The following is a 128,197-nucleotide window of genomic DNA, read 5'->3' on the forward strand; positions in this document are numbered from 1 at the left end:
CATGTAAATCTTATGAATGATCAATATTTACTATGATTAAACATACAAAAAATGATGACAGGTTAATATTTTAAGTAAAAATCTATAACTAAAGCAGTAGGTTCTAAACCTCCTTTAAGTGTATGTCCGACATTCTTCGCCTCAATTTAATTTCAAGTGCCATTGAATAATAAAAATGGAAAAAAAGTTTATATTTAGTTGCCACTCATTTGAACAATTAAACTCTTAACCTAACAGTTACAAATTTAATTCAGTTTTAATTTTTAACTAGCCGCCAATCTCCGTGTACGTAATAATATAATTTTATTGATTCTATTTTTATTATAAATCGGAAAGTATAAACTTAATGCTTTTAATTTGATTTATAATAGGAAAAACATTTGAAGTCAAAAATTATAATTAAATAATTATATATGAATACTTTACAATGATTTAATAAATTTTCTTTTATTCATTACATTCTCTACTTTTAGCAAGTTCATAAAAAAAAATAAATAACATAGTTACAGCTATAAATAAAATAGGTATAATACCAACAAATTGAGCAACTTCTCCCGATTCCCACAATCGATTTTGAGCATTTACATAGTTTGTTTATTATATTTTTTTGACCTTCAGAGTTCTGTGACTTCGTAACCTACCCAAAAAACGCAAACACGTAAAATATTTTTGTGTATGATCACATATTTTCGTATTTTGGAAATTTGAAATTTCTATGCAGTAATGAATGTTAATTATGCTTTTAATAGATCCTTAACTTCTTAGTAATTAAGAGAATTTTAATTTTGAACATCGTTACGCACCTATAACCAGTAATTATAATATTACTATAATATATTACTATTTACTAGTTAATAGTTATTAACTAGTAATATTATAATAGCCGATAGGTATAACTGTATAAGTGATATAATGTTTAGATGTCCTTATGGCTTATTCTACTGTAGAAATACTCCCAAATCCCAAAATGTTTATTTAATTATATTATTCGTATTTATTATATTGGTTTCAGTTTTGTTTAAATTAAATTGTTACATTTATTAACCTAATACATTTTGAGCAGCAGTTTGATTTACATATAATATAATATAATATTATTTTCAATAGATTTAAAAATTATGCTGATTTATATTTAATAATCTTAAGAAGATATTTAATTGAAATTTTTTAACTTTGACGAAGGTATATTTTATGTTTAATTATTGCTATATAATTATTCAATATTAGTCATTGGTAATAAAATATAAAAATATATTAATTATAAATACATTTATACAGACAAACAGTCATCTTTTATCTGGTGTGATATTGATAAATTTCAACAGCTTGAACTATATAATTTTTTGTTAGTCATAACTTCTGTAGGGATCACGATTATTGATAAGATTACAATTTTATTATTTTTTATTTTGATAGGAATTGATATCAATGTATTAATGTATAATAAAAATTAAAAATTAAAAAAAAAATTATAGTAAACGTAAAAGTATCAAGTTACATATTTAAAAATATATGTAAGGCTTTTACAGTTATACTTATTATAATGGATACGCTATAGTCTTATAATAATTATTGTCCATAAATTCAATTTTGTGGATATTAATTATATTTAGTATTCACTATCTTATTATAATTACAGAGTAAATACCTGATTGAAAAATGTCCATACCTATTGACATCTATACACTTATTAATAGATTTTTTACTCTAAACCCAGTTTTTAATGCAGTTTTGTTAGTTTTTCTTGGACGTGTTTTTACGGATAGAAATGATCGGTATCTTAAGAATTAGAACGACTATTAAAACGTATTAAGTTAGATTTGTGCTGCGCGAGTCTTATATTTAAAAAAATATACTATATTCTATGGTTATTACTTATTATACATTGGTATTTTTCATTTATAGTTTGTACTTTGATAATATTGTGCGAGTATATGGTTATCTAAACTATCAAATCGTCAACAAAACGTACAAATTATTTCAACGTACAATTTTGTTTTGGTTATGTACGGCCGTACAAGTAAACATGATTTAGAAAAAAATTGACGTTATTCATTATTTAGCCATTACAGCACGTTTTATTTTTTTGTTCAAACAATAAAACATCATATTATAGATGTATGATATTGTGTTCAATCGTATAGAACATACTAGACCAAACGCTGTATAATAATTATTAATATAGTTATTCGATTTGGAGAATTTCAGTAGGTAGTTAAAAAACTCAGTGGCGTCAAACATCGCGACGCACACACAAGTTTCACGGTTCGTACCCACCTACGATACGCATTTACCGTCAAACGACATGTGCGCACATATAAATTGTCGAACCCACACGTCAAATCCTATAAAGAAAAATTTGTTCACGTAAACGCGACAGTCGTACGGTATTTTATAAATTTCAGTTGGCAATAATGTCGTTATTATTTTTTCCTCGCGCCGTAAAAAAAAAAAAAAAATAACGCGTTTGATTGAGAGGGGATGATAGCGGTGAGTTAGCGAGCAAGAGACACGTCCCAGTGAACGGGAGCTATAGAGAGTGATACGGAGCGAGAAAGAGAGGAAACGAATAACAAAAAATGTGAACAACGCCGCCGCGGCCGCGGAGAAGACCGAACCGGTCTTCTCCGCGATAGCCTACAGTGCGCCACCGGTGACGTGCCTACGACGAACGCGTTTCGTGTCTTCGCGTTTTCCGCGGTCATCGCGCTCGCCTGGACTACTTATTTTTTTTGAGCGCCCAATCCGACGACGTTCGCCGTTCCGTTTAGCGTTCGGAAAATGCGCGACGCCGGTCGTCGTATCCGCCTCTGCCGCCGCCGGACGTAACCCCAACGGGACACACGGTTCCCACCCACCCCCCTAACGGGATGGCTCGCGACGCCATCGTGCACGACGTCGACCTGCCGTCGTTGGAGTACGACGACGAAGAGACCGCTTACATGGCCACGGAGACGCCTAGTTTCGACGTGGACGACGCGACGCTGGGCAGCACGTTCGTCATCGTGGACGAGGACACCGTCTCCGACCCGGACGACGATGTGGACGGAGACGACGACGACGACGTTTCTCCGCTGGTGATGCGGCCGGCCACCGCCGCCGATTCGCGGTCATCTCTCCCGACCGCCGGCAAGGTCAAGTTCTTGGACAAGATCAGAGAGAACAAGAGCTACCAGAAGCTGGCGAGGATCGTAAAGAAAAAAGGTCTGCAGCCGGTGTTGCGCGTATTACAATAATATTCTTATGATTATTTATTATAAATTTAAGACGGTCGTTTCGGTCCGTTCGATCGCCGCCCCGTCACTAGCTCGCGTTCCACTTTTCCGCCGCGCGCGTGCGAACGAATAATCGTTTACAATAATTATTATTTTTCCGTTTCTATTTTATTATAATGTGACACGAGTCACATTTCCTCGGGATTTATATTTTCGTTAAATAACTACCTATAATATATTACAACTACCTATATTTCATAGGTAGGAAAATCTGGATTATCGATAACATCGTGGACCGTGTCAACGGACGAAATCGCGTATAATAGTCGCGGAGGTTATTGGCTGATGTCGGAATATTTTGAAGGTGTTGGACGTTTTTTTATTCGACCGAATCAAATTTAAATACATTTAAAATTGTAAATTTTTAAAAACATTATGTCTTGAACGACTTATCCCCGTGTTACTACGTAGTTTAAATGTATGGTTTAAACGCAGGCAGATAGATGAGTAGGTAGTAAATGGTAGACACTAGACAGTAGTTACACGTAAACTCGAGTACCTACTTCGGATTTGTACAATAACCAAAAAATTGTATTAATATTGTACTTCAATCGTAGAATACCTATCAACGATATTGATAATATTATAATGAATATTGAGCTCGTGCGTATTTATAATTTACGCGTTCGGCCAATCAGCCAAATCTCAACTAAATCTGCAAATTTAAATTAATTCCAAACTATTTTTTAGATTTTTTTATGTAGGAAACTGATTTTATATTAGTATAATAGTATATAACCATATAAATAAATAATTAGATTTTTTTGATAATTAGATGCGGGTCTAAAAAATGATTAAACGTTGTATTCGTAGTTAGGATTTCGTTATCAACTATTTATACGATTGAAAAGTCGTCAAATCATTTATATAATACAGTATACGCGACGAAGAAGTTTAATTAATTAATTACATTAATTACTGTTCACTGTTCAGTAATGTTGTAATAAATAATAATCATAATTGGAAATAATTAATCATGATTTAAAGTTTTTATTTCTTTATGGACATTGGACAGTGTTTTATACTGAACATAAAATTGAAACATTGATATAATAATAATGATTTATATACTTACCGAAAGTCTCTAACGACTATAATTTATAGTGGTTATTGAACACATAAATAATTTTATAAGAATTTAATATTATATATTTTTAAATCTCGTGATTATAAAATGTATTCTTTTTTATCATAGTTCCAACGTAGTAAGTAGTTGTATACGTATTTGTACTACCTATTCTATGAAAACTAATTTTATAATAAATATGTAACTTAATATGATAAATCTGCTGGACTATTGTTTTATGCTTAAACCGTATGCATTACATTTTAATAGTGCAATATGGACATTATGACTTACGATTTACTTATATATCTAGTGACTTAACTATAGCTACGCCATGAATGTATTTTAAAATAATAATCACAATTCAAATTAAATCTTTTATTCTAATCTATTGTATTAGTCACACTGATTTTTTTACATATTTAATGTGGATTTAAATTTTTAAAGGAAGTAAGCGTCTCTTATCTTACATTGGTCTTTTATGACTTATGATACTATATTTGTTTTTTTTTAAAAAACGTCGTACACGGTTTACTAAGTTTTACTTATTCAGTTACATACTAACATACCTACTTCCCTATTAGTTATTAGTTATTTACCTAATGATTATTTTGGTAATTATTATTTATAACACAATTTGATAATTAATTCTTAGTCTAATTGAATAATTTTATTATTATTTTTTTTTTTATTATACTTTTTATTAAAGCTTATGTTTTTTGTGGCCTCAGATGTTTCATCCATCCCATATATTATGTTTCTTTGATAGTAGCATTAATTTTCATAGGTGTATAATAATATTCGCTGCGTGTATTTTTAAAATAAATCTAGGATTTTTAATGAATTCAAACTATTGAAAAGCCTATAGAATGTAGTTGTTAGATACACAATGTATGAAATACGTAGGTATACATATATATATATATATACATATATTATAATGTACTGGATTCCAACATTGATAATAATATTATCGCCAATTGCCCAAATATAACACCAATTCATGTTCCTTTTTTCTTTATCTTTGTATTATATAACTTTTTATTTGATCAATACATTTTGATAGCTGCAGTAATAATAGGTAGATAATTGATAGTATGTGACAACTACCAACTAATATCCGATAAAAATAGTGTCGTTTTTATTTATTACCTTTAATATTATGAATTTATGAATCACAATGCATTATTCATATAGCTTAGATAAATCGAACATTTGACACTTGTATTACAAGTAACAAATACGGATATTGCAATTATTTAATTGTCGTTACGTCTATAGTCCAATATTGTTTTAATTTCTATTTACTTATTTTTGTCAGTTTATATACTCTTTTGTCCAATATCGTGTTTGTAAATCATTTAAACAGTTGTAAACTTTCATGTACTCGGTAACCTAACTAATATAGGTAATAACAATAATCATAATGCATGCATTTTGGTTAGAGCTATTATAACTATGGATTTTACTCCTTATCTGAAATACATCCATAATGTATCTTGTATGTATTCTTTTTTTTTACGCCGACGTTTCGGACCCATCATAGATTTCATAGAGGTTCTTCATCATAATGATGTTATTCGTAGATTTGTACTTTACAGTATCTTAAAAACTAAATAAAAATAATATTAATGTATAAGTGAATATACGCGCTCGGTATAATGTCTTGTACTGAGTGCTATCCGTGTATATCCTATGGAATTATGATTATTGTAATATAACACGTAGCATCTAGATGGTGAAACGCGTAATATGATTTACTTGGGGTCATTTAAAAATTAAAGTTATGTATAATGAGTTTATACATTGTATACAGTTAAATATTACCTACTTTTATTTTGATAATAACATAATTAATATTATTAATCATATATGTGTTGTACCTCATATTTATTTTTAACTAATTATTTACTTTAGATCCAATGTTATTGTGATAATGTTGTCTAAAATTCTTTTTTCATATTTTAGGTGAAGAACCCCCAGTAATTATGTCGCCAGATTCAGGAATCAATGAATTGCAAGGCCTTAGCCTTGAGGAACAGGAAAAGCAGAAAGAAGAATGGCAACAAGAGCTGAACAAGGTGGAAGAAGAAATCAAGACATTACGTGAAGTGCTGGGTTCAAAGGTGAAAGCATCTCAAGAGCTTAGACGTAAGCTCGGTTATACTGTTTGGCAAGAGATTAGTGAAGATGTATCACAGAGCTTACGAAACGTCAAAGAGTCAAATGTGTAAGTTCAGTGATGAATATTTTCTATCACGTGTGCTGAAGTTTTTTTTTTATTTTGCTAGCTTTTAGTTTATTATTATGATTTTATCCATCTTTCTATTATTATAAATATTTATTTTTCTTTTTTATTATTTTATATTTTTATATAGTTATCAAAATGTAGAAGACAAATTTACCCAAATTGGAAAAGCTGTTGTTGACGCACCAATGTAAGTCTTCTGTACAAAGACAAGCATTTCAATTTCTTAACGTTTATTTTATGTATCAGTGTTTTATTAACTGCCAAAATGAAAGTCATCTTCAACACAGCTTCTAAATTAGTGCGATTAAAATTTGATTATCAATATAATTTAACTTTTAAGGATAAAGCATCTAGTACATTTTTAGTCCATTTACATTACAGTAAAGTTAGGTATTTAATTTTACTCTAATATTAATTTTTTGATAAAATACTATATTTTAAATTATAATGAATAGTTTATAATCTATATTACATTTTTAGAATCAATTTAGACTTAAATATTTTCAATATTTTATAGACCTTTCATATTATTTTTAATTTTCTTTAATTTAATAAATACTTTGTAACTATAAGAATTATACTTCAATCATTTGTGGTAATGATATTTTTACTAAAAAATATAAATATATAATGCATTATTGTTTTTAATTATGTAGTCATAAAAACATTTATATTTAAAAATATTGTAACCAAACCTTTGAATCGCACTAATTAATTTTAGTTAACAATATTAAACTAAATTTGTATATTGTAATAATACATGATTTGGAAATGACAATATTATTGTATTTTCTTTACTAGATTCAACTTTTCTTTACCAGACTCGAGTGACATGCGCACCCCAACCAGGAACATGGTTCTAAAACACTGGTATATAAAATCTACGTGTACATTCATGCATGTACTCTTGAGTTCTATGGAAGAAAATATATTATGCTTTGTTTCAGTTCATTATTGAGTTGCTTGTAAATGTTTCTTATTTGCACTTTTGCTTTATCTTCTAATTAGTTATTTCTATTTTTGTAAAAACACTTAGTTACCAAAATGTAGAAGGCAAGGTTAAGCAGTTTGGAACAGCGGTCGCCGAAACGCCTATGTAAGTCTTAGCCTTATATTTGTAACGCATGGAGAACACACATTATGACTTAGAATATTATTTGTGTTTGAGTTTTGTATTTTGTATTAAGTAAACCGTTTGATTTTATCAATTTTTTTTATAAATAATCAAATTAGTTGTATTTATAAGGTATTTAAAAATCATTTATTTTTCTGTAATCAAACCTTAAATTTAAAAATCATAAAACTAAAGATATACCAATTATAGTATGTCTTTATTTTGTGATTATTAATTCAAATCTTTTAAAATGAAATCGGATTGTTTTAAATTTGTTATTTCAGTGTGTGAATTTGTCAATTGTCCTCCAAAACCTAATATTTCTATTAAGATGTTCAGGTTTTTGTCAATTTTTTTTTTTCTTAACATTTATTTATTTTGTATAATTGATTCATAATTTCCAAACATAATTGTGTGTCAGACTTCTTATCTAATGCTATGAATGTTCTTGTTTAACCATCAAGTGTTTCTCTAATATGCTAACTTTAATGACTTATTACAAGCTATTTTCAGTAATTAATGATTACTAATAAAGTGGCATGTAGTTTAACAATGTTTGTTTAATGTTTAATGTGTTGTTATTAGTTATCAAAAAACCGAATCTGTTGTAAAAACAACTGCTGAAAAAGCTACAACAATATTTGGAGGATTTGGTAGTGGTCTTACAACTAAACTTGGTCAAATCAAGAATTCTGAATCATTCCGTTCTTTTGAGGAAAAAGTGGGTTCAGCTTTGGAAAATGTCAAGGTAAGAATTATAAACAATATAAAGTTAAAGAAGTAATATAAACTAAAATGATTATTGTATGTATTTATTTTTAGACAAAAGTGGCATCTAGATCCAACTCTATGCAGAACTTTGATGAGATATTGGAGGAAGAAACTCGTTTGGCAAATGAAGAAAAACGTTCACGAGAAGAACGTGAGGCAGCAACTAAATAAGTTTTTGCTATCATATATCATCTCTCTTGTACTTCGACATTTATCATAATCGTGCAATCTTGGTCACTTAAGTACAGAATTTACCTTAAATTAGGCACTAAAAATTCAATTTCTCACAACTATTTTTCTCCTGAATTTAGTGTTGAATAAAATGTTTTTTATTATTATACAAAACATTTTTTTCCATAATGTTAATCTTTGATTTGTGATTTTTTAATAGTTATTAATCTTATTTATATAAATATAATATATATATATATATTTTTTTTTGTAAAAATAAACTTATGAGCGCTTTAATTCTGAAATATTAATTATATTTGTGCCTATACAACGATATTGTACACCATACACTTATTTTAAAAATATTCCAATTATTGTAATTAAATTAGATATTTTGTTTAGTTAAGTATTTATACAAATTAAACTATATTAATTATTATGTAAACAAAAGTGCATTAATCTATTTAATACTTAACAACTACTAACTTGGAAAACGATAATTAAATCTTAAACAAGTTAAAAAAGATATCATAATAATAAGTTTTTTCTATACCAATGTTGGTTCAGACAAGTACATGGTATCGATATTAGTTATTATAGTTTAAACTTTAAATATTATTCTACTTTAGACATGCATATATTTTTTATTAATGTTTTTCAAATACTTAGGGTTTGGTATATTACTGTATTAACATAACGTTAGAGATTGGCAAGATATTTGAAAATTAATATCTCAATTCTCAATACATTAAAATAAATATGGTTTTGAGTTTCTCAAAACTTATATATTATAATATATAGATATCTGGTATATATTTTAATAATTAATACAATTAATGATTACTTTATATAAAATTATATATATATATACTTTAAAAGTAGAAGTGTGTTTAAAACTATAAACTACAGTCAATTTCATTGTAATAAATAATAATTCATGAATTCATAATTTTTTTTATTAAAACTATAAAAATAGTAATAGTGGTATGTTATTACTTATTGATATTTAACTATTTACTAAATAATTGTTAAGCTTTTTACGGTTGATAATTAATTTAATTTGTATACAACTTGTTTGCTTTTAAATAATATTAACTTTTCAAAAGTATTTTCAGATACCTTTTTTTTCTAGTAGGATTATTTATAAATTCTATAGATGAAAATGTAAGTTCATTAGATTAAGAATGGAAACTGGTGCTGTATTAAACAAAACGTTTTCGCAATAGGATAATTATTTAGCATATTTAAAGATTTATTTTAATCATAAAAAAAAGTAACTACCTACATTCCAAGTCAGCTTTTTTATGGTTTTAGTAATTTTTGATTGCAATGAAAAACAAGAAAGTTTTTTTCTTTTTATCACTAAAATGTGTTATATTAACACAATAATACTTACATCGTTTTCAAAAATATTTTCTGCATTTTGTAATAATTATACATCAAATTTCAAATCATAAACTTGCAAATTCTTCCAATCAATTTCACAACTTAATTTTGTTAATGTTTCGGACCATAGGTAGTTGATAACGGCTGAAATCTTATTTCAATAGAAAACTCACATATTATTTAAAGTAACAATTCATCAATTTTATCATAATATGTGTATAGAGCCTCAAAATTGTCTGAAAGCTTATAAACAACTTAAACAAGTTTTTAGTTATCTATGTATTTTTATCAATTTAAAATTTATATAATATGCTAGTCAATTTGAAGTTATTTGAATAATTTTTTATTCAGAATATTATTTTATAAGTTACCTCACTCGTATAAATGATTAGTGAAATTATTGACCAAATATCAGTGTTGTACATAAATTAAATACTTTGTTAGATAAAAAAAACCTTTTAATTTTTCACAAAATAATCTGTTATTTTCTAAAAGGCGATGGCTTAATGTTTTTCTTGAAAACATTTTAGTAAATTAAGTATCATTAAAATAATCTATAACGTATAATTATTTTTTAAAATCCTTTTGATAATAGACTATAGGTACCTATCGAAATATAAAAATTAAAAACTATATTAAACTATTTATACTATACATACATAGTAAATACGACGATATAATGTGTATTGTGTACTAACTTAAACATTGAGATATTATGATATATCCGTATACCAACCTAATAAAAATTTGAGATAATAATATAGAAAAAAATCATATTTTTTCCTATTAACTATAATATTTATAATTAGTTTAAATATTATGTATTTTAAAAATTAAACAGTATTAAGAATACAAACAGTTAACAGGTAATGTTTTTATCTTTAAGTTTAATAAGAAGCTATTTGTTTCAACATTATAAAGCTATAACACAAATTAACTATTTGCTTTGTACGTTTAAAAGATGGAAACAAATGACAATAGCAGTCTGTGTATCTATCAAGAAAATAATCCACAAATCAAAAACTAAGTAGAACAAATTGACTAAAATACTTAAGTATTTATAAATATAATAAATATTTATTTGTATAAAACATTTTAATTACAAAATGTGTATAGTATATAATGAAAGTATACAAAGGTACATATATTTTTTCAAAGACAATAACTGGGTATATCAGTATAATATGATAAAATAATATGCATAAAAAGGTATATAATATAAAATAAATAATAAATCAATAATCGAGAGCTATATACATGAACGAAAATTACGTCAATTCTCGTAAGTATAGTCTTCAATGCTTTAACGGTCTTTATATCATTGTCATTATATATATATTGGTCAAAAATAATGTATTCTAATGTTAACCGTAATCTGATAAATGTTATGAAAACAGATAAAAAATTTTCAATACCTAGTAAGTACTTACTTAATGTGGATGACCCCACCCCCCCCCCCCCCATCGAGATTTAATCGAGTAATTTACGTATTTATTTTTTTTAAGGATTATAGTTAGCACGAGACCCATTTAAAATTGAAAAGTGTCGACCGAAATTGGAAACCAGTATAATAATACACGATCGAATATTCCCGTCTAACCGTAATACACGTTGCTGTCGGACATCGCGGCGGCGATGATGGGTTGGCCGAAATGCTCGTTAGCGGCGATAACGGGCTGGTCAAACGACGACTGGCACACGGCGCACTCGCACGTCCTGTCGCCCGCGTATTGAGGTATCCTGTGGACGTCCGGAGCCTGCACGACGTACTGAGGAGGAGGTCCGCTCCCGTCGGCGCCCGCGGACGCGTACGGCGCGTGTCCGAACGTCTTGTCCAACGGGGGGTGGTGGTGTGCGGCCTTGTGGGCCACGAGGCCCGACGATTGCGCGAACGATTTGCCGCACTCGTCGCAGACGTACGGTTTTTCGCCCGTGTGCGTTCGGTCGTGCGTGTTCAACGTCGACTGGCTGGCGAACGACTTGTGGCACACGTGGCACCTGAACGGTTTGTCCCGCGGCGCCGGAGCCGGACGCTTGTCGTCGGCCGCCGAATGATGGTTTCTCTTGTGCAGCACCAGCACGTACGATTGGGTGAACGACTGACAGCAAACGTCGCACACGAACGGCCGTTCGCCCGTGTGCGTCCGCCGGTGACGGACCATGTCGTTGCGCTTGACGAACGCCTTCTGACAGAAGTCGCACTTGTGCGGTTTCTCGCCGGTGTGCGCCCGCCGCTTGTGCGTTTTCATGCTGCTCAGCAACGCGAATGTCGTGTGGCACACGTCGCACGTGTACGGCTTCTCGCCGGTGTGCGTGCGCCGGTGCGTCGTCAACGTGCCCAGCTGCAGAAACGTCTTCTGGCAAATGTCGCACTCGAACAGCTTCTCGCCGGTGTGCACTTTCTGGTGTTCCTTCAGGTTGCACGAGTCGATGAACGACTTGTCGCAAGTGTCGCATTTGAACGGCTTTTCCCGGGTGTGCGTTCTCCGGTGCACCTTCAGTTTGTACGAGTCGTTGAACGGCCGCTGGCAGATGTCGCACTCCAACCGTTGACGTTCGCCGCGTTTCTTTTTCTGCTTGACCGCGTCGTCGCTTTTCGACGCGGACGTCTTTTGCGCTCTGACCGCGCTAGACCTGTGCACTTCCCTGATGTGTTTCAACAGCTGAAAGCTCTCGTCGTAAGCCTCTTTGCACTTGGCACACTTGAACTTTTGGGGAAACATGTTAACGTCTATTATTTTCTCGTTTTGGCCGGTGGACTGCACGGTTTGAGCGGGAAACTGGGCCACCGTGTTTTGTACGGGCGACTCTTCGGTGGGCAGTTCGTTCGTGACGAGAGATATGTCGGGCTCGCTAGGATACCAACCCGACCAATTGTCGGTGTAGTCATCTGCCTCAGACGTGTTTGGTAATTCGTAATGATTTGTTGTGCTCGGTTGAGCTAGTGGTTCAGTCGTCGGATGTTCGATTGAATTGGTCGGCTGATGATCGTTCCAATGTGTTCGCTTGTGAACTATTAAGCTAGAGGATTGAGTGTATGCTTTGGGACAAAGATCACACTGGTAAGGTTTCTCTCCGGTATGAGTGCGTCGGTGGGATACTAGTATTGATGAATAAGCGAAAGCTTTTGGACAATAGTCACATTGAAATGGTTTTTCACCCGTGTGTATTCGCTTGTGTCTAGCTAGTACTGACAAACCTGTGAAAGTCTTGTTACAAATTTCACATTGAAATTGATCCTGTCCGTTATGTTTGGCTGTATGTCTAGTCATTCCATTTACACTAGCAAACGACTTAAAACAAATATGACACTTAAAAGGTTTATCAGTATTATTCATCCGCTTTTCTTTAACGCCGTTCGTAAATGGTTTTGTCCATTGCGGTACACCGTCATGTGTACCCTTGTGACGATCTAAACTAGCTTTTTTGGCAAACGCTTTTTGACAGACTTCACATACATATGGTTTGTAACCGGAGTGTAATATTTTATGTTTCCGTAAGCTGTTAGCCAACGTGAACAACTTGTGGCAAATATCGCATTTATACGGTCTCTCTTGAGTGTGAGTTTTCTTATGGTCTGACAAATTTGAAGAATGAGCAAAAGTTTTTTGACATAAATTACAACGAAATGGTTTTACACCGGTGTGAATCCTTTTATGTATATTTAGCTTTGATTTTTGCGCAAATGCTTTTGGACATAAATCACATTTGAATGGTCTTTCTCCTGTATGCATTCTTTTATGTACAATCAAGGTACTAGACAACGAAAATGATTTTTGACATATAAAGCATTTAAATGGTTTTTCACGAGTATGTGTCCGTTGGTGTTCAATCAATTTATGTCTGGAAGAATAAGGAAAAGTCTTATGGCATACATCACAATCTAACCACCGACCTTCAGGTCTTTTGATAGGTACAACATGATTGTCCAATGAAATACTTACACTGTTTATTGTATTCATACTACCCATGTTTTCTCTTCCATTATACACAGGCTGCATAAATGGTACCGTAAGTTCATTAGTACTTTGAATGGGATCTTTAGTGTTATTAGGATCCGTTTCACTTTGAAACCAATTTGACCAACTGTAACTAAAATCTCCAACTGATGGTGTTGGAACATTAGTGTCCCATAAACCTGTTGTAGATGATGTAGGTATTTCTGAAAAAATGTTTTTTTGCATACTGTTTTGAGTATTGGAAATCTGTTGTACATTTAGAACATGTAGTGGCATATGAGGTATTTCTCCTGTATGAGTTCGCTTGTGTGCTATTAAACTAGCTGAATTAGTAAATGACCGTTCGCATGTATCACATGCAAATGGTCTTTCCCCAGTGTGGTTTCTTTTATGAATAATCAACCCAGATGACTGTGTAAAAGATTTATCACACAAATCGCAATGAAACGGTTTTACACCTGTATGGGTTCGCAAATGCCGTTCCAAGTCACCACTCTTTACAAATGCTTTTGAACAAAAAATACATTTGTGCGGTTTGTCTCCTGTATGTGTTCTTTTATGAGCATTTAAACTGCTTGATAAGGAAAACATTTTTTGACATATATCGCATTTATATGGCTGTTCACCTGTATGTGTACGTGTGTGTGCTACTAACGTTCCAGATGTAGCAAAACATTTTTGACAAAATTCGCATTTAAATGGTTTCTCTCCGGAATGAGTTCTTTTATGATTTATTAAAATATGTGAATGAGAAAAGGCTTTTTGACAAACATCACATCTATAGGGTTTTATGCCAGTATGAGTTTTTTCATGACTTTTCAAACTATAAGAATTAGAAAAACCTCTATAACAAGTTTCACAACGAAATGGTTTCACCCCACTATGTGTCTGAATATGTTGAATTAATTTTGTCTTGTTTGTAAAAGATTTTGAACACAGTTCACATTGATGATGTTTATATTGAAAATAAGATTCATTTTTTGATAAACCTGGTAATTTTTTGATAATAGGAACTACTTTATCAGTATCTAAGCATTTCTCCTCACAACAGGATAATTTTAGATGTTTCTCTATTTGTATTCGTTTGTAGAACACAGCATTACATTTATAACATATATATTCTACTGGAATAGTTTCTATTTCGGCTTTATCTATTTCAATATGTCTAGACTTCATTGAATTTTGATATGATTCATTTTCAACCCCTGATATTTTTGCAATGTGTTCTGTCATTTTGCTTGTAAGTAGTATTTATTTTGACCACCGAATTGATCCTCTTCATTCAAATAGCTAAAACAATAAAACTATTATAAAATATTGATATTTAATTTATACACCAAATTTGATAAAATTAAATTATCATAAGATTTTAAAACTTATGCTAATACTTAATAGAACATCACACATATAACTAAATATAGAACATTTAAACATATGCGTGCACCTGAGGGTATCAGGGTGCCCTAGCTGCCTTTGACTGATCCGATTAAATTTGAAAGGAATGATTTGGCACAATCGGGTATTATAACACTGTAGTAATGAAGCTGTTTTTTTTTTAAATATATACTACAAAATAAATTAAACTATTATAATATTATAATAATACAGTAGTCACTGTTTGGTTAATGGACTCATTCGCCTATTATAGGACTCAAACAGAATGTCCTGATTTATATGTAATATGTATACTTGACAATTAATACAATTTCCTGAACTTATTGGTTAGCACATTGAAAAGTATTAAGAATTGAAAATATTTTTTTATATAATTTGAAATCATTGTTTGTTGATCAATGCTTTTGAAAAAATATATCATTTTCTAATAATTGTATTATTATCAATTTTCATGTTCTTTTCTTTATGAATGACAACATATACTTCAAATATCTATATAATGATGAATATTTATTAAAACACGGCTAAATTTAATTAATCTATTTATATATATATATGTTTTTATTCTTGGACTTTTTGCCTTATGACTCATTCAATTTAAAGACTCTAATAGTTTGGTCCCTATATAAGTAAGTTCAATAAGCAGTCACTGTCTTATGATTTAATTTATTTCATTCAATAACTAACATTCAATATTCCAAATATAATATCAATAAATTCTATATAATGATTCAATAGGTAGATGGAAAATTCAAGTATAAAATAAGTTTGTTATAGATAGTATATTACTATCTTTATCATAGTAAAGTATTTATATTGAACTTCTAATTTTTTTTATAGGCACAAAAAAATTAAATATACCTATTTAATATATTTCATTATAAAACGTTTAAATATAATACATAGGTAGAAAAAACTACCTCACCTATATATACCTATATATAGACAAGAGTTCACCAACTAATACTTTAACACTAGGAATTCAAAAAAAAATTAAAAATTTAATGAACATATTTTGAAAAAGCATAAACAAAAATTGAAAACTAATGAAAACATCAACTAGTTGAAAAGAAATAGTATCGAAATTTAAAGCTAAATGTGTATGATTAATGTATTATAAGTATCAAATTACCTAACTCATTATTATATAACTTTCTAAATATTATTCTTCACACAGAGCTAATTAATGGTATAAATAATGATGAATTAAAAATAATTTAAAACCGATTATCTGGTAGGCAATTTACAAATAAGTAAATTCTATAAGAAATAAATTTGTTATGAAAAATAAAAAGTAAACTAATACCTATGTGTAACTTGTTAACGTTTTAAAATTTACAAATATTATAAATATATGAGTTTTGATCACCAATTTTTGATTAACAAACAAAATTAATAATTAGTATGTAAATGAAAATAAAGTGGTTTTTGTTTAAATCAATAAAACTTTCAATAATCAAACTTAATGCTAGGTTTAATTTCAGAAGTGGAAGTAAATAGTAAGATGTATGATAATTATTAAATATAAATAAAATATTAACAATTAATATTTAATTTTTGTTGTGTATAACCAAGATATTATCATAATTAGAATAAGAAATATTATTAAAAATATTTACTTGAATCTGATAACTGATTGATTTCATTGGAAAAACAATCTAATGCTGTGGAGGATAATATCGGTGGCCAAAAATAAGTAATAATAAACATTTTATTATTTTTTCTGTTTAGAAAAAAATTAACAAAATACTAGCATTATTTCATCAAAAAATGAATCAATAAATGTTTTTGTAAAGTATTAAAACAAATAACAATTTTTTTATACACAATTATTATTCTTTATCAACAGTTTGTTATCATTAGAGATAAGCCGATAGCTACAATCACGGTTGTTATCCCGTTGTTAGAATATACTATAGCATTTAAAATCTTGACGGTTACTAACAAATACAGTGTATGGTATCACTTGGTATATAAGCAACTTTTAAAAATATTGACCGGGAATAAACAGTTAAAATAATTGATAATGGTTACAGTAAGCGACCGTTTCATCCTCAAACAAAAATTGAGTTGACGAACGTTTTGTCCAGTCACTTTAAACTTTAACCCCCCCCCCCCCATTGCCTTTCTACATCTAATAAATGTATTATTTATATTATTGTATATTTCATTAATTCTAGTACCTACTATCTTTAAAAATATATGACATAAACGTTTCTGAATATTTCTAGAACTCGTTCAGAAACCTAATTGATAATAATGATAATAATAATACAATTATATTTTTTATAGATAATAATACTATCTGCACGGGTTTTCAACAACACCGTGGTTATGACTTATGACCACGATTAAAGATACTATTTATGGTTGTGAATAAATAAAATTCTACTTTTGCCGTCATGGATAAATTTCTAATAAGAAAAACAAGTGCAACAATATTTCAATCATCATCAAAAATTGATGTGGTGAGTTAATTAATACTTAATTATATTATTTGTACAACAAATATTATAGTATAATATACAGGAAAGTAACACGAAATTGTAAATATGTCGATTATTATATTTTAGACTAATACTGAAAAAAACAAACAAAAACGTTCTGTGGAAGATGATGATGTTACCACTAAAATTGCTAAAACCGTAAGTAATTACTACTTAAGTGACTTATTTATACTTTATACAGGACATTTGATCCTCGGGAGTTGAATACCGTAGGGCGGTTCGCTCCAACGATTTTGATTATAGGTTATAGCTCATAGAGTTTTATAATGACAATACATATATTTTTAATGAACAATTTAACTTTAAATGAGAATCATACAAATTAAAAAATATATATAAATATTTTTATAACTAACTCATTTAGATATATTTATATGTATATCATACAAAGTATACAGGTGACTCAATGTAAAACACTTATTAGGTAATATAAATTAATTTTTCGTAATTTTTTGACATTTTTTAAGTTGCTAAATGCTAATTGAAAATCCAAAATTAGCACTTTAGCAGTGGTCGGAGTTTTAAATATAAGGGTTAAGAATAAAGTTATCTACAATTTTAGAAAACCATGTATCTAAAAATGATGAAAAACCCTATAGTATACTTGTGCAAAATAATGGATGTTTATTACGTTGAAACACAATGTACCTATATATTACACTATCATTACGTAGGTAATAAATATTTAACGTGAACAATTTCCATTTTCACATATAAGCGTTACTAAGCCCAACAATCGTGGTAGGTATATAATACTACTTTATAGTATACTGTATGACAAGACGTAAATAAGGCTCAAGTGATATTGTTTGAAAATCGTAAATACCATACTTATATATTATAGTTATACTGTATTACTGTACCAGTATACGACAAAACTAGCGACCACATCAACACGATTATGACTATAAATGGTAAACGGGTAGAATAAATTATAGTCTTAGGAACTTAACGCAATTTGCATATTTACACAATAATAAAATTTTCGCAGTGCTGTGTTTATTATACAAAATATGATGAAATAAAAGTCGAATAACATAATTATTATTATTATTCGAAGTCCGCGACTACTTATATAAATATAAAATGTATATTTGTACACCTATACCACATTCTCGAGCCTTAAAGTATTATTAATATTATAAAATATGTTAATTATTTCCGTTACGCGATTGATTTATTGTTTGTTATCGTTATTTGATATATTATAATATAATATTGAAACGTAAATAATATAAAATAATATAATAATAATTATAAATATAGTGTATGATATATATATGACATATTATAATATAACGACGGACGAACCAGTAGGCCGATCCATCAAGGTCCCGCGCTTCCTGCTTCCGATTTCGATCGAGTGTTTACGGCTTCTTCCTTGGTCTGCTGGTGACGGCGAACGACCCGTACGGGCCGTTGTCGAAATTCCCCTGGAAACCGGGCCCGGCCTTGCTGGACGCGTCGATCTCGAAACCGATGGGCCTGCATCCGTTTTTGGTCGCGTACTTAATCTTGATGGCGAACTTGACGGGCGCGCCGTTCTTTTTGCCCAGCTGTTCGCGCGTCCACTTCTCGAACTCGTCCCAGCGGTTCAGCAAGCTGCTCTGAGCGTTGATCTTCCTGTTGACGCTCCGGTGCTGCGGCACCAGGTTCCACGTCTCGATGGGCCCGCCGAAAACGGAAGCCACCACGTGCCCCTGTTCGTCGTCCGGTTCCCTGTCCAGCTCGGCCATGCGCCTCTTCCACTTGTCGCCCGAGAAATTCGTCCTGGTCGACGACAGCTCGTACAGCTCGCCCTTCACGCCCGTGGTCACCGACACGGAGTTGCCGTTCTTGCACGTCACCCTCGACTCGGACACTTCGATTTTGTTCTTGCTGAGCAGCGTGTACTTGGTGGACGCTCCGACGTTGTCCACGACCGCCAGTCCGATCAACAGCACCGCAGCGGCGAACAACGCCTTCCGCGGCGCATTTCCGTTATTCTCTCGCCGCCACATGTTGTCGGTTATAATATACCGATCGTATAAAATATTTTCAATCGTTGGCCGACGTAGGAGACGTAAATAGCTTAAACGAACCGGAGTGTGTAGTCGGATGGGATAAATAACTCGAAAAATATATTTATGTATGTTGTCGAGACGCGTTTGTCGCGACGAAAAAACAATTTAAAACGAGTAACCAAAAAGTATGATTTCGGTTAGAGTTTGCCTTGCGAAGTCGTCAATGACACTATACGATTCTCACGTCACCCGACCGTATTTATATCGCGTTATTATAGACTATAGAGTGGTGATGATGGGCAGCGCGAGTAACTATCGAAAAACTGCTATCGAAATATTCGATAGTTGCGGCGATGCATTCGAATGTATTTCGAACCATAATAATATTTTGATAGTTCGTGTGTTCGTGATAATTATTAAACACTAAAAAATCGAATACTATTCGATACTATACATCAAGCCAATCACTGTTTTTTTATTTTTTTTATATATAGTTCACGTGTATGGTAGTTAGTGTGCAAATCACGCAGTAAAATACCTGCAGGTGATTATATTATTATTTATTTTTTTCGTTGTGGGTTTTTTCCCCAGTGTATTCGAATGAAATGTAATATTTTAATGACTGGAAATCCCGTTGTGAATACATAACACCTTAATGTGCAATTTATATCATATCGTGGTACACATCGAGTAATATTAAAAATAATAAACAGTAAGCTTGTATATCAGTGAACACTGAACTGTGATAATAATATAATAATTAGCATAAAAACATACTCATGGGTATTTTTTATTATATATTTACTATGTTAGTAAATATCAAGTCAGTATCTAATCAAATTTGACATTCAGCTGTCAATAGTTAAAATAATACATCGATAGTTGCATACATGAAATTTTATTATAAAATATGATTTTCGATGAGGCTGGGCAATGGGCATCGACGAATTAAATAAAGGTAAAGTGAAGTTATTTTTAAAATCATACATTAATAAAACGAGTTACTTTTTTCAAATGTACCTTCTAACTTAATACGTTGATTTTTTTCTATGATAATACATATTAGTCATTGTAATAATTAATATATCAATATTATATTATTATAATATCAGTTAATAAATTGTTTAGTCACATAATTATGTTAATTTTTTCCTAATAATATAATAATACATACGACCTGTGAATTTAATATAGGTATATTTATTGTTTTGTACAAATTATCGTAAAAAAAAGGAAAATCCATAGATGTTTGATAAATAAAAACTGGGCAACCCTGGCTGCTCCGTCAATCAGTTTTAAATATTTTTTTTTCACGAATCACGAGACATGTACAAATTGTTCGAAATGAGATCGGTAATAAGGTATTGAAATGGGAAAAACATTGGTTAAGATTTTAAGAGGATGTCGGCGCAATATTTATATTTTTCTCTCTCAGACCCACGCGCAACATAGATAAAACTCTTTCATCTAAAATCTTTTTTTATGATTTCTGAGTAATCTTAGAGTAAAATCACCGGGCGATTGTAAACTCTCCCGATGGTAAACTCTCCCGATGGTACACTCTCCCGGGTCTACTCCAGTACTCCCTGACATAATCGTGTAAACTCTCCCGGATTTATTCCTGTACTACCTAACGGAAATATGTAAACTCTCCCGGGTCTAGTAAAAATCATAAAATAAATTTAATATACATTTAAGTTGCGTTTAAAAATAGTCAATCATATATAATAATAATTACAATTTAAATTAATGTTTTTAGCTGCTATTAACATGATATTATAGTCAAAATACAATAAAAAATAAAATTTCAAAAAATCCAATATACATTTAAGTTTCTTTTAAAAATATTCAATAATAATAATATAAGTTACAAATACAAAATATACGTAAAAATTTCCAACTCGTAGTGTAGCAATAACATTTAAAACAACTCGGGAGAGCTTACATACTTCCTACAGGTAACTATAAAGTTGACCTGGGAGAGTTTACACATTTACTTCAGGTAAAAATAATTTTGACCCGGGAGAGTTTACATTCGGGAGAGTTTACTATTTTTAAAAATCGGGATAGTTTAGTAGTTTACCATAAAATCGGGAGAGTTTACCACCGCCCAAATCACCTATTACAAAAACTATAGAGAATATTATTTTTGAGGGTACTTATTACATATCAGTTTTATATTTTATTGTTATTTTACTTTCAAAATCATAAAAAATATATATTGTAAATTTAAATGATGTTTAAATTGTTTTGTGACAAAATTTAGACAAATCGATGTGTCATACGCTCAAAAATAATATTCTCTATCGTTTTTGTAATGGATGATTTTACTTTAAGATTATTCAAAAACATAAAAAAAAAAACGATTCTCCGTAAATGCGTTTCGTCTATGTTGCGCATGGCCGGTCAGAAAGAGAAAACGAACAGTACCTAAGCTAACATCTTCTTAAACGATCATTATTGTATTATTTCTGGTACAAATGTACAACTATGAATATATATTTGTATAAGTACGTCTATACATGCATGTATTTATTTTAGTATTAACTATTAGCTATAGGTACCTATTAATTAATTTTATCTATATGAATTAATTTTTGCAATAGTCTGTCTCCCTATGATTTTACTGATAAACATCATTTTATGTTTTCTACTGGCTATTCGATATACATCTATATCTATTATAAAGTGAACTGTTGATCTTGACTTGTGAACCTTGCACACAATAATATTACAAAGGTACCTATAATTATACCTAATACAGAATATTTACCTAGCTATACGGACATACGGCTACCTTTAGTTAAATTAGATGCCGTAATTATACTAATTATTAAGACTTAAGTATTCTAGACTCCAGTCATAGACCTTTACGCTGAAGGTGTGACCCAGTGGTGTTAAAAGGCTGTAGCTCTCCTTATTGAACAATTTTTGTTATTATCAAAATATTCGTCATGGTTTTAAACTTTTATCTAACATATAAACTAAAAATGAAAAAATGTCCCACCCAATTTCACAGTTTATATTATAACAGATGTCAATATCCAATGAAAATAAAAATTCTATTATTAAATAAGTTAAATATTAAAATAATAAATAATAATAATAATAATATATTTTAATATTATATTTTTCAATTGGTTACAAAATAACTTAAGTTCTAGGTGTCGTTGTATATTGTTGAGATGTAATTATATGGAAGTGAACACATTATGTTGTGACTTTCCCAAAAGTTGGTTTAGTACAACTGTTATTTTCGGAATAATGTATTTGAGTCTTAAGCTGCTAATTAATATCGTCCATCTATAAACAAGTATAAGTACTTATTACGATATTATAGTCGTAATGTTATATTATACTATACAAATCTGAAATTATTTGTTATAAATTTATAATATTCACGCAAAAATTAAATTTTGAAAAGTTGATTTTATATTTAAAAATGTTTAACTATTATTGAATTCCTATATTAAAGTACTGTATACGCTTAAAAGTTAATTTTCAAAAACAGTATAAAAAAAAAACAATAAAATAGAACAGTTTATATGGTATGAATTTACTAATAACAATTAATAAATCGTCAATTCTAAAGGTTTTAGATGATTATATAATGAAAAATAGTTGCATTTGTTTTTTATTTCTTAGAATGAGCACTTACTATAAATATTTTAGTATACTTCATTAATTATGTACGTTTGTACTTTTATATAGTTCTTTTTGATGGTTGTGTACGGGTATCAATCTTATCAAACATTATATTATTATAAAATAAATGTCAACGATTTATGTTTAAATTACTCACAAGCCAAAATCGATAGGCTTAATTGAATTTTGTTTATTCAAATTTTAAGATACCTATTCAAATATTTATAACAGGCATAAGGTATAAATGTCATATGTATGATTAATCAAAGTAGATTGTAAATTTATCTACAGTAATACAGTACAAAACGTAAACTGACGTTCAAATATCATTCGACGTTCAATTATAAAAAAAGAAAACAATTTCGTCTATATTCTATAACTTAAAACTTTATGACAATCGCGAACAATATCCAGGTATATTTTTATATGCCTATTGCCAGAGTAACAGTAATAATATATTTTTTTTAAAACATTTTTTACGTTTCAAAACGACGGAATAGCATTATTTTATTGTAACTGCAATAAATTTAATGAATCAGATTGAACAATAACAAAAAAAAAAAATTGATTTTTATACTTGAAACTCACGCATAGTGTAAAGTATAATGTTATCGGTGTTAAACGATATTAATATAAAACAAAATTAAGTAGTTGCATTGCCACTGCATTGCGGAATAGTCTCTAATCTGCATAGCTGAGCTGCAGTCACGGCTTTCAAGGTTTCATTTGGGACTTCGTCTGCGCGTCCAACACGAATTCGTCGTTCGGGTTGTTAGAGAATTTTCCCCAGTGTAGGAAATGGCGCTGGACTTGACGCCCACCTCAAAACTAACCAGTTGGTAGCCTTTGGTATATCATCGTAATTCAACTCAATCGTGAAATGTACAGTGCTAAGCTGGTCCTTGATCTACTTGATAACATATTTCTCTAACTCGTTCCACCGGTCGGTCAATTGTGCACATTATTAAATACTGACTGATATAAATTCCAATATTCTATCTATATCTATTCTCACTCATAATCACTCATAGAGTATGAAAATACCCCATCACGTATTACACAATTGTGACCAATGATGGATTTAAGGGGAGGAAAGGGGCCTTGAGTCCTCCATTGGCCTAAGTTAGGTTTTATCAATTCAATAATCAATAGTAAATATAAGGCAAGTAATTGAGTGAGTGGCAAAATTATATTTCTATCTCGTAACTGTGGGTAGCTACTACTACGCCTCCTTCCCTAAAATAGAATTCTGGATACGCAACTACGGCTTCGCATGGATGCGTGATTGTAGAAAACCAAGGCTTTGAACGAGGAACAATTATAAATAAAATAATGTAATAACAATCTCTCATGAAGGAGAGGGACAGTAGAATATTAAATCGGGGCACATAAAATACTGAGTATGAAGTTGCGAATAACTATAAATTATTATGATGAATATTTAACAAAGTGAAAAATATACCTACTAACGTTCAAATAACATTTGACGTCCAACTATCAAAGAAAGAAAATTATTTTACTCATATCATAAGTTAAAGAGACAATTATTTAATAACTAATATGACATAATTATGATATAACATAAAGTGTTACAGTGATGATATTATTATACTGAGCAGTAGTATAATAATTATATTACAACTATAATAAATCTAAGAAATTAGATTGAACAATTAGATTATAATAAAAAAAATTTAACTCAGAACTCCTGTGCATAGTAGGTACCTTAGGTATTTGGTACATCTTACACGTATAGTTATCGGCGTAAAACACTAAAACAGTATATAAAAATAAAGCAGAAAATAAGAAAAAATGAAGTGGAATCGCACTGCTGACAAATGGTGGAGTAGTCTGCACTATTCTGCTCGGCTGAGCTGCAGTCACGGCTTTTTGCGTTTCATTTGGGCCTGTGTCTGCGCGACCACCGCGAAATTGTCGTTCGGGCTGTTGATGAATTTACCCCGGAAACCGTCCTGGGGATAGCTAGACTTGGCTCTCACCTCAAAACTGACTGGCCGGCAGCCTTTTGCGTCCTAGTAGTTTACTGTGATCGTGAACTCTATCGATCTTTTTCTGCCGATCTGCTCGATCGCCCACTTCTCGAACTCGTCCCACCGTGCTATTATGTTGCTCATTTTGGATATCTTTCTGTTCACGATCACGTGTTGCGGTACCATATTCCAACTGTCATCGTTTGGGCCGCCGAAAGTGGACGCTATCAGGTGACCCCTCTCGTCATCCTTAACCCCGTCCATTTTGTTGAACCGCGTGAAACTGTTGAAACTCGTGTGTGTAAAATAAATAAATATAAATCAGTATAGAATTTTTATAAAGAACTCATTATTGTGTACTAGCTAATTTCTGTTGTTGTTGTCGTCGTTATCGTTTTCGTTTTATTTCCCTGTTGGAAACTTATATTGTATACATGGGCAATCCATCTTATAGTGTAAAATAGTAATATTCCAGCCTTTAAGATGAATAAATGATGAGTGTTTACAGAAAACAATGCAATTTTTTGTGTTCCAGTATGACGATTTTTTAAATATACAGTGTATAGATATACCTGTGTAAATATTTTTTATAAGACAAATTTATTTAAAGTTTTCAACAAGTTTTCAATTATGATTGTATCAAGTATACCTTCAAAAATGTTTTTCATGTGGTAATTGATTTACCAGTATTCTGGTATTCTTTAGATGTGAATAATTTAAATAAAATAATAATAATAATTTAATAGTTTTTTTCCTGTCTAATTTAAATCTGTTTATTATAATTGGATCCCACAAAATCATTTCATGGATAGGAAAAAAAATTAAAATATATATTACTATAGTAGGTAATAGGTATAGTTTGTCTGTTATAGCGTATAGTTCTTATATCAGTCCACAAAAATAATAACCATGCCATATCAGTATTTTGTTTTTACAGTTTACACTAAACATTAAAACCAGTTTTTACTTTATATTATTGTGTTGTTACCATACAGTATTGCATTATAATTTTATTAATAATTAAAAAAAAATTTTTTTTAATAGTAATAAATTATGTAAACATAGTATTAAAAAAAATAAAAAATGGTAGAGTTATGAATGTTATGATAATTTTTCGGACCTACGATAGACAAATAGTGAAGCACTGAAAAATAAATATAATTTTTTACCTTTATTTTGAAATATCTAGTCCCATGTTGACTTAATTTTACTAATTTTATACTTTTAAGAAAAGGTACTGTTTTATTTTTTATGATGTAATAAATTCGTGGCTCATAAATAATTTCCAAGTAATGCATTTAATTTTTAGAATAAATTGCACACAAAAACAAATAATAATAATAATTAGAAAAATGTCTAATTATCTAAATACATTTAGTAATTTTATGACAATATTTCTTATTATTTTAATTCACACGTTTTCTTCCCTTATAATATATATATAGCATACTCGTATTATTATATTCTTTCACTAAATTATAATAATTTTTTTTTAAATTTCTCCTTTAATTTATCAAATATTTAATTTGGTACTATAGGTATACAACCTATGCATCCGTTAATTATAAAACAAACTTAAGAACACCGATTAAAAAAAAAAAATCACGTGTACAAATTAATTTTAATTTTTTACATTATATAGTATGTATAATGTGTGTATACACTTTTTATAATTTATAGACAATTTTAAAATTACTTTTTTTTATAGTTCACGTACTTAATTTTCTGGTATATAAATAGTTCACTACGTGTGAGTATTAGCCTTGGTCCCTAATTATAAAATAGACGTGTACCGTTCAGTCGTGTAGAAAACTATTTCATGGTTATTTTCTTATACTTAATGCTATTTACTATTTACCAACAGACTTCTTGAGTAAGTAAAGTAAAAAGGTTATCGAGTTGAATGTTAAAATAACGATTTATAAAAAGTTTATTTATGCACTAAATACATATAGGTAAACTGATAATAATTTTCTTGGGGTTCGAAAATTAGTCTTAATAGATTAGGTATATATATTTCACGTGATGCTACTTTTTTTATCGAGTATCACCTACTTATTTCCAAAATATGAATACCACTTTACCTAATGAGTTTTTTTTTTTTTTGATTTTTTGTTAATCAAAAATTTTATTTATTATTTTGGTACCTATGTTGAATTATTTTTTCAAAGAACATCGTATACTTACCACGTATTATGTAACGTATATTTCGCTATTTTACTTCGTGGTATAAATAGCTTAATATTAGTCTTCTAAGAATGTTTTGAAAAATGCATTGTGTACTCCTACTGACTACTGTCTATAAATATTATATACATAATGAGGAGTGTTTCAAATTTCTATGGGTAAAATTTTTTTTGGTTTATATTGTTTATAACATAATATAATATAATTAAAACTTCAACGAAAAAAAAATCATTATTCTTCATTTAAATATTCAATTTCGAAAAGAAGAGTTCTTCAAAGGTCTTAAAGAATAATTTTGCATTTATATTTTAGATAGTTTGAGATTGTTGTAAGATGAATTTAATATGAAGATCCTTGTGTTTAATTTCCAATCATTTGGTATATATAAAAATTATATAAATATTCCAACTAAAAAATAACTCGAAAAGAAATGGTTACTACCTACTTATTATTAAAAAAATTAATTAATTCTGCAAGAATAAGTGATGAAATTTGTTGTATTAAAACTTCAAAGTTTTCGACTTATAAACAAAAATTGTACCATACAATATATTATATACCTAAATAAAAATAAAAATAGAAAATTTAAAATGTTTATGGATATCAAAAAACACCAAAAACTGTGTTTAGAATATGTAAATATAAATATTTCGATTTCAAGTCTACAGTTATACATTTTTGAATAACAAAACTAAAAAGAAAATAATTTTGTAGAAAACTTGTTTTACATAAATATTTTATTTTTTCTGTAGTCATTATTTGTTTTCTCAGGTGTTTTTAAAATATCGTACATGATTTGATACCCCAAAGAACAAACTAGATTCAATTTTTTTCCTACACCACCCTTTCAATGAGACAATGAAACAAAATGAAACATTTTTTCAGATTTTGCTGGAATAAGTCTTTAAAAAGATACATAAAAAATGTTTGTCATATTTGTAATATACTTATAATAAATTGTAAAACGAATACATTCAAGGCTCTGTTCAGAATATAAAATAGTTAAATACTTAACCAGATAATACTATAAATGAAATAAAATTGACGATGACCATGAGTACAGAAAAAGCTCTTTTAGTTATTGCCAATATTTTTATAGGAGAAGACGAGAAGTTGAATGCTAGGAGAGGATAATTTGAAGAAGACAGGCGAGAGAAGGGGGAGCTCTGCTAGATAGGAAAACTATTAATTAACTACACGACATTAAACCATTTTTATGTATGTAAATTGTACAGTGTAAAACACATGGGTATGACACTGTAGCCGTACAATATGTTAATATCTGATATTTTATTCATTTTTTTATGTACTTATTATACTTACCTGAATACTAAATAATACCATCTATTGTGTAGGTATTATGTAAATACTAATATATTATAGCAATTTTATTTTTGATAATAAATTAACAACTAGTTATTTATTAACAAGTTTCAAACTATAGAATAAAATTAACTTATTATTTATTATTATAGTTTGTAATTTGTATTCTACAGCAATCATGTCACTGCATAGTTTTTTAAGATCTAGCCAAACAATAGTATAGGCAAATTAACATTATACCAAACATGATGTGTAGTATCTCAACATGTAACTCGGTTAGATATATATTTTTTATATAATAAAACTTAATAACTGTATGTATTTTAGAAGTTAATTTTTCGACATTCATAAGACATCAACAATTATTTTTATAGATGTTTAAAGTTCTAATTTTGATGTTTAAATGTAAAATAACTATTTTAGTGACCTATGTTCTAATTCTAAAAATATTAATCGTAAAGACTTGGAATTTTCTACCATTATGTTAATAATACACACTAATAATTTTTGTATAATTATTTTCTGTATCAATTGTATTTTCAAAACTTTCTCTATTTCCAGACTAATTTTAAACCATTTATATAAAATATCAACTCCCATCGTTCTATATTACTAATTTGATACTAACGACAATAATATAGATATATGTTATAAATATAAAATATTATATTTTTTAATAATACAATAATATATTTGATGTTTTTGTCAAAAATTAATTCAACCAACCCGATATCATGTTATAGAAAAATAAACTAATAATTGTATTATAAATAAATTATAAAATATCCTTAAAGATTAGCTGACAAAAAATCTCTGCTCCGAATCAATTTTCGTGTATAATGAATCATCATTGAATTTAAATTAATACATTCATTGCAATGACAGGTAAAATATTTAATAGTATATGAGTATTATAGCACCTGAGCACATCATATATTTGTTGTGTTAGTGGTTATCTTTTAGCTATCAGGTTAGGTATGTATACAAATTATCTGTTTATCATTCATTTTAATCATCTCTTTTTTATAAATTAATTTTTTTAAATACAATTTACATAATACATGTAGTGTATAATGTAATAATTAATCGTGATAAATCGAATTTGATGAAGTGTCTATCCAGAGTTTATTATTATAGCTAAAGTAGGCACCACACGCAAATGAAGATGGTAAAATAAACTTCACATTAAAAATAATATGTTATAATACTATAAAATCGTAAAGATATGTTTAAATAATTATTTTTCATTACTTCTTTAAAATATACTGCAAATAAATAAGAAAATAATATATTTAATATTTTGGTAAATATTTTTCTAAAAAATATACATAAAAAATGTATAATATATAAACTTGTATTTGTACATAAAATGTTATTTTTTAATTACGAACAGGTTATATACGATATACATTGAACGCTTTATTTTTTTAACTCTTAAAGATAATAAATAATACTATAAAAATTATAAAAAATGTATAGAGTAATTATTTAGTAGTATAGGTTTTTTCAAATGTTTAATCAATAATTTAATCGTGTAATGATTTAATGATTGATTGCTGATTGCTAGGTTTACAATATAAAATATCATTATTTGAATATTTATAAACTATTATCGTAAAATATTTACCAACGTCACCTTCAAATCTGGTTTTTCCTCATTAAACGCAGTCAGATATGACATTTTGAAACACATCCAACTTATTTTATGAAATATTATAGCAATTAGTTTAACAATGCTTCAAAAGCTATAAAATGTACACAATACATACAACTTTCAATCTTGGGCGTTTTGGCTTTAAGATAATCAAATAAATAATATTAAGTTTATCATAGTTATAATATATTAATAACTTCAAGACTCCAATCTGTAATATTATTTTAAAAATAAAAAGTAAATTATGTACAAACCTCTACTTAGTTGAAAGTAAAATATTATTCTAATTTAGTCAAGAAAAGAGAGAATTTTTTATTTAGCCCAATAAATAGGTAGGTAAGAACTATTATTATTTATTTCATTCCAAATATTTCAATAAATTCACTATCATAAATTTCTTTAAGTCATATCTATAAATTTTATTTTTATTTTGTTGAATTTACTATTTAGAACCATTAATGTTTTACCAACTAATTGGGCATTGGCGATGTTTTAATTCAAACATTATTAATTTTGTACTAAAATTAAGACGAATATATACGAATTGATATAATTTTAAAAAAATGATTCTAGACTCAGGATTAAAGAACGAACATAATTGTATATTATATTTATAAATACTTTTTTATTACGCATAGTTTTTATTTCGATAACTGCAGCAATAAATTACTTTTTCATTAAAAAAATATAAAGCATATTAATATGTGGTATAATTATTATAAAATTAAAATAGCTATAAGAAGAGATTTTTAGCATTTATATGGAAAGCTACCTAATTATAAGTATATTGTATTTAATTTTAATTTTATGATCTAAATGATTAGCGGTGGCATTAAATACCCAAATATATTTCCCTAATTTTTTCACCGAATCAATTGCAAATAATTGCTAAATCTATATCACACTCGCAAATATTAAAAACAGAGTTTGAAGGTTGAAAAACACAGCTTTTAGGCCTTGGGAACTAATAATGCGAGTTAATTAATTAATAGTCTAACCATCAATTAAAATAATTACGATGGTCGTATTATTATGTTTTTGCATGAGTCCCGATGCTTGTTTATGTATAACAACTTTATAATTGATATACTTCCGATATTGTTATATTTGCGTAAAATTTGAACAATGCTTGAAATGTACACTATACCATTATATGACATAGATTTTAAAAATTTTAGTACCGAAATTATAATTATATGATTATTATTCAGCATTGTTTGTATTTAATCAACAATGATATTATGTACTTGTACTCGTAGACAAATATTAATGCAAAAAGTTTAAACTATATACCTACTTAATACTTATCTCGAACCTTTAATAAGAATATTACCTGTATTAAAAGATCATAGTCTGATTTTAAATAAATTCTACAGTGAGTTTTTATAATTATAATTTAATGTAGTAACTTTTATTTACTATCAATAACATAATATTTTCCTAATGGCTTACTGGCTTAACTGCCTACCTATAACAGCGGTGACGAATCGAGTGATTGGAATTAAATTGATCCAATGTGAAAAATCTTGAATTATATTTATGTATACATAATATTCTACAAAAGTAAACACAATTATTATTATATGAAATATAAAATTTTAATTTATTGAAATAACAACAATACTGTATGTACTCCAGTTATGACCTTAACATAATATTAATATATTAATTTAAACTTAATTATTTCACATTAACATAAACATTTATACTCACTGTATATAAAATTAATATAACTAATCCATAATAAACCTAACTTAGGTTTATACTATAGATTATTTTCGCTTACTATTATAATATGAACAATCGAAATCGAATAAAAATAATTATTATACACTTATCTATTTATTTAAAAATAAGTATGGGAACATATTTCTATATGATATTGATGGATATAGTAATAAAAAAATATGTAAAAAGTTTAGTTGTTCTTAAATGTTTATAAGTTTTCTTTAAATATTATATTAAGCAATAGTGTTTATATAATATTAGGTACAATAGGTTTGGAAAAAAATTGGTAAATGTAAATTTATTTTTGTATAAATAACATTGGTTAATATCATGTATTCTATTTTATAATGTAACGCACAATTAAAATATATATATATATAAGTATAAAACTACCTACTATAAATTGAAAAAATAAATCGATGTTTTGAAAAACATTGTTTGTATAATTTTAATGAATTAAAACATACAATATGTTGGTACATATATAATAGTAATTAACAATATAATGGCAAAAAGAAAAACTAACTAGTTGATATAGGACGCTACACACTTGTGGTTTTTTTTATGTTAACGATTTCTCTAAAATAAAAAGCTATTCGCTACATTATAAAAATATTTTCTTTCAGAAACAATTTATAGTTGTGCGGCGTCCTCTATATTCGATTACAGGTACCTTAAAACTGATATTGAAAACTTCATTTTACCAACTATAATTACTAAGTAGTAAATATGTATAATCCATTATTTTCAATAGTTAGTTTATTGATATTTTAATAACTAAATTTTTTTTTTTTTAAATATCCTTGATAATAATTCTGTGAATTTTAATTTATTGTTATTGCTATAATTCTAATTTAAATGAAGAATATTTGTTACTTATAAAGGTGTGGTAAATTCGATTAACTTGTCTACTAATGAAAATGTAATTATATTAAACATTTCAAGTTTATGGCGTTAATATATTTTTATAAAATACTTCGATTTTCAACTTCAATATATTATAGTATAATTCTTGTAGGAAAGTGAATCTAGTTGGTACTTAATGGTGGGGGGGGGGGGTGGGGGTTAAATGTAAAAAGTTCTTAGTAATTTTATTAATAATAGGAACAAAAAAAAAAAAAAAAATACGGAAAAACAGGAATATTTACGTAAAACCAGTATTTTATAAAGTCAATGTTTTTATTTATTTTTTATTATTATTTATTTATACACGCATCAAATACTACATTTATTAATGTTTCTAATAAAATGATTGGCATTTAATGTTATATTAAATCAAGTTTAAATATAATGCGTCATATAGTGTAATATTTATTCTAATTATGTGGGATTAAAATATGTATATACATTAGTTTTTTGCCAAAATTTTGTCTCATTGAGGAACTGAGGAAGAAACGCCATCTCTGGAAAATGGGAAGGTCCACTTTTGATGGAAACGGGCATCGCCTAATATTTTTCATATATTGTAAAGGAACATCAGTATGTTTCTAAAATCCTTATCTAAAGACATTCAGTTAGCAAGTGCCAAGTGTTTGACTGTAGCGTGTTGCATGTTGTACATTTGCATTGTTTTTTATTGATGATATAAACAACATTTTTAAGTTCAAATTTGGATAAAAATAAATATTGAAACAGAGAATATCGTTTTTAATTCTTTTGTTGATTAAAAAATATTATTCGTGAATATTTAAAACTTATACGTTTAATTATAAATATAAATATTATACAATGACATTATGAAAAAAAAATAGTCATTTAGATTTTAGATTAATATTATTCTATTCCCTATTTATACCACGAATCTATTCATACTATTTTATAGTAGGATGTCGGTATTGACTCAAAAGTTAATGATGATTATATATTATATCTAAATATACATTATTATACAAATTAAATTACTGTCATATAGCAATATAAATATAAATATTTCTTAAAAATGTTATTATAAAATATAGTTGGAAGGTGATACAGGCTGACAGTGCTTCTTTAACTCTTTGTTCAGAATCGTTTTTCGTACTTAATGATTGAATTCAAATTTAACATATAAGTTACAGTCAGTTAAATGAGTTAATGACGAGATACACTCGACGCCTACTGTATAACAAAGTAGTAACTGGTTACCTACTTTTCATTAATTAGCGGATTTATTTGACCCGAAAGTTATGATAACATATAACCTTTTTTAATATTGATATTATTATATGATTGTACCTAGTTGAAGTATACCTATACTGCAAATTAATAATAATAATATTTGACATTGACTAACTAAGAATTTTGAATACGAAATGAGTATATTATATAATATATAAAGTTTTCGATCGTATTAAAAGTATTTTATAAACTGAAAATGTATTCATTGTTTTTTTAAATTTCGATAACTGATATATAAATATAATATTTAAGTATGATATCTTAACAAATTGTTATTATTCTTGTTTTAGTCCATTTGGAATTTTTATACAGCTGTTTACTTCTAATCTTATTGTATTATTTAAAAGCTGTTTGTTAAGTTACATTTTAAACAAAAAAAAAATTGTTCTACAAAAATATAAACTTTATCGAACTTTCACTTATACATCATTAATGAATAATATAATATACTTTGTAAGTGCATTAATATATATATATTACTAATATTATAAATACTTAAGTATTTGTACATACGTGATACACGTCACAATAATATAATATATATATGACTAATATTATAAAATAAATACTTAAGTGTTTGTACATACGTGATACACGTCACACGTAGCATTTATAATTGTATCTATTATTATAAAAAAAGCTTATTAAATATGAAAAATAATTTTTTAACATTTAAGTAATTTTATTGCACATTACTCAATTATTCTGAACTTTGATCTCATAATGACGTCAATCCAATTACCTTTTAAAGCTAAATCTTTAAATTATATTTTGTTTGTTAAAAGCATTCAATGTTAGACTAGTATTTTAATGATCTAAACATTAATCAATGTATACTTTAATATCGAGGTAAAGTGATGCATTTTCAAGTTTAATAATAGTGGTAGAGAAGGGATAGTATTATATTGATAGCAGAATTAATTTTTTACCTGATATAAATTTATAAATATCACAGAATATGATATATTTAATGTGACTTATATCTATATAACAGGGGCGGCCACTAACCTTAATTTTGGGAGCCGTAAATTTATAAAGTTAATTCGAGGTGAGCCACATTGTAAAGCAATGTTTATAAAATAAAGACACATTTTTCATTTTAAATCAAATGAAGGAACATTTATTTACATTGAATTTTAGTCTAAGTTTGGTTCAAGAGCCGCGTGCGGCTCGCGAGCTTCGTTATGGCCACCCCTACTATATATAATGTAATTTATTTTTCAAAAAAAAAAAAATGTTAAGAGCCAAGAGGACACCAAACCCGCTTATGTTGTCTCTGTTTTAAACGCGCGTATAATATAGTTAAAAACTATTTTGCGTTGGATGACTTTACTCCCTTAATATTTACATCAAAAATACCAAAATTATAAATCACATTGGAAAGAACTTTATCTGTATTGTAGAGTTTTAATTTTTTTGATTACATGAATATAATTAAAGGTATCTGTTTGAGAACTTTAAATTTTATTCATTTAATTATTAAAAAATATTGGTTATTTTAATCAAAAAAACTCTAAACGCTACGAAACAGATAAAAATCTTCCCAATGCGATTTATAATATTAGTAATTCTGTTATAAATACCGAGGGAGTAAAGTCATCCAACACAAAATAATTTTTAACTATGTTATGTGTGTATAAGACAGAGACAACACATGAAGGTGCGGCGTCCTTTTAAGGTATTATTACCTTATTTATTTAATATATTTAGTATATATTCAATAATGTAGGTAGTAGGTACCTAATATAGTATAAAATCAACATTTATAATAATATATTCTTTACTTAATTTAAACTTTAATATTATTTTAAGATCACGTTTTTGGAATTAAGTTATATATTTCACTATGTTTTAATTTTTACATATTTTTAAATGACAACATTTATTTTAAATTTTATATTCTGAGATAGAATATTTTTTTGACAGTCGTGATATTTTATAAAAATTGAATTTTGAACGAATAGTTAATAAGTTTTAAATACCTCTTTTAAGTTTAAATTTGTTAGAATTTAAAATTTTAAAAAGTATAAGTATTATCATATATTAATATAGGTACCTAATGGAATATAGTTCTGACATTTTTTCTTGCCATTCATCTATATTTATAAAGATAAAAATACAACCTCATTATTGTAAGTGTACCTTTTTATTAAAATATAAAGTAATAGCTAAATTAGTAATTATCTTTTACGTGATAAATGATTCATACAGATAGATAGTTTGGATACCTAAATTATATTTAGTGTTGATAAATGATGATATACTATACGTCTGTACGTAGCCAGTAGCCACATAGGTACCTTTGACAATATATGTATTTCAAAACACTTCGTCTGCCAATCCAAAAATACCTCATGAACATACATAAAAATAGGTTACTCGCTAAGACTATAATAACAAACTTGTAATTAAGAAGGACCTTCTTAAAGGGCAATCTTATTTTTCAATCAAACTTGGTACTTAAAAAAGAATTATGTTTATAAATTGAAATTTTAAATGTAGATACTATAATACTATATTATGCTTAGTATTTACGAGAGTCCACTTTATGATCACTGCGTGTCTACTGTCTACAATAACTTTTTTGACAATTTCATTATTTAAATAGTAACAGTAATTGGTAATTAGTAATTACTATAACAAATGGATCAGCCTAGAAATAATATAATTACATTACACTTGTTAGCAAATTAGATTTATTTGAGCCGGTGTCATCGTGATAAGTGATAACATATGTGCACGTGTTTTTTGAATGAAATTCGCATGTATATGAATTAACAATAAGTAATAGGTTAATAGGTATACACGAAATAAAGATAAATCTGAAGACTAATAAATAAATATAAAAATAAATTAAATGATTCTTTTAAACAAAACAATATAAAATAGATTGAAGTGTATCAGTAAAAAATATAAAAGTTAAATATTCTATTATAATATGTGTGGTACCAATAAATTATTATAATCTAAAATTGAAAAAATATTTTATAAATATACGAGTGGATAATAAAATATTCTATTTCAATTTTAACATTCGATGTTTCTGCAACAACACACAATATATTAAAATACTATTTGTATACATATCATAGGATTTACCTGAATATTATTTCAAATACCTACATAAAAATATAATTTGTGTTATAGTGTATCAAAACAATTATAATAAATTCATATTATAGCAAATAATATTATGATTTGGCTAAAAGTCTACAATAATTTTATACTTTTACCTGTAGGTTTGAAATAATATATTATGGATATGAATGTATGACATCATAATTATAATGCATACTTACCGGTCATCACCTTAGTTTTTTTTTATGTTTAATGTTTAATATATATAAATAACTGATTAAAATTATAAATTACCAAATACCATACAAATAATTTTTTAAATATTTAATTGTATAGGTATGATATACATTATAGTATTATACCTACTCTAAAATAATTCCACTCGTATTTGTTTATAAGTCTAAATATATTATAAATACTAAACACAAATAAATTTTATTATTAGGTATGAATTGAGTATTATTAATTATATAGATTTAGATATTCAGTAGATAATTAAAATTTAATATTTTCTAACTGAATATAGATTATAAAACTAAATGAAAGGAGTTTATTAATATTAATGGAAAGAATTGGAAAATTGTTGGTGTAATATAAAAAACTAAAATGTTCCAATTTTGAAAAAGTGAGAAAACTGACGGAACTATCCTAACCTCACATTGGTTTACAGTTTTAGTATTATATATGAAACAATAAATATAAGATCACAAATATTTACTTAGAGGTCAAAAGGATGTTTGCGCAATATTTGTTTTCTCTCTCAGATCCGCGTGCAACATGATAAGAGCCATTCTCGTAAAATTGTTTTAAGACTTTCTAATACTAGAGTAAAATCACCTATTACAAAAATTATAATAAATAATATTTTTGAGTGTTTTATATTAATATATATATATGGATAAAAATTTAAATGTATATTAAATTGTTTTGAAACACTATTTAGACAAAAAAATATATCTCATAGCCTTCATATTATTATCTCAATAATTTTTATAATGGCTGATTTTACTCTAAGATTACTTAGCGTGGATTACGTTTTGTCTATTAGCACACGGGTCAGAAAGAGAAAACATTGCTCTGACATCTTCTTGAAAATTAAACTTAATTTCATCATAATAATTATAAAAATAATAAGTTTTAAAATACAGAGATTAAGTTAAATATATACATTATACAATTATAAACAATAATTAACATTATATTAACTAAACAAATTAAGATTATTTAAATTAACATTATTAAAATAGTAAATACATTTAAAGAACACGTGATTGTATAACATATATGTAAAGTAAATAAAAGTAGACGCACAAAACTTTTGTAGAATATTTCATTAGTTTATATTAATAAAATAATATGAAGACAAAGATAAGCCACTATGAGTGTATACTAATTTGCTAACCAAAGTGTAAATTGTTAGATAACATTTTTATAAAAACAATATTGGTATATCACCTACAACTAAAAAAATGATAACGAAAGTCGTGACAAGCGTGTGTAACGAATGACGATAATTATTATAACTTATAGCTAAAGTATAAATATACGTAATATAAAAACTTAAATTATGATTTAAAGTAGAATAATTAACAAAAAAAATATTTTATGTTTTCTTTCTAAATATCTAAAAATGTATAACATTTCTATGTATTTTTTTAACAAAATTACTAATATCTAAAAACCTATTCAAACTATGACATATACCTAGTAGTTGTAAAAATGTATTGTTTTTTCTAATACTAAGTAACCTCAAATATAATAAAATAACTGTATAATATTGTACTTATTAGTACAAAATTAACGTCTATAATAGTATTATTTGTAGGTATAAATACAATTATACTAAATACAATGATTATCATGCTCTTAATTTTTATTGATGGTATAAAACAGTTAAATAATAACATAAAAGAGTTTTAATATTATAAAATAATATATTATAGTGTATTTAATATTTGGTAATATTATTAAAATTATTTTGAGACTTTATATAATCTAATCGTCAAAATAGTATTATTAATCGTGGATAATAACATAGTAGATACGTAGAAATATAAACACAACTAGACCAATATTTTTAAGATGCACATGCAAATGAGCGAAGAGCACATACATAGCTGTAACATAATAGGTGCTTATTTTTTACAATATACAGTATAAAATATTTTAATATAATATTTACTTAAAAATAGTAAAATTTTAAATAGAAAAATATTTTTATTTTTTGGGAGGGGTTAGGTTAGGTTGGGGGGGGGGGGTGCATAAGTTCCCTGTGTACTTCCCTTCTAGATGTTCCGATACGTAGAAATAAAAAATAGAATACTACATCCTACCACATAGGTATCGATGGTTCATCACTCATCAGTTATCATTTATCGTGCATACACATTACACAATATATTATGATATGTGAAGTATCATTTAAAAATGTACGTAATTTAATTATGAGGGCTTTGATTCAATTTATAAATTATTAAGAATCGTTTATTTTACATTTTATTTTATGTAATATTTAGTTTAGTCAAACATGAAAAATAAACCATTAGAATTGTACTTTAAAATATATGATACATAATTGTTGAAAATTGCCAATGTTTTAAAAAGACACGATCCTATTACACAATGAGAATAACTAATAATGATTCATTGAAAGTATGTTTTGACGTAATATAATTATTATAAACTGAAGAAAGATGTTTAAGGATATTGTGATAGTGTTTTGTTAAAAATCTAAATGAATCAATTATAAATAACATAAGTTGATATATGCTACAAACAATTCTAGTACAAACTCTAAAACAATATAAAATTATAAGATTTTAAAAATTGTTGAAAGTTGAAAGTTATAACTTAATTATAATATACAATTATTGCAAAAATATTAGTATTAATGATTTTAAGGATATCTTGGCTTACTACATACACGATTTCAATTAAATTCCACTTATAGAATTCATAATTATAGACTCTAAAAACATTATCTATTTATTCAATTTTAAACATAGATTTATAAATCAACATTATTGCCATATTAAATCTTTAACAAATTGTTTGAAATAGATCAGGTCATAAGGAGTAAGGACTTCGATTTTAAAATACCTAGAATTATTTTAATTTGTTTTAAAAAAAATACTTCAGTAGACAATCTACATTTCAAAAATAACAAAAGCGAAGTTTTTATTCAAAATGTGTCCTCAAATCTCAATAATTAATCTTTAGAGTGGACGCTCCTCTAAATGGAAAGTTAAGTATTACATATGTATTATAGTATAGTAGGCATATAGCACTATAGCTATACAAATTTTACTGTTTTGTTGTTGATTTAATGGTAGAAACAGTTATAGCAAATATGTAATTAGATACAATTTAATTTTAAAAGAAATTTTCAATTTACACATTTATGAGTATATTAAAATAAACCAATATATAACTAGAGCTGAAAACTTAATTTATATAGTCAGCTACGTGTTTCTTATATTCGTATTGAATTACAATTTATAGGTTAATTTATATTACACTGGTTATGTAAACTATAAATATACATATAACTAACTAATAATAAATTAATTTAAAACCACAGTAGTCGTTATTATGCTACACAAAAAATGTGTACATATTATATACTGTGAATCTTTTATTAGTGAACTTCATATTGTTTTGCATATTTTCTTCAGGTTATAATTTATAAATTAGTTATAATAAGTACCTAGTTACTATAATTGGATAAGACAATGAGTTTTGGAAAAGTAAATAAAATAGAAAATTATTTTGAGTTACTTAAAATATGTCACAATTGAACTTATAAGATGAAGTATGATCTTGTAATTTAAATGGTTTAAGGTTTAAAATGGTATAAATGAATAATACTGTGGACAATATAGTATATGTGCGCTAATTATAAAACAAAAAACTAATTTTATCAAAACATAAATATTAAGTAACATAGTTGAAAAATATGTTTGTTTAGAATTGTGAATAATCAATATAAAATAAATGGCTGCATCCGAGTTCTGTCCCATGTATGTATAAAAATTGAATTTAAAGATATACTTATTCCGTCCCGGGTTTTTTTTATGGATTTACAAATCCCGTCATGTGCCAAGTATTTTTTTATATTATACTATACGTATATAAAATGTACAAATAAATAACATCGACCATCGAATTTAATAATAATATATTACCAAAATAATCAAATTTAACAATATCAATTTTATTTTTTATTTTTTATTTTTGACTATAAAATATAAATATGCAAATATGCCCGCTTGACTTTAACTATTTAATATTTATTGAATTTCGAATTTAGTTTTATTATATTTATTATTATAATTAAATTATGAAGATGTACTAATATTACGAATATTATTATTATATTTTTTTTATGCATTTTATAACAACAATATTTATACATATTATTTATTATTATTTTAATCATACTTTTTTAAACGGAATTGGTTTAAAAAAAGGTTCCCGGGACGGAACTCGGATGCAATCGAATTAATATGTTTGTTAAAATATATTTTTGACAAATAAAAAATCCAGATATCCTATACTTTGATTGATAAATAAGTACTTTGAACGCCAAATAGTCAACAGACCATTACAGACTACAACTATACATTATACACACCTATATTTATTTAATTTGACAAAACCGCACACTTTTATTAAATGTTATTATAATAGTTTTCTACAATATTTATGGATTTGAATTACCGCGGATTTTTTAAATCTTAGTTTTTACATATTTGAAAATGTGTATCGATGAAAACCTGGTGCTATAAATTAGATATAATAAGATGACGTGACGTGAAGGTTATATACTTATATGTATATAATAAGTAATATAATGTTTCATCTTTAACTTCAGTAATTTAGTTAGTAGTGCATTGATTTTTGTGTTGTATACTTGTATTGTTTATATTATTATTATTCGTTGCGTGCGTGTTTCATTTTTCATATTACCTATAGCCTAAAGGCTATAACTTTAAACTTTTTCTACCAAAAAAGCGTTCAAATTATAATTAATACCTAATAAAGATGTGTAATTGTTGACAAATTTTAAATACTTACCGATTTTTGATCCAATTAAAGCTCTAATGGTGGTACAATATAACGTTTCAAATTTAAACGAGTGTTTAGTTTAAATTAAATTGTTTTTTCTAGTTTTTTTATTAGTAGAATTTAATAAAACTATTAACTGCGTAATTTTTATTTTCAGAGTGTATTGTTATTGACTATGCCGGATGACTGAAAAGTAACACTAAATACAACGGTCTTAACGAACGCATGTATTTCGATTTTGATTTTAAAACAATCTTGTTTACAGCACACACAAATACATTAATACTGAATTTTAAGATTTTATACTTAAATATTTATAAGAAAATTACGGAAAAAATGTAAGATGAACGATATTAATTCAGTATTAATTAATTTAATAATACATAACGTTTACGGACCAAAAAACATTTATAACTTTATACAAGCCCATTGAAATTTAGAAGTTAACTATTGATATATTTAAATCACAATAACGTATTCGCTTTGACCAACTACGATTTATCCCTATGTTGAAATTCATCTCACGAATTCAACTGTTTTAATCAAAACTTGGATTTTTATTACAATTAACTGCCACTATAACATTAAATAGTTAGTAAGCTATAAACTTTATGAACTATTGCCAATTTCTTCAAGACATGAAATCAGCACAATATTATGATATAATTAAACCACACTAGGCATATTATGTTCATAAAATATTTTTATGATAAGCATTCATTTTTATTTAATAAATAACGATGGTTGAATTTGATTTAGATACGTTATAAAATAATAAATGTTCTTAATTAACCACGATAAGAACAGTATATTAAGTATAATATTTATTTCTTATCGTCTATTTATGCCATTAATACCCATTATATATTTTAAAATATAAAAACTCGTAGGGTATGTCGAATAATACCTTTAGTAGTCCGGCACTTGTATTATTGTGAATTAAATACACAACAATAAATACCATATATTTTTTTAAATCTATACGTCTTTAAAAATATTTGAAATATACATGTGTTCAATTAGTGGACGTAAATCATTTAATAGTATTATAATTTATTTTGATAACAAATTAAGCTTTCTTATGATATTTTATTTACTATTTTTGCATACTACCGTGAATATATGTAGTTAAATTTTGAAAATTTAAAAATTTAAAGTAACATTAGTAACACATATAAAATCAAGATAATATATATTTTAATTTTTTCGCCTAGGTCAATCTATATTATTTGTTTTACTTATAAAGGATTGAACTTTCTTATAGGGTGACTGGTGACTACTGACTTGGTATTATAATTAGATAATAGAGTTGTGACATAATATTTATTATTATGTAATACACTAATATCTTAAATGGCTTAAATGAATATAATACGGTAGTAGATAGGTATGGTAGCCATTATATGTTTTTAATCATATAAATCTACTAAATTTAAATAAATATTTTTTATAATAATTATTTTCTTAATTTAAATACAAATTTGAATATTTTATATTATTATTAGAACGTTGTTATTATTTTAAAAATAAATTCCTGTAGCTAACATAAAATAATGTCATTTATTAATTTCTTTTACGTCATTCTAAAATTATATATAATAGAATTTTAATGAATCTTCCCAGCATCACATTAATATAAATTGTTTGGTAAAACATAATATATAGCAAAGCATTAATTAACTATAGTCAATTTAAAGTTATTGACCAACAGCCGTAAATTTGTCTATAATTGTGTTTTTATCATTCAAAACTGTTTTCACATTATCATTTCACAATAATAAATTGACATAAACAATATAAAATTTACTGAATTATCTTATATCAACAAGGCAATTTTATACTATTAAATACAGTCTGAGTCATCAATTTATCATATTGAAGATTTATAAAATGATACAAGGTTTAGATCACAGTAATTACTTTATATAGTAAAATATTTCGAACGTACCTATAATAATATATATCATTTAATACATTATTAATACGATTACATTATCAATAGATTATATCAATTCTCTTTTGTTAATTGTTATATTAAATTAATAACAGTGAAAATATTTTAATCTTTTCACATTTGAGTATAGTTTAAGAATAAAACTATATCTAGGTGATGCTTGATAGGAGGGAAAGGGAATTAACAGTAAAACATTCACAGTACTGTTGAAAACCATTGGAAAAACTAAAAAAAAATACGGGAATATTAATTATGGAACATTTTTACATTTTTATTTTATTAAAGTTAAAATTATGAAAATCAGCAAATTATTTTGTAGTTAGAAATTTATAAAAATTTTGTTTTTTGATTTGAACGTTTAGCACAAGGTTTTTAAAAATTTTACTACTTAAATATAAAAAAAAAATTCTATTAGAAACAACAAAACAATTTTTTATAAATATTTGAAGTTCAAATTTTTACGACATTTAATAAGTTGATATACACCCATAAAACAATGATTTATTCTGAAAAGATATTAGTCGTTTATACCAAAACGATCATATTCTTTATTCTGTATATAATGATCCAATAACATTTTCAAAATATTCAGACAAATTTTAAGCTATTGATAGATATTATTGGAACTAAATATTTTGTATTTTTATTTTTTAACTGTTTAATATTTCTACTTGTTCAAAAAACTTAGTACCTACGTATATTGTTATTATTTTTATTCATATTTAAAGTTCAAACTTTGTCAAAATGAAAAATAACAATAATTTTTGTTTTGTTTTAATCAACATAAATGTAATCACAGAAAATTGAAACATCTACTACGAATATTATTACTAAGGCTCGGAAGTATACTTCATACTTAGTATGCCTACTATGTTATCGTGATCACTGTATTTTTTTTTATACATAATATAGCCACATAGGTAGGTAATTATTTAATGGTTTTATAATGAAACAATGGTTTGTAATTCCTTAAAGTATACCGCTCGGAGCAATAAAATTCGATAGAAATGTATTATATGGTATTTTAAAATGCGCGTTATTATATAAAAATATATATGTCGTACACATTATATCGCACGGGAATGTGCTCGTTGATGTAGTTTTTCGTTTTGTGCTGCGGTGACAATAAGCCACCTGCAGGTTGTAGCGTATACGTCTTGTGCTAAACTCACCACCGCAGTCGTGACATGTGGTTCTTACAACAACAACAACAACAACAAATAATAACGATAATAATAATAATATTATTATTATTATTTTACGACGCAGTAAACGCTACCGTATTGTCAGCACCACGCGTCAAAGATTACTTTGCAGAGGCCGTGAAATGAGAGATCCTGTGGGAAACCCGGAAACGCTGTATAGAATATTCATTTTTCGAGACGCAAATCCCCGTAACCACCCCCGAAGGGTTTGTACGTTGCTACCGCCACACGACCACGTGCAACGCGAAACGGCGAGAGAGTAGTCGAGAACACAACACGTGTATTTACGAATAAAAAAATGCTATAAATTATGGCATTACACTGTAGTGCCCAGTAGTCCCCTAAAGCGGGTCACGAAACGCAAAAACAAATGACGTCAAACGCATGCGCCCTACAGACGAGGCGCATATTGTGTAACGTACCTATATGTATAGTCGTCGGTGGCGGCGGAAATAGTGTAATAATAATAATATAAACACCGAGAGAGCTTCGGTCGAGTGCGACATTCGGTTCGAAAAACAAAATAATCGACACGCCGCGATTAATTACGTATAAAATACAAAGTCAAACGGCATGGTTTGAAACACAAAAATAATAGCTGCTGCGTCTGTGCGTGACCGCAAAATTCGCAATATATCGTAAAAAAATCCACTGTTGTTTATTTGTCGTGCTCATTGCATCCCTGTGATCCCTCTCTCCCACTCACACCCGTCGTGATCGTAGAAATTGCGTCTCAATAAAACGTTATATAAACTATATATTCGCTGTAGCCAAAATATCCGATGTTGGCAAAGGTATCCGATTACAACAGACACGCGATAGATAATGTACACCACGACAGACAATGCGAAAGAAGAACGATAACGATATAATATTATGTAATATTTATGTTTATATACAGCTGTGGTATTTACTTTCGACGATAGTGCCTAAAACGCGACTGGCAACAAAAAAAAAAAAAAAAAAATAATAGTGACCATTTTTTAAAACTATGATATGTAATTAATAACAGTGCATATTTTAGGTATACCTACCTAATTAGCGTAGGTATATGATTATAACGATTTCCCAATGTATTATGAGATTGGGGTAATTAAATTGTTTAGAACGATCTTCACCAAACACTTGAAAATTAAATATTGCACTCAAAACAAGTATAGATTAGCACGAGATTAAGTTCTAGGTACCGATGTACGTATGTATTTCAGTATTTATGACGTTTTTTATTGCTTAGGTATGTACCTAATGTGTTATTGTTAAATTTTGAATTATTTCAGTTATGAATGAAAATAATTAAGCTTTTTTGTGGGGGGGGGGTGAGGACTTGAGACGGACGTTAAATGTTGATTTTTTTTTGGATGACACCCATAAATTCATTATAGCTAACTAACCATATCACATTTACAATCTTTACCCGCTGCAATCGCCACATTAATATTATATAAAACTGTGTACAATTAATGTGAACGTTGTTAGTGTTGAATACTATGTAAAAATATTATTATATCGTCTTCTTATTTGGCAGTACCTACTGACTGGCTACTGTTCATTTCTGCTTAATAATATTATTAAACCATTTTTCTAAGAAATTATTATTATGGAAACTAACAAATAACAATGCATTTCAACACGATACAATATTCGAATAAGTACATAGGTCTTTGCGTAGCACCGCTGCAACGGAGCACGTGAAACTTTTTATAATATTTGTCAATAAAATTAATTATCATCATCAATTTTAACTACTAGTCATCAAATAGTTCCAATAAGAAATTTATTAAAATAATTGTATGTTACTAATTTTATAAGTATACTGTTACTTTATACATATACCTAATTGTTTTCGAGATTAATAAATGGAATACCGTACACATACAATTTATATGATAAAAAATATCTCTCTATATTTTCTCTTCCAGTTGAGGTCAAGCTTTTGTTTTTCAAAGAAAAATTTTAGTTGTCTATCTCTACAGAAGAATCAACATAACCGGTTGCACCAACAACAAACCAGTCGAAAATACTAATACGGTCATGACATGTCTGCCCCTTTTATAACATTCGAATAAATAAAGTAATGTTTATGCCAGGAATAAGTACCTAACAACACATGATTTCATTTTGTTGCTAAATAATTACGAAATTTAATAATATTTTTTAAATTAGTTATAATATTATCTATCGATTTAAGATAGTTATGAGAAACATCAAAAACATCTGACATATTTTAATATCTTAGATGTGATCAAATGATTAATAAAACATTAATATTTAATATAATTTAATTTTTACCTTTATTATATTTTATCTAACTTATTTATTTCTTAAGAACATTAATTTATGGTACATTTTTTATACCTATACGGCTATTATAGTAGCTATACAATACCTATAATATTTAATTTTAATAATAACTCAATATAAATAAAACCAATTATAAGTACAAAATTGAAAATACAAATAGAACCAACATAACACATGTTTAAGAATAACTCAAAATACAAACAACAGGATACCTTATTCATAGTTCATAATTACTTTCTATTACATTGTACGACTTCACACCTCAGTTTTAAGAATCAAGTTGAAAATTCAAAACACTTGAAATAATAATCTAAACTTCAGCATGAGTTATAAGCTTTAAGCACATTTTAAAACTTATAAATAAATAAAAACATATTTTAATAATTATTATTGTTCTTCAATATAGGTAAGTCATAAGTACCTACTCGTATATAATAGATATTCGTATATTTTTCAAGTTCAGATTAAAGTGAAAATAATAATTAAAGGTATAACAAATATTAAACATATAATTAAATATTTATAGTTAAAATAAAATAAAAAACATCTGTTTAATGAATTCCTGATTTAAAATTGAAGAGCAAATTATAACACTTCTATAATTGTAGAAGATTGTAAAATTTTCCTTGCTTATGGTGTTAAAATTGTTAAATACATAAAGATCAAATAATTTTAAATAAACATACACAATTATGAATTAATCTACATGTTATAAGTAATATCTTGTATAAATGATTTCTAGTGAAGTAGTTGATTTCCCAATAACGCAATACAAAAAGGATAAACATAAAGTAGATAATGAATAAAATGTTTAGAGTTAATGCATTAGTGAATTACGCGGTTTGACGTATGTTATTTTCCGTAGTATCTATAACAAATAAAGTCAACCGGGGATATGGTTATACGATCTGTAAATACGTATAATATATCTATAAGTAGGTATAGTATGGTTGCACAGTGCACACTTATTACTTACATACCTAAACGATATATTCCATACTATGGCACAATACAGTAAAATAACACAATACGTCTATGTTTTTATAACTTTATACACTGTAGATGTATTGTAAATTTTTAAATTTTTTTTTTTTTTTGATAAATACACTTAAAATTTTCATATTTTACTTGTCCAAGAGTTTACCCATTTAATTATTTATAAATTTTTTTTTTCGGCATGATAATATTATTCATTAATTATCTTGTATACAAAGTGTCAATATTAAGCAATTAGTTTCATATCATACAATTATCTATTAGGTATCCTCTTGTCGTTATTTATTTCTAAATAAACTCTAATACTTTTATTTTTTTATCAAAATTAAAAAATAATACTTTTTGAGTTACAGTTAAATTTAAACTAAGAATAATATGATTTATACTTTGTAGGCTATAATAATTAATAACTATATACTTAAAAAACTATAAAAGTATTTTAACTTGGGGCTTATTTGTGTATGATAATACAGATTACATGTGATAAGTATATATATCTAATATATAATAGGTAATAATATGGTCAAATGGATATTTTTTAACTTATTACTATTAATATTCTTCAATAGTTCAATCACGTGTCCAAACTATGATTACAATTACAATTATATGCAATTATTAATAAATTATGCATCTAAAAAATAAAAATTTAAATATTATTTATAATTGTTATTTATGATTGGAAAATTTTTTTCACATCTATTTAATCCTTAAACTTTTAAGGATTAAAAATTATATAATTATTAAATTGTTTTAATAGGTATATTATTATTTGTTTATAATTAACGTAAATAGTTATTTCAAATTCTAATACGGCAATACTAATCTAATTATTATGATTGATGCACATATATTAAATTTATTAGCAATGAACAATGTTTTCAAAGAATAAAACGTTAATCAACTAGTCAAAAAAGCAAATGACCCAATCTATTCATGAAGTTCATATAAAATGACAACAACAAAATTAAAACACTATTTAATTACATATTATGTATAATAAATTTAATTTGATTTTATAATTATTATTTTCTTACATTTTACAATAACAATTACCACACCAATGTCATTGAATATATTCTATAGATAAGTACCTAGGCTTCAATAACTCTTCTCAAAGTCTTATAGAATATTCCCATACTAATGGAACTCCTCTCCAAGTATATTCAAGTATAATTTTAAATAAAATATTATCTAATTTACTTATTGTATAAAAAAGATTAAATTTCATATAATTAAAAAAAAATAAGTTAATATCAAAATTAGTTCTTTTTTAAAAGTTAACGTCGATGTAATTCTTAAAAATCCTTTTTCTTTTTACAAAATATATAGTCTCAAAATATTTTTAGTTGATAATATTTTAGGAAAAGCTCCTGATGTCATTTCTGTTTTCATCTGCAGTTGTTACTTGTCGTTATTATGTTATTTTAAGTAGAAAAATAAAATTCTTTGTTGAATTTATAATATTTTTACTGCAAAATATGTAAATATAGATACCTAGTTACGTAAATATATTTTCACTGTCTTGAAGCTTGTATCTATTTTAAAGTACGTCACCCTCGTTCGCATGGTCAACTATTTACTTTTATTTACTGTACATAATCACATTTAAAATTATTGTGATTATATATATTTACAATATAGGTACATTAAAAATAGTAATATACACGTATGTATCTATAACAATTATTGAGTATAATAAGTAATACATTATTACAATATAAGTAGGTATATAACAATATATATATATTACAATTACAATGTATTGAAAGCATTTAAATTTCACCGATTTTCAAGGAGTTGATTTTAAAATCGGATTTATAATATGTAAATTCCATTTAACTTACAAAAAATTAAAAATTAATGTAAGATCTACGGCCTAAGGGTACTAAATTAATGTGAGTTCCATTAATATTATAAAAAAATAAAATTCAAATTTTTAAACTCAAATATGTATACGTACCAATTATATACAAGAAAAAAACGTAAATTCTAACTAAATTGTCCAACCTAAATCATTTTCCAAATCATTATTAGAATTCTTACGTTTTATCAGAACAGATCTGAACATAAATTTTATAAATCTATATTTCTATCATAATATTCTACACGATAATAACCAAAAACTCAATTATTTTTATAAAAATGATTGTGTATGACATTGAACGCGTTGTGTAATGCTTTTAGCATTAAATTAAGGAAGAAATGTTTGTCTTTATAACAAAATTTAGTTTTAACTTTAAATTTAAAAATAAATCTATTATACAAATAATATCAGTGAAGTTTACGTTTATTTGACAAGTCTAAAGTTAGTACCAGTGAAATTTATATGTTTTCCTCATAATATGATGTGTTTACAATAATATGCATAATTGAGTTAAATTGGAAATAATCGACTGGAAATTATATTAATAATTTATATATACCTACACGTCATTATTTTAGAAAAAAAATATGAAAATTAAAATATCATATAGTTATAAATAAAAAAATTATTTAGGATAAATAATCTTATGTTAATATTTTATTAGTATTTAGGGAGAGGCTACAGCCTACAGGGTGCTGTTGCTCCAGGTGGTTAAGTTTTTTATACTTAAATAATTAAATAACACTTAATTTGTATTTGTTAATCGTAGAATTTTTTGTTGCCCCATGGTGTCAAATTCCTAAATGTAACACTATTTATCATTTAGTTATAATTTTGCGGAAAAAAAATGTGTACCATTGATACAAGTATACTACCATAACAATAAAAAACTTTTAAGGATTAAATTTTTAAATATCAAAATTTAAAAATTGTAAATCATTGGAATATTAACTATTAAATTAAACTATTAAAAATATATATTCTAAATGCACCAATGTTTTTCGTAAGATAAATTGTACTAATTTTATTGAAAGATATAAACAGAAAACAGATTACATTTAACTTGCTATCTAAAAACTAGTGCAGCATATAAATAACTTCTAACAAAAAAAAAAAAAAAAAAACAACAATAAAACTGCAGTAATTATGTATAGTTTTAAATTTTGATAAAGTTAGCTATAGTAAGACTACTTAGTAGGTTAATATAAAAATGTCATGAATTGATAAATTATAATGATATAAGTGGTATAGGTAACAAATACAAATTTAAGAATATTGAGCTCAATTTAATACAATTTATGCATCTATAGTGTACCTAGGTAATTGATAAATTGAATATGGTTTTTGAATATATTTGTATTAATTTGTGGATTTTACAAGTATGGTAAATATTTTGAAGTTAGATTTTAGTAACTTAATAAATTGTATCAATATCTATTCTGTAGACTGTATAGTCATAAGTATTATGGTTTATCACTTTTTAAGTGTTTTTATCATTTTTATGTTATACACCGCTATGCCTGTTAATTATAATCTAAACTGTATTTTTATTTTTTGCATAACTTAGATAATAGGTAGGTGGTAACTGTAAATTAATTTAGATACAGATGATTATATGTTTTTCATCGAATTGAAGCTGTTAATACAATATTTGTTATTCTACTAACTAATATATTCCTAAATCTCAATCCTATAATTATATGTTAATGTTATTAAAATAAAAACCTTTTCATAATGTTCTCAATACAATCAATTAAGGTTCATAAATATTGTTTATGATAATAACCTACTACCTACGTGTAGGTAACGTGTTGTTTATAATATTAAAATATTGTGTAGCTGTAAGTAAATATACTAAATGAAGATTATTACTTGTTATATAATATTATTATATTAAAGTTTAAGAGTTATGACACTATTAACTAATAAGTAATAACACATAACATATCTATAATATTATACAAATCAAGCCTGAAGCCATGATTCGTGATGACTTATCAATATGTTATAATATGGTATACAACTACACAACAATACTATACAGTATTTTGATATAATTTTTAAGTTTATCTCTGAAAACTTTAAAAAAAATTGATTAACCATTGTTTACGCCAGAACACAATTGATTCCATTATATTAACTTTTAAATAATAAATCAAAGAATACAATATATTTATACCATATTTTATATAACTAGTACATGCAACTATGGCAATACATAGTTCAAACTCCAAAGTTTTACGAATTACTGCATTAGTGCGAATAAAGTGCTAGAAAAATGTTTTCTTCATTTAGTCTAACATTTCATGTATACTATAATAATCGATAAAATGATAAGTAATAATTTCAAATGTGTTTTATATATATACCTATTATCTAAGTACCTAATGTATAGTATTTTGTTATAAATTAATAATATCAAGTTATGTAATAAGGAATCAAGTAATAACTACTAGATAGGTAATATAACTATAATAGTAGGTATATACAATGTGCATAATATGATTAAAAATCACTATCTAAATTAGCTATTTTGCACTTTTTTTTTTAAATTTGGTAGTTCACATTTAAAAAACAGCTTTGAATGTCGTTAATTTTTTATGATATTCAAATCCTGATCACACAACGATATTCTATATAAAAACAAAATATGAATCATTGAAGTTGTATGAGTACTCAAAATTAAACCATGCAAAGAAATAAAATATATAGTATATTATTTTACAATTTTTTACTCAGCCAACTTTTTTACGCAACTATTTTCGTTTTGATTATACATATATTTAATATTGAACAGTTTATTTTTGTTGAATTGTACTTCAAAATATTGTTAATAGTATGAGTATGAGATATTCTGCTGTTGGTTTTTATGTAAAAGTAAATATCTATCTGTCATACCACATAAAACATTATTGTAAAAAAAAGTATATTAAATTTAGGTATAAATAAATACATGTGAAAAATGGTAATGCTTACACTTATAAGGGCGGTAAACTGTCATACGACTTAACTAAACCGTTAGTTCATGAGTATTTACCTAAACTTTACCAAACCTGCTATTATTACTTTTACATTTTTTTATTAGAAAAATAATATGCTAATAACCGTTGTATTATGCTGTTTTGATTATGTGAGGTTAAGTTATCTACGTATAACTCGACTATATTAATTTAATTATATAAGAAGCGAACAAAAACAATTTTATGTACTAAACAACTAAACTGTTGGTCGAATACCTTTTTATTGACTATTCAATATATTAATATAGGTACACATTTCATAATATGCCTTTGTTAAAAAAAATGCTTTACTCACATATCAACTATTAAATCTGTGATAGGTATACACGCATTTAAGGACAATGACGATTAACAAAACTCAATTGTATAATATTATATCATTCAGAGAACCATGGTTTCTGTAATCAGGAAGTTAAATGTGTCCTAAATCCGCACAATAGTTGAATATTATTATTACGTAAGAGCCGTATTCATCGATTAGGTACCGACGAAAAATACAAGTTAGAAAAATCATTCCTACTCTGCATACCACGAGCATAATTTCCTGTTTATTTGTGTGATTTATGAGTAAAGTGCAATCAATATTATAACTTATATTTCATATTTTTTAATTAACTTCTATAGACTATAGTATTATATGTTCCGAGCAATATTTCAGTACTTCATACACTCACATCATTACTAAGACGGTAAACACGTCAGAATAAGACATGATAGGTAAATATTAAAAATCTAGCTGATGTATGAAACAAAGTAGGTACAGAAATCAGTTCGAAAATACTTCGATTAATAAATCGATAAAAATTATATCCGAAATCAAATCAACATATTTAACATTAAAATAGAATCTTTATAAAATGTTTTGACCAATTTTGTATTTTTGCGATAGGACAAACAGAAAAACGATGTATACTGCAGCACACGCGTGTTAATAATTATATACATACATTCAACAATATATGAATTAAGCAACTAAGCATAAATGTATGTATGGCTGCACAGGGTAGTCGGGTACTCAGGTCAGCTGTTATAGGTTAGGTTCACTTAATCTGACTCGGTAAACTTTAAATTTAAAATTTAGCACAGATTCGACGCATAAATATATTAACTATATAGGTGCATAATAGATTTAGTTTAAATATCAATAATAGTTGAATAATAATTAATATTATTTGTTAGTGTTGCGTACTTGCGTAATACACGTTATACAACGCTTTTAAAAATATAAATTAAATCAATCATGAATCGTTTAACATTTGATTTAGAAAAAAATAAACCTACACTACCTAATATATATTATAAAAATAGGATATTATCCTTGGTCGTCGGTATAATGGGAATGAGAGTCGGGAAGTGACTACACATAGTAGTTTATCAATTTATCATATAGGTATATATTATATTATTATGAATATTATGGACATATCATATATTGGCATATCATATAATATAATATATATAGGTATACAAATACGCGTGAAATATCTAGCGAGAAAATAACGACTGACAGCTGAATATTATACTTTATTCGTGTACATTATATACGTGTGTACAATTTATATTAAATAGTAGTTTAAATTTTGTGTGGTCGAGTCGCGTATATAGTCTCTCTTCCTCGACGTCTAAAACAAACGAACGCAATTCGCTGTTTCCGGGTCCATATACGCCGAAGGGATAACACATTACGAAATGTCTGAGGAGGTATGAGGGGATGAACGGGGTACGACCTTGACCGACGACGGCGCGAAACTACGACGTAAAAACGCGTCCAAGTGCTCGAAATTTAGAGGGTCGGCATTGGTGGCGCGCTAGAAATAAAATACTCGACTCTGCGTAGTAATATTGTATTCGGTGTAGTGGTAGTAATGGACTTTAATAAGTGGTAACAGGTCAACAACAACAACAACAACAACAACAACGCCACCGAGAGCGATTTTCGGCTCGCGGTCTTTGCGGGCAGCAGACCGCCACCCATACGGTCTGGGACGGGTTAAGGGTATGCGGCGGTGCGCGCGCGCCAACGTCACCCACATCCCCCCCCCACCACACACGTTGTCGGGACGAACTTTTTTTTTTGCTTCACATCATCGCGTTACGCGCCGTCTCCGTTGCGGGCCCGGACGGATTGCTATCGATTACCGTGATTTTGCGGCCAGTAGCCAGTAACGCGCGATAAGCACGTCGTCGTCCCGCACACGCACGCGATATCGCTCTACGTTTCTCTCTCTCTCGGACAACTCACAGTATCAGCGTCCGCCGCAGTGCGTCGCCGTCGTCGCAGCGCCGCATCCGCACAGTTCGTCGCGCGCCGATCCGTCTCGCTTAGAGTACTCCGCCGTATAAAATATTACGTTTTATACACGAAGCGCCGTAGCGTACACAGCTGCAGCTCCGGTCGCGCCACTTTTTACCATTGCCCCCCCACGTCAGTCGTCACTCGTCACTTCGTCGGTGAACAACAGTGTTCAGTTGTCGGTCCTCCGAGTCTGTCGTGCCTAAGTAGGATAGATAGTGGTTTTTTTTTTGAATATTATTTTTTTTTTTACTTTTATCGTTTTTATTGTTCTTATTGTTTCGCACTGTACGCGGTTTCGGTGTTTGAAAAAGAACAGAACAACAATATCGTTTTTTCGCATCGAACTCCATTTTCCGACCTACCGTGCACACCTGTCGACAATGTATTTGTATTTCTGTTGTCGTCTGAAATCCGCCGACGTCAATCTCATCACGAGAGTTCTACAACTCAAGGGCTGAATATTATTTTTTTACCGTTGTCGTAAAAACACACTGACGGTGTGTCCTATTCCGGTTCCGACACCGCTCCGATCGCCACTTCCACCACTCCTCCTACTCCTCGCCGATCACCGTTTTCTTTCTCTCGTCGTACCCGTTCTACCTTTGCACACGTAGCGTCGGTCGCTGCACAGAGATAGCACACGTTGCGTAAGTGTTCACGGACGAATACAAAGACATCCGGTATACCATATACCATTTGTTTGCGCTTCTACACGCCGGTGGCCAAAGTGGACTCGACAAATTTCCTGTGCACCATCACACTGGCCAGCAAAGTGGACTACGTCGTTCGTAGAAGATCCATTGGTGGCATGAGGCCAGACCTGCAGAAACTCATCTATCACACGTCTTCAGACCACTTTTCAGAGCTAGACACCATCGCCGTGCTCTAGTCCCACACACCGCTAGCAGTATAGAATAGTTATAATTGGTGTGAGCTTGCGAGTCCTGTTCTTAGTGTGTCCGTATACTTCATGGCGCCTACTATCATGATGCGGCCCATTAAAAAGGACTGGCAACGTCAGTCACAGTCTGAATCTGAGGATGACGATATGGTTGGAAAGAAAGATATAATGCCGCTAGTAATGCTCCAAGGTGAAAACAAATTTTCAAATATTCTTTTAGCTATACAGACCTTATATAGATTGTTAAAACCATATATTAAAGTCTACAATGATATCAACATAAAATTCAATTTGAATTAATATAGGCTGCTTAGGTATTAAAACAAAAGGTCCTGTTTATTTTAAAACTATTTCATTTATGTTATATATTTTTTAAATATGACGTGTTATTGGGGCCGTGTGGGTAGCTAAAAAAGTGTTCTGTTGATAAAGTAAAATGCTTCTGCATTTGGCCTGACTCCAATAATAAAATTACAATATTTATTATGGTGTGTTTTAAAGAAATCCTTATATTATTACATTAACAAAAGCTATTTTTGGTATTGAGTGTTTTTGCTCGCATAATTAATAATATTATTGAAAATATTATAACTTTGGTTGTACTTACAAATAATTTCTTTTCTTGGTACCCTAATTTGAATGATCACAATTATTTATTAAGTTTTTTTTAATAGTGTTTCAATTTTTATTTATACTATGTTTAAAATAGTAACTGTTTAAGAAAATTGTTATATTATTAATGTTCATATTTTAAAATGAATTTAGAAACAGTTAATTTTTTGTATAGAAAAAAGTCAAACGTACTTACAAAGTACTTAATATACTAAACTACCTACTTATTTATTAAGTAATTTAATGATGTGTTAACTAGCCAAAAAATCTATTTTCAAGTGATTTCCTGAATATTGGCCAATAAATTATTGAAAATACCTGGCCAAATGGTACCTTTCATATTTTTCTATTAACCATAGTAGTTTTGTATATATTGCTGAGTATTAACATTTGTATGTTTAATTTTTCAGTCGGCCAACATTTTGTGCCTTTGGTTATAACAATGGTAGGTTTGCCAGCACGTGGCAAAACCATTCTTGCTTATAAGATTCAACAATATCTCAACTGGACAAATCATAAGGCTAAAGGTATGATATAAGTTCATAAGCACTAAAATTAAGTATAACATTGTCAAAAAAAAAAATTTAATTTGATTTAAAATATGTATTCCAATTAAATTATGTATTATATCTACTAAGTAATACACTGTTTACAATATTTTATAAAAAAAACTGCCTGGAAAAAATGCTTATAGAAATTAATGTATCATAGCTAATATTAATCTAGCCGTTTAGGTGATTACTGATTACTAATTTGTAATGCTAAGATGCCAGACTATTGGCTATCACACGAAGACAGGCCTTCCCTGTTTAAAACTAATGTAAATAATATTTTTTCCTATCAAAAAAATTAAATATGAATCACACAATAATACTTTAGTAATTTTAATTAATCTTAATAGTTGAAGGACATAATAGCAAAATCAATTAATTTACTAATGTTTTGGTTTATTTTGAAACCTTATAAGTGTAAATGTACATAATCATAATTCCCCTAGTTAAAAATAGTAGTCAATATTAAATTTAAAATTATTGTAATTTATTAAACTTAATATTCTTAAAAATATTCTTATAAGAGTATATATTTTTAACTCTGCCTTTTCCTTTGTTCAGTTAAACCTTTTTTATTTTTTATCTCGCTCCTCTGTCGTACAAGAGCTGCAAAATAATATTGTATAATTAATTAAAAATATAAGAGTATGTAAATCAGTTATGTTCATACGATTATGATAGGTAATTAAAATTATGTAGATAATTTTTTCTTATTGGATTTTGTTATCTTAACAATTAAGAGATGATTATTTACTTATATCAGTTTTTATTTATCAACACTAATTTATATTGGATATTTATTATTTGTTTAATGTTTATGTGTTTATTATGTAAATTTGTGTTAAATAAATAAATAATTGTTTTATGTATTATTTCTAGTGTTTTCTGTGAGCTCTTACAGACGTAAACACATTGAATTGTATAGTAGCCATGACCTCTTTCGTAAGGAGAACAGTGAAGCGGCTGAGATTCGTCAATTAAGTGCACAAGAAGCACAAGATGATGCCACCAAATGGTTACAAGATGGAGGAGATGTAGCTGTATGTATTAAGTGGTTATATATTATAAGAATTTTAAACTATTTTAGGTTTTATTTATTGAATGTTTCAGATATTGGATGGCACTCATATAACACAAGCTCGTCGCCAAACAGTATACGATCATTTTGCTAAGGTCATGGGATATAAGGTATTATTTATTGAGTGTGTTTGTGATGATGAGATGCTTATTGAGCACAATGTAAAAGAAGTGATGCAATTCAGCAAAGACTATAGAAATATGTCTAGTGAGAAAGCTCTTGATGATTTTCATCACAAGATTGAACATTATATGGAACAACATGAACCCATGAAACCAAAAACAGATGGCTATAGCTACATAAAATATTTAAATGCAGGTAATAAACGAAACAATCTGCTTACAAAAAAAAATATATATATATATATATATATGTTATTATAATTAATGATAAAATTGTATTTAGGAGAATCACTTACTGTTTGTCGTTTGAATTCTCCTATGCAAAGTGAGGTGCTAGCCTTTGTTTCAAATTTCAAACCATTAGCAAAAACATTTTATTTTTCAAGAGTAGGTTTATTATTAAACTTTAATATTTTTTTATTTGTACTTATATAACAACTTGATAACTTATTTATAGCATGGCGAAAGTGAAAACAATGTTTTGGGTCGTATTGGAGGAGATGCAGATTTGTCAGTCCGTGGTCGCACTTATGCAGCAGCATTAGCACGCTATTTTAACAATGAGAATCGTTTAGAAGGATTACGTGTGTGGACTAGTGAATTGAGACGCACCCACCAAACAGCTCAAGGTATTAAAGCACCAATTGAACCTGTACCTTTTCTCAATGAGTTATATGCTGTAAGTACACATTTCATTTGTTTATATTATAATAGCTTTTATGTTAAATGTTTTTTCTACTTTAGGGTGTATGTGAAGGATTGAGTTATGAAGAGGTGCAATGCAAATTTCCACAAGAGTTTGCTTGGCGTGATCAAGATAAGTTACAGTATCGCTATCCATGGGGAGAATCTTACATAGATATTATGACACGATTAAAACCAGTATTGTTGGAACTTGAAGGAGATATAGATAATTTATTGATAATCAGTCACCAAGCTGTTTTAAGATGCTTACTTGGATACTTCTTAAATAAGAAACATGGTAATTTAACTTATAAAAAAAAAAAAACTTAAATTTATGGTTTTAACATTTGATATTTTACAATTTTATTTATCTTGTTTATATTTTACTTGCAGAAGAATTACCATACATTAACGTACCTTTGCACACCATCATCAAGCTGACTTTAAGCGGATATAAATGCAAAATGGAAGTGATTAAGCTAAACATTGAATGTGTGGACACATACCGTATGCAACCGAAGGTATACTTAAACAAAAAAAATCATTTTGTTTATCCCTTTTTTTCTAATGTTTAATGGAGAAAGTTATTTACTGATAATCTATTTTGTTAATTCTATAAAATAATATTATTTTAATAATTAAAATGTATTACAGAACTGTTCTGTCAATCGTTCAACTGATGATGCCTTACAAACAGTGCCAGCTCATTTTGAGAATTTATCTTTGTGGAATCATGCGCCAATTGTTCAGCTTTGAACACAATCCAAACATAATATATAATTAGATATATTTATATTTGCATAGACTTTAATTCATATACAATATCCCAATAATTTTAGATCTTTAAAGTTTATAACATCATTGCATTTAAAATGGTTTTATAATATAGAAAATATAATGTTTAATTTCAGGTATAAAATTTTCACATAACCTTATTCTATAAAATAATATTCTAAGTGAATATTAGTAATTTGATTGTTTTTGACATTAACGGACCATGTTAAGGGATGATAAATATTAGAGATATTTTAATAATTTTTAAATATAGATTTGAAAGAATACCTACAAATTAAATATTATTTTTTAAGGATTAAGTGTAATCAATTATAATTACATGAAAAGTTATGGATTTCTATAGTTTATTTATTATATTAATTTAGTATATTGTCATAACTTATATTATAACTTTAAAAAACTAAATTCTATTGTCTCTAGTTCCCATGCTAGTTTCAGTATTAAAATTATTTGATGTTATTAACAAAAAAAAAAAAAAAATTTGATGAGTGAGCATATGTGTTTGATCTCTTACATTATTTACAACATTTTATGATCGCACAAACCACAGCATTATAACTCTGCTAAAGTACGAACAAGTTCCTAAGTAGCAGCAACAAAAAAATAAAATTATAAATAATGTCTATAAACAATATACGAAATCCAATAATAATTATATTAATTATTACTTTTTTGTGACAAACTATTCTATTCTTCCATTTTAATTATTAGTTAAAATATTTTTGTACTGTAGTTATTTTTGATTTATTATATGTTTTTTTTTACTTTAAACCGTATTCATTATTGTTAAAAAAGAAAATCTGTAATATTATTGATTTTGGATAAATATTGTTAACATAGTATACTTTTGTAGCTTATTGATTCATCAATAAAAAAAAATAATAATTGATAATTGATTTAACATAATGTTTAGTCTGGATTTAAGTAATTAAGATAATAAATAAGTTAAAAATTTCCAATTTATTGTATTTGTTTTGTTTTATTTTGTTTTGACTTGGAGTAATATTTACTAAGAATATGTCAGCGTACTGTTTTTTCTCTCAGACCCGTGCTAGACTAAGAAGCATTAATAATATTTTTAAGAGTATAATGTACAGCAAACTCTCAAAATACATAATGACCCTTATAATTTTCATAATAGTCATATTTACTTCAACATTACTTAAAGATCATGTAAAACAATACTACTCACATGAATGTTTTAAATAGTTCATTAAATGGTTTATCTGTCTATGTTACACGTAGGTCTAAGAGATAAAACAAATATTAATTTATTGTGCCAAGATCTGACATCCTCTTAATATTCATTAATTCTATATCTATTTCTACTCAGTAGTTAGTACTCACTAATAATCAGTACTATTTATAGAGTATAACATGTAACAAATACCTAGTTACAATAAAATTAATATAATATAATGTAAGCATTTTATCAAATTTGTAATAACATGAGATATGTTGAGTTTCATAACATTAAAACATAATAAATATATATAATTAATACCTGTAAACTTGAATATTTAACCAATTATATTATTTATTAGCATTTTCTACTTGGTGTACTTAATTAAAATATATTTTGCTTGTATGGTTTTATAGATAATTAGATAAAAATCGTTAAGTATTTGATGTTTAACATGATAAAATTTCAAAAATTTGCTTAAACTAAGATTTAATATCTATAAATCTTGATTCGTATCTCATGGATTAATCATGGCAAATTGAAAACTAATAAGCAACCCCCCGTGGGTAATGCCCAAAACTCATACATCAATACATGAAAGATTTGAAAAAAAAAATGTTTGATTGGTACATGTTTAACTTTTTGTCTTATAATATTATCTGTAGAACTAAAAATTAGGTAGGTGGTAAAACTAAAAATTCGTCCCAAGTTATCTGCAGTAATCAGTATAAAAATTTAAGTAGATGACCTCTAAGATCTAAGACCAATCAAGTAAGAGAGCCCAGCAATAAGTAAGATGAGTATATTTTATCCGCCTTGAAGCCCAGATAATACTCTAATAGTTATGGTCGTCCTATATAATTATATAGAACTAGGTACTAGTTGCACTTAGGCTAGACAGATAAGTCGATAACCATCGAGGTAAATATAGTGGAGCACGCACTGACTACTTCACCAGTTGATATTCAAAAAGCGTGCTAATCGCATAGACCCATTTCCTCCATCACTGTAGGCTGCAAGGCAAGTATTGCACTGTAGTACTGTACCATACAACGATAGTCGATAATAACTGTACAGTGTACGAATCGCGGTAAAAAAAAAGTCCGAGGCATAAAAAGTCCTAAACCTAAAAAGTCCGGTATATATTATATATTATGTATGTATATATATATAAAAAAATAACTGATTAAACCATCATAAAAAAAAATTACTATAGGTAACTATAATATAATGTATATGACATATGTACAAAACAATATTAAAAAAAAAAAAAATAACTTATTCAATTATCGTCAAAAAAAAAATAATATTATATTTAAACTCGACACACCAGATAATTAAGATAAAGGCAATAAACATAGTATAATATCTATTTGATTTATTTTATATTGCCGATATCGGTGTCTACCTAAAGATTATTTATTAATTTCGTCAGGTAAATCATTTAGTTACAATTTATATTAATACTAATTGGAAGTATATCAATAGACAATAATAGTATAATTGTATATCACATCGTATTTTTATTTTACCTAATTATAGGTACCGGACTTTTTAACCACGGACTTTTTTACTCAGACTTTATGGTAGTATACCACAGTGTACGAGCCGTAGTGTGGTATAAAAAGAGTGTATCACAATTCAAATGTAATTTTAATATATAAACTGTCATGAAATCATGATACACCGTATATGGTATTATAGCCGTTGAACATAATATTATTATTTTATATTTTCTTTTTCTTTCTGGTAGGTATTAATGTATTATTGATTAATCATATAATCAAAATTATTTTGCACAGGCGACCTAATTTATTAATATTTTAGATTTGAGCAGAGCGATGAATGTATTAAAATTAAAATTTACAATGTGTTTTTTTTCTGTCTCATTACTTTTGGGATTGTATAAATGCTTTAAGCTTAAGCTATGGGTATTGTTTTAATTAGAAAATTGAGACTAGTTAGTACTATAGTGGGAAGAAGGAGTCAAAAGTTAAGCTTACAATAATTATAAAAGAACTTACATGTTGGTGACTGGTGTATTCAGGCCATTAAAACATAAACCTCCTTTTTCACCAACCACTATATCCTAGGCTAACAAGTCATTTTCGTTCAGAATCATTTTTTGTATACAATAGTACATATCATTGGATTCAAATTTAACATCCTAAAATATATAATAGTGATCCACACGGCACCTAATGTACATTAGAGCTGTACTCACTTATTAGCTTTTTTTTAACGATTACCATTAATACAACTGTAAAAAATGATCATGCAATGACACACATGAAAAACACATAAATCATAATTACTATAAGAGTAAGAATTTTAAAATAAATCTCTTGTATATTTATTTACAAAATTAATTCCATTTTCAATAGAATAGTATTACCTGTATGTTTTAACTAATTATTATAATTTTTAATAGATACTCTTAAGACAAATTCAAAAAATATCAAAACAATATTACACAATTTCAAATTAATAAATGACTTATTAATTTATTCGTTAGAAAAAAAACCAAATAAATGCTTTTTTCAATATTTTTTTCATAGATGCACAGTACAAATTTTTCTCAGATTGATGAACTGACAAATAATGTGAGTTTTAAATATAAATTATATATTTATGAGTCTCAAAATATTAATAAACGATTAAAATAATATGAAAAACAAAGTTTATTTTGTGTACACAAACATTTTTATTTGTATTATTAAATGGTATAACAAAGATAATTTTAATTTTTCAATAAACGAACGAAAATACTTAAAAAACTAATATTATGAAAAAAAAATTGAATTGCAAGCGCAGTTGCAAAAGTGTGGACTGGCAGGAACGGATGGCGGCCGGCCGCCCGTGCTCGGCCGACGGGATTCCGAGGCGAAAACTCGGGGCGAACCACCGCACTGGTTCGTGTGTCCGATGTGTCGTTTTCGCCCTGGTGCCCCGCCGGTCGAGTTCGAACTGCCGGCCGCCGATGCCGCACACCGATTGGCCCGGAAACGCTGCGGCCGGTCGCAAGCACGTCTCGCAACCGGTCGCAGCGTAGACCGCGCCGCAGGGTGTAACGGAAATCCGTTCCACCGCCATATTTAGCTGAATCTGTTTAATATCTAACTTGGCCGGTAACAGTATCGATGAATATAAGAGTTAAAGTTAAGTTTTCCTTAAACAGACCATCTCTCGTTAAATGTTTCGATTTCGTGTGTGAATTCGTCTCTGTAATCTTCCCCCCCTGGGTGATCCGACGACGCCACACTGCACCCGCAACCGCAGATGGTCTTGAAGACCCTGCGGAGACCTCTCCGCAGGGCCGACAAGAATCGATTCTTTTTCTTTTGCGATGGAGCCGTAGTCTTGTCCGTGTCAATTATAGATGTTTGCGACAATGTCTGTACTTCCGTGAGGCTCACTACCGCGGGCGGCGCAGCAACCTCAACATTTTCCATATTGCAGGGACCGAGTGTTTCAATAACACAAGTCGAAGTTTCAACCGGCGCATTGGTGTCCGCTTCCACGAAACGGATGACGACGGAAGTCATCAGCTCCGTGGAATGCGCCGGCGACAACGTCTCTACTTCCGCGGGGCACACTACCGGCCTCGCCATCTCAATATCGTCCGTCTCGGGACCGGGAATTTCAATTTCACAAGTTTGAGTATCGACCGACGCATTGGTGTCCGCTTCCACGAAACTGATGACTTCCGTCGTCATCAGCTCCGTGGAATGCGCCGGCGACAACGTCTCTTCTTCCGCGGGGCACACCACCGGCCTCGCCACCTCAATATCGTCCGTCTCGGGACCGGGAATTTCAATTTCACAAGTTGGAGTATCGACCGGCGCATTGGTGTCCGTTTCTACGAAACTGATGGCTTCCGTCATCAGCTCCGTAGAATGCGCCGGTTTCAACGTCGGCTCCTCACCTGGGTACACCACCGGAACCGCCACCTCGACATTTTTCTTCCCAGTACTGGGAGTTACAATATCAAAAGTTGAAGTATCGACCGGCGCATTGGTGTCCGTTTCTACGAAACTGATGGCTCCCGTCATCAGCTCCGTAGAATGCACCGGCTTCAACGTCGGCTCCTCACCTGGGTACACCACCGGAACCGCCACCTCGACATTTTTCTTTCCAGTACTGGGAGTTTCAATATCAAAAGTTGATGTTTCTACCGTTGACAATACAGGCGACACATCTGGATCATATAGATCGGATTCAATATCATTTGAACTGGTTGGATCCATAATTAAATATATTTTATATTTCGACTTGAAATATAAATACAAATTTCAATTTATATAGAAAATACAATTTAGGTATTACAAAACTTTTTGTACAAAAAATTGTTTAGACACCTAGCGAGTATGAACAGTAAGTGAATCAAAAATTTTCTCTATGATACACTTCTTAGAATATCGCCTTGACAACAATTAAAAATGACATAACAAAATACTATGAACAGCCAATAGATGTATTAAAACTCTTAAATAAAATACTACAGTTTTTATAATTTAATCATATTTTATTATTTGACAAATTTTATTGGAAAAACATTTGTAATTTACCTACTATTTACTGTTATAAAATACTAAATAGTCGGGAAGTGGGTACCGCTCTGCTGTACATTAGTGGGTGGGGTGGACCTCGGACTAGGGTAGGTTAAATTTGAATGCAATGATAGGTATCATTGTATACGAAAAACAATTCTGAACGGAGATGATTTGTCAGTCTAGAATATTTAACGTTAGATATAAATATAAACAATTTTATGAATTTTGAACTACAAAATAATTTGCAAATATTCATGATTTTGACAAGTTTTTGTCAACATTTGAACTTCAAATGCTAATAAAAAAAAATTGTGCCTATGTATTCTTATAATTTTTTTATCGCTATAAGAATAACTTATATGAGGAACTTTGTATTAATTTTTCAAATATTTTGACTCCACCAAAAAAATTTTATCGACACTTCAAAAAAAAATTCTTAGGAAAATTGAAAATTTCATTTGTCTATAAATAGCTCACAAAAAGTCAAAATATTTTGAAAATCAAATCACGTAAAGAAAATGACAATCTAAATAACTGGTAAAAATTTTAAGTATTTACGACTTATACTATTTGAATAACAACAAATATCAAAAATCGTTTGAGGCTAAACCGTTATTTAACGCGGTTTTGTAAAAATTTAAATTTCAAACATTCATAAAAAATTTTTGTCTACATCCGGTAGAGTTTTTTTTACAGATATTTGAAGAAAAATTTATGGAGAACCTTGTACTAAATTTTCAAAACTTAGTTATAAAAGAAAAAAATTTTACGATTTTCCAACTACAAAATTACTTGCAAATTTTCGCAATTTTGACATATTTCGTATAAATTCGAACTTAAAGCACTTATAAAAAAAAATTGTGACTAACGATTTCCGATTTTTTTTTATCACTTTAAGAACAACTTATAAGAAACCTTGTATTAAATTTTCTAGATTTTCTGGTCAGCCAAAATCTTTTTATCGTTATTTAAAAAAAAAAATACTTAGAAAAATTTAAAATTTCAATTATCTATAAATAGTTCAAAAAAAGTTGAGTTATAGCAAAATAAAAAATTCGATTTTGACGAAAACTAGTTTTGGGTAAGAAATCCCATTTTTCCCTCATTTTTTTAGGGTTTTTCCCTATTCATTTAAAAGATAATGAAAATTTTTAACTTTTGACCCCCCAAAGTACCAACTAGATTCAATTTCCTTTTCAAAGAGGGGCTGAAGTCAAAAATCGAAGCATTTTTACTGCTCCAAATGTTGTCGATAGACACAAAAAAAAAAAAAAAAAAAAAACACACATCATTATAAAATCAAAAAATCTTAGTACCATTTTTATCGGGGAAAAAAACAAAAAAAAAAAATTAAGAAAAACTAAAAATTGAAATGTTTTTCGACAATTGATTTCTCTATTTTGTAAATAACTGTAAAACCTTGAAACTTTTACAATGTAATTAAATAATCATGTAGATAAAAACATAAATGATAAAATTTTCAAAATATTTTGAATCTTTTTGAGGAATTTTTGCATGCAATTTTTAGTTAATTTTTTTTAAATTTATTTAAGTAGATTTTTTTGGAGTTTTTAGGGCATTTGCTTTTCTTAATGAATTTTTGTGTATTTTTTTAATTAATCGACATCCTATCTTTACTGACTACTCGTATAAGTATTTCATACTGGAACTAAAAATATTAAAATACTGTTATTAACGATTACTTATTGGTCATAGATATTTGAAAAAAATTCAAAATAACATTTTGTAACAATGTTAATTTTTTTTTTATAAATTGAAAACATTATTTATGGAGACAGCCTCTTTACTAGTTGTACTTTGTACAATGTACTTATATTATTTTAAATTTTACTATACACTGTAACATTTTTTATTTGATTTCATAAAGATATAGATATTATCTATTTTATATTATAAGTCTTTAACCTATTTTCGTAATTTTACGGTATTTATAGAAAGATTATTAAATTTCAAGTTATATAAGTTGATATTATATTACGGGATGATTAATATACATAATTATAATAATTAAATATTAAATAATAAATATATTATCTCAATATATAAAATACTATATACCTATAAAATAGTTTATTAATTTATGGATAAACGAAAAAATAATCAAAAGTATAAAATTTAACTATCAGGTATTAGAAAATAATTTTTGTAAAGGACAAATATAATTAGATATTATGTCACTCTTATTTTATAAATTTTTAATAATATTATTGCGTATTCTTAGTTTTGTTTTTTTCTCTAAAAGTATTCATTAATTTTGAACATTTGTTGCAAATTAAATTGTTCAGCGCAATTTTTTAACCTAATGTTTTTATATCTTTGACTAATTGCTATAAATAAATAGCGTTCATGACTTAAAATAATAAAATTCAACATTTATTGTTGATAGGTATTTATGTTTATGACGAATGTCGTGTGCTATTCGTGTACAGTGTAATGTAGGTACACGTACACTGTTTTTATCAAGTATTTTGGGTTTTTTGTTCGTGCCATGAGACATAATTGAAAAACAACAAAATTATCTTCCAAAACCATATTACAAGAACAAAGTACATTATCTTATATTAATCTAGCGTAAGTCTGAATGTTTTATAAGGATGTCGGACGATAATGTTCTAAATAAAAATAGGTATTCGGAAAAAAAATACCCAGCTATAGGAAAATAGAGCCCAACTAAAAACATCACTTTTTTTAAAAAAAATTTACATTTGTAGCTTTATTTTCAATGTAACACTTTTTTGGCATAGGTCTACCAACTCGTATATCGCTTGAAAAGTTAATGAGTGCAAATTAAAAATAATGAGATAAGCATACCTATTAGATTTTCTAATGACAGTTAGCCACAACATTAGAAAACAATGGTACCTACTAGGTTATTATGATAATTATTATTTTATATATTTTTAAATTACTTACATTTTTTTACCACTCACATATTTTAAATTGTATACAAATGATAAATGACAATTGACATTACTTTATTCTATTTATATTATGATTACATTTAATTATGTAAATCGAAATAAAAACGAGTTTATTGAAATAAAGGTAAATTGTAAAATTAAAAAAAAAAAAGTGTTATGTGTTTAGTTGATAAGGGTCTTTTTTTTTCTTAGATTCTAAAAATATTATGTTGTATCGTTCAATCGTTCAGTGCAGTTTGTGATATCGTAGTGGCGTAGTGGCGGGAACACGAATTAAAATATCATTATAGTGCATTTTTTAATTCGTGGGCGGGAAAATGCTTCTATTTATTTCGATAACGACAGCGCGCTCTAGTATAGTTTATTAACAGGCCATCATCACAGAACCGCTAACGTCATTTTACATTTATTGTGGTCGTGGACGTTCGTTATGGTAAGATAAATTTGAATTATTTATTTGATTATATACCTAACCTCAATTCATATCTTCCATGCTATGTTCATGTTTTCCATGGAATTTTTGTGTTTTGTTTATTTGTGGGTGTAACTGCAACTGCAGTAGTGACAGCAGCAGCCGTCGACCGAGAGGTGTAGTAGTTCGTGTAATTTTTATTTTTCGTCGGTTCTTATTTTTTAATATGTAATTTATAATTTAAATTGACGTTGTACTAAATTTAAATGCCGTGGAAATTTAATTATGTTTAAATTTATGTTTGTGTTCAGTTCAATAATATTAAAATAGGTAAGTGTAAAGTTGACATTTTTGTGTATATTATTTTTTCGGGTTTATCTAGGCGTTAACAGTTACAAAATTGATTTTTTTTTTTACACACGCTATCCGTTTTATTTCACACGCAACCTTAAGTACAACGTAGTAGTTATTATAAAATACGTGACCAGAGCACCACTATTCGAGCTTAACATTAATTTTTTTCCCCAACCAATCATTTTATATCTACGCTTACCTATTGTTACATTTGTTACATTGATTTAAAATGTCATGGGGGTAGGGGTCACTCATTCATAATATTTATGAGATACTGGATATTATAAACTATAAAGTATGTATCCTTCAACTGTAATTGACTGTTAAATTGTACATGTAAGTTACAAAAGATAAATGCCAATGTATGACTGAGGTCCTATTGACCTATTAGAATAATGGTGTTGGTTGTTCTATTACTACTTTAGACTATTTTTTCCATCAGATTTACTTTGCTGCTAATAATAATTTTCTTTATTTTAACTTTTATTTCTATGTTGCTATTAATACTTAATAAGGTAATGTTTAAACTATATTGTGCTACATAGATATATAAGTATATAACTTAAAAATACTGCAAAATATAAACTCTGTAATAGTTTTAGTTTGTATGAATTTAGTAGTATTCTTATTTTATTACAAATTGTAAATACATATTTGTAATATTAAAATGAACAATTTTATAAATATTATTCAATTGTCTAATTATATGTTATCAGTAAAAGCATTTACATACACTTTAAATTAGTCACTATTTTCAATTTTAGTTAGGTATATCAAATTCTTTAACTTATAACTTATATTTATGCAATTTAAATATGATAAACATTTAGCATGTATCTAGGTACTTTAATTTATCTATTACAGTTATAATATTTTTGTTATTTTATATAATATGAGTTTTGAAACTTATTTGTTGTTGATTAAATTAAGTTGAATTTCTAAATACAAACATTTCATTTTTAATTAAAATTCCTAGTTGGCATTAAAATCATTATTATACTTGTCGCGTTACCAGGTAAAATTATTAACCATTTGTCTTTTAACTAAAGGTAGCTGATTAAATTTAACACTAAATTTGTGTTTCCCATGTAGGTATTTCAAAATAATCATAAAAAAAGTTACTTTTTTTTTATAAATTCACTTAATTTTAGTTTTAAAATCTAGACAATTTATTCTACTTATGACTCATACTGAGTCATGCTTTTATTTATCTCTATAAATAGTTTTCTTAGTTCTTACTGCTTTCAGATAAGAAGTGTGTAATAGTTATCCATTTTTCTATTTATAAACAATGACATTTTTTTAAAAAAAAAAAACAACAATTATTATAATGAACAATATAAAATAATTTAAGCATTATCAAATTTAATAACCTTTATTAGTAGCTATATTAATAAGTTTGAAAACAAAAAAAACTTACATTAGTCTTAATTATACGATTAATATACATTGTAATTATAGTTTATTTTCTTAATCTTTATCTTGCATTGTGTGGTATATATTTAATTAATATAAATTAATATAATAATTATCTCGTAAATAATAAAATTCTTAATAGTTATATGATTTTTTTTTAGTTTTTAATCAATTTATTTGGAGCATAAGAACATCAAAATGTACAGCATTTCCAAACATTTACTGTACTCTGCTGAATTATTATTTTTATTTCTTGTAACAACTTCATCTATAAGTAAGTACCAATATTATTTATTAATCTACATCATATATTTATGTTATGTACCTACTTAATAAAAGTACATTATTATTTTTATTTTCCAAAAATAAAATAAAATTCTGAACTTTTGAAATATGACAATTTAATTGATTTAAGTTTAATTATCAATCTTTTTTTTTTTACTTAAAAAAACTTAATAAATATTAGTGATTATTTTCTTATTCCATAAATATTAACATGACAGATAAGAATTCAAATGTGTTTATAATTTGGCAGATCATTAATAAATTATTTCTTATATGTTGATTATTTATATATTTTTATCAAATGATTCTAGTTCAATCTCCACCGAGAATTGTCAAAGAACCGTATACAGATGAATTATTATTTCAAGTAGCCACTGTTCAAAATCAAAATGTTAGACCATTTGTAATTGATTGTGAAGCAGAAGGAGAACCTGCTCCAAAGTATTATAATTTTAAAATAACATATTTGATGTTAAAATTGTATACAATTTAATTTTCTAAAATAATATATTTATAATTTTTATGATAGGTATCGATGGATGAAGAATGGTAAGAATTTTGATTGGCAGGCATATGATGATAGGATAGCTCAACAACCTGGTCGTGGTTCATTAACTGTTACTGAACCCAGAGATGAAGATCTTGGTATGTTTGTTTTTATATAATTATTGGTTAACAACTTTTATAATCAAACTACATTTTTCTTTTACAGGACAATATCAATGTTTTGCTGAAAATCCTTGGGGTACAGCTACTTCTAAATCGGTGATGGTTGTGAAAGCTGAATTAAATTCATTTAAAGATGAACCAAAACTCTATGTTGAAGCTCAAGAAGGTGATCCATTTAGACTTGCTTGTCATCCTCCAACTGGATGGCCTAAGCCAAATGTATATTGGCTGATAAGGGTAAATAAAAATAATTAATTTATATAAAGCATACATACAATAAATAATTATGATTAACATTCTTTTAGAATAAAGCAGGTGGCTTAACAACTGTTAACAACACTAGAATGACATTAGATCCAGAAGGTAATCTCTGGTTTTCAAATGTAACTAGACATGATACTAGTGATGGATCTACATATTTTTGTTACGCTGAATCATTGACAATGTATGTATATTTTCATTATTAAAATACCATGCAGAAAAATAAACATAACTTTTGTAATTTTTAGGAGCGAGTATAAATTAGGAAATCCTGTAAATTTGAATGTTATTCAATCCGCAGAAACTGCTTTACAAAATAAATATCCACCTACTCAACAATATGTAACTAGAAGAAATGAAGTTGCGTTGTTGGATAAAAAAGTTGAATTGTTTTGTATTTATGGTGGAACGTAAGTGATATATTATACTTGTTTTTATATATTTGATTTGTTGTTTATAAACTTATTATTTTAAATGTATACTTCCAGTCCCTTACCAGAAACTGTTTGGCTTAAAGATGGAAGACCTATCCAATCCAATGAAAGAGTAAGCCAAGGAAATTATGGGAAAAGTTTGATAATTAGAAAAGTTAAATTTGAAGATAAGGGAAAATATACATGTGAAGTTAGCAATGGTGTAGGATCACCTCAATCATATAACATTGAGTTAGATGTTATGGGTACAATAATATTTATATTAGTTCATAGTTATAATTTACACAATAAACTTATTTATACAAATTTGTTTTCTACGAATTAATTAACAGCTGTGCCATATTTTACTGTGGTTCCACAAATCGTCGAAGGAGCTGAAGGGGAAACTGCAGTTATTAGATGTGAAGCAAGTGGTAATCCAGAACCTACAATTAAATGGATTCATAATGGTCGACCATTAAGCGAAGCTTCACCAAATCCCAGACGTTCTGTTACTTCTAATTCTATTACAATTACACCATTGACTAAAAATGATACTGGAAATTATGGTTGTAATGCAACCAACAGTATCGGATATGTTTACAAGGATGTTTATATCAATGTATTGGGTATGTTATTTTAAAATTGTATTAAAATTGTTATAACTTTTTAGTATATCAATAACTTTTTGTGTACTAGCATTGGCACCTGAAATTACTGAACCACCTCATAAAGTAGAAACTGTTGATGGTCGTGCTATTACAATTGGATGTAAAAATTTTGGTGTACCAAAACCACACGTAAAATGGACAAGAAACAATATAGAATTAACAGGTGGACGTTATTCAACACTGGATACTGGTGATTTACAAATAAGGTATGTTTCATCAAAGAGGACCATTAAAGTTAAATGTATTGATATTATTTAATAACTAAGAGTTTTACATTCTTGTGTAGGGAATAACACATGCAGATATAACGGCACACTCTCTTAATATGTTTACCAATCTCTTAATAGAGTTATCTTTAATAATTAATAATATTTAAATTATTCTTATTATGGTACCTTAATTCATTTTTACTTATTGATTTAAACATTTTGTTTTAGTGAAGTGAGTTTTACTGATGCTGGAAACTATACTTGCATTGCTACTAATAACTATGGAACAGCTAATGCATCTGGAACACTCACTGTTAAAGGTATGTAATTTAATGTATATAATATATTGAGCCATTTATTTATATAACTAACTATTATTAAAATAATAACATTTAATTTTTAGAACATACACAGATCACTGCTGAACCAGAAGACTATGAAGTAGTTGCTGGAGCAGTGGCCACATTTCATTGTACAGCAACTTCTGATCCATCTTTGCATCTTAACATTGACTGGTTAGCTAAAGATGAACCTATAAATTTTGACTCCGAACCTCGCTTTGTCAAAACTAATGATTATTCTATGACTATTACTAAGACTATTGAATTGGATTCTGGAATGTATACATGCTTAGCTAGAACTGAGTTGGATCAAGCAACAGCTAGTGCCATGCTTATTGTTCAAGTAAACTTATTTGTATATATGATTATCATAAAGTTTATCTTTACATTGTTTTACATGTTATTTTAGGATAAGCCCAATCCACCACAATTATTAGGAATTACTTGTAATAAAAAAGATGCTGCAGTAAAATGGCAACCCAAAGGAGACAATCGTGCACCTATCCTGCGTTACACTATTGAATACAATACTAGTTTTGCTCCTGATACATGGTCAGTTGCATCAGATAATGTACCTGCATCTGGTCAAACATATATTGTACCAATGACACCATGGGCAAATTTTACTTTTCGAGTAATTGCAGTAAACAAAATTGGTAGATCAAATCCATCTTTACATTCAAGTGTATGTACCACACAACCAGATGTACCTTATAAAAATCCAGAAAACGTTGAAGCTGCTGGTACAACACCAACTAATCTTGTCATAAGCTGGACAGTAAGTAATTTAAATTCAAGGAAATTGTTCAAAAACATTTTAAAAAAAATTTAAAAATATTTAGCCAATGCCAAAAATTGAACATAATGCTCCGGGCCTAAGATACAGAGTTTATTGGAAACAAGACATACCTGGCCAAGTGTGGAATTCAGAAGAAATAACAGATTATACTACAAAAGAATTGAAGATAGAAAATCAACCGACATACCAACGGTATAAAGTCAAAGTAGTTGCATCTAATGAAAAGGGTGAATCTAATGTACTGCAAAATGAAGTCATTGGATATTCCGGCGAAGATGGTAAATTAAAAATTATTATTAACTGTTATTATTTTAGTTGTAATTATTAATTTTTATAGTTCCTGTCGAGACTCCTCAAAATCTAACTGTTTTGAATGTTACTGGAAGTAGAAGTGCAATATTAAGTTGGGATCCGGTTTCACCAGAATCTATTAAAGGACATTTTAAGGGCTACAAAGTAAATTTATTTATTTATTTAATCCCTAAATTATGTTATTGAATTATATTTAATAATTGTTTGATATAGATTCAATTTTGGACTGATAGAGATGGAGAAAACAATATGATTGAAGAGCAAGTTAGTTCGGATATGACTAAAGTGGAAATTAAGAAATTTTTACCAAATGCTAAACACTATGTGCGTATACTTGCACACAACAGTCGTTTTAATGGACCGCCTAGTCAAGCTATAACTTTTAATACTCCTGAAGGAGGTAATTAAATCCTATAAAATCTTATAATATATTTAATATAAAAATAGAATATTTAAGAAGATATCTAATGTTTTCTGTACATAAAATTACTTATTAAATGACAGATTATAAATTAATTTATAGGATTGTAATAATGAAAAAATATTATGTTTAGTCCCAGGACCTGTTCATGGAGTTGAAGCTGAACAATGGGGTTCTTCTGCAATTTTATTAAGTTGGCAACCACCAGAAGAAGCAAATGGAGTGTTAACAGGCTACGAGATTTCATATGAAGCTATGACTCAAGAAGGCGTTGGAGAAAAGTCACAACGTCCTGCTATTACTGATCCTAAACAGACTACTGCTAAATTAGCTTCACTCAAACCATCAACTAATTATCGAATCTACATCAAAGCAACTACTAAAGCTGGTGTTGGTGAACCGTGCGTACAAGTTTTGTATATTTTAAGTTTTTATATTTAAGATAATAATACAGTATTATTGTTCAATAGATTTTTCATTGAACAACAAACCAAATCTCCTTTACCTGAAGGAACTGAATTGGATAAGCCAGAGTTTAGTTATATCCATAAAGATTATAATAATGTTTTTGATACAGTTCGCATTTTATGGACACCTAAACTTGATGGAAACCCAGGATCTCACTTCTTTGTAAAATACAAGTAAAAATACAATTTAGAGAAATGCCATTATTTACCATATCAAGTACCCATGCCATTTTACTTAATTTATTAAATAATTTTTATAGACTTAAAGGTGCCAACTTATACGAAGAAACTAAACCTGAACTTGACACAAATTTTATTGATGTCAAGGGTTTGAAACCAGGAGAATTGTATGAATTTGTTGTAGTTGCTGTAGATGGTAATACCATGAAAGAATCGGATATTGCTGAAATTGAAGCATCAAGCTCAGGTACATTTATAATACTATGATAATGTAATATATAAATATAATAATATAATATGTTTAATGGTATCTTATTAGGAAGGGTTTTCATTTATAACATAGTTATAAACTTATAAACTATAATAGTTTATACATAGATAAATTCCTTATTTTCTACTTTTTATAAATTACGCTAAAATTAATATGTATAAAATACTAATTTATTTTTAATTATTTAGATCCAATAATTCGAAGAAGTGAAAATATGGCTACATCAGGATGGTTTATCGCAATGCTGTTAGCTTTATTATTCCTCATTATCTTCTTAATTATTGTTTGTATTGTAAAACGTAATAGAGGAGGAAAATATGTAGTGCATGAATCAGAAGCTGCCCGTGGTCGCCATGATTATCCTGATGAACCTCATTTTCATGAATATTCACAACCGTATGTATATAAATGTTATACATTTATATTTCTTTTTATTGATTAAAAATAAATTGTATTTGCACTTTTTTTATTAGACTTGGTGGTGCAAAAAGATTAGGAAGTGAAAAACAGTCTCCTGAAAGTGATACAGATTCAATGGCAGAATATGGAGAAGGAGACACAGGTATATTTTTTTCTAGTTCTTCTGCATCAATTTTATCATATTTTGTATTCAAAATGTCTTTTACTACACCATTTATTACCTCATTGCTGTACCGTTTGACAATAACACTTTGAAGTACTAGTTATAATTGAAATTATTCAATTTTATGTAGTAATCACAATTCAAAGTTTGTGTAAAATGTGTTGTTCTGTGTGCATGCTAGTATCACCAAATAAAATCTTAATGACAGTAAACAAATCATTATAGCTCCTTAAAAAGTAAATAAGTTTTGTAAATGATTTTACATTACAACTATTGTGCATTCGGATATATATTGCCTAATGAGATCTAAGTTTTTAACAAACATATTTTTTTTAACCCAGTCAAATAAAAATTATTATATTTTATTATATTGCACACATTTTTATATTTAGTTTATTTTTCAATTCCTGCATGTTAGTTATTGTTTTGTTTTCTCTTCCATATCACTTGTAGAAGGAATGAATGAAGATGGCTCTTTCATTGGCTTGTATGGTAAAAAAAGACAGGGGGGTGAAACCACTTCGGCCGGTTTTGCTACACTTGTCTAAATGTGTGAGTACATAATGATAAAAGAAAATTTATTATTTGTAAAAATCGTATTATTTATATATTTTATGTTTAAATTATACAGCTCAGTTTACCGAGGACGGATCTTTTATCGGTCAATATGGCACTGCTAGAAAAAATCGGCAACAGCAATCTCAACCACAACCACAACCACAATCTCCACTTCAAGCTGTCACTGGTTCGTCCTCTGCTGCCACTTATGTATAATTCTCGAAAAGTATTTTTGACATTTACTCATTTACCTATATAGTATATAAAATATTTTTATGCATTTTTAAAAAAATCTTCCCTGCCCTAAATCCAAAGCTTTTTATGTCAGTATTACTATTTATTATTTGACCAATAACGCTTAAAAAAATATTTAATTGTAAAGATACAGACTATTGTTGTCTTTTGTTGTAACTAATGGTTGTATTTTTGTAACGTGTCTATTAATTTCATATTAGAATTCCTTGTCTGTGATAAAAACATTTTTAAGTCCATGATAAAAAAAAAAATAGTTGTGTTAGGAATACTAACTAACTTCGCTATTTAATTTCAAATTGAAAAGAAGAAAGTAGTATTATTTGTAATATATTAAAACAATTCATATATTTAAATTAATATCAGTATTTTGTATTCATACCATACCAATTAAAGGCATTGTAACTTTTTATTTTGTGCCACAGTCATTCTTAGGATGGTTTGGTTGTTGTTGTGATTAATTCTGTTAATTTAATATTAATTTTAAAATGCACGCCAAGCCTGCGCTTCATTTAACACCTTTTTAAATATTTGTTATGTTTTATATAGACCTCTAATAATTTTATATGTTTACTGTTTAGTATGTATTATTATTTTGTAATCAGTATTATTCATGAACAATGGCAAATTTCTTTTTCTTTTTTTGATCTCAAAATCAAATTAAAATAAAGCCAAACTATGATTTCACATCACATTTAACTATAAAGTGGCCTATGTTTTAATGACAATATTTATATAGAAGATAAACATTTATTTTATTTTTGTAATTGTCGATCCAATTTTTAATATGAACAATATATTATAATATATTTTTGATCAAATTTTCACCACCACCTTTCACTGCCCTTTATAGAATAATCCTTGTTATTATATTTGTATAACCATTTTTTTTTTTACATATTTATGTAACGCATGCATTCCATATAAATAGTTCTTAGTTAAGTTCATAAATATATATTACTATAAATCAATGTAAAGCGTTTTTACCTTTATTCAAAAACAAATATTATAATGTAACATGCCTACTTTGCCTTATAGAGATATATTCAACAACGACACTTAGTATTTTAGTATAACACATTTTAAATAAAATAATGCACCCGAGTTTAGTTTGTAGCCAATTTAGATGTAAAATTTATATATATTTATATATTTTTTTTTTTGTCATTATTTTCCAGTGCCCTATGATTTTATTTATTTATTTCTATTTTGTAAACACAACAGATTGTTATTTTTAAGTTAAGATATATTTTACACATTTGCAGTATTAATCTATAAGTATAATTTTGTATTTTTAATAAACTAGTAAGTTATGCTAAAATACCTAATTAAATGGCAAAGGTAATATGATCTGTTTTTTATTATTACTACAATACTACTTAATGATTTCCATTATTCTTTGATCATAAAAATCACTTACAAATTTGTGTGGTATATTGTTCTTCTTAGATGGCCAATTGAAATAATTTAATAGACTACTCAACTTGGAGATTGTTATAGTACAGTCAAAGTCAAATAGGTAACGTAATATTATTAAGTTATAATTTCGACAGTAATGATTAATTATCATTTATATTGTACAAATAATGTTTATATAATTATTGTACAAGAAAATTTACAAAATTGAAGAAACAAAAAATTAATTATTATATTTTATCTATCATTAATTTATGCCTATGTTTCATTTATAATAACATATATTTGTTATGTAAAGAACAATTTTGATTTTCAGTTTTCATATAATTCAGTGAAATGAATGAATTATTTATTAAACTCCATTTTTTCCAAATTATATTTTAAAAATGATTAGTTAAAATAATATTTGGTTCATTTCAAACAATTGTTAGTAAAGTGTTATTTAGTCATTATGAGATGTCAGAAAATGTACCTATAAATTTTTATTTTCAATTTAAGCGCTGATATTTGAATTAATTCATTGTCACAATTATATTGTACTATGAACTGTGCAATGTTAAAAAATTTAAAATACATAATCACATCAAGTATGAATATTAAATTAGATTTAAGAATCTTTATTTTTTATTTAGTTGGTCAAGTGTAAGTCTGAATTGAATACATTTTTATCTGAATAAAAAATTATAAATTGGTTTTTTTAAATTATTTGGATAAAAAATAGTATACAAATAAAATTGAAATTCTATTTACTTGAGAATGGTTGAATTGATTTGTACCATTTTTAATTAAATATTTAAAAACATTCCAAATCAGATTTTTATAGTAAAAATTTGAGGAAAAACTGAAACTGGTTACTGACATAATATTTGTTAGGGGCATTACTATATGGTACTACTATATTTATATTGACTGTACTTCTGTGGTCTGATTATATTCATTAATTCTAAACGCAAATGGATCGAGTATTAGGTATTCAAGTGAATTGAAATCTTAATAATGTTAAAATAATTATTTAGCCATGATCATAGTTGAAAGTCAATCTTTACAATGATACAAATTGGAAAATTTTGTACTCCCTTGTTTGCTAGTCAATCTTTCAGTTCTTCATCCCTCTCACGATAATATTTAATGAGATTAATTTTCATGAGTCAAGTGTGAACCTCTCAATGTTTTATAATTCTTATCAATGTATTATAATGATTATTAATTTTTAAATCATGATAGTACTTATCATTTTTATTTAAAAAAGCAGAAAATTGATAATAACAAAACTAATACTATATAGTTAAGTTGTAACTACTATAACCAGTAAAATATACTCATTCAAGTAAAATAATTTATGTTACACTTTGTAGTTTGTACCTATCTTATTTAACTTCCTAGTTACTATTTACTGTCTACAACTAGTAATTTTTAAACTATAAATCAAGACTCTTAATTATGTTTATCGTTTGGACCTCATAAACTTTTTCCATATTATTTTAAGTCTTTATTTTCATGATGTGCAAAATATAAAAGTATTAGTTATGTGTGTTATGATACAGAAATATTTGATTTTCAAAAATCTATAACAACTATTTGTATTAAATATTTATCATGGATGAAGAACTTACTAATGAATGTAATACTGCCAAAGTTGTTACTGAAAACAAAGAAAAAAGTAAGTATTCCAGTCATTTGAGATTTTAATTTATTATTACTTATTTAGAATAATTTTATATTCTTATAGTTGAGATATTATTGAAAGCAACCGGTAATGCACCAATTCTCAAGACAAAAAAATGGATGGTTGAAAAAGAAAAGACAGTGGCATCTATTAATGATTTTTTACGTAAATTATTAAAACTAGAACCATCTGATAGTTTGGTAAATATATTAAATACATAATATATATCAGTAAAAGTTTGTTTAACAGGACATCTTTATGTCTATTTTGTATGTTTTTCAACAAAAAACATAACCCACGTGGATTGACAAATACTGTCAACTATGCGTTATATTTTAAAATTTGACAGAAGGTTATATCACTTTGTTCATTTTTAATTTTAATATTGATATGATTAGTAATTTCATAAAGTGGCAATATATAATTATATACCTTACTATTTATAGATGTCTCATTATTTATGTAATTTTAGTAATAAAATTTAATCATAAATTGATTTATTCAAGAATAACAAATTAACTTTTGCAAACTACCATAGGTTCATAAAGTTATTCAATTCGCCAAATATTATTAAACCAGTCATGCATAATGTATTTACTTTATTACAATACTATTAGATTTAATTTTTTTTTGCATTTAAAAAATTTACATGGAACAAATACATAGGTATTGAATATTCTTAAATTAATTGTGTTATTTAACTATTTCCTTTGAAAATTTTTTGTGTTGAAAATTAGAGTATATAACTAAAAACAAAATTATGATTTAAAATAATCATAATAATTTTGAAAACATTAAAGCTGATTACACACGGAGCGGTTTTGGATTATGATCCGCGGCGATCAAATCCCACTCGTCTAAACAGGAAAAGCATTGTTTAATTTTAGCGAGCAAATGTGGTTGACTGAAAATTGAACATGAGCGATTGTAAGCAGTCAGCGGCGCGGTTTAATCCGTATGAATATGCCATTTGATTTACCCGTGTTTTATTGTAAGCGGTTTTCCGTCAACCACGACCGTATATATGGCCAAACCGCTTCGTGTGTAGCCAGGTTTATGCAACAAGTAAAATATAAAACATGGCAAAATATAATAATAATAAACTTTAGAGTCTGATTTGTTATTTTATATAACATTTTAATTTAATATATATGTATTTATTTTTTTTGCAGTTCTTGTATGTGAATCAAGCATTTGCTCCATCACCTGATCAGACAATGAAAAATTTATATGATTGTTACAACACAGACGGTCGTCTTGTATTACATTATTGTAAAACTCAAGCTTGGGGGTGAGATCATAAATTTCACAAAATTACATTTTGTTTCTTAGGAATTAAAAATCGTTTAATTTGTGACATTGTATTATAAGTTATTATAATTTATAAAATTGTTAATAAATATACAAATTGTTTATAAAAACAATTGTTACAATTATTTAAATGTGAATGGTCAAAATATGATATTGTAAACAATAGTCAATTACAAAGTTTGTATTACCCCAGGTTAAATAATAATTATTATCATTAACCATGTTATATACCAGTAATCGCAATCAAAAAACACTCATAATGGTTTTAGAGTTGTTATGTATTCTGTAAGTCTGTATGCAAGCTTAAGACTCAAGGAGAAGACAGCTTTATGAAGTTTAGGTCTCGACCGAAATTTGTATACTGACAAAAGAATACCTATTGGCTGTTTTAGTCTTTTGGAATAAAATAATAATATATTAAGTTATAATCAATGAATTAAAATAATATAATAAAGAAAATATTAATACTACAACTTCTACAACTTACAGAAACCATAACTAATTCAATTTAAAACTATTGGAAAAATTAATATATTCAACCTAGAAAGAATTCCATATTAAAAATGATCAAATAGCTGATGACTATGTTATAATAACAAAATGTATTTTCAATAATATTATACAAAAATAATCCATTCAACTATAATATAACCTATGTAAGACTAGATTAACAACATGCGATATAAAAATTCACAAAGGTCAGTAGAATTCCTAAATGAACTTGTAAACGTCACTGATCAATAAATTAATACACACAATAGGGTTCATGAAAACTACTGTATGAGTAAGTATAATTTAGCTGTTAATATATTTATATATCATGTACATAAAACAGAAATGTGACAGTAACTAATGTCAATACCTATTGAATAGATTGTAGAATTATTGTATTTACTATTTACATTACCAAAACTAATAAATTTGCTTAAAGAGGGTGAAGTGATTCAATTAATTTTAAAGACTATATATATATATTTATAAATTGTTAATATGTTACAAGGGCGGACGCAGGAAAAAATTTTGAGGGGCGTTTTGAAAAAAATAGCATTTTTTGAAGGTTCATAAGTGAGAATAACTGCATTTGAAATTAATCATCCATTCATTTCGAAGGGGGGTTTGATCTCCCCCCTTGCGTCTGCCACTGATATATTATGTTTAATAATTGTACATAGAATTAAAAAAAAAATTATTTGAAACCATATACTACTTATTTATAAAAAATATGAAGTGACGGTTCCCAATGATCACATTTACCAATATCAATCAATAGGTAACAAATAAATTTAAGAAATATTAATAAAAACAATACCTAGCAAATACACAGGAATTAGAATATTAAAATATATGTAATCAATTTAATGTTCATATCTGTTATGTCTATAATATTATCTCCAACTCTAGACTTCAGTGGTGAGAGAATAGTTAATATACTTTTTAAAAATGTCAATCAATACTTATAGCCTTTAGGTATTTCTAACTTTAATTTAAGCACGTTTAATAAGACAAAATATTATATTGTAATCGTTAACCTAGCTATAGTCTCTATATGACTATATCTATACAAATAATGTGAATTCAAAAATCATATTTTCAACAGAACGCATTTTGAAGAGGATACGTTTTAAAAATACTATACAAAATAAAATAACATCTAATATAGAAATATGAAGCTATGGCAACAACTGACAAAACAAACAAGCTCACAAGGTATAGAACAAAGGTTATAAAATTATAACATTTTCTACCTACATGTTTTATTTAGTATTTAGACCTCATGTATTAAAAGGAGACAGAATTTGGAGCCATCAAATGCCAGGCCATTCAAATTTCAAATAAAAAAAAATTCGCTTAGCATAATCAAACATAAATCCATATCACTATTTTGATTAAACGACATATGGCCTAGGCCCTGGGTGATCCGCTAAAGGAACTCGTTGGACGGTTATAAGAAGCCAAAAAAATTTGGGTATAGATCTATGATAAATGCATGAGAATATCGACTAGATATTTAAGTACCTACCTATCTAGTACAAATAAATCATATGGTCTCGTCAACTTTACTATGTTTAACAAAATTAAAAACTGTCATTCAACACCTTATAAATTTGGTACTCTTTTAATTTCGATTTCTGCTCATCTCTCATCTGCTGATGTAGATCGTAGGTATAAAACTAATTACTAGCAATTTAATAACAACCTATGACGCACTGAATAATCTGGACAGTCGAAACTAATTTAAGCTATCTGCTACCAGTTAGTTAGTGAACGAAATGAAATAAATGTCAATAAATGTATCTGTAAGAGTTGTAGGACGAGAAAACTTGTTTGAAGTCCCTTTAATAGCTTTCATGGCATTCAGATTGTATAATATATATTAATATGTAATAATATCTTCTTTAAACTGCAGAAGAGTCAGTTACTCTGGAGTCTGCAGAAGAGTTCAGAATATTTAGCATATTATATTCTGTATACTAATAACAGATGTTTTCGGGGGATTCATCGGCTAGGTAATTTAGACTATATATTTATACGAAATATTTCAGAGAAGTATACTACCGTTGATGCTGTTTCGCTCTGCAATCACGCGTCTCTGTGGATAGCGGTGAACATGACGTCGACGACCGATTGCAAGTGATCGTTTTTCTCTTTCTCCTTGCTGAGCACGGCCCGGAGCGATTCGATCGGCGTCGGGTCTGACCGGCTCCTCTCCACGACTCCCAGCAGATCACGTCTGTCCTTTTCGGCCGCTTTCAATCTGTCCGTGACCAGGGCCAGCCTCTTCCGGAGCTCGCGCGACTCGTGCACCGCCGTCATGCCGTGCAGCCGTCGACTGCAACAAGAGTTGCCGCCGTTTTCGGCCACGGACGGCCCGTTCTCTCGGTTCGCCGCCGTCAAAGCGTCCCGGATGCGCGTCATGATCTCGACCAGTTCGCGTTTCCGCAAGACGGCCGGTACACCGCCGGCGGACGAGTCGCCGTCCAACGGCCGCGCAAGTTCGTCGACCGAACGATGGTTCGCACCGGTGGACCGCACCGGTTTCGCTTCGGCCAACTGACGCAGCCGTTCCCTGTCCGCGGTCAGCCGGTCCCATTCCGCCCGCAGCCGCCGGTGATGGACCAACAGTCTGCCGGCAATCGAATTCAACGACCCGTCGTTCGGGGACCGCTTGTCCCACACCCTCAAGTCACTCATCCTGAGCGTCGAAACCGCGGCGGTCGACTCTTCCGCGTCCCGCCGTTTGATCGTTCCCTGCTCGTCGTTTGTGTCGCGCGCCTGCACTCGTGTCCCGCCGAATGCCTCTTCCACGATCCGATCCACCTGATCATCGCGCGTTCTGATATATAGTAAAGTCGTATCATGACTGTGCGGGCATTATATTGTGATGTTTTGAAAAACTAATTTCGTTGTACCCAATGCCGTAATTTGGGGGGGAGGGTCCGGGGGTCCGGGGCCCCCCGAAATTTCTAGAAGTAGAAATATTTTTTTATTATTAGGAAGGTATAACTAACTATACCTATCATACAAATTGAATATTATAATGATCACTTATGTTTTCAACGAGGATATATTAATCAGATTTTATATTTTTAACGTAAAAAATGACAAGTGTTCAGTATCTATATATTTAAAAAAAATTTTGGCTGCTTATAGTTATTAGTACCTTGGTACTTATTATTAATTGTTAATCGTTGAGTTTGTGGCACTGGTATTAACACTAGGTATTAAACACATTTCATATTAATAGGTACACTAATATTTTTCTCTTCATTGACATGTTTATATTCAAAGGTGGACATTAACTATTACCTATAGTTAGTTTATTTTATAATAAACTTGTGAACTTAACTAGTTTAATTGACAGTTGAAATAACTTAGCTTTTCTCAGTTTATTTAAAAATAATCCATCAAGTTAAAAACATTTAAAAATTTTTTGTCTATAGGTATTTATAGGTACGTAAATATTAATATAACATAAAAATATTCCAATACTATAATAACACAAACATTTTTGTTATTTTTCTAGATAAAATAATTTTGTATTTATTAAAATGATATATTCTAGTAAATTAGATAGGCATAAAGCTATAAAATATATCTAAACATTTCACGATAACAATATTATTAATTTATTATAATTTATAATAAGTTGTACAAATAACAATAATTATCGATAAGAAAAATACACCGGACACCAGATTCTGGAAATTAGAAAAAAAATTCAAAAAATAACTTGACAACTGAACTATTGAATAAATATTGCTATAGTACTACACACGTCGTATATTATGCTGTTCTTTATTTGCAGACAATATTATGAAATATGAAAAATTATAGTGCACTTGTATCGACCAGTCCCTTACGTATAGGTATTGTGTTTGATTTAAATTAATAAATAATAATCATGTAAAGTAAAAGGGTATAGGTACACTATAGGTCTGTAGAATATAAATTATGATAAAATTTCAATAAAATTATTGTTTATAAATTAGAATATTAGAAAGACACAGCTACATTTTATGTGATTTTCGTACCAATTAAAAAAATAGATTAACTTTTTTTAAACTGAGTTAAGTTAATACTTTTTTCCTTATAACCTTCTAACTTATCGATCTTGTGTTCTCTCCATAACTTAACTTGAGTTAATTATTTTTATTAATTTGTCCACCATTGATTATATTAGTCAATAGCCTAAAAAGGAGATACTTATATAAAGGTATGCCTATCATAACACTATTTTACTAAAAAAATAATAATCAGTACCTAAGTTCTTTTCAAAATTATAAGTATTATCATCCTCTTGACGGTTTGATTATATAACTTGTTTTTATTTGTATGCCAAAAAAACTATACGAGAGGCTGCCAAAGTGTGTAACTAAGAAGATATATAATTTATTATATAACTTACAACTAGCTCAACATCTTCAAAATATTTTCTTTTTGGCTGAGACATTTGTTTAGACATTTGTATACATTTCTTATAAACTGAGATAATTTCTTTGATATTGTCTAGTAATACTTTTTGTTTAACTTTGTAAGTGTGAATTTTGGCTTGAAAAAGTTTTTCTTTTATGTTATTATCAATTTTTCGTTGACTGACTTTTGGTCGTATAGGATATGTAGTAAATTTATAATTGGACTTTTTTTCCCCATTCGATGTTCGTAAGCTTTGAGTTTTCTTCATTGTGGTTTAGTGTATTTTAGTATTATTTGACATGTTCAACTTGGAATGTTTGTAAATCTTATTTATATGTGTAGCTATTGACAACAACAATAATACAATTAAATAAATCAAATACTAAAAAAGGAAAATATTTAAAAATTACAAACTAACAAACTACATTATTGTAAGAAATACATAGAGTAATTATATAATGTCATGTAATATAATGTAATGATCATTTGTCCCTGTGTAAAATAATCATTTCGTGTAGTCTTTTCAACGTAAATTTGAGATGAAGATGTCAAAGTAAGTACAAAAATAGTAGTCACTAGTCACTCGGTACCCAGAACTCTACAGAAGAAAAGACACACAATTTATGAGTGGGGACGACAGAGCCTCCCACTTGTATACCTCATTTGAAAATGCTAGGACTAGAGCCCTCTAATTTTAAAGTCTAGTTTCGTCTATGCAGCATGCATTAGCATTTTAATACAAGGATGCATGAATATTTAATTAATTTAACAGTTCAATAAAATTTAACGGATCAATCACGAACCACTAAATCATGTTTATCGTAATTTTTATGTTTGTTAATGTAGTCCAGAAGAAATACTACGCATATTGTACATATTATATAAAAATATAAATTTATTTAATATTATTTTAGCGGAAATGCATGTAGGAAAAAAATATTTTCGCGGTTTAAAAAAACAGTGTTGACATAGGTACCTAATAAAATGTATATTATAATATTAGTTTAACAAAAATGCATGTAGGAAAAAAATATTTTCACGGTTCAAAAAAACAGTGTTGACATAGGTACCTTGACATAGGTAACCCACCAATATCTATATAATGAATAAAAGGGAATTTACTATGTAATACGGAGTACGGACAGTGGACAACCTGTTTTGAGGTACCTATTCTTGTACCTCTTCGTGAGGTTAGGTTTCCCTCAAGAAGTCAAAAGTCATGACTCGTAAAAACATTCATTAACAATACGATTTTTCAAACGATTTCAATTCTTCAGGTTATTCCTTATACTGTGTCATTTGTTGTTTGTTGCTGAATGTCAGTAGGTAAGTATGAAAATAATAAAATTATATTTTAATTGTTAAGGTATTTTTATAAAAGTTGTTTAATCTTGCATTTTTAATGTTATATTAAAAAAAAAAAATAATAAGAATCATAATGATATTTAAATGTTTTGGAACGAGACTACTTTACCGGGCGACCTTATTTTTTCAATTTTTTTTTTTTTTTTGAAAAGGGGTGTTTTAACGAGTTAAGACCGATGTTGCTAAAATAAATTGGCGGAAATAATTAGTTTTTAAGCGATGACTTATGACAATTTAAGTTATGCGCGTGTATCGGCACTCGTCGCTACGTTCCTCGGCGCCATCGCTACGTTTCGCAAATCGAAAATATCCCTCGACTTGTTATGCAACGCCACCTTAAGTAGGCATCGGGTTGAAATACATTTAAAGAAAAGGTAAAAATGTAAAATGCAAAAAATTTCAATGCACGTGTAATGGCACTCGTCGCTACGCTCTTCGGCGTCATCGCTCCGCTCCGCAAATCGAAAATATCCCTCGACTTGCAATTCAACGCCATTTCAAGTAGGCATTGGATTAAAATACATTTTAGGGTACTATTTTAACAATTGAAACATTAAAAACAGTAAAAAAAAAAAAAAAAAAAAAAAAAAAAATGAAATTATTAATCGCGGCGTTGAAGCCGCAGGTGTTGAGGTATTTAACGTGTATACAATATACAGTACCTAATAATTGTAAATCGTCATAACTTAAAACTAATTATTTCCGCCAATTTATTTTAGCACCATCGTTCTTTACTCGTTGTTAAAATACCCCTTTAAAAATAAAAAAAATTTGAAAAATAAGGTCACCCGGTTATGTAGTCTTATACCTTTTTTTAGCTTTTAATAAAATAATATATTTAATATAGTTGATCATAAGAACATCACAATGTACAACAAAATGTACGGCAAATCCAAACATTTACTGTGCTGTCTACAATCAACTGGATTATTATTCTTATTTCTAGTAACAGCTTCATCTCTAAGTAAGTACCTACCTACATTTATTTTTTAAATAAAAGTATGGATATAATAATTTAATATTATAGATATAAAACATAATATACCTATATGATGTAAATCAATAATCATTACAGTACAATTAATTTATATTCATTATTATTCTTAGCAATTTTTCATTTTATTTTGACTATAAACTTAAGTGAGAAGAATATATTTTATTAAAGTAATACATTGAATTTTATTAGATATTCATTGTACACTACAAAGTTAGATAATAGTTTCACTTGCACAATTTTTAACTTTTGAAACATGACAATTGTCTTAAGTTATTAGCATTGATCATTTATGTATATGGATATAAAAACATAATAAATATTAATGAAATTTAAAATTTAAAAGGTAATAACAATCATAATAATTATACTATCATATTGTAAAAAATATATTATATTAAAGAAACAATTGAGTGAAATATTTTGACAGAATTTTTTTCTTAATCCATAAATAGTAATGTGGAGAATCATATAACAAATGTGTGCACATAGTTTGGCAGATCTTTTGTGAATTATTTTTTATGTTGTTTATTTATATATTTTTGTGATCAAATGATTCTAGTTCAATCACCACCAAGAATTGTTAACGAACCATATTCAGACGAAGTACTATTTCAAGTAGCCACTGTCGAAAATCAACAAGTTAAACCATTTGTAATTAAATGTGAAGCAGAAGGATTACCTGCTCCTAAGTATTATAAATTATACATTACATATTTGATAATCTTTAAATTATGTACAAGTGAATTTAAAATTTTTGTGGTAGGTATCGTTGGATGAAAAATGGTAAACATTTTAATTGGCAGGAATATAATGACAGAATAACTCAACAACCTGGTCAAGGTTCATTAACTGTTACCAAACCCAGGGATGAAGATATTGGTATATTTTTTTGTATACAATTATAGGTTATCAATTTTAATTATTTAAATTAATTTTTTTTTATTTACAGGACAATATCAATGTTTTGCAGAAAATATTTATGGTATAGCTACATCTAAATCTGTGAATGTTGTGAAGGCCGAATTAAATTCATTTAAAAATGAACCAAAACTCTATGTTGAAGCTCAAGAAGGTAATCCATTGAAACTTCCTTGTCATCCTCCAACTGGATTGCCAAAGCCAAATATAAATTGGCTCAAAAGAGTAAATACATACTTTAAAAATAATTAATTTACTTAAAGTTCACAAATAATAAATGATTTTGATTTATTTAATTTTAGAATCAAGTAGGCAGCATACAATACGTTACCAACACTAGAATAACATTAGATCCAGAAGGTAACCTCTGGTTTTCAAATGTAACTAGAGATGATAAAACTAGTGATGGATCTACATATTTTTGCTTTGCAGAATCATTGACAACGTATGTGTATTTTTATTATTAAAATACCACGCAGAAATATAAACTAAACTTTTGTAATTTTTAGGGGCGAATATAAATTAGGAAATTTTGTAAATTTGAATGTTATTCAAGCCACAGAAACAGCTTTACAAAATAAATATCCACCTACTCAACAATACGTAACTAGAAGAAATGAAGTTGCGTTGTTGGATAAAAATGTTGAATTGTTTTGTATTTATGGTGGAACGTAAGTGATATATTATACTTGTTGTTGTATATTTGATGTGTTTGTTTATAAACTTATTATTTTAAATGTATACTTCCAGTCCCTTACCAGAAACTGTTTGGCTTAAAGATGGAAGACCTATCCAATCCAATGAAAGAGTAAGCCAAGGAAATTATGGGAAAAGTTTGATAATTAGAAAAGTTAAATTTGAAGATAAGGGAAAATATACATGTGAAGTTAGCAATGGTGTAGGATCACCTCAATCATATAACATTGAGTTAGATGTTATGGGTACAATAATATTTATATTAGTTCATAGTTATAATTTACACAATAAACTTATTTATACAAATTTGTTTTCTACGAATTAATTAACAGCTGTGCCATATTTTACTGTGGTTCCACAAATCGTCGAAGGAGCTGAAGGGGAAACTGCAGTTATTAGATGTGAAGCAAGTGGTAATCCAGAACCTACAATTGAATGGATTCATAATGGTCGACCATTAAGCGAAGCGTCACCAAATCCCAGACGTTCTGTTACTTCTAATTCTATTACCATTACACCATTGACTAAAAATGATACTGGAAATTATGGTTGTAATGCAACCAACAGTATCGGATATGTATACAAGGATATTTATGTTAACGTATTGGGTATGTTATTTTAAAATTATATTAAAATTGTTATAACTTTCTACTAACCTTTGTATATTAGGGTTTTCTCCCGAAATCAGTGAAAAATTTAAGAGAGAAACTATTGATATCCGTGCTTTGATTATTGAAAATGCATATTTTGGGGTGCCAGATCTACATGTAAAGTGTACAAAAAACGATATGGAATTAACAGATGGAAGTTATTCAGTACTGGACAATGGTGATTTACAAATAATATATCCAATGAAAGGGTTAAATCAACAAATTTTCTACGAAAAGTACCCATTGGGTATCCATTCACGCAAAAAGGGTAAATTTAAATTATAAACTGCTACTATTTTAGTTTTAATTCTTAATTTTTTTAGTTCTTGTTGAGACTCCTTAAAATCCGACTATTTCGAATGTAATGGAAGTAGAAGCACAATATTTAGTTAAGAATCTGTTTTACCCGATTTCATATAAGGAAACTTTAAAGGCTACAAAGAAAATTGATTTTTGTAAGTGGATTAGTTTAAGTAAGTGGATATACGTTAGATGAATAGAATATTTAAGCTACTTAAAATAGTATAAATAAAATAAATATAATTTTATGAATATTCAAAAAATGTACTTCACTTTTAAAGCAATTTAAATTAGAATAAGTATAAAAATATATAAGTATTTAAAAATGCATTAGTTACTAAGTTTAAAACAACAATTTTTTTATTAGATTATCATCACAACAAAAAAAAAAAAAAATGTAATTTGGCTTAAAAAAAAAAGATTGTAAAATTAGTTAATTAGAAAATATATTAGTTAATAATAAGTATATAAAAATAAAGTTGTATTAATAAATAACAACATCTAAAAACTCAATATAATATGTTTTGTATTACATAAGCTCACATTGCAGTTCTGTTAAATTTCCTGTTTCTTTACATATTTTAATACAACCTATGCTATAACCGATGGTATGAAATCATATTAAATACTCCATTGGGATAGACAGTAATTAAACATACTAATATGTTCAATTGTAATTATGTTTTGTAACTACGGACAAGATTACAAGAACTAAGAAGTAATTATCTTAATATCAACAATTGTAACTATGTAGTGGTAACTAACAGATGTACACAACAAGGATATACAATTAATATATTATGGAGTACCACACGATCGCGTACGATCAGTGATTGTACGTACGATTGTGATCAATAAAATTTAAATTTTGGAAAAATGACTAAGTTACGGTACCACTTAAAATTTCAATTTTCGACAAATATACTATAATATAGTATACAAAATAAAATTATATAAAAATAATTAAATGTTAAAATATTATAATAACCTAGCAATTATATAGTTGAATATTTATCGAGAATTTTTCGGATGGCTCTTGTGCTCAAATTTCTGGCGGAAACAAACAACCATTCTCCACGCATGTATTTAAAATGTATTCAGAAAATAAACATCCAATATTTAAATCGGGGCAAATTGATATGAGTTCACCAAACACATTTTGGATAATCTAAAATATCCTAGTTAATTAACCGGTTTCGTTATCACCTATCAAATATCACCTATCGCATCTCAATAGAATCCATCTCTATGGAAGTCGATCCTCAAAGGTGAAGTATATTTTTAGTAGATTGTGACCAAAAAAAGTTTAGCCACTCCTGTTCTATAAGTTTAAAGCAGTTATTTAACAGTGCTTCAAAGTTGCAGATAAAAATCGTACGCAATCGAGTTTTACCGAATATATGTTTGTGAAAGCCCGATAAACTTGGAAACTAATTATTGGCACCAAATTGTCCACAAATATTTCTTAAAAATTTAAGAGTATTCTTTACTTTGTTTTTCAACCATTATAAGATAGATTGTAAACTGTAGTAGCTTCTATAAAATACGGATTTAAATCAAATTATTTTATGTGACTTAATTTTTGTAATAAGATAACAATTAAGTTTTATTAACTACTGTTGTACTTACCTACCATAACTTACTCCAACACTTATCTCGTATTTGCCTATTATACTAACTTTACCCAGAAGACACCACGTGGAGGTTGGCTAGAAGGCTTTCAAACAAATAAGTTTTAGGTTACATAAAGATAATAGTCTGGTGTAATAATTATTAATAAATTAACTTGATTATAGCTTAATTTTTTTTTTTTTTTTTGTTATCGTTAGTATATAGGATTATAGGAAGAAATTTAAAAGTCACATCTTTCACAAAAGTTAACTGCTTCAGTTCTTCACTGTTAAAATAAAACTAACCATCTTTTTTCATAATTGTTCTTTTTCTACTGTTTTTTTTTTTTTTACTCAGCTGTGTTGTGATGCTCCGGAGTAAAATATAAATTTCACTCCGAATTCATTTGTGAAAATTTATTAACAGAAGACGATGGACTTCGAGATGACCGCATAAACATCCGTTCAGTGGTTATGAATTTATGATTACCTATTAAATTTAGTATTTTTTCTGATGATATTACTAAATTTAGATCAGATAATCACTTTTTATATCCAATTCATTAATCTCGATAAAAAAAAATCTGTAGACAGCTTCAGATTATTTTTTTTCTGTCGTTAATCTTAAAAAATATTAGTCTGTTGTACAATTAAATAACTTACAAATTCAAAATTCTTTTTTCACTAGGAGATACATTACACTGTTTAATTTTTAGATGGGATAGCACCCCCCCCCCAACGTTATGTCTATAAATATTATTATGTATTAAATACAGTGTGGTGTTTAATTTAACGATATTGGACGAAGTCTTGAAAAAGGAGTATAAAATGTTATTGATTAACTTGCAAGTAATGCAGAGGTGTTAGGACTTTGTGATCGATTACAAGATAAAAAAATAAGAACACAAGCGCTGTTCTAAGTCGGCTGGTTGTATTCTTAAATTATTAGTCTACCGACAATTGGACATTTGGACCGATATGTTGTCAATCACTAAGCCCAAAGTGCGGTAAATATGATCAAATTCAAAATAAATAATATTTATAAAAAAATAAAATAAATGTGTAAAAAACAAATTATCAAAAGTGAACATTCTTTTTTTAATGAATAAATAAATTGTTCTACTTTCAAGTATACCGTATGTTCGAGTTTAGTTAAAAATTATATTCTCCATAGTTCGGTATAAATAGGAATCAACAAAGTTTAATTTTAATATTTACAATATAATACTATAATAGGAAGAAGACTAGAGGAAGAATAATATTGATCTTAGGTATAGTATCGGCTAAAAATAAAAATAATATATAAACATTTTGATAATTTAAAATTATGGGTATATTATATTATGTTATATTATACAATAATTTTATTTTAATCAATTTACAATTAATAGTTTTATATTTGTATTAAATTGTGACAAATTTCATATTTACACTATGTTTTCTAAACTATATGTGTTATACTAAACCCATAATTTATTTTGAACTAAATTGATGAACGTATTAAATGATTACTACTTAACTACATAATATACCTACTAATACACAATTAACAATTTACAATAAGTATCTACTATAATATATATTATGTGTTTATAAAATAAATCATTTTTGCTTTCCCTGGCTTCAAAACGTGAAAAAACAAAACACGATTTTTTATTAATAAATAATTGCTATGATAATTTTAAATACTTCTTCACACACATTTTTAAATCAAATATGTTTCTTCTTATTTGAATTTGAGCAACTTATATGTTTCAATATAAACGTAAGAATATAACTAATAAGTAATAAAAAAAATATATATAAAACAATGGGTTGCACATTCATAAAAAATAATACATCATAAAAGTGACTAGCTATGTAAACATAGTCGTTTGAAGACGATTCCGACTATGTTTGATTTGTGTGAATGGTTTTTCTCACAATTATTCTGATTCCGTAGATTACTTTTAAGTCCATAAGTAGATAGTAGATACGTTCCTAGAATAAAATTATAGTTTATAATTAATCATTTTTTTTATTCGTTTGTGCAGAGAAAAATTTTTCTTAATATATCATTAGGTTTTAACTTTTAATACCTAGTGACTTTTTTGTTGTTGTGGAAATGAGTAAAAGTTGTTATTTACGCATGGAAAAATCTAAATAACTTTCTCTGTTAGTATATTTTTTTAACACTATATAGTTTTAAGCAATTATAATTTAAACCTAGCTCATAAACATGATCATTGATATTAATCATTGAGATCAATTATATTATAAATATATGTAATTTATTGATAGAAAAGTAAACGAATTTAAATGAAATGCATATTTAAATATTCTATATCGTCATAATTACGAAAAACAAAGACCTTCAAGTATGTAGGTACTTTTACATTGGCCCAGGTTAATAATAATTATTAATTAGTAATAGTACATAATTACTTTGTACAAGTATAATAATATTGGTCGTGTGTAGGTTTATGTAGTTTTGGCGTTTTGACAACCTAACAAAAAAAATGATTACGAAATTTGGTTAAAAATACCAGTTTTAATGACGCAAATCGTAAGCTATCAATAAGCTCTCGATTTTAAAAACTGAAATGAAACGAGATTAACGAATCAGTAAGTCGTAATATTATGTAAATTATGTATTAAGGAGGATGTCACGTCATATTCGTATGTATTGTACTGTTTTCTCCGTATTACTAACACATACGACATACCATACAAAAATTTACTTTCAGCAGTCTCAATTTTGTAATTAGAAAAGGTAAGAACATTATTTGTGTTCTTTCGTCAGTGTTTTACGGTATTTTTATTGTTGAGTGAGTTATGAGCATGTAAAATATTAAAATTTAAAAATGCTCGTAATTCATTTAAAAATTAAAGTGTCGTATAAAACAGATATATTTTTTTTGCAATTGAGTTTGATTATAAGGCATTATAATCTAATATTTGAGCTAAAATATACACACAATTGAATCTGCTGAATGTATATTTTGGAATGGTGTGTGTTAGTAAAACGGAGATAACACGCGCGAGTACGATGTACTCGATGTACTGTTAATTTCCTAGCGTATCGTACAGTCACGGGTAGGTATTTTTATTACAGGTATTACCTATTTGTAATAAAAATATAAAATACATAGACATAAATTTGAAAGATACGGATTCTGATAAAACGTTTTAGAAATATATATATAAAAAAAAATTACAATCATAAATAAAATTTAAGTTAAAGTTTGATACAAAAAATGTGTAAATCACTTTCGGAATCATTGTATAGTGTATCACATAGCAACTTTCTACGGATATTATTTAAAAAAAAATCTATAAGACGTATACAATATAGTGTCATTACAATGCAGTGTCGGTAATGTTTAGCAGGTATTAACTAGGTATTAAAGATATTTTATCATTATAGTCTTACTATCTGTATAATATATATATATACTCGTATATCCATTACTTTACATTATTATACACTGAGAATTTATCAATTTATTATTCACCCGGTTTTGTAATAGTAACACAAAGTCGGACTTAATTTTTCCGATGTTTTTTATTATATTATTATAAGTAGGTAGGTACTTACAGCGTTGTGTCTGTAGCATGCTGAAAAACCGTTGGACGGTGTGCTTCAATCTGGCTTGATCCTCCGCCGTCGTGTCGTCGTGGTACTTCAACGGCACGATTGCGTCTGCGTGAGACGGTGGCAATGGTGCGCTTCGTTTTTTCGTTTTCGCTGCTTCGCCGTCGTCACCGTAGCTCGTGATAACCGGCGATTTCGACTGGGCCGCCGCAGCGGAGAGTCGTTCGGCCAATGACGGTCCTGCAGGCACACTTCGCTTGGGGTTGACCGCCAGACTAGCGTGTTTGTACGACGGCTGGGCTATCCGCTCATCCGTGCCCGAAGTCAAGTCGGGTTGGTCGCTGTTGTAACTCTCTTGCGAAAAGGACGGCTGCTGCTGCAGCTGTTGGCCCGCAGAGATCGCAGCCTGCAGCTGTTGTCCCAACTCTTGACTGTTGGCCGGTTGTTGGAAGTCGAAGTTCTGCAGCCCGTTGTTGTAACTCTGACCCGCGACCTGTTCGGCGCTGCCAACGTTCAAAGGGTAACCGAGGTTCGGCGTCTGGTAACCAAAGTTCTGTGCTTGGTAACCGGGACTTAAGTACGGCAAGTATTCTTCGGATTGCGCGTTCGCTTGGAATCCGGCGGGAAATTGTTTTTGAAATCCATAACCTTGCTGCGGCGACGTCTTAAAGTCCGTGGGATTGAACGCACCGCTCAGTTGCTGCGGCGGCGTCTTAAAGTCCGTAGGATTGAACGCTCCGCTCAGTTGCTGCGAAGGCCTTTGGCCGATCACCTGCTGTGTGCTAGCCGTGCTTGGAGACGACGCTAGATTACCGCCCGTCGGTACGTTCTGCACAGGCATTTTGATCGGTTTGAAGATCAACAATCCTGCGTGAACCGAATCCTTGTCGACTGCGCAAAAATACACGTTAAGTAATAACATTTATACTATAATATATATACAACGCGTTGAAAATAATACAAAATCCAACTGTCGTTTTTATACGGCTGACTCGGCCGTGCCATGTTTTTTATGATTCAATATGCGTCTTCTAATTTATATAGGTACTTATATGTCTACGAAATTCGAATCGGTCTTGTACATCTAAGCATGTTTATTTTCCGTGTACGTGCCTCCGTGGTATACTCACTAATCACGTACAAAATGGTCAAATTGTAGAAAGTACCTATCACTGACTACTACTATGGCAAACTACACGAGGAAGTATGCCACGGGGCCCTCAGTTTGTATTTAACAACACAATAACGTAATATTTTACTTCGTTATCAATTGACTACATAGGTCTACAAAAATAAAATCTTACGGTTAATGCTAAGTACATACATATTTTAATTTGAAATGTTTGCAATTAAAATAATAAAATCGGTTGATATTTGATAATACACATTACAAAGGAATTATTACGTGGTACCTAGTAGGTAGTATTGAAAATTATTGTTTTCATCATAAAGATAGATGAAGGTACATTTTAATTTAAAACTTAAGTGAAAAAAATTAATGACGGTTTTATAGTACTTAATTTCGAAATATTTGATTTCTTATACATACCGATATTTATTACATTAATTATATTAATAAACATGATTTTGAAATAAAAAAATTACTTACCTATACAAACAAATAATAATTTATTCAAATTATTAATTTTAGTATCTACTCAAAACATCCTGTAAAACTACAATTGTCTAAGTTTATTTTATAACTGTGTTTATATATTTTTTAAATACCGTCAAAATTGAATAACTAGTCAACAGATGGGCAATATTTAAATTTATTATCATGAGCCTATTATACATCAAGATTTTCGAGTTTCGAGTATCAGTTGTAACAAGGAAATTCAAGTTATATAACTCATATAGGTTATTTAACATTTCCGCTTATATAGTTAATATTATATTTCATACTGATTAATTTGAGTTTTTAAAAATAAATGTCATTTATATAAGTAACATTCGTGTCAACAATTTTAAATCAATTCTATTACGATTAAATTATCATAACCTTTTCCTGGTAGGTCCTATAAAATATGCTTACTTAATACATCTTTATCAATGTTTTATTAATTATTTAAAAAAAATAAAAAGTAAATTCATAACCTATTATATAGTACCAGTTAATAAAACTTCATCAACTGGTAAACTAAAAACAATGTCTAAGTTATATTTTTTCCTATCACTTCTAATTTAGTTGCTAGAAATACTTGCAATAAATGTTTTAAATAATTATTTACAACTTTTTGATTATAATCTAGGTTACAAACGGTCAACAAATTGCGGGTCTTGGTTTAGGTTTATCGCGTATTATTAATTCTTCCATAGATTATTTTTGGAATTATTGAAAAAGATACTAAGCATTTAGTATATAATATTATGTCCATCAAATGTATCATTTTGTACTTACATGCACTTTGCACTTGATTGGAAGTGGATTCCTGTGCATTCTGCACTGCGGCTCTTTTTGCCGTAAAGCCGTTACCGCCGTATCCGTTGTAAGCCACGCTACCGCCGTATCCTGTTTGTGGAACCCCAAATCCTGTCTGGTAACTGGGGGCCGCAACTTGGTACGCGTTGCTGGAATACGCGTTACCTTGGTACCCGTTACTCGGGTACACTTGTCCTTGGTATCCAAACGCAGTAGCAGTTCCGTAACCTATAAATAGAAAGTGTATAGTGTATACATTAAAAATACTATACCTAAGGAAAAAAGTTGTCGGTGGATAATATTTACTGGTTGGCTGGTGTATCGGCGCTACAGGTAAATGGTTGTATAGGCCTACGCTGGAATGTATGTCCAGTTGTGGTTCCTGATGGACATCGAACGCATGTGTCGCAATTGTTTTACCAAAGTTTGAAATCGCTTCGCCTTTGGTCTGCATCAGCTTGCCCTTAGCCACGACCACATGCCCTTTAGCTTTGATCAATTGTCCCTTGAGAGCAATCACTCCACCCGTTATTGCTTTTGCAGCTTGAAACACTGAACCCATGATGGCTTTTTTAATGCCCCACAAATTGAACGATTTTGTGTGGTAAGACTAAAATGCAATACATAGATTCGTGTTAAGATTTCATAAATAATACATTAACGATTATTGTCAACGTTAAATGTATATTTAAGACACGTACATTTGATTTAATCTTTTTAAAAAGTTTACAAACATGACATACCAATGGTTCTTCGAAATGTTCTGGAAAGTTTTCCGCGGAATGACCAATAGATTTACCCGATGATGTGCCGGATAATGAGCCGAGTAATCCTAATTTTTTCTTCAATAGTGATGAAAATATATTCCCAGATCTCTTGGTTCTCGAATCGTCTCTATCGGTTTTCGTCTCATCGATTTCTACGTTTTCGAGAGGGTCCAATGATGTGGCTCTCGTTACATAACCATTAAGGGCGAAAATGACAATTGCCAACACGAAGATCTGTAAAAAAAATAACATCATAATAATTACAGTTGATTTTTGCAATGACAGATTGTGTCAGTTTGTGTATCAAATCGCAGAACTAATTTCATGAAATTGTAAGAACAACGAACGACTCATATTATAGTAAGAGTTACGAAACATTTGTAATGTTTTAAAGTGTGATTAATAAGTTATGTGATGTTAAGTTTAAATGTTATTATTATTCTGTATAGTAGGAGAAAGTTTGGGTTTGTTTAATATTGTTATTACAGAACCCGTTTATCCTGATATAGCTAGTTCCGGTCATCTTGAAATGAAAGTAATACGTTACCTCATTTAGACACTGCTTACATATTATTAAACATGATATGGGTTTTATTATAATTTATAAGTATTATAACATTCATCGCACGCGTACTCGATTAACATATTAAATGTAATTTGGCTTAATAATTATTACAAGTATTGTTTTGCATGTATTGTTATGATCGTTAGCCAAATATCAAATAGTAAATCCATTGTAAATTGTAATTACTTATTACTTATTAAATAACACTGCTATACCATGATATAACGTGGTGATTAATGACTTAACTATGACTAATTAATAATATTGTATTCTAAGATAAAATTGGAATTGATTACCTACATTAATTATATGGTTATTGATTTTACAACATTGTAATATTATTATTAAAACCTAATTCGATTTCATTTATTTGTTCACCAGACCATTAATCTAAGTTATTTTTTTGTAGATTAGGTAGGTACTCTAAGATCCTCGATTATATTATATGTTTTGAATAATTCAAAATATTTAAATATATTTATAATAAGTAACCAATTAAAACAAACATCACTTATTTTCTTATAAATAATAAAAAAAAAAACAATAATATATTAAAAATAAATAAATTGTATGATATTTATTTTTACTATAAAGTAAAAAAGTTGTATAATAGAATAATTTAAAACATATATTTTATTCACTTTTAAATCTTGTGACTTTCATAGTACAAGTATACACATTTAAATGAAAATATTTATGTATTGTTATTATATCAATTTTATCATTATCGTTTAAATTTATTTAGATAAAAAGGTTTTTTATACCTAGAAAAAATCATCATTATTTGAAAGGAAATAAAAATAATATAATACTAGTATACTTTTCTTTATCTTTCCAAATTAAGCTCTAGAAGATTTTTTGATTTTTTATTCTACATAATATGGACATGTAGAAGTGAAAGGTATAAATTAATTTTACTTTTAAATAATTCAAATAATTCTTATCAGTTATCATAAAGTTTACTATTTGTGTAGCCTTGAAGTAAAAATATACGAGCCTAATTTAAGTCTATTAAAATATAGTTTTATATTAATATTGGTTATTGTCGTCAATGTAGTTTTTTAGATTTCCCCAGAAGTAAGATTCGTAGTCTAATATTTATGTCTATGTTTATTTTTATTCCCCGTGATTTGAACCGGTTCCAAGTAAAGCTGCTTAGATATTTTAGTTGCGTAACACAGATACTATATAGTTGACCCTAGACGACCCAGACCTTGCTTTCTTCGTTTCGCAGTAAAGGTATTTATTTATTATTTTTCATATATAGTGAAATTGTTTTAAGAACTAAACGAAAGTAAATATTGTGTTGAATTTAATCAATTTTTATAATATTATTACACAATAATTCTGAATCAGTTGACAGTGATTCATAAAAAAACCAAAAATAGTGTCAGTCAATGTTTCCGAATTTGAATTTAGAAATATAAGCCGATAATTGATAAAGCAAATAAAATCGGATTAAATACAATATTACCTTATTATATTTTAAAATGCTTTTAAAGAATTTAAACACAGCTTTTGTTTACAGTTTGAGCATTTTCTATGATTGAAATACGTATTGTCTATAATTCATAGTATAGGTGTAAAATGACGTATGTATATCTATTTGCATGTTTTTTAGTTATGTAATAAATTAATTACCAATAAGGTGACTATGTTATGTATTTATTTTTTAGAGAAATATTTTCACGAATCACGAATACTACCAAAAATAATAAGGTGTTTCGAGTAATCGAGACGTGTCAGTAAAATGTAATAATAATATGTACAATATTCAATACTTCCTTCCTGTTGACGTTATGAGATGAAGTGGGAAAGTTTTTATTTCGGGTTCCGGAATGGGTGATATACAGCCACACAGGATTGTATATAATTACCTATATTTTTACGAGGCACAGTGTATAATAAAACCTATTTTCTAATAAATTAGAAATAAATTTTAGTTTCTTAGTTTATTTTTTATGGTGATGTTATCGTATTTAAATATAAAAGTATTATTTAATACTACGAGACCCATTTACGACTTTTGCCAGTTTATATTTTACACACGTATAATTAAATACTTATTATTTATTAGTTAATAATAACTATAATCCATATCATCACTACTTATAAATTATAATGATACAATGATACAGTAAACACAATATGATCAACCCCACTCTCTTTATTTTTATTGGTTTTATATTGAATTTGATTGTTAATTATCCAACATTTTTCTTGTATTTTAAAATTTATTATTTAATGTGTTATACATAAAAAAAAATTTAACACGCAATTTGGATAACTATATCTCCGGCTAACAGGGAAGTACAACAAAATATTAATTAGTCATGGTATGTTAAAAAATCCTTACATTGTCATGTAATTTTACGTTATGTTATAAAAGAAAAATCAACTATACATCCATTGGTATCTTCATATTAATTAATAATAACATAAGATGGACACTATGTACCGAATGGTATGTATGTATAATAATACATACATAATAAATAATGAAATACATGGTTTATTTTATACGGTAGTCATTATAATTTTGTTGTTGTACATATCACTTTTCACTTACATTTGTTACATAAAATCAAAATACATAATATTAAATTATGACAGTTTTTTTTTCGTGATATAGCTATCTAATATCTATATTAGTTGTTGAAAAAAGTATAATTTAGCAAAAATTATAATACTCATATTGAATTCCATTTGTTTTTATAAGGATATAATAAATTTATAATATTGTTATTATTTATTAATCTTATATTATATTTATCAAAATACATGTTGATATTGACATTTAATTTTAAACTATATTCAAATTCTAAATAGGTAGTAAAAATGTTGGTTCTATGGATTTAATCGTATTTCTATCTTTAAGCATTTTAGTATTGTAATTTTGTAATTGAAACTAATTATTACTATATAAATTTAATACAAGTGTATATTTATAAATTTCTTAATATTTTAAACTAAACTCATAGTTAAATTCATATTTACCTACATCAATATTGATTTTTTGTTATTTTTTAAATTTTTCTTGGGCAGTTTAAATTTTATCGTTTTTCCAATCTCGCCATAATATACAATTCTATGTGTGTCATATTTAATATTATATGGCATAAAGTATATTTTTTAATTAATTTAGTTAATACTTAATTGTATTTTTGATTACTATTAATTTTTATACTATATGGTTACTGGTAGGTACTATTTTATATTACTAGGTATTTTAGCACATTAACATCAAATTGTTTTAGTTTACATTAGGTGAACATTGATTTTACATTATATTAAGCTATAAATTTATCATACATTGTATTTTTTTTTTAATAAGAAATTAATTTATATACATTTGAAAGTAAACCGATAGATTCGTACAGATTTTCTGGATTGTGTAATTCATTTCTAGACTCTATGCAATTTGGACTGAGGACAGGAATTTTTTAATTGTAATTTGTACATTGTATGTTAGTCATAATGGAGTGGAACGTCTTTGCCATCAGATATCTATGTGCGAGGTCCTTGTGAGTTGTGACTCATGTGACAAATTTGGTGTAACTTTTTCCTTACGATTTAATCTGACGTAGTTTAGTCAAAGTACCTACAATGAAGACATGTTTTATGCCTCTTGATTTATATTTATATTATTGTTGTAAGTGTAGTAGATTATATTTTATCTCACTTATATTATTTATAATATCATTTTAATATTATAAAATTCATAAAATTACCTTAAATATATTTTTATTGGTTCATTAATAGTGAATTATTTTCTAACGATTAATGGAAATTAATGTCTTTTGGGGTTTAAAATAATAAATATAATATGTTTAAAATTACATAATATATTTAATATCTTGGGATTAATATTAATACATCGTTTATTTGTATGATTATCCAAATTCTGTTAAATTAACTAATACCTATTTTGCCATTATAATTTAGCTACGTATGTATTATAGTTAATTTAATTAGTTAAAAATGCCTAGCCTATATTCTGTATTTATTTATAACCATAATATAGATCGTATTATATAATAGCCATAGAATAGGTATAATATAGGTGTGTGTGTATATTTTTAAACAAATTAAAGTCATTCTGTAGAAGACGCACTGTAGTACTGTGCTATCTAATATAATATTATATATATTTTTTCCCTAAAATATTTCATAGTTATAAAAAAAATAGATTATTTTATTTGTTTAATCTAAACAGGAATTGTATTTTAAAAGTCGAATATTCTAGTTTTACGTAATTCTCTCGGTTTTTCTCTTTACAGCGTAATATTTTTATTTTTATTAGGCTCATATTATTTTCAAATTTTAGAGGTTATTATGTTTGACTCTAATGTATATATATACGAAATAAGTGGATTATCTAATTAATTCAAAGAACAAATTATGTATTTTAAAAAATCCATACAAATCTTTTGTGGCATCATTGTTTATTCACTCGACTGTATAACTCCTTAAATTATAAGTTGATGTATATGTTGGGACATTGCCAATTACTTTATTGTAACATATTTCTGTAAGTACCCAATAAACATTAAAAACGTATTGTTATACATATTACATATTCATCACTATAACTTATGTAACAAAAGTGGGTGAAATCTTTATTTGGTTTTAATTATTGTGAAATATCATATGCATTTATAGTTTATAGTGTTTATACAGACAATTTAAACCAGTTTACCTTCGTTACACCTTAAACAGGATCGAAGTCGTATATTTGGTAAAAACTCATGCATTAACGGTAGTGTGACTTAATGATACATATATGCGGTCTCTCCGGTAACATAAATTATTAGAGATGGGGAATCAAATATTTAGATGCGTCCTTGAAGCAAACTCCAGAGTTTCAAAGAAAGTACATTTTTCAGCAATACCCCAGGCCATTCTACAGGTTTGGGCCAATCACTCAAGTTCGGTTGTTGTAGATGATTATCTTTCCAAATTATTTAGTTGTAATTATTGATTAGTAAAAAATAAGTCTGCAAATAAGCAACTGTGTATTTCGGACGAGAGAGATCAAATGGACAAATTGTATACGTACTAGTATATTATTACATACTCTTCCTATAATAATTTAAAAATAAAAGTTACATAATTAAATAAAAAATTATATCAATTTATAAAACTAAATAGTAAAATAATTCTCTTAAATTATTATGTTGCCAATAACAGTAAGTTTTATCCACCCCCCTTCCCACGAAGAAGACAAAAAAAAACTATTCATTATTTTATTACAGAATCATATATAAAATCTCTTTAACGGTTTACTGGTTCACTAGTCTTCCGTAAATTAGATTAAGTGTTCATCGTAATCACATGGTTTAATAAGATTACTTTATATTATTTAGTATAAACCTGAACGAAATAAATGTGTCGCTTTCTCAGGATTAGAGTAGTAAGGAGTGTCCTGACTCCTGAAGAAGTACTTCTATTTTCAAAATGAGAAACCCCTATTCTATTGTAAATTATTTGGTGAATAAATTTCCTGAAAATTTTTACGTATCACAGTCAAAATTTAAATTAATAGTTTTCAAGTTATTTAACATAATGTATCAATATTTATAGTTTATAAAAATATTCCGAGTATAATAGATATTAAATTCAATATCATATATAATTTTTATTTTTGTATTATTGTTTTTAAGGACTATTTTCATAGGTAATTTCATTATTATTTATCCTCTAAATAATTTACATTAGACATATTATAACTCTCATTTGTAAAATAGTAATTTGTATCGTCTCAAGATACTTTTTACAAAGATTTGAAAATATGGTTTAAGTATATTTAGAACGTAGGTATATTTAAAAATTCCAAAAATTAGAATTTGAATAATTAATTATTATTTAACCATCTATGTTCTATATCTTTTTTTCAGTTTTTGAACCATCATACAACGAGAGACCGTTTTCCCATCATTACTTCTCAGTAATTTACTAATTTACCACAAGGATGATGGATAGTAAGCCAGGTGATCGTCATCAAGTGGATCATCCAGGTGATAGGATAGATTTTTAAAATAAGAAATCAATTCAGTGGTATTTTTTATATTATACAATAATATACTATTTTATTAGTTCATAAACAAATATTGGTATACGATAATAAATTATTCTACATCACTTTACGGTGCTATATTATTATTATAGATATAACTCAAATTTAACATGAGCGTAAAATTAGTTAGTATGAACCTAAATATTTGTTTATTAGTACTCTTTTTTCCAACAACTTCCCTACTTTTTGGAAACTGTTGTGACTTGGTTAAAAAGACATTACATTTTGACGTGTAGAACAAACTTTTTTTTTAAAAAGAATATACGATCATCATTATTTAATCTGCTGGAGTCCTACTCGGAAATTGTCTACCATTTTATAGTTTGCTATATCACAGAGATATAAATAGATTTCCCGCTCTTCTTCCGATATAAAAAAATAAATGAATAAAAAACACCGATGACACAGCAAAAAATAATAAATAATTTCACTTGGGATCTTAATAGTACACGTATAGCTATAGAGTTATTTTTATAGTATCGAATTGACGATCATCGCAACATTATCAAGTACTTAATACGAGTCATAAAAATTACGTTTGTCCGCAGGCACGCGAAATCACTTGATGACCTTTGTGGGTCGAACTATTCTCGACCGCTACAGTTAATCGACTAGGTATATAAGCATGTATATAGCAGTGACTTATTATTGCTAAATCCCGTGTAACGGTATGCACGTATATTTCATTATTCAATGATATTCCATTGGTACTTAGAGATCGCCCCCAATACGTGTTCACATTTATAAAGACGATCGATGGCCACTGTTTTTTCGTCGTATAAAATATCAATGGTGATGACAGTTGACGACGCGATCGACAAAATATCTATATAGGTGTGCATTACAGTGGCGTGTAGCTCGTGGGTGAGCTGAGTCGTTCATGCTTTCTAAACGCGAGCTGTGCACTGTCGTCGACACTAAGTATGTAATTTGGAATCAATAGCAATGTATACACTATACACTACTTAATAATCGCTTACCGGTCGAAGTACATAAGGTTAATAATAATTATAATAATTTAATATTATCACCTCGGCGGCGACAGAAAGACATTTTTATTGGCCCAAACATATACCCAGACATTGGACTACACCGTTTAATGCTCAACACTTACTACACTTAATTTGTTTTCCAATTTTCGTTTTGCAAACTAATTTGAATTTTGATGTTCATTTCGTGAACTGCAGTAGGTGATCATAACGATCACATTAAACTAGAGTATGACCATGTTAGGTTAGAGTATTAAACTAGAGTACCAAATGAATATTGCATTTAGTCCTACCTGTCTTGTCTTTCCGTGAATATTAGGTATGTAGTATTTTAACGTCACTATAGTGACAGTTTATATCACATCATATAACCGACTGTCAGAGGCCATTAATTATTTGCACGTAGATATTGGTGCCGAATCGGTGGTAATGGTGAAGAATTTTAAATCAAAGTATACTGAGGCTAATCGGTAATTTAATTATTGTTTCTGTTTAAAACGATCGTTTAGACATTTATTGTAATATGTAAAGTACTGTAATAAATATTATTCAATAATGATTATCTAGATTTTACTTACCTACAATTTACAAACTAATTATTACATGAAAACTGTTACAAAAAGAATACTGTTTTTTTTTCTAAATTATAAAATATTCAATACAGTATTGATCTATATAATTTTGTCATAGAAATCGTACTTTCATATTCATATAGACTAGGTAATTATTAATAAAATTATAACATAGTACCTTGGTTAAATTAAATAAACCTATTTAAAGTCAGTTCTATAGTGAATTAAAATAAAACCTGATGATCAAACGCTGTGAAATTTTATTATTTCTAAGTCAATTCAGAGAAATGAAGTACACATTTTTTGTTTTAATTACGGTTTATATCATTACAGTGACAATATTTCGTCTGTATGTGAGAAGATACATCAAATTGTAAGTTATAAAATATAATTCATGTAAATTTAAATGGTCACATTTGTAATAATTGGGACATTTTCCTCTACGTTTCATGTCTCATGTCAAACGACTTAAAATACGTATAAGTACCTATATCTTTATCTAAGTTGTTTGTGCTGTTGCCGATACAGAAAAGACAATCATTTATTTTACAATTGTAACTATTATTTTTATCACTATTATCGTTATTATTACTATTGTATTCAGTTTTTTAATATTATTTTTTTTTTTTGTATTGTGCGCGTGAGATGTTTAATGCCGTTACAACTGACTTTCACCTTCAGACGTTAACACTGCCGCAGGTTGATGTTTTGGCGGCAAATACATATATAGCTATACGAATGCAACAAATATAGACATTTTACATACCAACTGTCGGGTAATTTGTGTTTATGATATTTTTCAAGTTCCCAATGATCAATTGTACTTTTTAATCTAACTATTACGTTGCACATTATTCACGCCAATATTAATTGATTCGATTTTAAGACTCGCTATTAAGTTATAACTAAATATAACGAAATAACGACAATTTTAAGAAATATTTATAAATGTTAGCAAGTGTCATATTTGGTTCATAAGTCATAAACACAAAATCATAGCAGTATTTTTTTTTTTAAATAATTTCATAGAATGACATTATCACAATATTTAATAATACATACAGGCTAACGTCGGCTAATGTGTCGAGGATTAAAATAACAATAAGTTTCTTAATGAAATCGAGTAATTAATAATAGCAGCAATTCTCGAAAGTAAATATACAATGGTTCATGATTTCATGAAGATGACGTCTCATCAATTATTTAGTAATAGTTTAATAGTGAAAGCATTATGCAAGATTAATGTGACATTAATTAGTAGGTAAATATCATTTTTTTATTAATTAAACATTTTAATTTTAAGTAAATTTAACCTAGTGAAAACTTTTACTAGAATGAAAACGAGACTAAAATTTTTTTTTTAATTTTAATAACCCCAGGCGATGCGTAGCTAATGGGAAAGCTGAATAATTTAGTATATTATATACACAACATTTAAATGCAAAAACGTTACGTTATGAAAATAATAATTACATGTTCTAGTATCAAAATTCAATATCAGAGGGCTTAAAATGTTTATGCAGTATGCGTGATTGAAAATGTTTTAATAACATTTTTCACCATAAGTAAACTGTATATATATATATAAATCAATTTATTATTTATTATAAAAAAACTACATAAATTTAATTAAAATAAAATAAATATATATATATAATATGTATAAGATTTCTTAATGAGTTTTTTGAACACTAAATTTTGAAATTTATCTAGAACAAAAATCAATTCCCATTATATGATATACTTAACTGAACTAAATTTTGTTTAATTAAAATGCAATTAAGACATTTAATTATTAAATATAAAATTATTTAATTGTGTATTAAAATGTAGACTGGAAATACATCATTATAGGAAAAGTTATGGGCAATTTAAATTTAATCGGCTGATATGTTAAGAAATTAAAATTACCTTAAGTAAGTTTAACTAGTCAACAATTATGTTATACTATTAGTTATTACCCTATAGTCTAAATATTTTAGTATTATACAATATATGCATAATATGTACCGAACAAAAAATATTGATATTGCCGTAGACACATAAATTACTGAAATTTATTGTATAAGTTAATGATCAATCTACAACGATGAAAACGTATATTTATGAAAAATATTCTAAGAACTAAAATTGTTAATAAATTTACTATTAAACATAAAGTTTATAAGTCTAAATTAATTCTGTTCGTTTTATCGATAAATGTTATTATAAATAATATACCTAGTAGGTATATGGTTACGATTTAAAGAAAAATTAAATCAATTCAAATGATCATCATAATATAGTAGAAGAAAATAAATTTACTAAGTAAAATAAAAAATGTATAAACGTACCTTCATTTTAACAATTTAACATCAATAGCACAGTTCTTATACTTATAACAATATCAACAACAAAAACAACAACAATAACAACCAAATCGACAGTCTAGTATAAAAAAAAATAATATTTTTTCACCGGTAGATATTAATATATATGAATTAAATAAGCACTCTCACTATATCACCCGCGCGGGAAGCACTTGCACTCTCACGAGCTCGGTACGTCATACAGTGTTCGGTATCATCACATGAGGCTTTTACCCGGACGGTTACCGCTCAGTGACCCCACCACGGAACTCGGTAATAATATTGTCTTACACAACGACCACGAGGTCCTTTCTCCACACATTACTGTTATTATTTTTATAGCGGACACTCAAACCCAATCGTGCACAGTAGGTATAAAATACAAAATATAGTTTCAGGAACTATGATGGAGGGGGCTATTACATATTTACTAGACCCGTTTTTCAAATGAATAAAAAAAAACGTATATAGGTACACAATTGAAAGACAAGAATATAAAAATGACTTTTTTACTAGAAGCCGTCTTTCCAGTCAACCTCGAATCAGAGCTTGGGTTTTTTCTTAAAATCCATTTCATTCATAGACCTGGCGGGAGTCATTTTAGCAAAAAGATCACCGAAAAAAACATTTTTTGAGCCAGTTATTAATTTATTATAACCGTTTTAAGCTTACATGAAAACTCGTTGTTAAATATACGAGTACCTATGTGTAGTAAAAATAAAATTTTTTTTTAAACATAGGTAACTTAAACTTGATACTGAAATTAACGTTCAAAAAAATAGTATCTATATAAATCTTCATGAGTCATGTAGTTATATATGATAAAATAAAATAATTATTGATTTGTATTAAGTAATAACTATTATAGCATAGCAGTATTTATTAATATTAGATCAGTTTAATATATTGGTTTGAATAAGTATAAGTAATTTAAAAATTTAATGATTAATTTATGTAATAAAAATTTGTCCACAGAAAAAAAAAATAAAAATAAAAAAATTAACTGTCATGATTTGTTTTGTAATTTTTATTTTTCAGTTTTCCGTATCAATCGTTCTATGGAAAGTTTAATATTTTTATCATTACGTTTTAGAACCCTTGCAGAAGTTTAATTTTTTTAATTGTTATCTATTTATTTTGAACACGACCGCTCCGAATTTATGACGTTTCAACTCTGGTTTTCCTTACCCCGTTGTGTTGAACTTTCCCCTTCCGAACACCATACACTATAAATCTTGATCATTATTTGCATCCAACAGGATACAGTTATGTAGTAAGAAAACATTTAATATTATGAAATACACCAAGCCTGCAGATCTTGAAATAATTAGGTAAGGACTATATTGTTTTCCTGAGTCACTCAGTGTAAATTAAATGTGAAAATCAATTTACTTACAGGACGGGGAAAACGAAAATAATTTGAATTTGGGAATATCTATCACTGGAAAGCATATACTCGGTCAATCCGTAAAAAATTATATAATATTTCTTATATCCGAGTATTCGAACAATTGATGTATCCACGGAACTCACAAGAGTTGATCCACATAAATTTTCAAGTAAAATATACTATATTTGCTCAAACGACCATTACTTATCGTGTGTGCCACCATCATGGCGCGCAGACGGTAATAATGATAATAATATTATTATAATATTGTGTCGAATCGTTGATGATTTCTTAAAACATAGTTTGATGTTATGACATGTCGATCACGGACACGGTTATCTGTGTTATGATCTGGTTGTTGCCATTATTCCAGGTGATACGAGTGGAAAATTATCACTCAAACCGTATGAAATTGAATCTCGACAGTATAAATGCGTTAGTATAGCAATCAATGATTTTTTCCACTAGATTTGAAATCTCACGTGTGTAGTTATCATACGTAGGTATTATTATTATTACGAATCATTGGTAACTTATGGCGAGGAGATGCATTAAATTCCCCAACTGATTTTAAACCTGAGGTCTAGCTATAGGTATATCATAATATATAATATCCAATACGGATGTTTGTGTATCTGACAGTAACTAGTAATATACTTGCATGCTTGTTGCTTATAGACGACTTAAAACTAAAATAAGTACCTATACGAAATGAAAATTCTAATGAAGAATAAAATCATGTAAGTAATAGTTACTTATAGTTCAATAAATATGGTTACTATAATATGTTTTACTAAAACTATAAGTTAAGTACATCGTACATCCTTATATCACGCTATATATCTATTTATGTAGATTATAATATGGATTATAGTGATGCGTTTGTATTGAAGAAAGTTAACAATATTATATAAAAATGAATAATTATTAAAAGTAATTATATCTTATGGATAATAAACATAAAACATAATAATGAAAGCGAGTGCATAAGCAACATAATAATATGATTTTAAATATATTTACGATTCTAAAATAAAAATGTAAAACCAGCAATATACATGAAGTATAATTATTTATTAATTTTGAATTTTATCTTTAAAATACTTGGTTCATAATTCAATTGAAATGTTACAATGACAATTATGTTTTGACTAATGTTAATTAATCTAACGCGTGTTAACATAGTATTAACTTTATTAATTTATTATTATATGTAATGTTTTATATATTATATAATATATATGTATGTATAATTAATATATATTATACTAAAACAAAAACATATAAGATAATATGACAATGTACTTTGAAATCATTTAATGAATATAAACGATAAAATATTGGTTATTAATTATTATAATAAGGTATTCCACTTTTCCGCCAGTATAGTAATATACTCGTATATCTCGTTTTCCACCATTACAAATTTCAGTTTTATACTTTAATAACCCGTTTTCTATAAAAAAAAAAAATACATGAAGTTATTAATAATTAAGAATCACTTTAAATTTAACTAAAATAATTTAATTAAAGGTGTGTAATCGATTATTAATTAAAAATAATTTTAAAAGTGATCAATTTCAGTGAGAAACGGCAAAACTCCTTATAATTTAAATAATATATATTTGCCAATCTCCTATTACTAATATCTTGTCTTAAACTATATGATATTACTAGATTATGAATCAAAATAGAAACAATAAAGTAAGGATTGAAAATATTTTAATAAATAGAGTTTTTATAGATTAGAAAAAAAATGGATATTGTAAAGCATTTTGACACTTTTACAATAATAATTTATTAGTTTTCTTTAGATGAAAAACATATATTTATTTTATTATTGACAGATTGATGGATAATGGATTAAGAACTTACACGATTTATAGTTTATTTTATACAATCGAAAAGATTATATATTATTATTTTGTTGCATGCTAATTTGACCGTTGTGTAATATACATCATGTTATTATACGGTAATAATATTACCGTATATTATAATATACGATATACGATAAAAAATAAAATATAAATTCTGAATAAAGATAAATACGTGGAGAACAAACCCGTGTCCTAAACTACGCCATAAATTATATACCTATGTGGCATAACTAATTCTTAAGGTATTGTACAATCAGTTAAGTAAAAACTAAATTAAATTATTATACAATCAATAAAGTAAAAATTAAATTATTTACCTTCTAAGATTAAAATATAAGATATAGTATAATATATAATATAAGATTAAAATAGTTATTATTTATTATTAAAATTTTTAAGCTAAAAATTAATTGGCAAGTAATATACTAACATAACTGTCAGAATACAATAAAATATGTATATATACAATTTCTGTTACCGTGTAATGCAAAACTCCATTTCCGTTATATTTTAATAGTTTATTAGTTTATTTTGTATATTTTTAACAATATTAAAAATATGTAATAATTAGGGCTCGGATTTTAAAGCATTTGCTTTTTTTTTATGTATCAGATAGAAATCTAATTTTCATACATAAATTCGGTTCACGTCATTCTGATTCCAGATAAACCAATTTATATTTGCTTTTTTTTATATATATAAATCCTTTTTTCAGTCATTTCAGCTGTAGAATTTTTATGTTTATTATGCTATCATAGCGTAATAATAAAAAATGGAATAAATAAGAAACGTAAAAATCCAGAATGTAGACTAAATGTTTTATATTGGATTATTATTGTTTTCGTTATCGACTTGATTATTAAATGTATTAAATGTATAGATTGTCGATCTACATAAATATAGAGTGCAGTACCTATACGGTGAGTATGCCTATAACATCGATATCGATCATTTCAAAATTTAAAACTTAGGATTTTGTAATTTGAAACCTCTTGTATGAAGTTATGCACCGATCACTTCAAGATGTAAAGAGTTCGTTTTTTCTATTTTTATGTTAAATGTTAAATATTCTATCCGACCGACAATAGAGTCAGTTTCATTACTGCAAATCTAGGGAAGTATATGGTAAATAATTTTTTTTCAATTTTTTTTATTCATTTTTATAACTAGTTTGTGTTAATTTTTGATCATACTTTTTTTTTGGCTTTTTTTTTTAAATAAAATACTTCTTTTTTGATTTTTTAAAACAACCGTGTGCTTTTTTAGTTGCTTATTAAGCTTTAAAATTCGAGCCGCAGTAAAATAATTTAAAATTTAACTAAGTGTTTAATGTAATTATATATATTGTACACTATTCAATCAACAATTTTTAAAATTATAATTTTTAAATATGTAGGCTGAGTATACAATCATGGTATAATTTGAGTATTGTCATGTAGTCTATATACTCGTATGTTATATCATTTCAAATTCATTTGATACTATAATATTAGATACTTTTGAGCATATAAAAAGTAATATTATGATATCTATATAATTATGGAAAAGTTTTATTCATGTTAATCGTAAAGAAGTTTTATGTGAACTTAATATGAAAACTTAATACAGTTGAGAGATTTTAACTATTTACTTTTACGAATGGATTTAAAGATGTATTTCATTCAAGTACGATATTTAAAATAAATATATATGAAAGACTTATTGATAGGAACAAAAAAATACATATTGTTGTTTTTAATCAATTTAATTAAAAAGTATATGTAATTTATATTATTATGCAACCTAATAAGCCAATTAAACAAAAAATTATGTAAGCACATTAAAATAAATTATATGAATATATTCTACGGTAGTTACTGATTGTCGTTTAGCGATTTGAAAATTAAATATTTTATATCCCAGAAAATATATTACGAAATAAATATTAAAAATTGCCAAAGTTGCTAATGTTATTTCTAGTTAAAATAATTGTGAGAAAATTAACTTAGAATTGACAGTCATGATTCATAATATTCAAATTCAAATAAATTTGTTGTATAAGAAAATTCCTTATAAAAAAAACTATCGCATGGTTTTTTAATAAGCATATATTATTATCTTTGATCATTTTATTATAACTTTATCATAATATGACTTATGTTTTTATAGATATACCTAATTACAGTTTTTTTTTTTTTTTATAAAACGATTTCATTAAAATGTTGATAATTAGATAAACCAGGTAACTTTGGAGATTGTTTGAATGTTATCGGATAAAACATAATTTCAAATAATTAATATAATTTTAATTGTGAATTATTGGTTGCTGCATAGGTATTTAATGGTTTTAACTTTTAAGCATTTACTTTGTACATATTTTATTTTCATTCAAAATACATTAACAATCTGTACTTCTTAATTTACTATAGCTGAAGTAAAAAATTAACTTTTTAATTGAACAATTAATGTTAGTGTTAGCATAAATATTTACATATTATAATTTTATTTAAAGAAAAATTAACAATATATAATATAAAACATTCAATTTTTCGTTCATATAGTTTTTTGTAGTTTGTCATTTAACAATTATTATTTTTTGTATGAAGTATTTAAATGGTTTTTCGTTGAATGTTACAAATATTGAAAATGCGATCATTAATCAACTATATTAACCGTTTACCGGTCATTAAGAAATTCTTCGTGAGTATCTACCATATAGTGGCTAGTGACTACTACATACGGATTAAAATATTGTAGCCAATCAGACCTTCGAAGGTAGTAATGTGTAGGTGGTTTCTCCTGCCAATAAAAATGCTACAGTAAAAAAATAAATTACTTCAGAAAGTGTTTTAGAAAGGCAATGAGTACTATTAAAAATGATTGTACCTACCCTTATATAATAAAAGCTTTGTAGCTGTATTGAACTATATGATCCGATATTTGTAATTTATACATAATATATGTACAAATGTATATAATATGTATACATTTATTAAATTATTAAATTGACCCTTTTATATTAATTCAGATTATCTTGGCGAAACCTGCAAATGGAGCGTAAGATAATTAATTCTTCAATGTGATATATAATATAATATATTAATTATTAGTTCATCAAGTAACCAATAATGTACGCAATTTTAAAATATAAAACATAGAAATTTAATTATATATATTTAAATCAAAAATTGCATTGACCGAAAGTTGGATCAACGCAACTATTATTCAATAAAACGAAAGCAAGATTATAGAAGAATCATAGTAATTAAAAAATGACGATGCAATATAAATCTTAAGCCATCAGAGCATAAAATATATGACTACCTATAGTGCAACGCCTAGAAACACGCGATAACAAATTTTATGACAACATATTATATTAAGTTTCAAACCACTGAACACCACAATATTATTTTACGTTTTATATTCTTACCGTATTTTTAACTGAATTGATATTTTATATTTCGTTACTAATTTATGATCATATATAAATGGGGGAAAGTACATAGGTAGTCGCTCTAATGTACAGTAAGTATTAAGTGTTCAAGTGTAGGTACCTCGTCTTTAAGTAAATCACTGTAATATATGTAATACATTTAAATTAAATGATAAATCATTGCATATAAAAAATTATTCTAAACTGAGACGTTCTATATAGGTGTAACGGTAAGTTGAAATAGTTTGTTGTCAAAAACATTGAATTTAAAAGTCATTGTGTAAAAAAAAACTAATATTCTAATGATTCAAATACTAGTGAGGCAGTGAAAAGTATTTTTGAACTACAACGTAATAACTAAAATCATTGTTCTTCGTTTAAATATCTAATTTTTTTAACATTTGTAGGTATTTAAAATGCTTATAAATGAAAATTGTGCCGTTAATATTTTTAAATCGTTATAGTAAAAATGATAAAGAACCTTGAACTCTCTAGCTTTTTGACCAAGAAAAATTGTTTTATTAATATTATAAAAACAACTGAAAAAAATCGTAATGTCTATATATTCTATAAGTATCTCAAAAAAAAATCAACATGTTTTTTTTTTAAATTATACTATGATAATCGATTTTGTCAAATACTATTTTCAACTTTTTTTTAATGTACTGAACATTTTTAATTTCGACCTCCTAATATAGTACTAACTATAATTATATGTGTGCAACTTATAATAATACAGAAAAATAATTTTTCAACCTAATCTGTTATTAATTATATCATTAAATTACTAAAGTGTTTCACAAAATCCTTTTTAGTGATGCAATTTGAATTTATAAAAATAATAACACAATATATTCTTATTATGACCCAGTATCTATAAAAAAATAAAAATAATAGAGAAATTATGATCATTTCAAATTCATTTGTATACTATTATATTTTATTTACTTATGTTTATGTATACCAAAAATTATTTTGAAATTTGATTCAACTTAAACGAATTTACTATTCACTTAAATGTATTATAAAATTATAAGTTAGTAACAAAATATTATTTACATTAGATATAATTGAGTACATGGTACTTTTTTTTAACATTAGTTTAAATAAATTTCATAACGACTGATGATATTGATCTATATGGATGACCACCACTAATCATCATTAAATTTTAGAAAACAAAAATAAGAGAAAATATTTTTTTTTTTTTTTTTTTATTAAATTGATAAATTTTTAATAGATACTACAAAAAGACGCAACAATAAAAGTATTTACTTTATTATTTGTATTAATGATTGAAATAAATGACAAATTATAGATATTATGTTAAAATGTAAACGATTTATATTATGACGTCTACTTAATATATACTCTATACTTGACTACATCAATGTTTATACTTGTAACTTGTAAGTCGTGTATAGATAATGCATTTAAGTATAATAATATTATGTTTTAGTAGTAAAACTTGTTTAAGAAATTTATAAAATGTGTTTCCTAAACAAGATTTCTTTGAATAATAACCATGCCTATTTCATTAGTCAGAAAGTTTTTCTATTTTATTCCGGGGTCTGAGTATAAATAGGTATATATATATATATGTATTTATATACACAGTAGGAATCATAAAATTAAAAAGCGAAAGTGGTTTAATATTCCAAAAATATATTTTTTAACAGACATTTTCTGTTTTTGATGATTTATAAAATCATAGGTATACAAAATGTTGGACATTTCATAATAATAATATTAAAACTTTTGTGAGTTCAATGTTGATTAGAAAAAATAGTTTTTACTATTAACGATAGATTTTATAGCAAAATATTGTACATTTGCGAGTTTGTATTTTATCAATACTTAATAGTTTAGAAAAAATTGAAATCATTTTCTGCGATTATAATCATAAAAAAAATTATTGTAGATTTTTAGTTTTTGTCTTAGTTCAATCTTCAATGTAATATAAATATTAGACTGAACGTGTAAATTGCATAGAAAAAAGTATTTAACAGTCACACGCGACGTATAATCGTGTGCTATCGTATTAACCGCGTGATATTATAACATTGGAATAAATTCGTTCGATCATTATCATATTATGTTATGCGCTACAAATGCATTAGTGTATTTTTTTACACTTAAGATAATTTAATGAAAACAGTGTACCTATTGGAAATACTTTCACCGAGTCATGGAATAATGACAGAAAAATAATTAATAATCAATAATAAAAGTAATAACTATTCAATAGATTAAAAAAAAAAAAAAAATAATGAAAATATTATCATCAAAGTTGTAGGACATTAATAATTACGAGTTTCCATTATGCGCGCTTAAAACACTCATTATGTTTTCACCTGTGTGTGTATACAGTGCAATTGCTTCACATGGGACATTATAAGCTCAACCATCGAACTTGAACAATCGATTAAAATATATTTACGGTTATGAGATTTATTCATCAATTAAGACGAACAATACGCGTATGATTGGCGGACAATAAAATCAATTTATACCTATTGAGTTCTGGAGAACGCCTGCATAATATCGTGTGTAACATACTGAGTATACAAAAACGCATATAAGAAATTCAGGAAGTAATAAATACATATTATTGTTTGTGAAGATGTTACACAATTTTAATAAACGCCGTTTAAGATTAAGTAAAAACCGGATCTATACCGTCGAGTGTACGACATATTGAAGAAATATATACGTATGTATACTAAAACGAGTATAACGTCATCGAAATGTCTTCCTATACTTATGAATATATTCAAAAAAATTCCAAAAACATTTATGATATTTAATTCTTATCTAACGACTAATATAAACCACTAGTATTAAAACCAATATTTTTAACACGAAAAAACTACTTAATTACTAACAATGACATAATACGATACGATATAACAAAGTTGCGTTCAACAGAACCAACCTGTACCCAGAGACGGACTGCGATAAAAATACAGACCGGAAAAATGTAATAAATACATATTATTAATATATTTTTGTAGTATAAAGAAATTAAAAATTATCTAATTATTAAAAAAAAATAATGTAATACAGCCGTCGGGCTAGGCCGTCTCTGGATAAAATTGCTACATATTATCAACATTCGTCGATTGTTAAATTTTATTTAAATTTTTAAAATTAAAAAAAAAGTCATCAAATTGATTGATCCGCAGAGAAAATAAAATCTAAGAAAATTTTTTATTTGACACGTGAGTACAGAAAGGTCTGTCATCTCTGCCGTACAAACTTCGGCGGCTCAATCTTGCTTTTCCATTGGTAATAGGATTTTTCGGACATATAACAATCTGAATTCACAACCCCAACACGATAAATGGGTCATAATATATTGAACTTTGTAATTTTCTAGTTTAAATTGTTTTGCGGTATTTTCTTATTTTTTCCTATGGTAGGTATTTCTACCAGTAATGCAAATTTTAAAACTACCTACTGCATAAGTATTGGTAAACAAACTACGCAATCAGATTTTTTCTTTTCAATTTTGGTTGATTGAAATAATTTTTAAGGCGATTTCCTTATATATATATATTTACGTTTTCTGAAATATTAATCGAATATAACATACGGCGTATCTACATAATATTCTACATTACAAGTGTAATTTTGCATGCGGGAGAACTCTTGCGCGTCGTAAATGGTAAATATATTCGTTTATTGCACGAAACCGTAACCTGCATTCTGCAGTAATGATATCTTCCGAATATACGATAAAACATTGTATATCATAATAGGCAACACAAGGGACTTGGCAAATAATTCCCTCGCGGACGCAATTTTAAATCACTGCAAATTTTATTCACTAGAACACAAAGCTTATAAATTATAACATTGAAATTCGCTCCAAACTATCATTACCTCGTGGTTTGTCATTCTACTACGGTCTCGCTATCGTTCGTGTATTCCAAAGTTTTTTATTTATTAATTTAAATACAATTTATGGTAAAAAAATGTTTTTTATCGAACCATGCTCAGACTGTGTGCCTAACCCATACATTATATAAAAAAAAAAAATAGACGTTTTTGGGTCCATCCTGAGTGAAGGCCAATTCCAAGTAACATTTTAACACTTATGACGTTAAAATCTCACTCAGACGAATTCAAAAAATACTACCATTATTATAAAAAAAATTCTTATCTATATACAAAAAAATTTATGGTAGATTTTTTTAATGTTATAAAAGTTTGTGACATTAGGTACGTAAAAAATTTAGCGTCTCGTCCACCTAAACAAACGGTATTGTGGGTTGATTTAGATTTTAAGATAGATAAATAGTATTTTAAAATAGTGAATCCGTATTATATTTTATTTCATTTTTATAAGTGAAATGTTCAAAACATTTACAGCACACGTGTATTAGATGAAAAAACTAGAAATCCACTGTAATTTTTAGAAATCATAAAACATTGTCCGGTTCCTTGATAAAACAAACAACAACAACGTCCAAACGCACGGGTCGTTATTATGTTATATAATATATAATAGTATATTAGTACGTAGGGTTTGGATTTAAAGGCAATATTATAAAAAAATCGACGGACCGGCGATCGTGGCTTTGTAATGATCGCCATCTATTGGCAACGATTAGTGTAGCGGTAACGTTTGGTCTGTTAACTGTCACATCCACTGGGCGGCGCGCAATAGTCGGATAAAAAGAAGAGTCGATGAGTTGTACATCCATAAGAGTGGACAAACGTTTTCAGAAATAAGTAGACACTGTAAATTAGTCACATGTAAAATGTCATGTATTTAATAACGAGTAAAAATACTTATAGGTACACAAATACAATATACATGTTATACTATATTTTTACCGCTTACCAGGATTTAGTATGACTTATGATATGATCGTTGGCACGAGCTAATATATTTAACATGTGATAATTAAGTATAAACACTGATTATTTCTATCAATTTAGTGTTTTATTTAATTTATTTTTTATTTATCTATACTTTGAAATATTTTAAAAGCAAATCAAAAAATATATTATTTTAATATAGTAAGACTTTTAAATTAAGACTCAAATTTATAAATTGTAATTTGCTTTAAATATAATTCAATAATTTTTTTTTTATTCTGATTGGAGCGATGTATACATTTTAAAATAATAAACAGTTTTTTTTGTTTATATACACGATGAGTAGTCAAAAAAATGATTAGATTTTCAAATTAGACAAATATAAGAGGGTACTTTTGGATAGAAAATTAGATTAGTGGTGGATATCCGGGGGAGACGATTAATATATTACCACTCTCTTTAAGTTTTCATTTATATAGGTATATATGTATAAGAATAAAAGAAACAATAAATCATATAATTTTGATATTTTGTTTTATTACCAGTCAATAATAATTTAAAATTATAAAAAGTCATGGCCACATTGTACAAAAACGATTATTATCTATAGTTCTAATAAACAATAATTGAATTATTGATAATATAGAGTTAAAATGTCTTGATTATCTAAATAAATATTTTAAATGTGAAATACAAATAACAAATCCAAAAATTTTTGAAATAGGGAAATATTTGAACAGGAATGTGCTCAGAAATTATCGTATGTGAGGGGTATGAATAATTAGAGAAATTAATAGTAACAAAATATGAATATTTTTTATGTCAATATTAGAGTAATACATTATAAATTCGATCCTTCTCCTTAGAACTAGGATATATTCACTATTGAATTAAATCTAGTTTGTATTTTAAAGAGGTATTTTATTCGTAAAGTCAAATTAATATTTTATGACTGTTTGAAGCTCAAATTTTTATGGCATTGGATATTGTATATTCTGTTTGATAACTACCTATTACTCGTCAAACGATTTTTGTTTTTTTTTGTTGTAATAAAAAACTAATGATCGAAGATACTAAAATTTTTTACCGAATGTCTGTAGGTATTATCATTTTCTATACGTGGTATAATTTTCAAAATATTTTAACTCTTTTTAAGCTTCTTGTTACATATTTTTGACTGTTGAGATCAGATAAGAATAATTTTTTAAACGCTATGATATATTACTCCTTTAAAATTAAATATAACAATTAGTAGTACAAATAAAACACTTAATAATAGAATACTAGAATCACGTTGGTAGTCTAACTAAATCAAATATTACTGTAACAACACATTATTTTTAATTTAAATTCTGATTGAAGTATATATTTGTTTTTATTATGTTAACTTATACTTTTCAATATAGAAAAATGATAAGTATTATTGATTATGTGTCTATTCGCCTATGTATAATACTTAAATATTTATGTTCATAATGATATAAATACGATCTGAAGGGCTGTCAAAAACATTGCTTCTAAATAATACCATTTATTCAGAAATTCAATAATTTTTTAGAAGGTAAAGATAGATTAATTATTGAAATCAATCACTACAGGGAGCAGGTTAATTGATTTTAGAATACTTCAAAATACTTATATAAAAAACTGTAGACTAAATTCAAGTACTTTCTGAGTATCTGCGGTCAAAATATTTTGATGTCACCTTTATAAACAATGGAAATTATACGTATTTTAGGTTCCTGTGTACCTGCCGTACTTAGTCTGTTACAGTGAATTAACATGTATTCTACATGGTTTAATTTCAATCTAATATATTATGTAGGAAAACTATTCGGTTTATATCCATTTGCTGGAAATTATAAGAAATTATCGTTTTGTTATTCGTTAGTTTTATGGATTGCATTATGTTACGCGAGTATAAAAGTCCTAAATAATTATTACGAATATAGTGATACTCTACCATCATCACAAAAATTGTTAAAATATGTAAATTATTTTATTCATTTTTTCAAGTATCTATATTAAATAGTATGTAAAATTGATAACTAACTATCATAATATCTTTATTTCAGGTTATTAAATTCGAGACATATGTTACTTTAAACACATTGGTTATTAACATAATACTTTCAACAAATAAAAGTAAACGGTTTTTTAAAATACTTGATTTATTTCATCGCTTTGATGAGCTTATACTACAGGTGCAATGTTCATCGAATTACAAGGCACAACAATTTTACGTAATAAACGCCTTACTTATTTGGACTTACCATATATTTGTCGCGGTTGTGTTTTTTAATGATATATTTTTTTTATTATTTATGTGGAGTATAATCTGTTTGTCGACAACAATAGCAATATTACCATATATTATATGTATAAGAATGTTAAGACACAGATACAAATTGGCTAACAAAGTATTTAAAAACAGTAAGTACCTCCTGCAGTCCTATAATAATATTAAATATTAAATAAAATCCTAAAATAATCATCAACTCACAACTCAAAATGCTATTAGAAACTGCATTCAAATGAAAACAAACTTTTGTTAAAATTTGTATAAACTGCAAAAATTATATCAATATCTAATCTATATTTATATACAAAGTAATTCACCAAGCATGCTCATATCCCTTTTTCTTCTTAAATAATCTAGTTATTCAACATCTTATTTTTGGAATTTTTAAATATTATACTTATTACTACTATTTTTTCAATTTTATTTTCAAATAATTGATATTTGTAATACTACTTAAGAAATGTCTTGTGGAGTCGTGGAGATAAAAATTACTGTTTTTATAATCACAACTCCCTTTTCATAAAGTAAGTTATCGATCGGATAATTTTTCTAAAAATTTTGATGTATAAAAATAAAAAATTGAATAAGTAGTTTTTGAGTTGTTTAAATTTGTGCATCAAGGATAATCCATCCGTGATAATAAATTAGAAGATATGGTAGATATGGTAATTCAATTATCATAAATACCTTTATATTTTTTATATAATTTTATAAATTACATTAATTTATCAATATCTATAATTTATAAAAATAGACTGAGTTTAATAACTATTATATCCGAAATTACATATATTTTATTCTTTTAATAACTGTTTTTAAGGACTATTAAGTTTAATTAAAACAATGTAATAACTGAATAACTAATAATTGTTTAAATTTTAAATTTAATTCATCAATATTTAAAAATTCTAAAATTCAAAATTTGAATAAATGTATTATTAAATTTAAAAAAACGGGAGTAAGCATGCTTAATAAATTATTAGGTATGAATAAATAGGTAACTATAAATTAATTAAATTGAATTCTTGCATACATGTTGGTTTGTATTTAATATTAATAATGATACATTTTAACAACATTTAATTTGTACACAAAACAAAAATTATTGTTACTATTTTAAATTCATCAGCCTTTTCAAACTTGATTTAAAATGATAAATATAAAGAAAACATTGATGTTTTTTTTTTTTTTAGGTATAAGCAATCCAACTACTACTACAAAATGTTTCTATCCAACCGAAGTACACAATGTATTTATCGAACTACGGAATTTGACAGAAGAAGTAAAAACATATTATGCTTTTCACGCATTATTGATCATCATGGAATCAACTTTACTAATTGCTGCAGTCGTAACAAAATTAGTATTTAGCTACACCAACAATATTAGCACAGAATTAATATACAACAGATTATTTTTAATATTTTGTATTTTGAAGTTTCAATTTGTATTTTTCTTAGTTCGAGAAGCGCATAATACTATACAAGAAGTAAGTCTTTTAAATTTGTTATTAGTATGTATCTGTATAAGTATGCCAGTATGGATTGAAAACTCTTTTTTTAATTTATTGTTTTTTAATAGTTTTTATATTATTTCATAGAATTTTAAAAGAAAATCATAAATTAACATTATGGTAAAATTTTAAAAATGCAATCTTATTTTAAACTGATATGAAAAATAGCACTGTTAGTTCAGATAATCGACATATTCAGATAAACATAAATATACTTCATAAAATTTTATGTAGGTAAAGTTTTAAACAGTAAAAGTATCTTCAATTAGTTTATATTTTTAAAATATTAAGTTATACATAATTATATTTTTGTCAAAAATAATATTATTAAATTATATATAAATTTAGTCATAATTTGAGTAAATTTACTTAATATAACCGCTATCACTTGTAAATACACATAATTTTTTAAACATTTTTTTATTTTCCAAGAATAAAACAGTTAACTTTATAAAATAAAAATGACAAAATAATATTTGTTTTTAAGTGATTTCTAAGAAATTTAATATTACTTATTATTTATAAGAAAACTGCTAAAAATTCCAAATTTTTATTTCCACGTATTCGATTTTAAATTGTTTGTAATTTACATCCATTTTTTATACAGCATTCCCTAAAAATTATTAAAATATTAAATTATTTGTAAAGAATTATAAATGTATGATGATGATGTAAGCTGTATGCCTGTATACTTATATCAACACATTAATAATATTTACTATGGCTTTTGTTTAAAAAAAACAACTTAAAATTCGTCCAGCCTAGTAAATAAATGTCATCACAATTAATTATTGTATTATTTGTGTACAGATTGTACATTTTTCTACTTAAAAATCAAAAATCAAAATAGAAATAAATTTTATCCAAAATAAATCATTTCAGATAATAGTTTTCAAGATATTAATAAGGAAATCGTGTTTAAATTCTACAAATTTTAATACAAAATATTTTCATTTTAAATGCTAATATAATTTTTTTTTATTAGATTTAAGATTTTTATTCTCTATATTTATTTAGAAATTAGTTATTTATAAATAATAAGAAATACTTAT

The 128,197-nt window shown here is 27.3% G+C and overlaps 10 protein-coding genes and 1 long non-coding RNA gene across 23 annotated transcripts; 6 read left to right on the forward strand and 5 right to left on the reverse strand.

Moving 5' to 3' along the window:
* Positions 1-2,456: 2,456 nt before the first annotated feature.
* Positions 2,457-8,945, forward strand: LOC114129050 (tumor protein D52). Of its 7 annotated transcripts, XM_027993673.2 has the most exons (7): positions 2,464-3,204; positions 6,310-6,571; positions 6,720-6,779; positions 7,394-7,462; positions 7,629-7,688; positions 8,292-8,454; positions 8,529-8,945. In XM_027993673.2, exons 1-7 carry the CDS (start codon positions 2,871-2,873, stop codon positions 8,646-8,648), a joined length of 1,068 nt encoding a protein of 355 aa, XP_027849474.1. In that variant the 5' UTR covers positions 2,464-2,870; the 3' UTR covers positions 8,649-8,945. The 7 variants fall into 7 exon arrangements, with proteins under 7 accessions (XP_027849476.1, XP_027849478.1, XP_027849474.1 ...); XM_027993675.2 differs by lacking the exon at positions 6,720-6,779 and having other exon boundaries at positions 2,457-3,204; XM_027993674.2 differs by lacking the exon at positions 7,629-7,688 and having other exon boundaries at positions 2,466-3,204.
* A 2,139-nt stretch (positions 8,946-11,084) lies between these two features.
* On the reverse strand, positions 11,085-17,218 carry LOC114129049 (zinc finger protein ZFP2-like). 2 transcript variants are annotated; one of them, XM_027993672.2, is made up of 2 exons: positions 17,008-17,218; positions 11,085-15,283 (listed from the first exon to the last, which is right to left on the reverse strand). In XM_027993672.2, exon 2 carries the CDS (start codon positions 15,224-15,226, stop codon positions 11,630-11,632), a length of 3,597 nt encoding a protein of 1,198 aa, XP_027849473.1. In that variant the 5' UTR covers positions 15,227-15,283; positions 17,008-17,218; the 3' UTR covers positions 11,085-11,629. The 2 variants fall into 2 exon arrangements, with proteins under 2 accessions (XP_027849473.1, XP_050056965.1); XM_050201008.1 differs by lacking the exon at positions 17,008-17,218 and having other exon boundaries at positions 11,085-13,877; positions 13,979-14,111.
* A 95-nt stretch (positions 17,219-17,313) lies between these two features.
* Positions 17,314-43,520, forward strand: LOC126550064 (uncharacterized). The gene is made up of 3 exons (XR_007604083.1): positions 17,314-17,856; positions 17,962-18,033; positions 42,886-43,520. It is a non-coding gene; the product is annotated as an uncharacterized LOC126550064 (long non-coding RNA).
* LOC114129040 (uncharacterized) lies at positions 18,873-20,141 on the reverse strand. Its single transcript, XM_027993663.2, has one exon. The coding sequence runs from the start codon at positions 19,893-19,895 to the stop codon at positions 19,263-19,265; it is 633 nt and encodes a 210-aa protein (XP_027849464.1). The 5' UTR covers positions 19,896-20,141; the 3' UTR covers positions 18,873-19,262.
* A 12,706-nt stretch (positions 43,521-56,226) lies between the features above and the next one.
* Positions 56,227-62,663, forward strand: LOC114129026 (6-phosphofructo-2-kinase/fructose-2,6-bisphosphatase-like). Its single transcript, XM_027993645.2, has 9 exons — positions 56,227-57,458; positions 58,291-58,407; positions 59,311-59,471; positions 59,542-59,827; positions 59,915-60,018; positions 60,089-60,310; positions 60,376-60,613; positions 60,709-60,836; positions 60,970-62,663. The coding sequence occupies exons 1-9, from the start codon at positions 57,338-57,340 to the stop codon at positions 61,069-61,071; spliced, it is 1,479 nt and encodes a 492-aa protein (XP_027849446.1). The 5' UTR covers positions 56,227-57,337; the 3' UTR covers positions 61,072-62,663.
* A 2,310-nt stretch (positions 62,664-64,973) lies between these two features.
* On the reverse strand, positions 64,974-69,920 carry LOC114129029 (mucin-17-like). Of its 3 annotated transcripts, none has more exons than XM_027993650.2 (2): positions 69,781-69,920; positions 64,974-66,491 (listed from the first exon to the last, which is right to left on the reverse strand). In XM_027993650.2, exon 2 carries the CDS (start codon positions 66,343-66,345, stop codon positions 65,464-65,466), a length of 882 nt encoding a protein of 293 aa, XP_027849451.2. In that variant the 5' UTR covers positions 66,346-66,491; positions 69,781-69,920; the 3' UTR covers positions 64,974-65,463. The 3 variants fall into 3 exon arrangements, with proteins under 3 accessions (XP_027849451.2, XP_050054865.1, XP_050054864.1); XM_050198908.1 differs by lacking the exon at positions 69,781-69,920 and having other exon boundaries at positions 64,974-65,904; positions 66,076-66,572; XM_050198907.1 differs by lacking the exon at positions 69,781-69,920 and having other exon boundaries at positions 64,974-66,218; positions 66,387-66,570.
* A 413-nt stretch (positions 69,921-70,333) lies between these two features.
* LOC114129025 (neuroglian) lies at positions 70,334-80,012 on the forward strand. 2 transcript variants are annotated; one of them, XM_027993644.2, is made up of 23 exons: positions 70,334-70,530; positions 72,132-72,244; positions 72,567-72,696; positions 72,785-72,900; positions 72,968-73,161; positions 73,230-73,369; positions 73,434-73,595; positions 73,674-73,864; positions 73,952-74,227; positions 74,298-74,475; positions 74,707-74,798; positions 74,882-75,162; positions 75,229-75,597; positions 75,662-75,896; positions 75,956-76,074; positions 76,144-76,330; positions 76,485-76,752; positions 76,822-76,992; positions 77,079-77,245; positions 77,458-77,665; positions 77,743-77,831; positions 78,306-78,404; positions 78,484-78,691. In XM_027993644.2, the coding sequence occupies exons 2-22, from the start codon at positions 72,169-72,171 to the stop codon at positions 78,398-78,400; spliced, it is 3,744 nt and encodes a 1,247-aa protein (XP_027849445.1). In that variant the 5' UTR covers positions 70,334-70,530; positions 72,132-72,168; the 3' UTR covers positions 78,401-78,404; positions 78,484-78,691. The 2 variants fall into 2 exon arrangements, with proteins under 2 accessions (XP_027849445.1, XP_027849444.1); XM_027993643.2 differs by lacking the exon at positions 78,306-78,404 and having other exon boundaries at positions 78,484-80,012.
* LOC114129041 (uncharacterized) lies at positions 73,004-88,313 on the reverse strand. Of its 3 annotated transcripts, XR_007603629.1 has the most exons (4): positions 87,962-88,313; positions 85,612-86,373; positions 81,692-81,720; positions 78,564-78,661 (listed from the first exon to the last, which is right to left on the reverse strand). XR_007603629.1 is itself a non-coding variant. In XM_050198905.1 (3 exons), exons 1-2 carry the CDS (start codon positions 88,235-88,237, stop codon positions 85,636-85,638), a joined length of 1,014 nt encoding a protein of 337 aa, XP_050054862.1. In that variant the 5' UTR covers positions 88,238-88,313; the 3' UTR covers positions 73,004-73,152; positions 85,612-85,635. The 3 variants fall into 3 exon arrangements, 2 of the variants coding, with proteins under 2 accessions (XP_050054862.1, XP_027849465.1); XM_050198905.1 differs by lacking the exons at positions 78,564-78,661; positions 81,692-81,720 and adding an exon at positions 73,004-73,152; XM_027993664.2 differs by lacking the exon at positions 81,692-81,720 and having other exon boundaries at positions 78,522-78,661; positions 87,962-88,312.
* Positions 81,361-83,168, forward strand: LOC114129033 (ubiquitin-like protein ATG12). The gene is made up of 3 exons (XM_027993655.2): positions 81,361-81,738; positions 81,808-81,944; positions 82,917-83,168. The coding sequence occupies exons 1-3, from the start codon at positions 81,675-81,677 to the stop codon at positions 83,037-83,039; spliced, it is 324 nt and encodes a 107-aa protein (XP_027849456.1). The 5' UTR covers positions 81,361-81,674; the 3' UTR covers positions 83,040-83,168.
* An 827-nt stretch (positions 88,314-89,140) lies between the features above and the next one.
* LOC114129046 (neuroglian-like) lies at positions 89,141-93,432 on the forward strand. The gene is made up of 11 exons (XM_027993668.2): positions 89,141-89,295; positions 90,182-90,298; positions 90,891-91,020; positions 91,095-91,210; positions 91,281-91,474; positions 91,552-91,694; positions 91,759-91,920; positions 92,000-92,190; positions 92,278-92,553; positions 92,615-92,863; positions 92,919-93,432. Exons 1-11 carry the CDS (start codon positions 89,286-89,288, stop codon positions 92,936-92,938), a joined length of 1,608 nt encoding a protein of 535 aa, XP_027849469.1. The 5' UTR covers positions 89,141-89,285; the 3' UTR covers positions 92,939-93,432.
* Positions 93,433-95,820: 2,388 nt separating this feature from the next.
* Positions 95,821-112,053, reverse strand: LOC114129034 (uncharacterized). The gene is made up of 6 exons (XM_027993656.2): positions 111,804-112,053; positions 101,245-101,502; positions 100,808-101,111; positions 100,481-100,729; positions 98,083-98,970; positions 95,821-96,485 (listed from the first exon to the last, which is right to left on the reverse strand). Coding segments are annotated over exons 1-6 (1,707 nt in total). The 5' UTR covers positions 111,810-112,053; the 3' UTR covers positions 95,821-96,483.
* Between the last annotated feature and the right edge of the window lie 16,144 nt (positions 112,054-128,197).

The sequence above is a fragment of the Aphis gossypii genome, chromosome 2 (assembly GCF_020184175.1).
Source record: "Aphis gossypii isolate Hap1 chromosome 2, ASM2018417v2, whole genome shotgun sequence".
NCBI lineage: Eukaryota > Metazoa > Arthropoda > Insecta > Hemiptera > Aphididae > Aphis > Aphis gossypii.

Coding starts and splice junctions, on each gene's coding strand:
- LOC114129050 (XM_027993673.2), top strand. CDS start 2,871: ATGGCTCGCGACGCCATCGTGCACGACGTCGACCTGCCGTCGTTGGAG. Junction 7,463..7,628: donor AACATGGTTCTAAAACACTG/GTATATAAAATC, acceptor AAAAACACTTAG/TTACCAAAATGTAGAAGGCA. Junction 8,455..8,528: donor CAGCTTTGGAAAATGTCAAG/GTAAGAATTATA, acceptor ATTTATTTTTAG/ACAAAAGTGGCATCTAGATC.
- LOC114129049 (XM_027993672.2), bottom strand. CDS start 15,226: ATGACAGAACACATTGCAAAAATATCAGGGGTTGAAAATGAATCATAT.
- LOC114129040 (XM_027993663.2), bottom strand. CDS start 19,895: ATGTGGCGGCGAGAGAATAACGGAAATGCGCCGCGGAAGGCGTTGTTC.
- LOC114129026 (XM_027993645.2), top strand. CDS start 57,338: ATGGCGCCTACTATCATGATGCGGCCCATTAAAAAGGACTGGCAACGT. Junction 59,472..59,541: donor AAGATGGAGGAGATGTAGCT/GTATGTATTAAG, acceptor TGAATGTTTCAG/ATATTGGATGGCACTCATAT. Junction 60,837..60,969: donor CATACCGTATGCAACCGAAG/GTATACTTAAAC, acceptor AATGTATTACAG/AACTGTTCTGTCAATCGTTC.
- LOC114129029 (XM_050198907.1), bottom strand. CDS start 66,540: ATGGATCCAACCAGTTCAAATGATATTGAATCCGATCTATATGATCCA. Junction 66,219..66,386: donor GGTTCCGGTGGTGTACCCAG/GTGAGGAGCCGA, acceptor TGGTGTACCCAG/GTGAGGAGCCGACGTTGAAA.
- LOC114129025 (XM_027993643.2), top strand. CDS start 72,169: ATGTACAGCATTTCCAAACATTTACTGTACTCTGCTGAATTATTATTT. Junction 72,245..72,566: donor TGTAACAACTTCATCTATAA/GTAAGTACCAAT, acceptor AAATGATTCTAG/TTCAATCTCCACCGAGAATT. Junction 74,799..74,881: donor TGGAACACTCACTGTTAAAG/GTATGTAATTTA, acceptor TTTAATTTTTAG/AACATACACAGATCACTGCT.
- LOC114129033 (XM_027993655.2), top strand. CDS start 81,675: ATGGATGAAGAACTTACTAATGAATGTAATACTGCCAAAGTTGTTACT. Junction 81,739..81,807: donor TACTGAAAACAAAGAAAAAA/GTAAGTATTCCA, acceptor ATATTCTTATAG/TTGAGATATTATTGAAAGCA. Junction 81,945..82,916: donor TAGAACCATCTGATAGTTTG/GTAAATATATTA, acceptor TTTTTTTTGCAG/TTCTTGTATGTGAATCAAGC.
- LOC114129041 (XM_050198905.1), bottom strand. CDS start 88,237: ATGAAGAAAACTCAAAGCTTACGAACATCGAATGGGGAAAAAAAGTCC. Junction 86,374..87,961: donor TTGAAGATGTTGAGCTAGTT/GTAAGTTATATA, acceptor CGCGATGATCAG/GTGGATCGGATCGTGGAAGA.
- LOC114129046 (XM_027993668.2), top strand. Junction 91,695..91,758: donor TTTGCAGAATCATTGACAAC/GTATGTGTATTT, acceptor TGTAATTTTTAG/GGGCGAATATAAATTAGGAA. Junction 92,864..92,918: donor TATCCATTCACGCAAAAAGG/GTAAATTTAAAT, acceptor TAATTTTTTTAG/TTCTTGTTGAGACTCCTTAA.
- LOC114129034 (XM_027993656.2), bottom strand. Junction 101,112..101,244: donor AACATTTCGAAGAACCATTG/GTATGTCATGTT, acceptor ATTGCATTTTAG/TCTTACCACACAAAATCGTT. Junction 100,730..100,807: donor GCCGATACACCAGCCAACCA/GTAAATATTATC, acceptor TTCTATTTATAG/GTTACGGAACTGCTACTGCG.